This window comes from Canis lupus, chromosome 26, assembly GCF_011100685.1.
Source record: "Canis lupus familiaris isolate Mischka breed German Shepherd chromosome 26, alternate assembly UU_Cfam_GSD_1.0, whole genome shotgun sequence".
NCBI lineage: Eukaryota > Metazoa > Chordata > Mammalia > Carnivora > Canidae > Canis > Canis lupus.
Window position 1 is genome coordinate 9454400 of NC_049247.1, and position 142540 is coordinate 9596939.

The 142540-nt window shown below is 44.1% G+C and overlaps 3 protein-coding genes, 1 long non-coding RNA gene, 1 other non-coding gene and 1 pseudogene across 14 annotated transcripts; 2 read left to right on the forward strand and 4 right to left on the reverse strand.

Moving 5' to 3' along the window:
* Nucleotides 1-486: 486 nt before the first annotated feature.
* BRAP (BRCA1 associated protein) lies at nucleotides 487-27541 on the reverse strand. Of its 5 annotated transcripts, none has more exons than XM_038575101.1 (12): nucleotides 27311-27533; nucleotides 24720-24881; nucleotides 23824-24022; nucleotides 22305-22494; nucleotides 16694-16807; nucleotides 14298-14446; nucleotides 12076-12151; nucleotides 11249-11387; nucleotides 10775-10884; nucleotides 8557-8646; nucleotides 3579-3682; nucleotides 487-989 (listed from the first exon to the last, which is right to left on the reverse strand). In XM_038575101.1, the coding sequence occupies exons 1-12, from the start codon at nucleotides 27390-27392 to the stop codon at nucleotides 626-628; spliced, it is 1779 nt and encodes a 592-aa protein (XP_038431029.1). In that variant the 5' UTR covers nucleotides 27393-27533; the 3' UTR covers nucleotides 487-625. The 5 variants fall into 5 exon arrangements, with proteins under 5 accessions (XP_038431029.1, XP_038431030.1, XP_038431033.1 ...); XM_038575105.1 differs by having other exon boundaries at nucleotides 838-1015; nucleotides 27311-27536; XM_038575103.1 differs by lacking the exon at nucleotides 487-989 and adding an exon at nucleotides 2929-3380 and having other exon boundaries at nucleotides 27311-27539.
* A 94-nt stretch (nucleotides 27542-27635) lies between these two features.
* ACAD10 (acyl-CoA dehydrogenase family member 10) lies at nucleotides 27636-74594 on the forward strand. Of its 6 annotated transcripts, none has more exons than XM_038575108.1 (13): nucleotides 27636-27682; nucleotides 32102-32301; nucleotides 36480-36628; nucleotides 38741-38935; nucleotides 43455-43613; nucleotides 44529-44688; nucleotides 46072-46213; nucleotides 50000-50068; nucleotides 52927-53108; nucleotides 58383-58533; nucleotides 60377-60528; nucleotides 61791-61964; nucleotides 69542-70058. In XM_038575108.1, the coding sequence occupies exons 2-13, from the start codon at nucleotides 32115-32117 to the stop codon at nucleotides 69679-69681; spliced, it is 1860 nt and encodes a 619-aa protein (XP_038431036.1). In that variant the 5' UTR covers nucleotides 27636-27682; nucleotides 32102-32114; the 3' UTR covers nucleotides 69682-70058. The 6 variants fall into 6 exon arrangements, with proteins under 6 accessions (XP_038431036.1, XP_038431035.1, XP_038431038.1 ...); XM_038575107.1 differs by having other exon boundaries at nucleotides 27670-27743; XM_038575110.1 differs by lacking the exons at nucleotides 27636-27682; nucleotides 69542-70058 and adding exons at nucleotides 27684-27777; nucleotides 74291-74594.
* Nucleotides 74595-78913: 4319 nt separating this feature from the next.
* LOC119866089 lies at nucleotides 78914-80972 on the reverse strand (annotated as a pseudogene).
* A 4573-nt stretch (nucleotides 80973-85545) lies between these two features.
* LOC102155782 lies at nucleotides 85546-95492 on the reverse strand. The gene is made up of 3 exons (XR_005379166.1): nucleotides 95287-95492; nucleotides 92809-92875; nucleotides 85546-89083 (listed from the first exon to the last, which is right to left on the reverse strand). It is a non-coding gene; the product is annotated as an uncharacterized LOC102155782 (long non-coding RNA).
* Nucleotides 95493-95788: 296 nt separating this feature from the next.
* On the forward strand, nucleotides 95789-133286 carry ALDH2 (aldehyde dehydrogenase 2 family member). The gene is made up of 13 exons (XM_038575112.1): nucleotides 95789-95960; nucleotides 113399-113503; nucleotides 114720-114860; nucleotides 115949-116028; nucleotides 118224-118335; nucleotides 118862-118990; nucleotides 119434-119547; nucleotides 122174-122276; nucleotides 122869-123053; nucleotides 126280-126444; nucleotides 128180-128337; nucleotides 129655-129769; nucleotides 132846-133286. The coding sequence occupies exons 1-13, from the start codon at nucleotides 95835-95837 to the stop codon at nucleotides 132876-132878; spliced, it is 1566 nt and encodes a 521-aa protein (XP_038431040.1). The 5' UTR covers nucleotides 95789-95834; the 3' UTR covers nucleotides 132879-133286.
* LOC119866276 lies at nucleotides 125836-125939 on the reverse strand. The gene has a single exon (XR_005379598.1). It is a non-coding gene; the product is annotated as a U6 spliceosomal RNA (small nuclear RNA).
* Nucleotides 133287-142540: the final 9254 nt, after the last annotated feature.

The window sequence follows — 142540 nt, forward strand, 5'->3', positions numbered from 1 at the left end:
CCTGGCTAGCCCTGGAGCAATAGATGGCTGCTCGGGACAGGCTAGTGACTAAAGGCTTACAGGCCCAGCCTCTTTTCATGTGACATTCAACCAATTCTTCAACTCCCAGACACGGATGGATGACAATGACGGGAGACTAATGGCTAGGGAATTTCCATAAATCCTCAGCGGCCAGCGCAAACCTCTCTTTAAAGCAGCTGCTAAGACCTCAGGTAATGTTACCTTTGAGGTTACCAAAAACAAACAAACAAAAAACGCCACCTCGAACCGATCCCAGAACTGAATGTAAAATACACCAACTCAATAAATACAACAGAAAAATGCACAGCAGAGCTGGGGCTTCTATCAATTAGGAAGGCAAAATGGTCATTAGAATGTCTGAGGTTAGTGAGCTATTACGGTTGAAAACAGCAGCCACCTTTTAACACAGCCCATTTCCATCAGCTCTCCTAGCCATCAACCTCTGCATTTACTACACCACACACTAGCAAAGAAAAGGTCCAAACCACGGCGGCTCCATCCTCACTGGTACTTATTGACGGCCCACTCTCACATTTAGCTGAAGCCCCAGCATGCCCTTGCTGTGCCAGGGAAAACAGTCTCAGGGACACCCGTTTCCCAGAGGTCATTTGCCCCTCTTGCTGCGGCCTTTCCTGGAGGGCAGCTTCCCACTGCCCCCTGAGGAAGCGGGGCTGGAGGCCGAGGCCATGGCAATGTTGATCTGTCCTTCCTGTATTTCCTGCCTGGTCTCGGCCGGCAGGTGGTTGATCTTCTGCTGGGCCTCTAGGTAGAACATGACATCACGCAGCTGCTCCTGGATCTCGGTGATCTGTAGATCCTTCTGGTCACAGGTCTCCTTCAACACCCTCTCCTCCTCCTTTAGTTTGTTCTGCAGGAGGACTTGGTTGGCTCGCAAACACTTGTTCATTTCCTGCTCCTCTTTGAGCTCTGTGGTGAGTTTGGCCACCTTCATGTTTAGTTGAGTGCACCTTTTGTGAAATAAAGGAAGACAAAACTATGATTTTCATTTGCTGACACTGTCCCTTTTTGGCTCTGGGATTGAACAGAAGTGCTGTGATCTCAGAGTCCATTTAGGGACTGGACTCTTCCCTCCTGTGATGGAAGGACACTGGTTTGCTGCCATTGCAATAGCTATACAAAGCAAGGATTTTGCTCCAGTTAACAGCATAGCTTCAAGAAAATTTTTCTAAGCATCAGAAATTTTTCATTTGCAGAAATGACTCTGTGATTCATGGTAAAACATCTACTGCTTCTCTGTTTTGTAGTCTGTGGCTTAGAAATAACAGCTACTACAATAAAGAAGTTATGAGGAAAAGGAACATTCTCAGAGAGTCAAGTGCTCTGACCTCACTACATTTGCTGGTGGAGAGTTTTCAAGAATAGGGAGTGTCCTATTTTTGATACTCAAAATTAATCATAAGAATTACAAATTAAAACACCATCTGAGATACCATTTTTATGTATCAGAATGCCAAAGAGCTCAGACGTGGGAAAAGAAATTCCATGCATTGGCTCTGGAGTGTGAACTGGTACAAATTCTTTGGAAGTCCACTTGGCGATACCTATAAAAATCAAAATTTCGGGACGCCTGGGTGACTCTGCAGTTGAGCATCTGCCTTTTAGCTCAGGGCATGATCCTGGGGTCCGGGATCGAGTCCCACATTGGACTCCCTACATGAAGACTGCTTCTCCCTCTGCCTATGTCTCTGCCTCTCTTTCTCTCTCATGAATAAATAAAATCTTTAAAAAATATATCAAAATTTCACATGCCCTCTGCCTCACTTATTCTAGGAATTTATCCTACAGAATATATTCTGTATTATTATAGCAGTCTAAGACTTGAGACAACTTAAACATACATAAATAGGGACTGGTTAAAATTATTACGGGACCTCCAGACAATGGAATACCGTGCAGCTGCTATGAAGATCAAGAGATCTAGATGTGCCTGTAAGAAAAATCTCCAAAACAGAGTATTTTACCAAACAGAGTACCTAATATTATTCTATTTTTCTAGAAAAAAGATTATGTGAGATGTTGATACAGGTACAGCAAAAGATTTGGAAGAGTAAATATTCACTGGCACTGTTAATTAATAGGGGGTAACCAGTACATAGATGATAGCAAAATCTACAGGGTGGAAAAAAACTTTCAGTTTTAAAAAAAAAAGCAAAAAAAAAAAAAAAAAACTTTCAGTTTTAATTATTTCACAGAGTTTGTTAGGGAGCTGAAAGTATAGGAGAATATTTTAATTTCTATTAATGCCATAATGTTGCTTTACAATAGTTAAAAATCACCACCACTACCTCCACCTTCGGGCACCGCGCTGGCTCAGTCAGTAGAGCATCAACTCTTGATATCAGGACTGTAAGTTTGAGCTCCATGGTGGGTACAGAGATTACTTAAAAAAAAATATTTAAAAGAAAAAAAAAAACTTTGGTAAAGAGTGTTGTGGGTGATGAAAAAATTTTGAAACATAGTAGTGACAGTAGCATGTTGTGAATGCCACCTCATGTCACTGAAATATACACTTATAAAGTGACAAATTTTGTGTGCTATAGATTTTTGCCACAATAAAAAAGAAAAAAAAACTATTAAAATAACCCCAACTTTTGACAAGGGGGAAAACAGGTGAAGAGTAAATGGGAACTCTGCACTATCCTGGCAGCCTCTGTAAATCCAGAGTAAAGGTTTATTTAAAACACACACACACACACACACACACACACACACACACACACACACCTTTTAAAGTTATCCTCCTAAATTTCTTTTTTATCCATTTGGAGGTAAAAAAAAAAAAAAAAAGTTATTTTTTGTGAGTGTACTTTTTTTTTTTTTAAAGATTTTATTTATTAATTCATGAGAATAAGAGAGAGAGACAGAGGCAGAAACACAAGCAGAGGGAGAAGCAGGCTCCATGCAGGGAGCCCGACGTGGGACTCGATCCCAGGTCTCCAGGATCACGCCTTGGGCTGAAGGCGGCGCTAAACTGCTGAGCCACCCGGGCTGCCGGAGTGTACTTAAACTAGAAAGAGAATTTCAATCAGCAGCAATCATCATCTGCTAGAACAGTAGTAGAGTACATTCTTGCCATGCTGTTCTTTAGCTTTTCGCTCCATAGTCAACAAGTCTGGCCTTTAATTCCTGTCTGAGGCGGGAGTACACACCATCTCCAGCTTAGACACAGTTTCTCTCCTAACTGCCAGTTCTCAGCCACATGGCTCAGAGAAGCTGCAACTCTGAGCACAAGGCAGTTGCTTTCTACAGGCAAAAAGGAAAGATATTTATGCAGACAATAAGCACAGATGTCAGGGGAGAGCACTGCATTCCACACCACGTCCATCTGACATGAAACTCTGGAGTTTTAAAAAAAAACAAAAAAAAACAAAAAAAAAAAAAACAGGAAGTCACAATAAGTTTGCTCCATATATAGGAAGACCCCGACAACCTAGTGATAGACACACTTGGAAAGTGTTTCCACAGGAATGAAGGAGATTACCTGTTTATGAGCCTGTTACAATGAAAAAGCTAATTAAGAGACTAATTACACTTACTTTCTTTCCACAGACTGCTTTTCCTTTAGGAGATCATTTAGTCTGTGCTCCAGATTATCACATTTCTCAATTGTTTCTTTAAATTTGGTCTTCATGTTGTTAATCTGGAAGGGCAAACAGAAGTCAGTTGCACTTCACAGAGGCATAGTTGTGTGGTCTTTGGGGCTAATGTCACCAATGTTTCTCCAATCACCTGTCTATAACTTCAAAAAACCAAAGAAAAGGTGAGACAATCATTTGAAAGAACCTGTCGTGGAAATAAACATTTTGAGTAGTCCTTTTTTCCCCTCCTTTTAATCTATATCAGGATGAACAAGAGATTAGGAGCAGCTGAATGTCAAGCCAAAAAACTCAAAAGGAAGAGCTTCAGCTAGTGGAGCAGGAGATAGATTGTCAGAGGCAAGAGCAGAGGGTCCCCTTTTAACTCTTTTTTTTTTCCTCCTGAGATCACATTTCAAAAATTACTATCTAAATAATCTAACAAACTAATTTAAGAAAATGAAAATGGTGATAACTGATTTTAACTGTTTGGGACCCCCTGCAAACTCATTAATTTTCTCATGTACCACAAGGCCACATGGAACATAAGTGATTCTTGTTTTGAGTTCATTTGTAAGTATAATATAGAGAGAACAATTTCATGTTACATTGTCTTAGAAACTGAAGAGAATTTTAAAATTCTGGTATATTTTGTGTGGGAAATCAAGAGTCTTCTGAAGTCCAGCTAAGTAGACATTGGATTCACTCAGGTGTGACACTCTACACAACTGCCTGAACTCTACTGGCATAAGGACAAAGAGCAAAGACTAGGTGGGAAGGAGCAGTTGTGAGGCTGGGTGGATCGTGCGGCAGTAATAACAGGGACTGAAAGGGACTGAGAATTTAAATCATATGGCCCACATACCAGCCAGGTGTTTTGAAAGCAGTATCTCCTTTATATAAGAAGCCAGAGTCTTTAATGTGGCAACTTTTTAAAGAAACAGGCTTAAAAAAATAAAAATAAAAATAAAGAAACAGGCTTACAGAAAGGTGAGGCAATCTGCCCAACGTCACCCAACTAGAGCATGGAGGGTCCAAGACTGGACCCCAAATCTGGGTCCAGAGCCAAGTTCTTTTATTTTTTTTTTTAAGATTTTATTTATTCATTTTTTTAAAAAAAGATTTTATTTATTTATTCATAAGATACACAGAGAGAGGGAGAGACAGAGACACAGGCGGAGGGAGAAGCAGGCTCCATGCAGGGAGCTCGATGTGGGACTCGATCCAGGACTCCAGGACCACGCCCCAGGCCGAAGGCAGGCACCAAACTGCTGAGCCACCCAGGAATCCCCTAAAGATTTTATTTATTTATTCATGAGAGAGACAGAGAGAGGCAGAGACATAGGCATCAGGCTCCTTGCAGGGAACCTGATGTGGGACTCAATCCCAAGACTCCAGGATCATGACCTGAGCTAAAGGCAGAAGCCACTCAGGTGTTCCCAGAGCCAAGTTCTAAACCTCCCTGTACTACACTGCAGGCCATAGCTGTACAGCAAAGGAAAAAATGACCTCTGGGCAGATGTAAACTCTCCGCAAAATGTTCATCATGTTAGAAAAAGGGCCACTGCTTTTAGTACTTTCTTTTAAAAACCTGCCATATGGCCTACCTAGATATTTAATAGCACTGTTTTTATTTTTAAATAATAAGAAAATAACTGTAGAAATTAATGTTATAGCCAACTTCTGTTAAGGTGGAAGAACACACAATTAGAGGAAGATTCCTCTATGTCATAAAAAAATAACTTAAAAATTGCTCTAATTCTAGTTTGGTATTAATTTCCTCCCCAGTATTATTTTTATTTTTTAAAAAAGATTTTATTTATCCATGAGAGACACAGAGGGAGAAGCAGGCTCCCCATGGGGAGCCTGACGTGGAACTAGATTCCAGGACCCCATGATCATGACCTAAGCCAAAGGCAGACATTCAACCATTGAGCCACCCAGGTGCCCCGCCAATATTATTTTAAAATAAAAGACCACTAGATCCGTGTACATTTTCTCCTAAACTGATTCCTGTTAGTTTAGGGAAATTGGAAAGGACAAAAATTGCTATCGAAAGTAATGAAACTGTGTATGTTTTGCTCACTGAAGATACTTAGGCTGAACGCACTTAAATCAAGATGAAAAATAACCAAGTAACCTCAAAAAGCTTTTTAATATTATTATAGACAAATGTTATGATGGTTTATTTTTATTTTTTTTATGATGGTTTAAACTAGTGTTTTTTAAGACATTTCTGACCATGAGCCCACAATAAGAAACACTCCATATACATATATACATACAACTGACAGAAGAGTTTCACAAAACAGTATTAAACATGATAATACACTCTGGTATTTTACATCTATCCTATCCTGTTTAATAAAAATGCCAGCTGCACTCCACCAAACTCATTTCACAATCCAAAGCTAGAAAAATACTGATTTACATGGCGCTACAAGTCCAATAAGAAAAGAGGGATCTTTAGGGGAATTCACCTGTCCTGACTGCCTGCTCAATGTTCTTCATACATAGCTCCACTGAAACAAGAACTTTCGAGTGGACGTGAGCTTCTAGAACAGACTCTCACATGCTATAATAATTACACTACCTAAAGCATGGTGGGGGTGGGGCAGGAAGAGTGTTGTAACTGAAGTCCACAATGAGGCCCATGAACAAGAATCTCCGTCAGTGAAACCCATGGTCTGTTACTGTTTCTCCCTCCACATGATCTCCTGCCTGAGGTGCCAATGGACAGAGGACCTGTCAAAAGTAGGACAGTGGCAGGAAAAAAAAGCTTACACCACCCATTAACTTATGGATAAGTGACATTTGTTAAGAAAACAAAACATTCTTTTCAAGCTCTTCCAGCTTTTTATGTAGGATTGCCCTTGCCTCCATCTTACCCCTATGTAAAAGGAAACACAAGTTTCAGTGTTTAGTTTTCCTGCCCCTTGACTTGCTTTTCATGGGCATTTGTTAGGGAATGCAGTTAATCCTAAAGAATCTTAAAAGGTGGATAGGACCCTAAGCTAAACTTGCAAGGGTCTGTGTGAAGCACTTTAGGTATATCCCTTGTGCAAAAAAAACCATTACTAAGGCTGCACGGAGTTGCCACTGCTCCTCCCTGGGACTTACTAACTTGACACCCAAGTGGCAGCGACCTGTGCTCTGCCTCCAGTGCTATGGGAGGCATGTTCTTCCCATATGTACTCCAATCAAGCCCTATTCAGAACTAGCACATCAAGTGATGTTGAGTGCCTCTGGAAAAGCACTCTCATCACTTGGAAGGTTTTATGAGAACTACATCAAGACCTTTTAACCAAAGATCATGTTAAAGCTGGTGCTGAGCCTTAATTTTAGAAGCCCGATTTCTCCTCATTCATAGGCATATCCAGAAACTGGGGCCAAGGGGTCTGGCATATGTGTAAGCCTGGCCTTGCCTGCTTAGTTCCAGAATAATCCTAGCCACCCCACAGATGAGACCCAAGCCTGGCTCTGCAGCCCCTATCTGACGGTCTAGTTATTGCTGGGAACTCACAAAGTAACTAAAATAATCATTTAAAAAAGTTAAAAGCCTATATTTAATACTAAGAGGATCAGTGAATTATGAACACCATCCCAGAACCTGAGAAAGGTTCTTGGAGCCCCATTATACACAAAGCCTCAGAAGCTCACATGTTTTCAAACTCCTTTCTTTGGAACTGTCAGGTTTCCTTGTCTACACTGGAGACAACTGGAAAATCAAGCAAGTGAAGCCCTGGGACCTCCATCTGGGTTTCCACCCAAATCATACCACTTTTCTCTTTTACCTGCTGCAGTAGTGAATGGCATCTTCTTTAAAGCATTTTGTTAAAATCCAAAAACCTCTGCCCTACACAAACAAGGCACCACGGGAATCACTGAAGCTCTAGCGCCTCTGCCTTCTTTTCTTCTGTGATTTTTTCTTTTTAAGATTTTATTTATTCATGAGAGAGAGAGAGAGAGAGAGAGATTGAGAGAGGCAGAGACACAGGCAGAGGGAGAAGCAGGCTCCATGCAGGGAGCCCGATGCAGGACTCGATCCCAGGACTCCAGGATCACGCCCTGAGCTGAAGGCAGGCACTAAAGCGCTGAGCCACCCAGGCGTCCCTCTTTTCTGCAATTTTGAAGAGCTCAGCACCATCTTACTGCTGCAGAAGCCCACATGCAGCTCCTCAAAGCAGCTGTTCTCAAGCTGACAAACCAACTGGCAGACTCGAATTACAAGCCCTCGTGTATATACTTCTATTTTTTTAATGGAATTGCACAAAGCACTAGAAAACCTGATTGAAGTTAACAAATAAACACAACTCTCCCCAATCAAAAATACTTAAGCCTTTAAATCCAAGTTTTCATTTCTTAGGGTATAGCAGGTATTTAATTTCTTCCTGTCATATTTACTGTAATACCAAGTTCAGCATACAATTTTAATCCATTCTTCTTGATTTACTGATTGTAGGTGAGAATATATGCTGGCTTCCCTCCCTTCTAAAATAATGCTCAGTTGGCTGCAACAGCCTATTTTTGTCTCTTCCTTTTCCTCTTTTTGACTAATTTCATTCTTATTGTGGTCTAGAATTTCTTGTTGCCTGATACTGCCTTCAGGGGCTATGTCTGTAAAGAACGATGATTCATGTTTTTAACCACTTCTTTCTGGAATTCTGATCTAAAGTTAGATTACTGGGGCGAGCCAACGGATTCCAAATTCTTGTTTTCTTTCTTTTCTCTGCACACCGCATCCACCTCCCCCCTGGTTTACTGAGATATAACTGACGTATAACAAAGGTTTCTTTTTAGAGACAAAACAATTCCCTGTCTCTGTATCAGACAAAGGAAGATTCCAGCATTCCTCTTTTCTTAGGTTCTGCCTTCCCCCACCCTAACATCAGATAGCCCTGCCATGTGGCACGTAAGCAGCGACAAACCAGAAACTTACTTCCTCTGCTGTGTCCTTCTCTATCCGAACTATCTTGTTTTCCCAGTAGATTCGCTGAGATTCCAGCTGGCTTGTTAGTAAATACGAATACTAGAAACACAGAGAACAGACACCAAAACATAAATCACTGTGGTTTCTTAAATTCAATTAAAACTGGACTTTTAATTACCTATTGAAGAGAGAGTGTAACCATCAGAATGTGTATTGTATGTTGGTTATACTCTACTCAACAAACCAGGGGAATGCAGAGATGTCAATTACACTCCTGTCCTGGGGCTTACCATCTAGTCTGGACAAGCAAGCAGAGAAATATACATGAACAAGTAAGCTTCTGTTCAAGCTAACTTTTAAGAACCACAGGCTTTTAAATCAAAGTATAACTCAAACCGGCTCACCCCCTCCAGGAAGCTGTCCCTGTCCGTCCTAGTCTTGGGTTAAGGGTCCTCTCAGCTCCCTTAGTATAGTGGCTATCATCATTAACAGCACTTAATCACCAGGTCTCCCTGACAAGACCGTCAACTCTTTGAAAGTGAGGGCTCTACCTTTATTTCTGTAGCCCCAGTGCCTGGCACACGGTGGATATCAAGAAATGTTGGCTACCTGACTGCATGAATGAACGAATGGTGCTGTGTAAGCACAGAGAAAGGACAGATGACTTATAAGGACTTCTGAGAGAAGGAGAGATTTGGGAGGGCTCTCGACAGACAGGCGGAGGAGATGCGTAAAATACAATTCCAGAGAACTACTGGACCCAGTTGTGAGCTGTGGACATTCAGGATCTCGTTAAGATAAAGGAGTAACATCAATGAGGCAAGGATGCAAGGTAGGGACAGATGGAGCCTTATCGAAGGCTCTAGGATATTATGTTGAGAAATGTAGACCACGGAGCGGCAACACCACATCTGCATTTCAGAAGGACTATCCTAAAAGACTAGAAGATATCTGAATGTGTTTGTAAGCTAGAGAAGAGAATGAAGGTGCAAGAGAGAAAGGATAGATGGGGGAACGTATATGTGCCACCAGAATGTACATTCCACAAGGGCAGGGAGCTGTTCAATGCTGCACTCCCAGCACCAGGAAGTGTGCAACTGACAGCAGCCTTCCATAAACATTTGTTGAATGAATATATGTAGAGTTAATGTGGAAGGGTTGCTTATTCTAAAAACTTAATGTAAACGGTTTAAACTCTGTTCATATCAATACAATTAATGGTAAAAACACCAGCCTTATTTTAAGTCATTCTACTGAATCTGTTAGACCATAAAAGTCTGGAGATGAACAAGTTTTCAAATATCCATTTCCTCCCAAGGTTAAGCTTTTTTTTTTTTTTTTTTTTTAGATTTTATTTGAGAGAGACAGGGAGAACACGAGTAGGAGGAAGCAAAAGGGGAGAAGGGGTTAAGCAGACTCCCCACTGAGTAGGGAGCCCAATGCTGGGCAGAAGAAGGGCCACTTGTTTTTAAAACGGTTTGAGAGGTGCCTGGGTGGCACAATCAGTTAAGTGTCTGCCTTTGGCTCAGGTCATGATCTAAGGGTTGTGAAACTGAGCCCCACCCCAGGCTCTGCACTCAGCACAAGAGTCTGCTTGAGATTCTCTCCTATTCCTTCTGTCTCCCTCCACTCATACCCTTGCTCTCTCAAATAAATAATCTTTAAAAAACCAAAACAAGACTTGTGTTAAACTTCCCCTTCATTAATGTAAAATTTATAGTACACAAATTTTATAGTAGATGGGATGTACTGCTACAGTGAAAAATCAGATTGTGCTAATTTTGTTGTTTCTTCAACTATATACATACCCCCAAATGGTTTTATGTATATACACATCAAATTCATAAAATACATACTATGAGTATGTAAGTGTCTAATTCATAAAATGTCCAAGATATACTAAAAAGCTTTCCAGGTATGGAAGGATACTACTTGAGTTTCTTCATTCTGACCTGCTCAGTTTCCAGCTGCTACTGTGATGCCAAAAGGAAGATTATTAACTTTCAGTTTTACTGTAGCTAGAGGACAACCTTAATACTAAGACTGAGATAATGAGGAACATCACATTCAAAATAATAAGGCGCAGAAGATTTAGACTTTCAAAGAAAATCAGACAGAATAAAAATATTTTAACAATCCTTTGCAGTAATGATAGAACTTTTAAGTTAGGACTGTAAGAAGCAGTAAAAAAAAAAAAAAAAAAAAATTTACTAATTATGTGTCTTACCTCTAACTGTAAGGCATCTATTTTCTCTTCCTGGCAAGTATCACCCTCACATTCATACTGTACTATTTTCCCATCTGTTTTACTTGCAACCAGTCGATGGACATAGTTATCTAAAGAAAAGAAAGAATGCATCAACCAAGGCTTGTTTCTCCACAATGAAAAGGGTCTGCATACACTTTTAACTCTGATAAAATTTTTTTTACAGGTTCTAAATTAAATGCCTTGCAATACTTCTGTACAAGTGAGCTAAGCCATTTGAGTTTAAGAGTGAGAGGGCAAGTATGGAAGTGTTAACTCTTTATAATGTGCAATTCAGGTCATTTGTAGGAAATAGCGCCCTATGGGGCACCGTGAGAATTTGAGTTTGCCTCAGCTGTCAGGAAGATTTTAAGCTGGGAGAGAAAGCGGAGAGGTTCCGAGGGAGAGATGGTTATGCAGGATGAATCCAAATTAGAAAATGACAATAGTGTTCACCTCCGGCATAGTCCCAGACTCGATGGTTGGTGAGCTGCATGGCATATGTGTGCTGCGTTTCCTCAAAGTGCTTATAAGCATGTCGACTTACATACCGTCCACATCCTATGTGGCCACATATCAAGCAAATCCATAGGTTCTGCCACAAAGAAGGTAAGATCTTCATGAGTTATACAAAAATACACGACCTGGGTCACTCTGAGTGGGAAGGAGCCTAACACAGAATGAAGCTCAGTTCTTTCTACAGGAGTTTTGAATAAATATGTTTAAAACCCAAAAAGCAAGAATGTTTATGGGCTCAATCATTTTCTTGTTCTTCTAAGTAGAGAGCAAAACAAATATTCCCAACTTATCAAGGAAAGTCTAGTCCCTTTTAAAAAACAAAGAATAAGGAGATCCCTGGATGGCTCAGCGGTTTCGTGCCTGCCTTCGGCCCAGGGCGTAGTCCTGGAGTCTGGGATCGAGTCCCACATTGGGCTCCCTGCATGGAGCCTACCTCTCTCTCTGCCTATGTCTCTGCCTCTCTCTCTCTCTGTCTCTCTCATGAATAAATAAATAAAATCTTTAAAAAAACAAACAAAAAACAAAAAAAACCCCACAAAGAATAAAAAGAGTGTATTTTGCTCAGGAGTATAAAATAGTTTATTTGTATTTCTTGCCTGACCCTAGACAAAAAGAAAAAAAGAATCAGTTGGAAAAAGGATTGAAAAGAATTTTTTTTTCTTTTTTTAGGATTGAAAAGAATTTAAACCACACAGGGCAGAAGCAAACCCCAGACCATTAAAGCTGTGCTCACTATTCTTTCCCAGCAGCCAGCCAGTACTTACTTCCTGCACACCACACTCGAAACACTTATTCTCTTCTACTGGCTCTGGCGTTTGGCAGTACCGGCAGACAGGACACCTGTCCAGGACACAAAACCAGAACAGTACACATGAAACACAAGAGACAGCTGTTACAGAACCAAGTCAAAAACTGCATGTGAAATCTTCAGTCTCTTACATACTGTATGGTTAAACATCATAACTAAGGCTACCACTCAAAGAACACTTGCAAGTTATCCTCAAACAAAATGAAAAAAATACAAAATTTTGATAAAGAAGAAAAGTAAGGAGTCTTGATCTGCTTCATGCCTTCTACTCTTCTGTCTAAAGCTTGAAGAACTAAATATGTACCAGTTAGAATTAGAGACTTGAGATAAATTGTTAAGTTTACATTTGGTTATCCATAAGGTATTTTTACCTGAAGCAATCTATATTATGCCCATTTCCCAAAGATCTAAATCACTCAGAATGTACTCTGTCCTCTTTTGGGTTGCTCCCAAGAGTTAGAACGAAAATCTGTAATAAATTTCACCTCCAAAAAGTTCATATACTTCCTGAAATGCACATGATATTTTACCATAAAATGAACATATGGAAGAGAATACCCAGTGCTACGTACTCAAGTTTCAATTTATAAAGAGTCAATTAAAATGGCACTGAAGGCAAACTCACAGAAAGAGAGAGTAGAAAGGGAGATGGATACCAGGGTCTGGGGGAAGGGTGGCGATCAGGAGATATTGGTCAAAGGTTACAAGGTTTCAGTTATGCATGATGAATCAATTCTGGAGAAGTGGCATTCATCAATGTGACTATAGTTGATGATATCATACTGTTTTGGAAATTTGCTAAGTAGATCAACTTTGGGTGTTCTTAGCACATACACACACAGAGACAAAAAAGGGAAAATGGTAAAAGTATAAGGTAAAATATGTTTATTGGGTTGGTTGTGAATATTTCATAATGTATATGTATGCTGAGTCATCAGGTTGTACATTTTAAATATATACAATTTCTTTTTAAGATTTTATTTTTAAGGGATGCCTGGGTGGGTCACTGGTTGAGCATCTGCCTTTAGCTCAGGGCATGATCCTGGAATCCCAGGATCAAGTCCCACATCAGGCTCCCTGAATGGAGCCTGCTTCTCCTCCCTCTGCCTGTGTTCTGCCTCTCTCTCTCTGTGTCTCTTGTGAATAAATAAAATCTTACAAAAAAAAAAAAAATTTTATTTTTAAGTATCCTCCACCCCAAACATGGGGCTCGAACTCATGACCCCAAGAACAAGTCGCACAGTCTACTGAATGAGCCGGCTAGGCACCCCTAAACATATACAACTTTTGGTGACCAATTATACTTCAATAAACCTAGGGGGAGAAAAGGCATTTAAAAAATCCATTAATGCCTTTCGGTTATACTCAAGACAAAGAAACACTAAGTACCAGTAACAAATGCTATTTCATGGGCAAAAATGATAGAAAGTTGGTTATAGTTGAAACTAATTACGACTGGCACCAAGACGAATGCTTAAGATATAACTAGTTTCGGGGATCCCTGGGTGGCTCAGCGGTTTAGTGTCTCCCTTCGGCCCAGGGCGTGATCCTGGAGTCCTGGGATCGAGTCCCACATCAGGCTCCCTGTGTGGAGCCTGCTTCTCCCTCTGCCTGTGTCTCTGCCTGTCTCTCTCTCTGTCTCTCATGAATAAATAAAAATAAAATCTTTAAAAAAAAGATATAACTAGTTTAATTTCTTACCCAACTGAATAAATAAAACCAAGAAAAGAAAATTAGCAGGAAGAACATGAAGTTCTTGTCACAGAAAAGGAGGCTCTGGATTTCCTAAGAGAAAGCTAAATGATCTAGTCTATCTTCTTGTTTAGTATCAAGAAAGGCCAGACGGGCACCCCGATGTTGACAGCAGCACTATCAACAATAGCCAAATTATGGAAGTGGCCCTGTGTCTGTCAACAGAGGAAAAGATAAAGTTGATGTGGTGTATGTGTCTATAGACACAATGGAATATTATTCAGCCATCAAAAAAGAATCAAATGTTGCCATTTGCAACAACATGGATGGAACTAGGAGTGTCATGCTAGGTGAAATAAGTGAGAGAAAAGACAAACACCATCTAATTTCACTCAAATATGAAATTTAAGAAACAAAACAAACAAGCAAAGAGAAAATTGTGGGAAATGGGCTTTGATAGGGTGGGGGCCTAGTGCCTACACTCACGTGGTGTCGTCCCAGCGCTGCAGGCACTGGCTGTGGAAGCTGTGGTTACATAACGTGGTGAGGATGCCATTCACGGACTCGTCCATACGCTCCAGACACACTGTGCACTTGGGGAGCTCAGTCAGGTCCATCACGGGGAGGCTGGCGCCCTACAAGGAAACATCTCACATAAGTCTCTCTCTTTATCCACGGTTCTAATATACATGTTTTTAACACTAGTTTTCCTGGTGCTTTTTGACTGCTGGTAGGATGTTCTCAATATTTGTGCTCTGTGCAAATAATTTAAATTGGTAAGATTTTTATCCACACAAATATTGATGCGGCACTTTCTATATTCCCAGCACTGTGCAAGGCACTGGGGATATGGTGGTGAACATGCCAACGGAGATCCCTGCCCTCATGGAGCTGACTCTGGAAAGGGAGATTGCTGCCAAAAGCTTAACAGAGAATCTCAAGTGTTACCAGACTTCTGGCTCTACTTCTAAGGGTCTGTAGCTATAATAGCACACAAATGAATAAAAGAATAGGAATAGAGCAGAATGATTTTTCCACCGAGTAAATTAAAACTTAACACTTTCTACTAAGTGATAATAGTATCAACAACACTGATTTATTTATTCATTTAGCACATACTAATTGAATCCTTGCAATGTGTGCTATATGTGCACTGTTCTGGGTGTGCCATGATGGTGAGCAAGCCCAAAATGACACAGTCAGGCCCTGTCCTCATAGAGCTTATAATCTGGTTGAGAGAGACAAAAAAAATTTTTTTTTAATTACTAGTGGTTATAATTATAATATTATAATTATAGTTACCAGTGGTTGTAAGTGCTATGAAAGAAAAGTATAGGAAGCTCTAATAGGGTGTGAAATAGGGGCCATAACGGTCTGTGGTTAAGAAAGGCACACACTTCTCCCCCGCAAGATAGTTATGTCTGACTTGAGCCCTACCAGCTATAAAATGAGTAGGAATTATTGAAGCAAAGGTGGAGAGGTATACACATAAGGACATGCTGAGAAAAATCCCATTAATCTACAGTCCCTGAAGAGTAGCTTTTCCCAGGAACTCTTTCAAGAAGCCATGTTCATTTAGAGAAAAGAATTTCTTTTTTAATTAATTAATTAATTAATTAATTTATTTATTTATTTATTCATAGAGACACAGACAGAGAGAGAGAGGCAGAGACACAGGCAGAGGGAGAAGCACGCTCCATGCAGAGAGCCTGACGTGGGACTCAATCGAGGGTCTCCAGGATCACGCCCTGGGCTGCAGGCGGCGCTAAACCGCTGTGCCACCGGGGCTGCCCGAGAAAAGAATTTCTAAAGCTGAAGCCTTGCATAGCACTTGGCATAAAGGAAGTCTAATTTTATCATTTGTCAATTTTTATTTTATCTAATCTTATGATAGAACATAAGATTCTGATGATTAGAACATCATCTAATCTTATGATAGAACAATGAAACCAAAACTTATTTCCACTGAACTGATCTCAAGGTGAAAGGAAGACCTTCAGGTCTACTTAAAAAAAGAAGAAAGAAAGAAAAAAAAATCTTAAACGTAACAGAGCTGAATCTACTACTTTATAAAATGATTTAAATGAACACATTTTGTAGGAAAAGGTCCCATGGAAGGTGGCAAATCAGAGCAATTATGAATTGTTATCCAAACAGAATTAAAGATTAGGATTAAGGGATGATATTTAAAGTAAAAATGCTTCTTTTAGGCTCCAAGCCGTATTTCATGGATCTAGATAGAATGGATGAACACTCAATTTTAGTAACACAGATAATTTTTTTTTTAATGTTTTGGGATACTTTTAAAAATTAAGATAAAATGGGACACCAGGGTGGCTCAGCGGTTTGGCACATGCCTTTGGCCCAGGGCATGATCCTGGAGACCCAGGATCGAGTCCCACATTGGGCTCCCTGCATGGAGCCTGCTTCTCCCTCTGCCTATGTCTCTGCCTCTCTCTCTCTCTCTCTCTCTCTTTCTGTGTCTCTCATGAATAAATAAATAAAATTGAAAAAAGTAATATATAAAAAATAAAATATAAGATAAAATTCATATGAAATCTGCCCTGTTTAACTGTACAATTCAGGTTTCATTATATTCAGAAGATTGTACAATCCTTACCACTAATTCTAGAACATCCCTATCACTCTGAAAAGAAATCTTGTACTCATTACAGTCACTCCTCATTCTTCTCTTCCTCCAGCCCCTGGCAACCTGCTTCCGGTTACAATGGATTGGAATACTCAGGACATTCCACAGATATCTTAACATTCAGCCTTATGTCATCATATTCACATAAGTGTGTGTGTATATACGTGTATGTATATATAGATATATATACACACACACAAAAAAAAAACCCATAAAAACAATGCACACTTACATCTTCAGATTTCAGTACTTCAGCCCTTTCCACATACACCAGCTGGCAAACATCATCTTCTATTGAGTTGAACTGGCGGCCATTGCACGCCATATAAAAACTATCTGCATCAGCCTAGGTATACCAATGGAGAAAAGGAAAAAATTAAGAGAGATATCTTGAAAACGTGCTTTTTATTCAAGATGCATAGCTTCAATAGTCTCTTCCATCAGCATTTAAAATGTATACTTAAAGGAGAGAAAGCAACTGCCAAAAGTACCATCTAAGAAAGCAGGTTCATAGATGAGTTGAACTCTGCAGGTCAATATCCCACATCTCTACAATATTTCCTGATATTACAGTCTCTCTTAAACCAGCAGAAGCTGCTGAAGTGCAATAAGCTGACAGGCAGTAAGACTTTAATATTCAATCAGCAAGGGTCATCATTTCCCTTGATATCAGTATTTCTTTTCCTGGAATCAGCACTTTCTCAACAGCTGAAAGCAAACACTTATTTTTGCGAAATTTAGAACTCAATCATAACTGACCATTGTTAGGGAGGATTTCTTTTTAAAAAATGTCAGCATCAATGTTAGAATAAAGGACTAGCGGTTCTGGTATGAAGAAAAGCCAGTTCCTTTTCTTCAATAAACCAAGTATTAATAATACATCAAAGATAAGGACGTTTTTAAACAACCTAGTGTATAATATTGAAAGCAAAACCCTTGGCTAAGATCAAGAGGTCCAAGATGAACCAGCCTTTAAAATACTAATGGTCTTGTTCCTTGGAGTAGAAAATAGAATCCGGGGACAACAGTAGGTAAAGCTGTAGGTAAAGCTGTAAAGGTACCGTGCAAAATAGAATCCGGGGACAACAGTAGGTAAAGCTGTAGGTAAAGCTGTAAAGGTACCGTGCATTTGTGAATATGAATACAAGTAAATCAAACCTTCTAGTATAGCCTTAGTAGAAAGTAACAAAGTGATGACTACAGTTTTTAAATTCACAACTTTGGAGAGGCAGCTGGGAGGCCAAGGTTTGTCTAGATTTCACTCCCACATGGACATCCCAAACACAGCAAGTTGTGTGCTTTGGCCCTACCAACATAGACAAGCTGCATGGGGAGACGAAGGATGCTCTGCAAAAGGAAACGCCACATTGTCAGCCTCCAGAAAGAGTTTCAAGTCTGTACCAGGCACAAATAGTCTGGCCTGTCTACCATCACAGGATTCTGAACCTGACAGCAAAAGCTTGTAAGCCTCCCAGGGGCTTTTAATTTCACTCCAATGATGTAATTCAAGTGTAGATTCTTGATTATTTGTGCTTTCTTAATATGACCAAATGAGCTAAGCAGCTGAGGAAAAAAGATCAGTTCTGAATGGTTTTGTTTTGGAGGGTGGAGGTGGGAGCTTCCTTATCAGGAAACAACCTATATTGGGTATAATGCATTTTAACTTCAAAATGTTAAAACCAGTTCTTGGACAATAAATCTCTTCAATACTAAAAGGTGACTAAATCGGCTTCCCTCGTTCTTCAAGAGAAATGTCTTTTTCTTGAAATACTTTGGATGAGAAAGCAGCACAGAGAGCAACCGGATTTGTGAACTGAGGGGACGTGACCACCCAGAAGTAAGGTCCACAGGTCACCTCTGCAGAGCCTCAAGCACCACGGGGAGCTGGCTGCACCTGTGCCAGGTGCCTTCCTCAGAAAGGCAGACCCCTCCTCAGACCTCCAACTCTGTCAACGAGCATGCTTCCTCGGGGTAAGGGACAGAGTCTATGATCCTGAGCAGGTGACAAAAATCTACTCAACACCAGATAAATGGTTCTTTTCTTGGGGGAGTTGTTTATCTATGACAAAGAAATATATTTTTTGATACACATAGATTTTTTTCTTTAAAATCTTGGTATTGGAAATGTAGATTCTTTGCTTGTTTGAATATTTACTGAGCATCCAGCATCTGCCAGGCACTGTGCTACACGCTTGGACCAGAGGAGAGAACAAAATACACATGGTTCTTACTTCAACCCACCACTGAAATGCACAAAACAAAAGCCTGAAGCTAACTGCAAAAAAAACACAGAAGAAACAGCTCTTTTATTTAAAATGCTTGCATTGTATAGAGCCCAACATTTTAAGAAACCCAGCTTTTGTTTTTGTTTTTCCCATGTTTTTTGTTCTAATTGTTCTCTTCACAGGATAAACTCAGAAAAAGAAAAATCCATTATGATCAAGGTTCCTTTACTGTCACAGTGATCAACTATAGCATTGAGAACATGATTTTACTTTTCAAAAGAGGGCTCTCCTGGGCTGTCCTAAGCATGCAAGTCAAAGTGTGCCTGCACACTCTACTGAGAGGTTCTCTCTCAATTTTTGTCCCTGAGAACTACAGAACTGAATCCCTTCCTGCCTTTCTGTGTGATGAAATATAAATTCCTTACCTGAAGACTAAGTTGCCTAAGGGTCACAGTACAACTGTGTAAGTATATCACATTAGAGCACCTACAACATAAAGCTGAGGCCAACAGAAATTCAAGAGCTTATAGGAGATACAGAGAAGGATTACTCTTAATAAAAATTCTCTGGTGAAAAAAAGAAAGGAATAAGAATACAGTTAGCTGCCCCTGCTATGGAGTCAGGCTGCCTGGGTTTAAAATTTAACTCAGACACTTACTAGCTCTGTGGCTTTGGGTTAAGTAACTTATCCATGCTTGTTTCCTCAATTATAAAAGTCAAAATAGGGATCCCTGGGTGGCGCAGCGGTTTGGCGTCTGCCTTTGGCCCAGGGTGCGATCCTGGAGACCCGGGATCGAATCCCACGTCGGGCTCCCGGTGCATGGAGCCTGCTTCTCCCTCTGCCTGTGTCTCTGCCTCTCTCTCTCTCTCTGTGACTATCATAAATAAATAAATTAAAAAATAAATAAATAAAAGTCAAAATAACAACATCTACTTCATGTCATTGTTGAGAGGACTTAAGGAGCCAATGCATGAAAAGTATTTATTAGGCCTGGCATCTAATAAGTACCCAATAGTTGGTACCAGTTTGAGGCTATTTTTTCATTAGGGTCGGGTATTAATTTAACAACTTCAAGTCTTATACTAGGAGGGTGTTTTTAGACCTTTGAAAATCCCTGACAGGATAAGCCTCACACCCTGAGATCCAGTAATAAGTAAGATAACTCATGGTTCCCAGGTCAAGGGTTCTATCCCCATGGGGAAGAGCCAGCACTCGGTTTTGTGGTCTCAGAACTAACATTCATCAACTTGTGCAACCTGCACTTGTACAGAGGTAGAGAGACTGCACAAGTACAAAAAAATCCATTAACAGTTACAGAAAATTTCCACAGCATTACCTGCACACTACGAAGGGAGTTTGTGGATTTATCAGACTTCCAACTATTTAAAGTCTCATACACCCTTAAACATTTTTCCTCAATCTGTCACAATGATTTTTTCCTGTGCTACTTGCTGACTGTCCTTAACTGTTAAATAGAAGATATAACTAAAATATTGTCATTACCCAATTTCTTGCCAAGTGACTATCTCCCCTTCCCCACACTTTCATCCACTCCTACTGGAAGAAAAGTATGACCTAGGATTAAAAGTGAGGGCTCAGGGATCCCTGGGTGGCTCAGCGGTTTAGCGCCTGCCTTTGGCCCAGGGCGCGATCCTGGAGACCCGGGATCGAGTCCCACGTTGGGCTCCCGGTGCATGGAGCCTGCTTCTCCCTCTGCCTGTGTCTCTGCCTCTCTCTCTCTCTCTCTCTCTCTCTGTCTATCATAAATAAATAAATCTTAAAAAAAAAAAAAAAAAAAAAGTGAGGGCTCAACGGATCCCTGGGTGGCGCAGCGGGTTGGCGCCTGCCTTTGGCCCAGGGCGCGATCCTGGAGACCCGGGATCGAATCCCACGTCGGGCTCCCGGTGCATGGAGCCTGCTTCTCCCTCTGCCTGTGTCTCTGCCCCCCCCCCCCTCTCTCTCTGTGTGTGACTATCATAAATAAATAAAAATTATAAAAAAATTTAAAAGTGAGGGCTCAAATCCCAGCTCAGTCAGGAGGGGCAAATCATTAACTTCTCTCTGCAGTCAGTTGCCTCTTTGTAAAACAAGGATAACAGTACTTACCTACTTCAAAGGGTTGTAGTGAGGACTGCATGAGATAATGCACATTTAGCACTTGGCAGAGAGAGTAGTCTAGCATAAGCACTCAGTAAGATTGCATATTATCATCATTATCCTTGTATTACACGTGCTACCAGATTTAAAAGATACCACTTGCCCACTGTTTGCAAAGCTCCTCAGTGACCTTGGAAGGTCTCTTGACAGTCAGTGAACACAGCTGTTTAACTGCTTTTCCATTCTCATGGTCAACTTGTGAAGTCTGCGTGCAGGAGAGTTCAAACATATTTTGAATGTCTCACCTCACTGGTGGGGTATTTTGCAAAGGTTAAAGATAACTGTGTATGCTCTTATACACCGAACGCTACAGTAAGGGTTCCCTTTCCATGGCCCATGGTATAGGCATGAACATAATGCAGCTCTCACTTTTCTTAATTTCCTTCCCGTGGCCAACAAGTGGCAGCTATTGGCATCAACTCTGGATTTCTGCAAGGAGGAAGGAGATGACAAGTGGGCCTTGTGTGATGGGCTCCCTTTCACCCATAAACCTTGGTAACTGGTCAGAGGCAACCGCACATGATCCAAAGGCAAACCCACCCTTTGTTAATCTGCAAGCTAAAATTGTTGATCTGAGCCAAATTCAGGAAGGCTATGAGAAAGAAGTAACTTTTGACAAAGTTACATTTCAAAACCTAATGAATGAACAAATTTAACAGGCCATAAAAGAAAACAACAAAACAAAACAAATCAAAACCTACAGATAGAATGACTCTTTAATAACTTGAGTAATAGCTAAAGCTTATCTCACTCCTATATTTGTACAGAAATACGTGTACTATTAAGAATGAATACATAAAACCAAAAGACTACCTCCCTAACAGCTTTGGAACTGAGGCGCACGGAAAATGTTGCTTAATGTGACAAGTGAAATGAAGCGAATGTCAAAACCTTCTTATATCAAAAAGCATCTGTAATAATGTGCAAGTACTTTTCAAAACTGAAAATATCACCATCCCTTCACTGTTTGTCTCTCTGTTGCAGTGATTTCCAATTAGAACTCTTAAAGCATATTTAATACTTCAAGGAATGTTCCCAAATCCCTCATCACCAAAATTAAAAATACAAAACAGATCTTATTTTCTAAATTGTGTCAAAAAATATCTTTTAAAAAGAGAATGAGAGAAGCAGGGGCACAGTTGTTATAAGGGCAGATGATAATATGGTGTCAATTTCAAAAAGTTTGGGAACTACCACTCTACTGGAATAGTTACCACTGGATAACCAACACAACCCCAGATTTCATACCCAATTCGCTTTATAAAAACATATGGGTATGAATTAGCATTGTGTGTCTGTTAATGAATTTAGAAAGATTTCTAGAATTGCAACCACACCCCCCAGAAGATAGGTATATCAAGATCTTAAGTGCAAAATGTTGTAAATCACACATAGCTAGTATTACAGTTTCAAAAATACAGTTTCTGTGGCAAAGAGATTTTTAATATCTTAACTTTTACCTGTGCACTAAACTTTATCAGCACCATATATTGATTTGGAGTAGAGTCTCTGATGATTTTCATTTGTTCAATTACTTCATTAAATGGGGCGACAAACTTCATAAGGTCATGACTGGTCATTGTAGCAGGGACTGTGAGAATACACAGCATGGCACTGCGCCTCACATCTTCTTTTAAGGAGGTCATCTTACTAATAAGACAATAATTAGACTGCCTTGAATAGATGAGGTATGGTTAGTTCAGACAACACTAATTAGACAACTTTTATGTCCAAGAAAATAGAAAAAATAAACCTTGTTATACTTCACAGATTGATTTAAACAGAGTGTTATAATACCTGAAAACACACACTACCTGGGTAAATGTAGAACACCTTCAACACGTCTGCAATGGAGCTTAAGGTACACCCACCACTGAAATTTTACTGAAATTTTTAACCTTCAGTTAAAGGCTTATTACAGTTATAAATTTGCAGTTTGTGTTTTATTCTCATTAGTTTTTCAGTAATAATTTCTCATTAGGTAACTCAGAAGTACAACTCTATGTCTTTATGTTTTTCCTTTTTTTTTTTTTTCCCTTTCTTTCAGTTTTAAAATCACTATTCTGGAAGTTAAAGAAAACTGCCCCAATGAAGGGGGAGAGGCAGCCAGAGTATGGCTCAATCTATAAGCTAACAGCTCTATCTATGGACTTCTCTCAAAGGGTCTAGAAGAGTAGAGTTCTAAATAGAAGAAAGAGAACTCAGAACTATGAAGATGTGACTCTGAAGACTACAGAAAGTGTTGTTGGATTGGAATAGCTGGAATAGAGGAAAGAGAAAACCTCCCACAATGCAATTTGCTTTTTGAAATGCTGCCAACTCATTTCAACAGGTATGATCCAAAATGGCAACCTGAGTATTCACTGTTTCCCAGGGGGACCTAGCAAACACGTCAGGAGGATAGGCTTTAAAGAGATTAGTTACTAGTTATCCAAGGGGTTGATGACCCAGTTTATAGATTATCCAGCCAAAAGTTTCCTTTCTTTTGGCTTCTTCTAAGTTTTGTTTGGACCACAAAAAAAAAGGGCAAAAAAGAGATGATGAAATTATAGTCCACTCACTGACTTGACAACTTTTTTTTTTTTGACAACTTCTTTAAGTAAAGATTTAGTGGGGGATATGAGACTGCAATGATATTAGGAACCATTTATAATTTCTTTTCCTTTTTATCTTTCTACCTTTAATTTTCCAATCATCTTGCATGCCTACCTTCTCACAGATTATTTTCTTAGGTATTTTCTCAAGTGTATCCACATGTTTCTTTTCTAAGAAGCTTTGACCCAATCTATAAGATTAACCAAATATAAAACATCTAAGAATTCTCTAACACAATATATGAAAAAGTACTATCCTTTGGATGAAGCTTAAAATATTCACTGCTCTTCAGGGCAAGAAATTTTTCAATGCCCTAAGACAAAACAACAACAACAACAACAACAACAAACCAGACCAATTCAAAAGGAAAAGGGTTTTTCTTACTTTGTCTTGTATAGATGCATAATACCATGAACTATTTCAACTGACGGGTTTCCACTAAAGAACGAAATCTGGTCTGGAAGCTGTTTGGATGGAGAATCGGGAGCAGCGTTTATGCATTCTATACTTTGATCTTTACTTCTCTGTGCAGTGGGAGATACTTCTGAAGACTTCCTTTCTTCCATTGTGGCTTTCAGCTCATCTTTCACAAATCAAAAATTAGCAGATTATAAACGGATAGGAAATATGTGGAAGGATTCTAATTAAGTTAAAATTTTGATTCAGAAAAAAAAAACTTCAACAGAGAAATTGTAATGTATTGCATTAAGAACTGTATTTACAGAACAGCCACATTTTCAGAGGCATCTAAACTTGAAAGCACTCTTTGCCCCATAAAAATTTCATTAATACCCACAGAAACTTAAGGATGGCTCTTACATTTGGCAGTACCATAATAAAAGCAGATGTCTTCCATCATGTGTTCCTACATGGGATGTCCATTCAGGGGTATTAATTTGAAAAGCCAAAACTACCAGTTCTGATCACCTCCATGCTGGAGATATGGTACACATCCAGTCTCTGGGTTGGAGTGAGCTGTCAAAGAGTGTGTGTGTGGGAAGACACAACATGCTTATCCGGATTCATTTGTGATCTGCCACTAACCTAGATGGTAAGTAGCTCTCTTCATTGAATAAAGTTGTCAACCCACCTAGTTAATATTAATTTAGGTGAAATATTTGGAGATGCCGAAATGTGGTTAACAACCTTATGTGAGGCACACAGGTGGTAAAAGATAAAAGTATGTTAGAGGTCCAAATCATGGGCTCATGCGATAACATGTATAAAACAGGCAACCAGGGGCTTATGTTACATGAGTCTAGGGTTTTAAAAAAGCATACCTGGGTTGGACTTCATGGTCTCAATGATCATATCTGTCATTTCTCGACGACCAAGATGCTGATGTATGATTGCTGCTTTCTCTCCTGGTGACTTCCCTTCTAAAGAGGCTACAGCTGAAGCTAGTGTCTTCTTTTTGATTTCCTCATCAGACATTTCCCCAGCTAAGGAACATATGAATGATTAATAGCAATATTAAAACAAGCTTTTCTCCACTTTCAATGTATTCATCGATAAGCTTCCCTTTTCTCTCTGCTGTCCTCCCTAAGATAGTAAGATGCCTTTGCAGTATCCATCTCACTAACCTCTGGGGTTCCTCAGTGCCCAGCAGTCAATAAACACGCAGTGCAATAAATTCAGCAATGCAGGGTTGTTCTAGAGAAATCATGCACTTTACTTTCATTTATTTTTTTAAAGGAGAAAGAAGAAAAAGAGGGAAGTAAACCAAGAAATACTTTTTTTAAAAAATATTTTATTTATTTATTCATGACAGAGAGAGAGAGAGAGAGAGAGGCAGAGACACAGGCAGAGGGAGAAGCAGGCTCCATGCAGGGAGCCCAACGTGGGACTTGATCCCGCGTCTCCAGGATCACACCCTGGGCCGAAGGCAGAGCTAAACCGCTGGGCCACCCGGGCTTCCCGAAATCATGCACTTTAAAGTAAATCAATGAGAATAAGAGCTTTATTTTTTTTAATATTTTTATTTATTTATTCATGAGAGACACACAGAGAGAGGGAGAGAGGCAGAGACACAGGCAGAAGGAGAAGCAGACTCCATGCAGGGAGCCCGATGCGGGACTCGATATGGGGACTCCAGGACCAGGCCCTGGGCCGAAGGCAGGAGCTAAACCGCTGAGCCACCCAGGGACCCTGAGAATAAGAGCTTTAGAGGAGATTCGACAGTGATTATGCCCAGATGAACCTACATTTTATGTAATCTCTGGTAAAGTGAAACTGTGTTGAGCCCCAAATGAAGGTATCAAGTCCATTAATAAGAATTTCAAGGGACACCTGGGTGGCTCAGCAGTTGAGTGCCTGCCTTCGGCCCAGGGTTCGACTCCAGGATCCTAGAGTCCCAGATCAAGTCCCGCATTGAGCTCCCTGCATGGAGCCTGCTTCTCCCTCTGCCTGTGTCTCTGCCTCTCTCTCTCTCTCTCTGTCTCTCATGAATAAATAAATAAAATCTTCGAAAAAAATTTTTCAAAAACCCTTAGCAATAGTCGTCTTAAATACCTTGGGTTAGCTTCATGCCATGAATCATACCATGAAAATCTGTGATCATGGTCTTAAATCAATGAAACACACAGAAATCGAAAAGGAGCTTGGAAAATGGAAAAGGACCTGACTGAAATACTCTTAATATAAGTTCTAGCAGAGCAGGAACCAGGCCTGTTTTGCCCACCACTGTATCCCCAGCACTTACACCACAATCCCTAGCATTTTTAAAGCTTTGTTGAATCAATGAATCAAAAACTGACCCATGTATATAAAGTGTATATATGCTTAATGTCAAAGTTGACTTTCACAACTTAGAGATCACTTGCAACCTTTGAAAGGTGCTTGTAACTCATTAAATCATATCCCACTTTTAATCTGCAGCTCCAAAGTTCACACACTCAGGGTAGTTTCCAAGGACACCATCCCTGCCTGCCCCAGGCCCCCTTCCCAAACCAAAGATCCTTCTGTGATAGTTTTCCAAACTCTTCCTTTCTTTCACAACTCTTTTTACAGACGTAATTCCACATCTATTCTATATTTAATTCATCTGTCTACCTCATTGAGCTGCTGGTGCTATTAAACAGGAATATGTCTGATTCTGCAAACAACTAAAGTCCCAGCAGATAGTAAGCATTCAGTAATTATTTCTTGGATAAATGCTATTGTTAGGGAATTACTTAAAGTCCAAGGAACACAGTCATAAATGCACTCCTCACCAAGGAGGAGTGGCTGGTACAGGAACAGCTCCGACTTTTTAAGTCCACCTCTGAGTTAGAATCCCAGCCTCACCACTTACAATCATGGGCAAGTCATTTAATCACTGGGCTTCAATTTCCCAGTCTGTATAAGGGTTGCTAAGTGTTAGCAACCTAACACAGTTACTGTGAAGATAAAGAAGATAATGCACACAAAGTGTTTTAGTACCCAGTAGGGACATAGGATGTCTACAATTTTTTTAGCTACAGTTACTACTATAGCTGCAGGGCGCCTAAAGAGATTGTCTTCCAAAGAGGAACGATTTAATTAACACGAAGCGTCAGTATCCCTGGGATCCAGTCGCTGCCTCCACAAAGCCTGGAGAAAAGCGAGTTACACAACTTGACTCTAACCCAGGGTGGAGAGAGCGACGCGCCAGGTATAAACAGTGCCAGTGGGAAGGAACCAAGAGGGAGGGACGGGGAAGGGCTTCCCAGAGATGATATCCGAGAGGCCCCTGTAGGATGGATGGAACCAGAGGGATCTCAACCACCCCTCAGCTTCTTCCTGACACAAAGGCCCTCGCCGCCGCCTACCCCCGGGCCGGTACTTTGGGAGGGCGAGCCTCCCGGGCCGAGGCGCTAGGCCGAAGGGAAGGCTGCGAGGCCGACGGACTCACCCGCGGCGCTGAAGCCGAAGCCGGCGGGGACCGGCGAGTGTTCCGCAAGCTCCAGTCGGATGACAACCAGTGACACACTCATAGGGCAGGCGCTGGCCGGCGCGGGCCCCGGCGGGCTCAGGCGAGGCTGGCAGGACAGCTGAGAGGCCGAGCGGCCCAGGGTCGGCAGCGCTGCCACCGCCTCAGCGCCGCCGCCGCTGCCTCCCGGGGGCCTCCGTAGCAGCAGCTCCGCGAGCAACCCTCCGAGCCACAACCACCTTCACTTCCGCCTCCCGGCCGCCGTCGCCGACCCGCGGGGTTACGCCTGCGCGGAGCAGCGCGCGCTCCGATTGGGTAGGGGGGCGGCCACGTGACCGGCGTGTCGCCGCGGAGGTGAGTCTGCGCACCCCGGCGGGGACCTCTGGCAAGTCGGGGGAAGAGGAGCTTGACTCAGGTTGCGGGCACTGGGTACCCCCTGAAGCCAGTCGGTGGGTTTGCGCGCAGGCCCGAGTTTACCTACCCGAGAGGCCTTGCCCTTAGGCTGTCTCCCGACAGCGAAGCGTCCCCGGGTCCTCTAACTGTACGAGAAACTGCCATGTGGCGAGCTCTTGCCTTTGTTGTGTTTGGCCTCTCGCTCTAGCGTTCGAGGGGTTGCTTTGTGTTAGCCACACTTTAGGTAGGTCTGCTAAAGCTCAGAGAGGTGGATCCGCTTCTCTGAAGGCCCTTGAGGATTACAGACTCGACTGCAGTGTTTGTGACTGTGGAGGTAGGGCGGCTGGCGGGTTAAGCTCACGGTGTTGGAGCCAGGTCTGGGTCCTCCTCCCTTCCCCATAACTTCACAAATGTTTCCTGAGAGCCTAAGCATTGTTGAGACTGTGGAGATATTTTCGTGAATGAGATAAACACACACTTCCTGTTCTTATTGTGTCAACCTTGATCAGTTATGGGACCTTGAGCTAGGTTTTGGCATAAGAATGGGATAACATACAGCCATGAACGTGAAATAAATAGAGCCACATATATCACTTTTTCTAAATTCAGCTTTCTTTCCAGAACCTCAGACTGTCTTTAGCATACAGATATTGAGAGCCACAATCCATGTCCCACACGTGGCAGGATGCTACTCCAAGCATATGCTATAAGGATATTTAAGGTGTGTCACAGCACATCCTGGACACGTGTAGCTCTATGGACTATACGTGCATGTAACATGCTGTGTGTATATAAAGCTTGTGACTGCATCCTATGAAATGTTGCAGTACATACTCTTTATATCAGGGTTTCTCAGTCTTTGCTTTATCCCATAGTTCTTTGGGGTGGTATCTCCTACGCTTTGTAGGATGTTTAATGGCATCCCTGTCCTGACCCACTACATACCAGTAGGACCCCCCAAGTGGTGACAACCAAAAATGTACCCAGACATTGCCAAATATCCCTTTGGAACCAAAATTACACTGTTGAGAATTGCTGTGAAAATGCATATGCCATATTCACTTAGTATATATGTATAACATGAGAGACCTCGTGAACTTTTTTTTCGTGAACTTTTTTTTTATTTTTTTATTTTTATTTTTTCGTGAACTTTTTATAGTGCATTACAGTAGTAACATTTTCTTCTTTATTTTTATTTTTTAATAGATTTTATTTATTTATTCATGAGAGACACAGAGGGAGAGAGAGAGGCAGAGATGCAGGCAGAGAGAGAAGCAGGCTCCCTATGGGGAGCCCGATGCAGGACTTCATCCCAGGACCCTGGGATCATGACCTGAGCCAAAGGCAGACGCGGTTCTGCCAAGCCACCTAGACGTCCCTTTTTTTTGTATTGTTTTTAAAGGAGTGGGGAACAGAAGGAGAGGAAGAGAGAGAATCTTAAGCAGGCTCCATGCCTAGCAACAGAGCCTGACACGGGACTCCCATCTCATAACCCTGAGAGCATGACCTGAACTGAAATCAAGAGTCAGATGCTAAACTAGCTGAGCCACCCAGGTGTCCCAGGAGTAGATAGCATTTAATAGTGTGTCAGGTACTAACTTGAGAGCTTTATATACTTTATTTCATGCAATAATAACAACAACTTTATGAGACTGGTGTATAATTATTCCCATTTACAGAGGAGGAACCTGAGTCTCAGAGAAACATGCTCAGGATCTCACACTTAGTATGTGGCAGAGCTAGAATTCAAATCCAGGCAATCTGATTCCAGAGCCAACATGCAACTTCTTTACTAAACCATTTTTTTAAAGATTTTATTCATTTATTTATGAGAGACACAAACACAAAGGCAGAGACACAGGCAGAGGGAGAAGCAAGCCCCATGCAGGGAGCCTGATGCGGATCAGGCCCTGGGCTGAAGGCAGCGCTAAACCACTGAGCCACCCGGGCTGCCCACTAAACTATTTCTTAATATGTGACAGCACATACTATGTGCGCTTATTTATAAAAGCATAAATTGAGTAGCAAGTCTATATTGTCATACTAATCTCATTATTCTGAAAGCCAGAAGACAAATAGTCTCTATGGTACAGAAGGAAGATGCCAGTTCCAGAGAACTAGAATTGTTAGCTAGTGATGGGCAAGTTGAGCTTGTTACAGTTCTTTGTGGCTATCAACAACTAAACCTATCCCCTGCCTTCCCCAAGATAGGCCTTGCCTTAAGGAGTTTACAATTTTAGGAGCATATAGGTGTGAAAACAGTTACTGTGTAATGGAGCAAATGCTCTAGTGAAGGTATAGAGAAGAAGCAATAGGAGTTTAAGAAAAAAAAAAAAAGTAGTACCAGAGCCTATCTGGAAAAAGAAAAAAGCCTCAGGGTGCCTGGCTGGCTCAGTAAGTAGAACATGAGACTCTTGAGTTCAAGCCTCACATTTGGTATGGAGCCTACTTAAAACTTATATTTAAAAAAAAAAAAAAAAAAAAGCCTCTCCAGAGGAGATAAAGCTGAGGCTGAGGCTGTGACGTAAAAATAAGTGGAATTGTACTGGTAGATGAAGCAGGGAAAGGTGTTAGAGTCAATGGACAGGTACCCAAGCCTTGGAGGTATGAGAAATCAGTGTTTGGCCAGTCTGAAGAAAGTGCTGGGAAGTGGCTAGAATAGAACCATCATCTCTAGTTGGAAGGAATAAGCAAGCTGGTCATGGGAGCATTGCCCACTCATCCATTAGTAACCTCAGTGAAGACGCAAGTCAGCCCTTCAGGGCCCAGAGACTCTTTTCATCCCTGTGAAGCCCTGACACAAAGTTTTTGACGCTTTTAGAAGCCTATAAATAAACTCCTTCTACCATAAACATTGCCCTCGGCATGGGAACAGTAATAAAAAAAAATGCAAATCAACAAAGTTTTTGATTTTGAAATTCACCCCCCCCCAATTCTGCAAATTTCCAATTACATGAAAAACACATTGTATCATCTTGAAGATTTACTTCTTCTTTTTTTTTTTTTTTGATTTACTTCTTGAGGACCCTTTCTTTGGAGTCTTTTGTGGCTTATTGAATCTTGATGGTGGCATTGAAGTGACTCCCATAAATTTACAGGCTGTCTTACCAAACTATTTTGTTTAAACCTGATTTTTAGTAAGCGTTTAAATTATAGAAGTCACACAGAAAGTGTAAAGATTTTCATGAGAACTGACTGCAAATAGAATTTGCTTTATTTTGTTTTTACCCCAGCTCTTTGTTTCAGACATACAGAAAAATTTAAAGAATAGTACAATAATGATCTTTCATACACTCTTCATCATATGCCCTTCACCTGTATCGACTAAAAAAACATTTTGCCACATTTGGTTTATTTCTATACCCATATATAGGTGTATGTCTATATACATATGTCTGTGTTGTGTGTGTATGTTTTTTTTTCCTGAGCTTTTTGAAAGTATGTTTAGAAAAAAGGCAAATGGAGAACAGTTAGGAGCCTGTTGCAGTGATGTGTAGGAGGGCTGGTGGTGTGATGGAGGCACCGTAAGGTGTGATGGAGGTCAATACTGGGCATCCTGGGAGTCTATGGGAAAGATTCCTCATCTGTAATTTCTGGTAGAGGTTTCATGAAGGAAGTGATAGGTAAACTTCAACCAAAGGACAATTTGGAATTAGCCGGGTAACAGGTGGAAGGGAGCAGCCCAGGGCAAGGAAACAGCACAGGCAAAAGGATGGTAGCTGGAGGAGATTATCATGTGTTTGAGGAAGCTGCATGTAGATTTGCATGTCCACATCATCCACATTAAGGTGGAAAAAGAGGGAGAGTTGCTGCCAAAAGTCAGGGGCAGATCTTAGAGGGCCCCTTAAAGCAGGTTAAGGAACTGAGACTTTATCTTGAGGGCAGTGGGGAGCCACTGAAAGTTTTAAATGATTTTAGGACATGGCCAAATTTGCAGTTTTGAAAGAGCACTCTTACTCTGGTTGAAGAGTGGAGAAAGAATGAGGTTTGAGAAGAGGCAAGGGGATCTGTTAGGAAGCTGTAGCAATGATCTGTGGGCAAGATCATCTGTGGGCAGTAAGTGGAGCAAGGTAGATGGCAATTTTCAGGGGAAAGATCACAGCACAGAGCATATGGAATTGAGGTGGCCAGGTGGTGGACTATGAGAAGTCAGGGGTGAATCCCAGTTTTCTAGTTTGAGTAGCTAGCTGAATGGTGGAGCCCTTTACTGGGCTAAGGAGCTTCAAGAACAGAGTAGTCCAGGAGGGTTCGAATCCCATTGTGGTTTGAAGGGTTTGCAGATCAGTGGAGATGTCCAGCTGGCATGCCTGAGCTCCAGGATGGAGGTCTGGATTGCAGGCGGTGAAGGCAAGCTGGGCCCTGTGTCTTCTTCTCATGCAGTCTTGGCCTCAAAATGTACATAAGGCAGCTTTTCCAGTCCTCACATCTCCAGTGGGCCTGGAGGGCAGCCTTCTTGGAACACATCCAGGGCAGGCATCAGCGAGCCAGGCGATGGGCACATTCTGGAGGCGGCACCTACAAAGCGGTGATTTTTGACATGGGTGGAGTTCTCATTCCGTCTCCAGGGAGAGTGGCTGCAGGTGAGTGTTTCATTCTGTTTCACTCTCAGAGACTAGGGCCGGGGTGGGCAGAATAAAATGTGTAAGGGGAGACAAAGAAACATTTGGGCAGTGGCTTATCCCAGTGGGTTGACACCCTGGTTCTTGAATCAAATTCCAAGCACCACTTTGTGACTGAGTACCTTGGGCAAATTATTCAACTTCTCTGAGTCTTCGTTTTCTTACCATTAAATTAATGCTTATAATAGTACCTACCTCCTACCTCTTTGGGATTTGGGGAGAGTTCAGTGAAATAATTACAGGAAGCACTTGCATAGCACAGTGAGTGAGTCATCGTAAATTCACAATAAATAATGAGTTGCCATTGTTACTGTAGTTACTGGTATTAGTAGAATTTAACTACCTTTCTCTGAGAACCATGCTGCTTCCCTGAGAAACATGCTTTAGGTCCTACTAGGTCAAACCTGTCGTCTCCGATCCTTTATCAGCCCCTCCTGGTTTACTTTTATCCTTACTCATTTCCACTGACTTGAGTTGGATTAATTTTGGCTTCAAGGGTTAGAAACCCTAACAGAACAGTGAATGAAAATCAAAGTTTCTTTTGCACACAAAAGCTCAGGGATGTGGTAGAGGGCTAGTATGTTGCTCTGTGATATTGGGCACGTAGGTTGTTTCTGTTGTATTGCTCTGCTCTGAGTACTCTTCATTTCCAGTCTCACCTGGTCTGTCTGGCTGCTTCACCTTTACCATCACGTTGGTCTGTCTTGGCTGCTTCACCTTTACCATCACGTTCTCATTCCAGCCAGCAGGAAAGGAAAAAAGGCTGAAGAGCTGACCTCCTATGGTGGCTGGTTGGGCATTTCTCCATTGCTAAACCAACGCAAGTACGGGTTTTATCTGCCCCTGAGTAAACAATTACTATTGACCTTAAACATGAAATGGTTTATTTACCAGCAAAAAAGAGTTTGTTTGGGGATAGCAAGAGAATTGCAGTTTGGGGCACGCAAGCTATGGCCAGTACCAGAGGCTAGTCCAATAAAGGAGAGGAACATTATTTTATCGAGAAAGAGGAGGAAATTGGAAGGGCTTGTTTGGAACAAAAGTCCACTGGAAAAAGGCAAGAGTTCAGGGCGATGATTTTTTTTTTTTTTTAAGATTTTATTTATTTGTTCATGAGAGACACACAGAGAGAGAAGCAGAGACACAAGCAGACTCCATGCAGAGAGCCTGACATGGGACTCAATCCCAGGTCTTCAGGATCAGGCCCTGGGCCGCTGGCAGCGCTAAACCACTGAGCCACGTGGGCTACCCATGATGATGGTTTCTAATTAGCTGAGTTGCTGGGGGAGTGAGTTCAGCATACATCTGCTGAGGCCAGTTTGTGATGATCCTTTCCCAGAGGAGTCTTCTGTTGGGGGTAATTGACAAGAGTTGGAAGGGTGTGAGAGCTCCCCCTTCGGGCCTCCGGGCTTCACTTCAGCGAGGTTTCCCTTCTCACATGAGCCTGCTGAGCAAAGCTGACTTGGTGAGCAGATATTTAGTCCCAGTTCCATCTGGGTCCTCAGCCTCTCTACTCTCCTCATATTCCTCTGGCATTTTACCACAGGGCTGTTCTGACCGCCTATCAATCATCCTGCTCCCCCTGCCTCAAACCTTCATACTTGGCAGACAGCTGAATCTCCTCTTTTTAGAGAAATCAAAGATCACTGGACAGGAGTTTCTCAACTTTCTCCAGAATATTTTAAGAACCTATTTGCTTCACTCCACTCCCTCTGCCTTGGCCTAGGATGTGGTCCCTATCTTCTCTCACCTGCATCACCCTATGAGCCTCCTAACTCTTGTCTTTGTCTCTTGGCACTCTGGGTTTTTTGCACTTCCTTCCTACACAGCCCCCAGAATTACCTCTCTGAATTACAGATCTTATCCCTTCACTCCCTTGCTTCAAATCCTTAAGTGCCTGTACTTTCTCCCTTAGATTAAGTCCAGAAGCTTTTGCTTGGTATCTCAAACCTCTTGGCAAATTAGCCCTCAGGACCTTGTGTCACCATACTGTGTGTGGACTACTTGATGTTCTTTAAACTTGCCAAACACATTTACCCTCTTGTGTCTTTGCCAGTTCTTTCCCCTCTGCTGGCAGCTACCCTTCCCTGCTCCCTCTACCTGTTCAAATCCTACTGGTACTTTTTTTTTTTTTCCCTACCGGTACTTTTGATGGTAAGTTAAGCAGTGTATTACTCAGTAGAGTGCCTGGAGTCTTTTGTGCACTCAATAAATCTTGTGGTGGTTGTTCATATTAATTTTAAGACCTCTCTTCTGTGAAGACTTCTTTAACCTCCTCCCTGGGTAAAATGTCCTTGGCTAGCATGTTCCCAGATCAGTGTAACTTTTACCAAGGTGCGTTTTAGTTATTAGCAAACTTTTTCTGTAAAGGGCTAAGTAGGCTTTGAAAGCTGTGCAATCTCTGTCACAACTGTTCACTTCTATTGTTGTGGCAACACAACAGTGACACACGGTTGTAAATTAATAGGTATGGTTGTGTTCTAATAAAGCTTGACTTACAAAAACTGACAGGAGACAGATTTGGTTTTCAGGTCATATTTTGTGTATCCTTGGTCTAGTTTATACATCTGTGCAGTATTCCATTATATGGATGTACCATAGTTGATTTAACAAGCCATTTATTAACATACATTTAAGTTTTTAGTTTTTTAAACATTTTTACTTTTTTAAAAAATTTATTTGAGAGAGAGTGAGAGAGACAGCATGAGCAGGGGGAGGGGCAGAAGAAGAAGCAGACTCCCAGCTAAGGAGGGAGCCCCACGTAGAGCTTGATCCCAGGACCCTGGGATCATGACCTGAGCCCAAGGCAGAGGGTTAGCCAGCTGACTTGAGGCGCCCCTTCTGGTTCTTTTTATTATAAGCAATTCTGCACAGCCTTGTATATCTTTGCCGACTTTCAGTAGATCTATCTGTGGGAGAAGTTCCTAGAAAGTGGAATTACTACATCAGATGTACATTTAAAATTTTGCTCTCCATAGAGGTTGTACTTGTTTCCACTCCCATCAGCAGTATATGAAAGTGCCAGTTTCCTTATGTGCTTGCCAATTCTGAGACCATAAAAAAATGATACACACTTTAGTTCTCAAATTAAACAAGTATGATTATTTGGATTCAGCTTTAAAAGTCTTTGCTATTCTTGGGATGCCTGGGTCGCTCAGCCAGTTAAGTGTCCAACTCTTGGTTTCTGCTCAGGTCATGATCTTGCTGTGGTGGGATTGAGCCCCTCATCAGGTTCTTGTGCTCAGCTCTGAGTCTGCTTCAGATTCTTTCTCCCTCCCTTTTGCCCCTCCCCGCTCGCCTGCGTGTGTGTTCTCTCTCTCTTAAAAAAAAGTCTTGCTGTTCTCAGAAGATATATCTCAGATTAGAAACATCGATTATTTCTGAAGAACGAAACTGCTTGTCATTTTACTTTCTTTTTTTATACTTTCTATAGTCAGATATTTTCAATGCACAGGCCCTACTTTATCAAAATAAAAAAATGTGTAAAGCATATTATGTCTTAGAAATAATTGTGATTGCTATATATATTTTTGCCCCACAGCAGCTATATTTTAGAAAGAAAAACCAATCTTCTACAAGACTAAGCAGCCCCTGTCTAAAGGTTCCCAGTGTACACAAATGCTGATCCATTCACTGCCTGGGGTTCTTGTGGATAGAAATTTTCTTCTTTAGCCCACAAAGACAGGTGTCCCCCAAGTGAATGTTTCAGCATACCACCAGTGCCACTGCCATAGAGGATTACTACAGTTTACAAAAGGATGGGCTTGTTTTGGAGTGGTGTCAGAATCTGGCTTGTTATGCATGTATTTCCTTACTACATGCCAGGACTGTATGAGTGAGCCAGCTAATGAGAGTGTACACAAGCCAACTAATGAGGGACCAGGGAAGAAAATGCATAATGCAGTGTCCAGAGTTACGTCAAGCAGGTGGTAAGGACCTGACGCTTAGCAGCAATGTCTCCTCAGTATTACTGTCTAAGGCTGAGATTTTACATTTCCTGAATTTCTCCAAATTCCAAGCAGAATCCACCTGGCACCACAGCAGTGCCGCAGGGATTGGTATGGTAATTCCCTTGAGCTTCCCAAAGCCCAGCCATCTGTCAACATACTTCACTTATTGCATATTTTACTTCCTTATAGAATGGGAGCTACAAAACCATATCCTTCCTGGAACTATACAGAAGGCCTGGATCTTAGGTGGCGAAAATGGACCCTGGATAAAATTTATGAGGGGAGCGATAACAACAGAGGATTTCTTGCAAGAATTTGGGAGACTTTGCTCTGAAATTGTGAGTGATAAGCACACTTAAATTTATATATTCTTTTTGCTATAGTGTGGATGCTGTGCTCACCCATTAAGTTGATTAAACTGCAAATAAAGAAGTAAAAACCTGATAATCCATCATAAGTTTTGTTTATTTTTGGGTTGGTTGTTTTTTTTTCAAGTTTTTATTGAAATTTTAGTTAACATCCAGTGTAATATTAGTTCCAGGAATAGAATTCAGTGATTCATCACTTGCATAGAATGCCCAGTGCTCATCACAGGTGTTCCTCCTAATGCCCATCACCCATAAACATTATAAGTTTTTTTTTAATTTTTATTTATTTATTTATTTATGATAGTCACACAGAGAGAGAGAGAGAGAGGCAGAGACATAGGCAGAGGGAGAAGCAGGCTTCATGCACCGGGAGCCCGACGTGGGATTCGATCCCGGGTCTCCAGGATCACGCCCTGGGCCAAAGGCAGGCGCCAAACCGCTGTGCCGCCCAGGGATCCCACATTATAAGTTTTTAATGTACTTCTTCCATCCCCAGGTACTCAATTTTCACTACATATATAAATAAGTAAAAGTATTCTTTACTAAGTTTCTCCATCAGCTGTTGTTCATCTGTAACAAGAGCTGTCTGCATAATGGCTTTGATCAGAAAGTTTATTGTAAAGCAATAATAATATTGAACCCTTTCTCTGTGCTATGCACTGTTCTAAGTTCTTTATTTACATTAACTCCAGTGTAGACTTCATAATAACTTTATTAAATTAGGATTTAAAATACAGTAAATAAAGTTCTGTGGCTCAATGGTACTAAAGGTTACACGAAAATGAATTTACTTAATGCCACCGAACCACACATTTAAAATGGTTAAAATAGTAAATGTTATGTATATTTTACCAGAAATTCAAATATATGTGTAAAATTTTGTGCTAAATGAAAGAAAGAACCCAGTCAAAAAAGACCATAATTTGTATGATTCCATTTATATGAAGTGTCCAGAATAGAGAAATCTATAGGAACAGAAAATAATTACTGATTTTCTGGTACTGAGAGTATTGGGGAGTTGGAGAGTGGAATGGGAAATGACTGCTAGTATATATGGGGTTTCTTTTCAGGGTGATAAAAATGGTGATAGTCACACGACTCTGTGAACATATTAAAAACTCTGAATTGTGGGGATCCCTGGGTGGTTCAGCGGTTTAGTGCCTGCATTTGGCCCAGGGCATGATCCTGGAGTCCCAGGATCAAGTCCTACATTGGGCTCCGGGCATGGAGCCTGCTTCAGCCCCCTGCCTGTGTCTCTGCCTCTCTCTGTGTGTCTCTCATGAATAAATAAGTAAAATCTTAAAAAAAAAAATCTCTGAATTGTACAGTTTAGCGGTGAATCGTGTGGTACAATTGTGTGAATTATGTGAATTGTATTTCAGCGAAGCTGTTCTATAGCGTGTGGGTGTGTGTGTGTGTGTGTGTAAAACAGCAGACTTGCCTTTGCAGATTTTTTTTTAAGATTTTATTTATTTATTCATGAGAGACAGAGAGAGAGGCAGAGACATAGGCAGAGGGAGAAGTAGGTTCCCTGCATGGGGAATTCGATGTGGATGTGGAACTCGATCCCAGGACTCCAGGATCACAACCTGAGCCAAAGGCAGGCCCTTAACCACTGAGCCACCCACATGCCTGCCGTTGCAGATTTTGAAACTTGGGAAGAGTTTTTAAAACCTACGTAAGGTTGAATTTAAAAACGAAAAATGGGTCAGAAATGGAAGTTTGTAGTGGTGATGCTGAGGCAAGACAAGTCTTTACACGTCTTCTGGATCATTCAGAATTAACTTACCCAAAAAAAAAAAAAAAAAGAATTAACTTAGATCTGCTTCATAGACTTTTGGAGTTGATACTTTTTAAGATTGCCAATCCACGAGTAAAATGAAGAATTCACTTAACTGGAATATTGGTATAAATAGCTCCATCCTCTCACCACTGGCACTGGAAGTCAGTGTTTACAGCCTTGTCCATGAAGTTCTGTACAGGGCTAGAGGAGAACTGTAGGTAGCAAGAGTTTTCTTTGTTGGTAAGCTGTTCCTCCTACTCTTACTTTTTGTTGGTTCTCCTCCTCTCCCTGCTTTTCAGTCGAAGACATCCGTCCCGGTGGGCTCCTTTTTGTCTCTGCTGACCAGCGAGCAAGTGGCAAAGCAGTTCCCAGTGATGACCGACGCCATAACTCAAATTCGAGCAAAGGGCCTTCGGACTGCAGTCTTGAGCAATAATTTTTATCTTCCCAACGGGAAAAGCTTTTTGCCCCTGGACCGGAAGCAGTTTGATGTGGTAAGCTCAACATGATCCAAACAATCAAAACAGAGTCTCTGTCCTTGCTTCAGGATGCATGATTAAAAGCTGTCTTTTAGCAGGTGTCTAGTGGATGGTTTTCTTCTTCTGACTAACTTGATTAAATTCGGTTTAGACATAACAAGGTGAAAAGAGGTCTTTTAAAATGTCACTGAGCTCTCAGCAAAGTCCAGCATTGATGGGGTTTGATAACTGGTTGAAACCTCAGCTGTAGAGCCTCTTTCACACATTCTGAATTTTAACGCAAACTTCTGCTGGCTCTCACATCTTAAAGGGACTGTCTACATTTTCTCTTCAAAAACTAACCCTGTTAGGGTGCCTCGCTGGCTCAGTTCCAACAAGTTGGAAGTTGTGTGAATCTTGATCCCAGGGTCATGAGTTTGAGCCCTATGTTGGGTGTAGAGATTATTTAAATAAATACATATTTTAAGAAATGGGGGGCACCTGGGTGGCTCAGCTAAGCATCCGACTCTTGATTTTGGCTCAGGTAACAATCTGAGTCATGATCTCAGGGTTGTGAGATGAAGCTTCTGCTTAACATGTCTCTCCCTCTCTCCTTGCTCCTCCCCCCTCAAAAAGAAAGAAAGAAAAGACCAATGATGTTACCCTCTATTTCTGTGGCATTAATCCTGACACTAGTGCTGTCTAATAAAACTTACTGCACTGATGGAAATGTCCAGTATGGTTACTACTAGTCACATATGGCTGTTAAGCACTTGAAATTGTGATAAAGTATTACTGAAGAACTGAATTTTATTTCATTTTTATTAGCTTAAATGTAAATAATCGCATATGGCTGGTGGTTACTGTATTAGATGGCCCAGGACTAGACTATCAAACACTGAGAACATGCTGAGTAAAGAGATGATCTGTGCCATGAGGTTACTCCTATAAAGATTCCCCATTTCTGCAAGAGAAAATAGATTATCCTGGGATAGATGTGAATTATTTACAGATGGGGACGCCTGGGTGGCTCAGCGGTTGTGATCCCAGTTCTGGGATTGGGTCCTGCATTGGGTTCCCTGCAGGTGCCTGCTTCTCCCTCTGCCTGTGTCTCTGCTTCTCTCTGTGTGTCTCTCATTAATAAACAAATAAAATAAAATCTTCTAAAAAAGAATTATTTACAGATGACCTTCTTAAACTTTAGTTAGAAAATATATTCTTACTGAGCACTTAGTGTGTGCGGGGCACTGGCGAGACATGAAAGGATGCTGTGTCAAATGTGACAGACACAGTCTTTGCCCTAGGGGAAGACATACTGGCTACATTTCAAGTGCTCAGTCACCACATGTGGCTACTGGCTACTATATTGGGCAGCATAGATACAGCATTTCCATCACTGCAGAAGGTTCTATTGAATAGTGCTGTTTTAGAACACAAAATCTAGTAGAATCAACAGGCAGAAATTCAAAGCACAAATGCTGGCAATTCACCTCCCAACATAGTGTTGTTTTTACCTCCCACATCCTTCTTCCTTCTTTTAGAAAGCCCGTCAGAAATAGAGTCCTCTCCCCTCTGGATGCTTGGCCTGACAGTCCACCTGCTTTGATTGTTGGATTCCCCACATTACACATACAGCCCTCTTCCAAGCTCCTTCCCCTGCAAGCGCTTGGGGACCTCAGCCAAATTCGATACTGTCTCTGTGCCTTGCAAACCAGGTGACCACAGGCAGTATCTTTGCTGCCTTGAACATCAGTTTCCTCATCTATAATCTAGGAATAGCAATTTCTTTGTTGGAGGGTAGCTCTGTGCATCTCACAGCAAAGCTCCCTGCATGGTCCTGGTACATGGCAAGTATTCTATATATTTCAGTTATTTTTCAGAGATTCCTTCTATCTAAGTACAGCTAATCTTCATCTGGACAATGAAGTTGGTCAGGCTCACATTGAGCCCTCTAAATGAAGCTACAACTTAAAAGACCTATGAGCTTCTTTTAAAAATGGACTTGTTTAAAATAAATAAATAAATAAATAATGGACTTGTTTATTTATACTTCACAGGCTGTCTGGCATGTGTTTTCCAGCAGCTTTTCTGGTTGTTTTTCATATTTTAGGTCTCCAGAAGACCCGGAGTTTTAAAAACATTTCCTCAAGAGCAAGGATTTAGGTTTTTGTTCTCTAAAGCTCTAAGGCTATATACATATGTACGCACACACACACACACACACACACACACATACATGTTTTGATGGTGTAAAGATAGTATAAGCAATCCTGTAATCTCTGTCAACATTAGAGACTGAACTCTACAACTAATATTATAGGAATCTGTCTCAGCTTAAAAATTTTTTTCAGGCACCCAGGTGGCTCATTTGGTTAAGCATCTGTCTTTGGCTCAGGTCATGATCCCAGCCTCCTGAGATCAAGTCCCACATGGGGCTCCCTACTCAGTAGAGTCTTTTCCTTTGCCCCTCCCCCCGACTCACGGTCTCTCTCTCTCTCTTAAATAAATAAATAAAATCTTTTAAAAATATTTTTTTCATCTAACTTTTTTTAATTAAAAAAATTTTTACCTTGGTTTTTATTGTAAAAACCCACATAACATAAAATTTACCATCATAACCATTTTAAAGTGTTCAGTAGCATTAAGTATATTCACCTTGTTGTGAAATAAATCTCCAGAACTTTTTCAACTTGCAAAATGGAATAGAAAGAGAAGGCCAGGGATCTTATCAAACTTAAGTCTGAAGGATTTTTTTCACTTCCCCAACTCGGTGACTCTCAAAGTAGTGGCTCCCAAGAGACGTCTGTTCTGGAGAATGTGGCCCTCTCCCCTGTCAGCCAGTACAGCTGTGTTGCTGCCCTGCGGCACAGACACTGGGCTGCGTCTGAAACACCCAGTTTCTTTACTACCCACTACTGATGTTTTCTTTATAGGGAGTGTGTTTTTTTGTTTGTTTGTTTTTTTAAAGATTTTGTGTATTTATTCACTAGAGACAGAGACGCAGAGACACAGTGGAGGGAGAAGCAGGCTCTCTGTAGGGAGCCCAGTACAGGACTCGATCCCAGGACCCCAGGATCACGACCTGAGCCAAAGGCAGATGCTCAACTACTGAGCCACCCAGGTGTGCCAGGAGCTTGTCTTTTTTAGCTTATTCAGGTGTTTAAGAGACAGGGGAGACTAAGCAGAGAGGTCCAAAATATTCAGGACATGTATTTACCTGAAAGGGCAGTTCTCACTGAACTCTAAATAATGCAGTGTAGAGTAGAGGGAGGGAGGGGCCCTCAGGTTTATCCTTGGTCTTGGAGAATGTGAGTCCTCCCAGGGGTGAGCAGAGACTGAATTCTATTCTCAGGGTAGACCAGAGGGTATCAAATATAGGCCCAATTTATAGGAGATTAAGCCCTGGGGACAGTGTGAGGACCTGCAAAGGGTTGATCGATCAGAGGTAGCCTGGCAGGGGGACAGCTTTTGCTGGGTTCTCATGAACCCTTGGTAGCCACCCCCACCCCCACAACCCCCTGCTAGTTCCAGATCACATACCTGGTTAAAGCAAGGCTGTCAAGACACAAGGAACTCTTTGAGTAAAAGGAACAGTATCTTTGCCACAAACAGTATCTTTGGTGTCCATCTGTCCTTCTGTGGGATTTACCTAAGTTGCGGGTGGCTGTTTTGTGTTTAACTTCTGAAATATAGACATTAAGGTCATGTGTCTTTTGTAGTAGTAAACAGTGTCTTCTTTTTGAAAAAATGGTGAAGTACTTTTCCTAAAGCTGAAACCTACAGCTCTTCTGTGTAGCCACAGTCTAACATGAGCAAAATGCTTTGTCATTTTGGAACTCATTCAAATTTTATTTAAAGTTCTCAACAATACCTACCTATGATAGGTAAGATAACAATTAGTATTCCCACGTTATTGATGATGACACGGAGGCCCATTAGGGCCTTGCTGTTTGCACAAGGTCACTGCGTCTGAACCAGAACCCTGGTTTTCTGAGCTTGCCCCCTAGTAGTAATCTAGTATTCTCATATCCAACCTATTTTTTTATTTTTTATTTATTTTTTTATTATTTATTTATGATAGGCACACAGTGAGAGAGAGAGGCAGAGACACAGGCAGAGGGAGAAGCAGGCTCCATGCACCGGGAGCCCGATGTGGGATTCGATCCTGGGTCTCCAGGATCGCGCCCTGGGCCAAAGGCAGGCGCTAAACCGCTGCGCCACCCAGGGATCCCTCCAACCTATTTTTTTAAAAAAAGAGTTTTTATTTATTTATTTGAGAGAGAGAGAGAGAGAGCACATACTCAATGCAGGGCTCAGCCCCAGGACCCCATGATCATGACCTGAGCCGAAGGCAGATGCTCAACCAACTGAGCCACCCAGGTGCCTTCCATATCTGACTTTTAAAAATAACATTATTTTATATCATAACACTGTTAAGCTAACTTGTTATAACGAATCTCCACTATCCTATTGTTCTTTTCTAAAAACCTGGTAGTATGCATATGGGAGCACCATGTTTTAGAGACACTCATCTGTCATTCTATCCCTCGCTCAGGTGGTGGAATCCTGCCTAGAAGGTGTTTGTAAGCCAGACCCCAGGATCTATAGGCTGTGCTTGGAACGGCTTGGCCTGCAGCCTTCTGAGTCCATTTTTCTTGATGATCTTGGACCGAATCTAAAAGCAGCCGCCAGCCTTGGCATTCACACCATACAGGTAACATCACTATTTTTTTAAAGTTTTTAAGTTTTTTTTTTTTTAATTTTTATTTATGATAGTCACACAGAGAGAGAAAGAGGCAGAGACACAGGCAGAGGGAGAAGCAGGCTCCATGCACCGGGAGCCCGACGTGGGATTCGATCCCGGGTCTCCAGGATCGCGCCCTGGGCCAAAGGCAGGCGTTAAACCGCTGCGCCACCCAGGGATCCCAACATCACTATTTTTTGAACCCCCGCTGTGCACCTGGCACTTGCCTAAGCATTTCTGTGCAGTCCTGTTGACAATCCTGGTTGTGTTTAGTGGTTTTCCCCCATGCTGCTGTAGTTTTATTTTTTTATTAATTAGAAAGTCTATATGTGATGAGCCCCTCACATTTTCAAAGGGCAGTAGGACAAGCACGTACTAAGAAGAGTTTGAGAAAGAATTACACAAGGAGGTGGATGGCAGGCTGAAGACATTTGGGATGGCAGTTGGCTGTCCTAGTGACGTGGGGAGCCAGCAGCTCCCAGCCGCATGACTACCCAGGTCATGGCTGCGAAGCTCAAGAAGCCACATGAGAGGAGGTCTCCCATTTGCTCCCTATGTTTGGGTTTTCATCATGAAGCTGATGGGCCTTTGGGACAGGGTGGGAGCCACAGCGCAGTAGTTTGCCCTCCTGGCGTGGAGGAGCAGCATGGACTCTGAACTGGTACTCTTCCCAGCGAGAAGGCTTAATGTGGTTAGGAGTTAAATGGGAAGAGGAAGCTCATTCTCCAGCTTCTTCATTAGCTGAATATCCTGGCCGCTGAAGCCCATGCTCAGAGACCTGACTCCTTGGCCAGCTCCCCCTAAAGAACTACTCTTAGAGAACAGACAGGAGGCCAGGTCAGGGTTGACTGGTGATCACGTGTTCAATATTCTCCTTGAAACCAGGTCAATGACCCAGAGACTGCCATAAAGGAACTAGAAGCCCTTTTGGGCTTTACATTGAGAATGGTTATTCCAAACACTTGCCCTGTGAGAAAAACAGTGGAAATTCCAAGAGATTCCTTGGAGAAGTACCTCAAAGACTTGCTGGGGACCCAAAGCACAGGTATTTATGTGTTTGTATTCTGCTGACTCTCTAAGGGTTATTTCAGTCTGGTCCTCACTTTCAAACCCTGGTGGAATATGCTGGAGACAGAGGTGGTGTGGGGAGGAAAAGATCCCCTGGGCTCCGTGGATCTGTGTGCAGCATTCAGTCTTGCTTGGGAAAAGGCAGTAACCCCAAAAGGCCATGCGCCCCCTCTTCCACCTCACAGTGTGGTGTGGCAGGGGTCCTCTGGGACCTGGAGCCGGTGGCATGTGCCCCGGGGCACTGGGGTGAGTCTAATTGTTTTGAGGTAATGGCCTGTTTTGTGAAAGTGACTTAAGAAGCTGCATGAGTTTTTTTTTTTTTTTGTAATTTTTATTTATTTATGATAGTCACAGAGAGAGAGAGAGTCAGAGACATAGGCAGAGGGAGAAGCAGGCTCCATGCAGGGAGCCCGACGTGGGATTCGATCCCGGGTCTCCAGGATCGCGCCCTGGGCCAAAGGCAGGCGCCAAACTGCTGCGCCACCCAGGGATCCCTGCATGAGTTTAAATGGCACAAGCTGTCTTCATCTCTCCAAAGGTCCCTCTTTCATTCTTTGAATTTCACCCTTAGATTATAAAAAGCTGCCTCCAGGACTTTTGAAGACATCTCTACCTGGTGATAAGGTTTTGCCTCACCCATTCAGTCCTTGAAAAAGACTCCTTGTGTGGAGCTTCACATTCTGTTCTGGGGACTGGATTGTTCTTAGGGCCTTCTGCGCAGCTGAGGGACCCTTTTGGAGCAGGCCAGCTAACTCAGACAAACTCCCATTGCCTGCTCCTCTGACGTGAAACGAATCTGTGTCCAAGGTTCAGTTTTGTTATGAAGCTGAGGGTTAATTAGGATGTTCCTGGGAGGGAGCCACAGAGTTCGGCCCCCTGGGATGAGAGAGAGTATCTGGTGAAAGCACTTTGGCTCAGGCTGTAGGCCTCTAGAAGCTCCTTTCAGCTTTCAGGCCAGCGTCAGGCATGGTTTGGCTGAGTATGGGCTGAGGGACACACAGGGGCACTTTTTTATCCTCAGGCTTAAAGCATTCCATTTAGCATGATGGGTTGCCATGACTATACTTGTGGTTGATACACACCACAACCAAAAAGCTTTTTTTCGCAGAACAGGATTTGGCAAGAGGTACAAAATTGGACACTGTAGAAAGTGAGAATGACTATGGGATAAATGGAGTAGCCTTTGCCACATGGTAGTGGACCTGAGCTGGGAGGTACACCTGAGCTTCCAGCGCCCAAGGACAAGGTGCATCCCAAATTGGAACATTCTGTGTCCCAAATGTGGTGCTCGTTAGAAAGCAGGAACGCCCAGCTCTGGTCTTCAGAACTGCTTTAGTTTTCTTGGTTTTCAAACTCACAGGCCCATTGGAACTCCTCCAGTTTGAGCAGGGGCAGTCAAACCCAACCTACTATGTCAGACTCGCCAACCACCAGCTGGTTCTGAGGAGGAAATCCCCGGCAACACTTGTTCCATCCACCCATGCACTGGAGAGGGAGTTCAGGTAACTTCTCAGAGCTGGGGTATTCTCACCACCCCCAGCCTGTCTCTGCAGCTCAGCCCTGAAATGACAAGCGAGCACTCTGTCAAAGTGCCCTGACACACTTAACACTGTGAGTATGAATTTCCAAAATTATTTCAAATAAGAACGTGTAACCAAATTTATTCAGAAGTTTGTTTTCTCTTTTCTATACCTAATCCTGTAGAAAACTAGACTTTTTTCACCCCTGGGTGAAAGAAAGGCATTACTGAAATACTTACTAGTCTAACCCTTGAGTCTTAAAGACTTTAATACCTTTGGTCTTACATTCAGTGTATCAATGGGGCTGAGGCCAAAACAAGCATGGCCACGATGTGATAGTTGTTGAAACTGGGCGGTGGGTATGTGGGAGTCTGATAAATCTTTCTACTTGTGTATGTTTGAAGTTTTCCATAAGAAAATGTGTAAAATAATAAATATATTATAACTTCTCCCATATAAAATAGTTTCCTTTGCAAATAGGAACATTTAAACTTAGTAGGTTGGAAAAAAAAACTAGCTCCAAACTCTAAGAATGAGATGAAAATTCTGGATGGGCTCCAGCATGGGGCTTACTGCGCTGGAAGCCTTTCTCTTCCTCTGCTCCCTACTTCCTTCCAGCCCAGCCTGCTCTACAGGAGTGTCACAGAGTAGTAAGGAAAATGTGATTTCATCTCTTGGCCCCTTCTTGTCTGCATTGTTTCCTGGCTCTCCTCTGGACTTTTTAGTTCTCGGAATCTGACTTTTTCAAGTGTTGCACACACTGGTGACTGATAATTATGAAGCCTTAGGGTGTCATTAGAGGAGAAAACCTTTAGCTATTTCTGAGCATTTGTATATTTGCCCACGCAGTAGCAGGTGTGTATTTATAGGAGAGAAACCCCAAAAGTGTGAAGCCCTCATTCTGTTCTTATGCACCCTGCTTGCAAACACCTCTGATTATTCCCAGAGGTACCGAGGAATTCTGGATTGCTACACTGACATTCTAGAAATCCAGGAATGCAGAGAATTTCCATTTTAGTAAAGGAATAAAATGTGCATATGGAGATGAAATATAACATGGTATTTGCTTATAAAATGTCAAACGTAAATTTGAACAATTTGGAGAATTTTAGAAAGCAGCATGACACAATCTATTAAAAACCTTAGAGTAGTCACACTTTTAGATCTAATAATTCCAGTTGAGGGGGCATCTGGGTGGCTCAGCAGTTGGGCGTCTGCCTTCAGCTCAGGTCGTGATCCCAGAGTCTTGGGATCGAGTCTTGCCTCGGGCTCCCTGTGGGGAGCCTGCTTCTCCTTATGTCTCTGCTTATGTCTCTGTCTCTCTCTTCGTGTCTCTCATGAATAACTAAATAAAATCTTTTAAAAAAAATTCCAGTTAGAGGAATCTCTCTTTATTTATTTATTTTTAAAGATTTTAATTTAGGGAGCCCAATGCAGGGCTCAATCCTAGGACTCTGGGATCACGACCTGAGCTGAAGGCAGACACTCAACTGCTGAGCCACCCAGGCATCCCAAGAGGAATCTCTCTCTCTCTCTCTCTCTTTTTTTTTTTTTGTAATAATAAATTTATTTTTTTATTGGTGTTTAATTTGCCAACATACAGAATAACACCCAGGGAATCTCTCTTTAAAAAATATTTCTCAATAGGGAAAACAGCTTTATGCATTAATAGGGACACCACAATGTTGTTTATAATTTAAAAAATTGGGAACACCCTAATGGTACAATAATTGGGAAACGATTAAACCTGGGCATATCTACTTGTGTAACAGCTGACATTTACTGAGTGTTTAGTATATGCCAAGTACTATAATAAATGCTTTGGATGTACTGTTAACCCAAAGCATTCTCACAACAACCTGTGATATGTTACTCTTATGATCCCCATTTTACAGGTGAGGGAAACAAGGCTTTTTTTATTTTTTATTTTTTTATTTTTATTTTTTATTTATTTATTTATTTTTTGGGAAGCAAGGCTTAAAGGTCATAAAGCAGTGTCCCCGGGGACACATAACTAGCCTGTGAGTGACAGAGTTTGGCCTCACACCCAGGGGCAGTAGGATTCCACAGCCTTCATGACTATGCTGTTACTGCAGCCAACACAAAGTACACTTAAATAATGCAAGAATGTCATGATAAAATTTTAGTGTAATAAAAACAGATACAAACCACATATAATACTATCCTAACTATGTTTTAAATTTTTTTAGCACTCTGCACCCAACCTGGGGCTCGGACTTGCAGCCTTGAGATCAAGAGTTGCACACTCCACCGAGTGAGCTAGCCACCTAGACACCCCTCCACACTGCCTTTTATAAGCCCTTGAAAAATATTTTAATTAAAAGATTGTATTTATTCACTTGAGAGTGCATGCATGTGTGCAGAAGCAGCGGGAAGGGGGTGGGGGGCAGAAGGAGAGGGAGAAGCAGACTTCCTGATGAGCAGGGAGGCCAACACAGGGCTCTATCCTATCCCAGGACCCTGAGATCATGACCTAAGCCAAAATCAGATAAATGCTTAACCAACTGAACCACCCAGGTGCCCCTTAAATGTTTTTGTTTGTTTGTTTGTTTGTTTGTTTTTAAAAAGGAGAAGTAAAATTTATTGGCTTCATTACTTAAGTCTTTCAGGCATGACTAGATCCAGGGGCCAAATAATGTCACCAGGACCTGTTCATTTTCTCTCTCCCTCCATGTCTCCACTCTTTCTTCCTCCATAACCTCAGCAAATGTTCTAGCATACCTCCGGAGATTGACTCATTGGGCCAATGTGAATCATCATTTGGGGTCAGGAGGATGCATTATTCAGATTAGCCAAATCTGGGTCTTGTGCCCATCCTTGGAACCAGCGATTGGGCTCCTCCCACCCAAACCATGTGGACTGACAGCAGCTGCAGAGAACCGTTTCCAAAAGGAAAGCCCAAGTATTATTTTCAGAACATGAAGCCGGGAAAGGACACCAGGCAGGCAAAAGCAGGAACCAATTACTGTTGATAAGACCAAGGAATTATTTTTCCATTTAAAAATTTCGGGGCACCTGTGTGGCTCAGTAGTTGAACATGTGCCTTTGGCTCAGGTCGTGATCCCAGGGTTCTGGGATTGAATCCCACATCAGGCTCCCCAGAGGGAGCCTGCTTATTCCTCTGCCTATGTCTCTGCCTCTCTTTTTGTGTCTCTCATGAATAAATAAAATCTTTTAAAAATAAATAATAAAATAAAACATTTAAAATTTTCCTCAAGGGGCACTTTAGGTGGCTCAGTTAAGCATCCGGCTTTTGATTTCAGCTCAGGTCATGATCCCAGGGTTGTGAGATGGAGCCCCAGGAACAGCCTTCCTGTTCTGCTTGGGATTCTTTCTCTCTCTCTCTTTTCCCCTCTGTCCCCCTCCCTGCTCTCCCTCATATGTGCTCTCTCTCAAAAAAATAAAATAAAATAAAATAAAATAAAATCTTAAAAAAGAAAAAAAAAAGAATCTCTCCTATAGATAGTATATAGTTAGGTCTTACTTTTCTATGCAGTATGACAATCTGTCTCAATTAAAATGTTTGGTCTAATTAATGTCATGTAACTATTAATATTTAACTTTGTTCTATAATTTTTCTATTTGTTTTTGGTTTGTGCCATCTGTTTCTTTGTTCTTCTTGTCTATTTTGGGGTCACTTGAATAATTGCTTTAATTTCTGCATGTACTAATTTTAATTCAGAAAAATAGTTTCAAGAAAATCTCAATTCAGCCAGCACTATTGCTCATTTTTCTTTGTTCTGGCAGGACAATGAAAGCCCTTGCAAATGCTGGAGTGCCTGTCCCCAAAGTTCTTGACCTCTGTAAATATTCATGGTAATACTCAGATTTATTTATTTTTTTATTTTAAAAAGATTTTTATTTATTTATTCATGACATTTTGCTGTATTTGCTTTCTATATGTATATATATATGTTTATATATGTGTATTACATAATTTTATGTAATCGTAATAATTATACTATCTAATAATTTATAACTTTATACATTTTATAAATAACTGTATTCTCTCTTTCTATCAATTGCTTGTGGCTGAATCTTTTGAAGTAAGCTGCATACAGCATATATCTCCTAAAAATAAAGACATTTTTCTCTTTTTTTTAAGATTTTATTTATTTATTTGACAGAAAGCACACAAGCAGGGGGAACAGCAGACAGAGGGGGAGGGAGAAATAGGCTTCCTGAGGAGCAGAGAGTCCTATGTGGGGCTTGATCTCAGGACCTCGGGGTCATGACCTAAGCCGAAGGCAGATACCTAATTGACTGAGCCACACAGGTACCCCAAGACATTTTCTTTTTTTTTTTTTTTTAAGATTTATTTATTTATTCATGATAGACATAGAGAGAGAGGCAGAGACACAGGAGGAGGGAGAAGCAGGCTCCATGCTGGGAGCCCGACGTGGGACTCGATCCCAGGACTCCAGGATCGCGCCCTGGGCCAAAGGCAGGTGCCAAACTGCTGAGCCACCCAGGGATCCCCCCAAGACATTTTCTTTCATAATCACAACAGTGTTATACTTAAGATAATTAACAATAATTTATTTATTTTAAAAGATTTTATTTATTTAATCATGACAGACACAGAGAGAGAGAGGCAGAGACACAGGCAGAGGGAGAAGAAGCAGGCTCCGTGCAGGGAGCCTGATGTGGGACTCAATCCTGGGACTCCGGGATCACGCCCTGAGCCAAAGGCAAATGCTCAACCGCTGAGCCACCCAGGCATCCCTGTTCTTTGGAATTTTTTTTTTTTTTTAAGATTTATTTATTCATGAGAGACGCAGAGTGAGCGAGTGAGAAAGACAGAGGCAGAGGGAGAAGCAGGATCCCTGCAGAGAGCCCGATGCGAGACTCGAACCTGGATCCCAGGATCACGCCCTGAGCTAAAGGCAGGCACTCAACCACTGAGCCACCCAGGCGTCCCAATTAACAATAATTTAATAATAAATTTAATAGCTAGCCCATGGTCAAGTCAGAATAAACAATTTTAATGATAGAATTTTCAAAACAACATTTTAGAATAGAAAACTGTTTTCTAGTAATGACTAAAAAATTGATTAATGACATTTTGGTATGTCACCTTAATACTATAGGGTGGTATATGTATCACACATACTATCCGGTAATGACAGAAAGAACATCAATAAGAAGGAATATTTATTGAAGCCTCATTGGAACCAGGCATTCCATGTATATTTGCTCCCCTAATTTTTTTTTTTTCAGATTTTATTTATTTATTCATTAGAGACACAGACAGAGAGAGAGAGGAACAGACACAGGCAGAGGGAGAAGCAGGCTCCATGCAGGGAGCCTGACATGCGACTCCATCCCAGGTCTCCATGATCACACCCTGGGCTGAAGGTGGCGCTAAACCGCTGAGCCACCTAGGCTGCCCTATTTGCTTCCCTAAATCCTTTTTTTTTTTTTTTTTTTTAGATTTTATTTATTTATTCATGAGAGACAGAGAGAGAGAGAGAGAGAGAAGCAGAGACACAAGCAGAGGGAGAAGCAGGCTCCATGCAAGGAGCCCGACGTGGGACTCGATTCTGGGACTCCAGGGTCAGGCCCTGGGCTGAAGGCGGTGCTAAACCACTGAGCCACCCAGGGTGCTCCTGCTTCCCTATGTCTTAAAACAGCCCTTTGAAGTTTTACAGATTAAAGCAACAAAGCCCAGGGGGATTTAATAAATCTCTCACCATCACACTACTAGGAAATGGCAGAGGTGGGATTTAAACCTGGTTCTGTATGGATTCAAAGCCTCCCTGTCAACATGCTGTTCTCCTACATTATCATTGTTTTTATTTAAATGTATTTATTTGAGATAGAGAAAGTGGGCAGGAGAAGTGGGAGGGGCAGAGGGAGATGGAGAAACACTCCCGGCTGAGTGCACAGCCCAACTCCGGGCTTGATCCCAGAATTCTGAGATCAGGACCTGAGCTGAAGGCACTTTTTTTTTTTTTTTTTAAGATTTATTTATTTATTCAGTCAGAGAGAGCTAGAGAGAGGCAGAGACACAGGCAGAGGGAGAAGCAGGCTCCATGCAGGAAGCCTGACGCGGGACTCGATCCCTGGTTTCCAGGATCACACCCCGGGCTGCAGGTAGCACTAAACCGCTGCGCCACCAGGGCTGCCCTGAAGGCAGACACTTAACCAACTGAGCCATCTAGGTGCGCCTACAGTATCACACTTAAACTGCATTCCTATAGCTTCATTGAGTGGACCAAACAGAAGAGAGGCATGCTGGCAAAAAAGTACAGGCAGGGCTGTGTGTGTGATTTGGTTTGGGGATGGGGTACTTCTAACCCTCTGTGCTTATGTCTAAAGGAAAGGAAATGTCTAGTACTCTAGGTCTGAACTCCTTCCCCAGCATTTGGAGCAAACACATAGGACGTCAAAAAGAGCAATGCAGGTGTGCCTGGTGGCTCTGAGCTGCTGGCTCTTCGGCTCAGGTCATGATCTCAGGGTCCTGGAATCGAGCCCCACATTGGGCTCTATACTCAGTGTAGCTTGAAGATTCTTTCTCCCTCTTCCTCTGCTCTTCCCCCTTCTCTCTTGTGTGCTCTCTCTCTAAAATCAATAATCTTAAAAAAAAAAAAAAAAAAAAGAGCAATGCCATGACTAACAACTGCCATATTATGAGCTAGGCTAGTGAAACGCCCTGTCCCTGTCCCTCCCAGGGTCATCGGCATTCCCTTCTATCTGATGGAATACTGCCCAGGCCTCATCTACAGAGACCCCTCTCTGCCAGGTTTGGAGCTCAGCCAGAGGCAGGCCATATACACTGCCATGAACAGAGTCTTGTGCAAAATTCACAGTGTGGACCTCAAGGCTGTAGGCCTACAAGACTACGGGAAACACGGTGAGCATGAGGCCATTTGTCTTTTGTCCGGATGGGTCCTTCCTTAGGTGTCCCTGTTTTCAGGACTGGCATGATGTCAGGGTATTAATGCACCTACTGTTTGGTAAGTGTGAGGTGAGCTTCTTAGGACCCTTCTTGGAGATTGAGTTTCATTCATTCATTCATTTTTTAAAATTTTTATTTAAAAAAATATTTTATTTATTCATGAGCGACAGAGAGAGAAGCGGAGACATAGGCAGAGGGAGAAGCAGGCTCCATGCAGGGAGCCGGACGCAGGACTCGATCCTGGGACTCTGGGATTACACCCCGGGCTGAAGGCAGACACTCAACCACTGAGCCACCCAGGTGTCCCATTCATTCATTTATTTAAAGATTTTATTTATTTATTCATGAGAGACACAGAGAGAAGGCAGAGACACAGGTAGAGGGAGAAGCAGGCTCCATGTAGGGAGCCCCACGCAGGACTCGATCCTGGGACTCTGGGATCACTCCCGGAACGAAAGGCAGACACTCAACCGCTGAGCCACCCAGACGTCCCTCAGTTTCATTTTAATGGAGGTGTCACTTACCTAGATATATCCTTGGATACATCCCTTCATGGACTATGGAATCTCTCTTCCCTGCGATTTTGATCTTGCTGGACCATTTCAATCTTTATTTTTTTGGTACTTTCAGATACTTCTGTTTTTTACTCTTTCCCCTAAATATTCTTTTCAACAGGTATTGACTTCTAAAATGCCATTATGCCAATGTGGTTTGTTTATAGAACTTGTTTCTGCTTGTTTCTTAATGTCTGAGAGTTCCATTTGTTCTTCATCCTCTTTTCATTGTCAGTTTATTTGTTTGTTTCTTTCTTTCTTTTGAAGTCAGGTGTATTAGAGTGTAGCATTCTATAAATTTGACAGATACACAATTTTAAAACCACCATTACCATTGTCTCCATGCACAAACTTTAGCATAGAGCCAAAGAATTTCACTTTTTCTGCCCTGAAAAGTTTGTTTTTGACAGTTGACCAAGATGTATTCTTGGCTATAGTCAACAAGAAGCTGAGAGAGCTAAGCTGTATTTTCTTTGTCTGCTTTTAACCAAAACGTGTTTTCTGTAGGACCACATCAGAGGTTGTAGTATGTCCTATGTACGTCAATTCCTGCCATTTCTGCTGAGTCACCTAAAGTTCCATATCTCCATAGGCACATGTGAGCTGAGTCCCTACAGCTAATCAGTTTGAAACACTTTGCTACAACAGAGAAAGCTTGCTGACTTCCCAGCTTAAATTGAGAGGGTTTTCCCTGTCCCTTCCAGGTACAGCTAGATCCATACCACCCCCCACCACTGCCATTCTAGCCTGTTGACTAGAAATACCAACTCAGTGTGGGTTCCCCTCCACCTCATTTGGAAATAAAAATTCATTTGTTTTTATCTGAAATTTATATGTAACTGGGTGTCCTGTATTTTATCTGGCAGTGCTAGTCACCAGTAAAAGGGCCAAAAGACAAAGACAGCACATGTTGTCCATATTGATCAATTATTTCAAGATGACAAGAGCATTGGAAAAATTAGCTGGATGCTAATTTGTCAAGGACTTTGGGCAAGTCACCTCACTTTGTCAGAGTTTTCTCAATGGTAAAGGTTTGGTTAACAAACAAACAAACAAAAAAACAAAAGAAAACAAACAAGTCCTGCACTGCCTCCGTCACACAATTGACAGGAAAGGCAAATGAGGTGGTACCTATCCCAGTGCTAGGAATGAAGATAAAGGCTCAGGCAAAGTAAGTGATGGGCAGTGTGACTTCCTGCCCTGGAAAGAGAACAGCTTTTGGAAGTCTCTCCCATGTGTTGTCTGAGTGGATCCTTTGCTTTTTATTTTTTAAGTGGATTGTCTTGATGCTCTTTCCACTGACCTCTTAGCACAAAGAGGCAAAGCAGAAATCTGATGTGATTGCATTTGTCCCCATGTGACCCAAGGGGGACCAGCCCCAGCTACTGGCTGTATTTTGAGCCTGATTAAAAGCAGTTTCATCATGCTTCAGATTCACTGATCCAGCTACAGGGGCATCATACCTTCCTTTTCAAGAAACCTGCAATTTCTCTGGTTATGTCAGAAATCCAGCGGCTGGGCAGGGCATTAACTATAAACAGATACTACCATTTGCTCGAAGGGTAGCATATTTAGATATATTTACATATTTAAATATATTTAAATATTTGCTTGCACAAGTGAGTATCTCCAAAAAGGTACCTAAGAAACTGGTCACATGAGTTGCCTTTGGGGAAAAAGAGCTGAGTGGCTGTGCAGAGGGGTGGGAGAAAGACTACTGTATGCCCTTTTGTCACTTTATTACAAGCCATGTGAATATATTATCTATTTCAAGAATACATATTTAAATTTGTTTAAAAAAGAGATTGCACACAAACATTATTTCTAAGAGAGACTTTTGACAAAGATCCTTTAGTTACAGTCCAATTACCACAAAAAAACTTTCTACCTTTCTGACCTGCAGGGAGCACATAATCTTCTTTTCTTATCCCAGAGGGGCAGTCTCCTTGAGGAAGGATGTTTCCATGCCTTGGCAGGCCTGATAAAGACCAGTGGCCAACAGAGACAGAAACAGGGGCAGCTGCAACTGTTTCCCATGAGAAGGGAATGTGTACAGCACTGGTTGGTGTGTTTGGGGTGGTGGGAGGTCCCAAATCCATGTAAGAGATTTTCCTGAAAGGCTCTTTCACAAAGATTCAGCTCCTATGGGGTTTTTTGTTTTTTTAAAAAGATTTATTTATTTTGATAGAGTGTTGTGAGACAGGGGATGGGCAGAAAGAGTGGGAGAGAATCCTCAAGCAGACTCCCCACTGAGTGTAGATCTTGAGGCTTGGCTCGATCCCATGACTCAGATCACAACCTAAGTCAAAACTGAAAGTCCAATGCTTAAAACCAACTGAGCCACCCAGGTGCCCCAGCTCAGCAATTGTGGTTTTTGTATTTGACTTCTTAGGATAATTTTCAAACTTACAGAAATGTGAAATAATGACTATATATGCCCACTACTAATTTTAACAATAGTTAACTTTTGCCATATTCACTTTTCTCTTTCCCTCTCACTCTGTTTATCTCTGTCTCTGTCTCTCTCTCACGCTTCTCTCTCTCTCTCTATATATATATATGTATATATAAGTATATATATACATATATATATATATAACAAGTTGTAGAGGCCCTAACACTTGACTCTTAAGTACTACAGTATGAATTTCCTAAAAATAAGGACATTCCCCAATACGATTATCACATCCACAAAAATTTACAATTTTCCCTGAATCTCTAAAACCTAGTCCAGGGCAGCCTGGGTGGCTCAGCAGTTTAGTGCTGCCTTTGGCCCAGGGTGTGGTCCTGGGGACCCAGGATTGACTTCCACGTCAGGCTCCCTGCATGGAACCTGCTCCTCCCTCTGCCTGTGTCTGTGCCTCTCTCTCTCTGTGCCTCTCATGAATAAATAAATTAAATCTTTAAAAATAAATAAATAAATAATAAATAAATAAATAAATAAATAAATAAATAAAACCCAGCCCATATTCAGATAAATTTCATCAATTATCCCCTTATATCTTTTTTCTTAAAATACTTATTTATTTTAGAGAGAAAAGAGTGAGAAAGATTAGGGGGGAGGGGCAGAGGGAGAGAATCTCCAGGAGGCTCCATGCTGAGCGTGGAGCCGGAGGTGAGGTTTGATCTCAGAATCCTGAGATCATGACCTGAGACAAAACCAAGAGTCAGATGCTTAACCAACTGAGCCACCCAGGTGCCCCTCCCCTTTTATCTTTTATACGTGAGATTTTTTCCCCCTTAAGTCGGGATCTGATCAAGGAATCTAGAACATCCCCCCCCCACACCTGTTTTTTTTTTTTTCAATGAGTTTTTTAACAGACTAAGTCAGTCGTCTTATATATTCGTCTTGATTATTCCCTTATGGTTTCATTTACTTCCGTCTTCTATTTCCTGTAGTTCTGAAAACTAGAAGTTACTTCTTTTTTTAAAAAAACACAACATTTTATTTATTTATTCATGAGAGACAGAGAGAGAGACAGAGAGAGAGAGAGGCAGAGACACAGGGAGGGAGAAGCAGGCTCCATGCAGGGAGCCTGACGTGGGACTCGATCCCAGGTCTCCAGGATCACGCCCTGGGCCAAAGGCAGGCGCTAAACCGCTGAGCCCCCCAGGCTGCCCTAGAAATTACTTCTAAAGGTTTGATTTGTTTTGGATTAAATTCCTGTGAACTTTAATCTCTGCTTCTCATGGCTCAACTAGATCTTCCAATGGGCAGGTATCTGGATGCTCCAGCTGTGCAGTGGACTCTGCAGAAAGAGCTTGATCTCTTTCTTCTTGTCTTCAAACCCTTCAGCCTCTGGGGACCATTCTTCTCTCAGATAAGGCATGAGGGCCTCACTAGAGCCATGGACCTGACACATTTGTTAATTATATTAACAGTGACAATAATTGCCAGTTGACAATAATCAGGACAATAATAATGGCCACCATTCATTGAGCAGCCTTCTGTGCAGCTCAGTATTTGGCATGTTATGTAAGGATTTAGTCCTGTGGAATTTAGGTGTCAATATGTTCATACAGAAGAAGCAAGGGAGGCTCAGAGAGGCTTAAATCAGTTGAAAGCCTTGACTATGAGTTGAGCTGACTCCAGAACCTCTTCCAGTGTCTGATCCCAGATATAACTTACAAGTTCCTCAATGGTAGTATGTCTTGGGTTTCTTAGCAAACAACCAAATAATAGCAAATATGCATGAGTATTTACTACACTCCAGGAACATTTCCAGGAGATTTACATATTTTATCTTCCCAACAACTCTCTGAGGAGCATCTCACTGATGAAGAAAAACCAAGGTACAGTGAGGTTAAGTCACTTGTCTGAGATCACAAAGAGAACATGGCGGAGCTGGGAATCACACCCAGGCAGCCTGCCGCAGAGTCCATGCTCTTAGCCAACTACTGTTATTTAGCCAAAAAGGGATTTCTTAAGGGCAGTTAGGAAGCTCGTCAGATGTCTGAGAGGGCCAAGGATCAGGGTTGCAGGCCACGTGGCTGGGAACAATACCCAGATCACAGTGATCCAGCCACGGCAGCAGGAGCATTGTGTGAGAAACTCATAAGTCATCAGAAGATGATACCACAGAGCATTACTAGGGCTTTTACTGTTTTTCGTTACTTTTTGGAACTTTTGGAGGATGTCAGAGTGGCATACCATGTTCTAATTCTCTTTCCTCAGGGGACTATATTTCACATCAGGTGCAAACCTGGATTAAACAGTATCGAGTTTCAGAAACCCGCACCATCCCGGCGATGGAGAGGCTCATCCAATGGCTGCCATGCCATCTTCCAAGGCAACAGAAAATGACAGTGGTGCATGGGGACTTCAGGTAGGCACCATTGTGAGGAGGGGTGAATATCTAGATGTGAAAAATCATGGGCAGGGCACTCAAAGGGAAAATTAAGCAGCTGGTCTGAGCCTGATTTACAGTTGAGAATTATTCCCTTTATGGAGGATCTGCTTGTGCGTGGCCTTTTAAGGCAGAGTTTCTTCACCTTGGCCTGTTGACATTTGGGGCCAGATAGCTTTTTGTTCTCCTGTGCAACAGTGGGAGTTATTACTGCCCTAGGTTTGAGAGTACACATGTAGGGGTGCCTGGGTGGCTCAGTGGGTTAAGCGTCTACCTTCAGTTCCGGTCATGATCTTAGGGTCCTGGGATCAAGACCCACATAGGGCTCCCTGCTCATCAGGGAGTCTGCTTCTCCCTCTCCATCTGTGCCTCCTCCTGCTTGTGTTCTCTGTCTCTCTGTCTCTCTCTCTCTGTCAATCTTTAAAAAAAAAGATTTTACTTATTTATTCATGTATGAGAGGGGGCGGGGCAGAGAAACAGGCAGAGGCAGAAGCAGGCTCCATGCAGGGAGCCCAATGTGGGACCTGATCCTGGGACCCCAGGATCACGCCCTGGGCCAAAGGCAGGGGCCAAACCCACCCAGGGATCCCGCAGTAAAATCTTAAAAAAAGGAAAGGAAAGGAAAGGAGAGGAGAGGGGAGGGGAGGGGAGGGGAGGGGAGAAAGGAAGGGAGAAAAGAAAGAAAGGAAGGAAGGAAGGGGGATCCCTGGGTGGCGCAGCGGTTTGGCGCCTGCCTTTGGCCCAGGGCGCGATTCTGGAGACCCGGGATCGAATCCCACATCGGGCTCCCGGTGCATGGAGCCTGCTTCTCCCTCTGCCTATGTCTCTGCCTCTCTCTCTCTCTCTGTGACTATCATAAATAAATAAATATTTAAAAAAAAAAAAAAAAAAAAAAAAAAAAAAAAAAAGGAAGGAAGGAAGGAAGGAAGGAAGGAAGGAAGGAAGGAAGGAAGGAAGGAAGGAAGGAAGGAAGGAAAGAAAAGAAAAGAAAAGAAAAGAAAAGAAAAGAAAAGAAAGAAAAGAAAAAAAGAAAAGAAAAGAAGAGAAGGCTGAGCATGGCGCTCACATGTGTGCTCTGGTTATGATGACTGCATGAAAATCTTCTCCAAAACTGCATGTCTAGAAACAATGACAGTTGTTTTGCTCACAAATCGGCAGTCTGAGGACAGGATAGCTGGTTTCATTTGGGGGCTGGAATCTCCTGAAGGGTCACTCACATGCGTGGCATGAAGACAGAAGAGCTGGGCTCCCTGGGTCTCTCTATGTCTCTGTCTCTGTGGTTCTCACATGGTCTCTCCAGTGGAGCAGCTTCTGGGTGGCCGGACATCTTACCTGGGGGCTTAGGGCCGCAAAGGTGTGTGTTCCAAGAGAGGGCTGTTTGGGAGCTCATCACCCTTTGTGAGCTAGGCTCTGGAGTCCTGTAGCATCACTTCTACTTGCATTATATTTGTTAGAAGCCAAAGAAGTAGACTCTTAAGTGTCAAAGAATTTGCAGCCATATTTGAAAGCCATCACAGTGGAGAAGGAGCTACCAGAACCCAGAGGATTGCTATGTGGAGAGGGCTGCCTGACCAAAGCTGTGGGCTGTGGGAAAGGACCCCAGCGTCCCTTATGTGTCTGCTCCTTCCTGTCTCCTGCTGGTGTCCTCACTGGCTGAGTCCACCTGAGCCAGAGGGCAAGGAGCTCGTAGACAAGGGGACTGAGGGGCAAAGAGAGTGGGGAGTGCATTTGGAGGGGCAAATGGAAGACACCTGGCACAGAATACACCCCAATGCTCAGTTTCCGCAGAGCTGTCTCTCCATTCCTTCTGTGGTTTATTCAGGCTGGACAACCTAGTGTTCCATCCAGAAAAGGCCGAGGTGCTTGCTGTCCTCCACTGGGAGTTCTCCACCGTAGGCGACCCCCTTGTGGATGTGGCCTGCAGCTGCCTGGCTCATTACCTGCCATCCAGTTCTCCCACTTCCCTGCTGCGAGGTAGGACCTGCTTAGGGGAAAGGAACGGGGAAGGAGGTGGCTCCATTCTCTGAGCATCTGCAGCACCAGAGTAGCTGTGCCAGCATGGATGCGAGAAATTGAGGGTCTGGTGGTTTTGGTGGAAAATGCACGTGGGATGCATTCCTATCATTGAGGGGAAATGGGTGGAGGGGGTATTTTAACTGAGAAGGATGTGTGCATAGAACCCTCTTCTGTTTTTGCAAAACTAATTTCTATTTAATTTTCTAAATGAAAAATACAAGTTTATTTAAAGATTTTGGAGCCAACAGATAACAGAAGGGAAAAGTTAAAGTCCTCGCTAGTCCCAGAGATGACCACTGCCAATATTTTCATCTTTTTGTGTGCGTACATACGTTGGATTAAATGAAAGCTATTCTATAGTTTTGTGGCCAGCTTTTTCTCACTTAATTATATATTTTGGACATGTTTTCATGCCATTAAGTATTTCTTCTACAGCATCATTTTTAACGATGGAATAGGATTTTATGGAATAGAACTAACTTAATCAAGACATTTGATTCCTATTAGGATATTTAATTTGTTTCTGATTTCTTTTATATTACCTCCCCCCAACCTCACAAAAAAGGCTTTGGACATCTTTGTAGGAATAACTTTACCTATGCTATAAGGTATAGCATACTCCTGGATAGGTATACTCCAGGACAAAGCCCTAAGAACAAAATGTATTACATGCTTCTAGCCATGAAAAGGTTACAAATGAAACAAATCAGTAAAAAATTTTATCTGTTGTAATTATTTTTTTCATAATATGGCAAGACCTTTTTTGTTTTTTAAAGTAGGGTCCACACCCTGTGTGGAGCCCAATGTGGGTCTTGAGCTCACAACCCTGAGATCAAGACCTGAGCTGAGATCAAGAGTCGGATGCCACTCAGGTGCTCCAGGATCAGGATTTTTCTTTTAATACTGCTTTTTATCAAATGGTTGATGGAAAATAATATGCTTCCACCCTGAACTGTGATCCAGATGGAAGTGGAGGCCTTTTATTCCTTCCTTTACTGCCAATTTAGTCTAAAATGTTTCAGGGCCAATTTGTGACTAGCTTCATGCTGGGATCCCAGCCTTGTGAGGGCAGAAGAGTTGCTGAAACAAGGAGCTGACCCTGTAAACTAGCTGTGAACTCACTACCAAGGGAGGAGGTGATTTTCATAATTTAGAAGCCTGCGCCCACAGGGGAGCAGAAATCACTGACTGCTCAGAAATGGCTCTGTCTGTCTCCTCAGGTTTGAGTGACTGTGATTTCACTCAGCTGGGAATCCCTACTGTAGAGGAGTATTTGAGGATGTACTGTCTTCACTCGGAGATCCCTCTCCCTGAGAACTGGAACTTCTACATGGCTTTCTCCTTTTTCCGCATGGCCGCAGTTGTGCAAGGAATCTATAAGCACTCACTCACAGGTAATGCTGCCTGAGGATCTGAGTCACAACCACTCAGCTTCTCCCCCCAGAAACCCATCCATGGCCACAGAGGCTTCGGGGGGCACCAGTGTAGCCAAATTCTACAAGAGTCAGTTAATTCAACCATCTGTCATTAATAGCACACAATAATGTATTCTTTAAAATATTTAAACTTTTAAAAATTACTTTTTAAAGATTTATTTTTTATTTATTACAGAGAGAGAGAGAGAGAGAAACAGAGCATGTCCAAGTAGAGGGAGGGGCAGAGGGAGAGAATCTCAAGCAGACTCCCTGCTGAGCACAGACCACCCCCCCCCCCACTTGGGGCTCGATCTCATGATCCATGAGATCATGACTTGAGCCTAAATCACAAGTCGGATGCTTAAGTGACTCAGCCACCCATGCGCCCTAAAGTTTTAAATATAACATACAAAAAACATTAAAGTAAAAACCTACATAATAAGAATTCAATCATAATGAAGAATACAAAATTATTTTCCTTTCTTCTCAGTATCACTTCTCAAAGATAAATATTACCCTTAAAAGTTTCATGGGCCCCCCAATTTTTTCTATATATCTAGCTTCTCTCTTTCCCTCTAAGTTTTTTTTTTAAGATTTTTTAATTTATTTGAGAGAGAGCATAAGCAGGAGGAATGGCAGAGAGAGAGGGAGAAGCAGACTCCCTGCTGAGCAGGAAGCCCAAAGTGGGGCTCTATCCCAGGACCCTGAGATCATGACCCAAGCTGAAGGCAGACACTTAACCATCTGAGCCACCCAGGCACCCCCTCTGAGTTTTATAAAAATATCAGCCTACATGCATTTTTAGTACCTTGAGTTTTAAATTTTTTATGCTTAAGAATTCCTATTAAATATTTCTGTGTGTATATATGTAGGATATGTGTGTATAGTATATATATATGTATATGATTATCATAAATATACTTTACAACATAAGATACGTTCCTTGCTTTTTTCCTACTTAATAATATTTCACAGAGACCTTTCCATATGAGTATATATAGATAGAAAGCATTCTCTTTTTTCTTTTTTTTTTTTTAAGATTTATTTATTTATGATAGACACAGAGAAAGAGAGAGAGAGAGAGAGGCAGAGACACAGGCAGAGGGAGAAGCAGGCTCCATGCCGGGAGCCCGATGCAGGACTCGATCCTGGGACTCTAGGATCGCGCCCTGCACCAAAGGCAGGCGCTAAAACGCTGAGCCACCCAGGGATCCCCTCTTTTTTATTTCTATGGTATATTCCATTCTATGGATATAGCGTAATTTATTTTACCTGTTCTCCTATTGACATATTTTTGGATTGTTCGCACATCTTTGCAATCACAAAGAGTGGTTGGTGAACTTCCTTTTTCACACACTTGTGAATATACCTGAAGAATAAATTCCCAGAATTAGAATTGCTAAATTAAAAGTATGTGCATTTTAAATTTTTGTAGATGTTGCCAAATTGCCCAGCAAGATGATTGCTGAAGGAGAAAAAAGATTATGTGTCTTCTTAGATGGTGGTTTTATATATATGGGAAAATGCTTTATTGAACTAGCTGAGAGTTGGTTCCACATTGTATCTTATTTCCGAGAAGAAAAGTTAAGTGTTGCTACTGAGTACTGATGGTTGAGTTGGACGTGTATATGTAAATAAATGTATCACCTATATACAGAGTGTTTACATATAAATATGAGGGTATAGCATAATCTTACTAGTTTTAATTCTAAATCTAATGGGAGAGCAAATGAAATAATCTATATCCTAAATTAGTCAAGAAGATAGAAAGGCAGATTACAGTTTGCTCCCTATGTGGAAAGGAAGACGGATAGAAAGAAAGTAGATAGATCCTGTGGGAAAGTCCTAGAAATGATGGCTAACCCAGTAGCATTATGTACTCCCTGTTATTCCCATGTCATAATCTCTAAATTCCACTTCCACCCAGAGGAACTGAGACTTCTTAGAGAAGTGGCTCTGCTCAGGTCTAGGACAGGACATCTACAGATGAACCCGGAACACTTTGTCGTACCAGCAAGCAAGGGAGCCGTGGAAGACTGCGGAGTCCTATCTAAAGGACTCAGGAGCCAACCTGAATAGGTGCCCACTTGCTAATGGTGGGATACACTAAGCACCAGTAAGGATGAGGCTGAAATGGATGGGAAGCCATCAAGTATGTTTACATCCAGGAGTAAAGAGCAGCACTGAAACAGAGTCAAAACCTCACTGGTGGGTTTGGAGGGCACCAGGGAAGCAAGCCAGTATTCTAAAGGTTGATAAATAGGGGCGCCTGGGTGGCTCAGCTGGTAAAGCATCTGCCTTTGGCTCAGGTCATGGTTCCTGGGTCCTGGGGTTGAGCCCTGCATTGGGCTCCCTGCTGGGCGAGGAGTCTGCTTCTCTCTCTCCCTTCACCCTTCCCATGCCCATGCTTTTTCTCTCTGGCTTGCTCTCTATCTCAAATGAATAAATAAAATCTTTTTTAAAAAAATAAAAATTGATAAAAGGGAAAAAAGTATACAAATTATAGGTGAGGCTAACCAAGTAACTGGTGAGGGAAAGTTTTTCTCTGGGAAGCATTCTGGACAGAATGACAGAATTCATATATCACCACTTTTCCACCCCTAATATATGAATGGATCTGGAAAATAAGCCTCAGTGGTGCTGACATCAGCAAGAGAGAGACAGCCAGACAATACATACCTCCTGCTGCTTCCCCTAAAAGTCAGACCTGGATCTGACAAAATCTGTAGTGCTAACTACCAGCCTAAAGGAAACAGAGGGTTCAGAGGAGCATTTAAACAGCACGCCTGAGGCACAGCCACTCACAGTCCAGATTCTGGGACACTTCACTGTTTCTTCAACAAACTATTGCTGGGGGAGGGGGGGTAGAAAAAAAATGTAAAAGGAACCTGCAGATCAAAAGGGACTTAAGGGGGACAGCCCAGGTTGCTCAGCGGTTAAACACCACCTTCAGTCCAGGGTGTGATCCTGGAGACCCGGGATCGAGTCCCACATCGGGCTCCCTGCATAGAGCCTGCTTCTCCCTCTGCCTGTGTCTCTGCCTCTCTCTCTCTCTCTTTATGAATAAATAAAATCTTTTTAAAAAGAAAACCAAAAGGGACTTAAGGGGATGCCTGGGTGGCTCACCCATTGAGCGTCTGCCTTTGGCTCAGGCTGTTATATCAGTTCAGGGATCGAGTCCCACATCAGGCTCCCTGTGGGGAACCTGCTTCTCCCTCTGCCTATGTTTCTGCCTCTCTCTGTGTATCTCTCATGAATAAATAAATCTTTAAAAAAACAACAAAAACAAAAGGGACTTAAGGGGCTCCACCTGGGTGGTTCAGTCAGTTGAATATCCAGCATTCAGCTCTAGGTTTCAGCTCAGGTCATGATCTCAGGGTTATGAGATGGAGTACTGCACAGGGCTCCAGACTCAGTGGGGAGTCTGCTAGAAATTCTCTCTCTCCCTCTCCCTCTGCTTCTCCCTCCTCCGTTCTGGCACATGTGTGTGCGCGCTCTCTCTCTCCCTCTCTCTCTCTCTCTCTCTCTCTCTCTGTAAAATAAATAAATAAAATCTTAAAAAAAAAGGGACTTAGAAGAAACATCAGCCTTTACAGTGTTTGGATCTTATTTAGATCCCTATTTGAAAAAATAAATTCTAAAAAAATTTTTTATGACAGTGAAATTTGAATTCTCACTGGACAGTCTGGACACATCATGATATTAAGGAAGCACAGTTAACTTTTTTTAAGTGTGATGATGGTATTGTGTGTTTTTAAGTCTTTGTTTTGAGACATAAATGAAGTATTTATAGATGGAATGATCTGATGTTTATAATTTACTTCAGAAAAACCCAGGGTAGTGAGGGTGGGGATCACAGAGAATGAAACAAGATTGGCCATGCTTTGATGATTGTTGAAGCTGAGTGATAGACTTGTAGGTTCATTATACTCTTTGCTCTATTTGTGTATATCTTTGAAATTTTCCAAAATGAAAAATTAAAACATGAGTAGAAAGAAACCCAGCAGTGGGTTTGCTAGTACTAGAGGAACGTCTTAGCTTTGAGGGCGTCGACACCCCAAGCTTGGTGGCAGCATGTTAACCTCAACCAGGTTCCCACATTCTCATGAGAAAGGCAGTTATAGTAGGGGAATTGATCATTCATTCACAAGTATCTGAACTTCTACTAAGCCAGGTACTGTGCCGGCTGGTACTAGCAGTCCAAAGTCATGAGCAAAACAGTGTCCAGAGAAAATCAGCATCCAAAGTTTAACCCTCCCTGATCTGGAAATAGAGGTCTCAATAAGCAGGAATTCTTAGAAATCATATTTTCCCCTCCTCCAGACAGCATTAGCTCTAACCATCATTTCCCAATTTGTGTTAGGGTTTTGCAATGAAAGCTAACCAGAAATACTTAATTAAGCAGAAGGACTGTGGGGTCCATCAGGTGTCAAACAGGCCTGACTGCCTGTAGGCATTTTCTCTTGGAAAATGTGTTCTCATTGGATTCTGCTTGCATGCCCAGGGATAGGCTGAGTGGATTTTGAATTATCCATTCTAGAATCTCTATACCCATAAACCCCATTGGATTGTCCTAACTGGCTTATCAAGAAACCACTTGACAGTTTGCAAGATCCTGTGTGCCACTGGGGCAGCTCCATGCTTCTCTTGGCTCCAAGGTGAAATACTCCACGTGTTGCCAGCACATAGGAATACAGATGTTCTGTCCTTATGGAACTTTATTCCTCTGATCCTAACGGTGCTCCTTCCCCTCCCACCCAGGAAGCCAGCCAGACACTCTGAGCCAAGTGGTTACGTTTTCTCACATAAAAACAGCAAAATCAGGGGCACTTGGGTGGCTCAGTCAGTTAAGCATCTGCCTTTGGCTCAGGTCATGATTGCTGGGATCAAGCTCCACATTGGGCTCCCTGCTCCTTGGGGAGCCTGCTTCTCTCTCTCCCTCTGCCCCTCCTCCCTGCTTGAACTTTTTCTCTCTCTCTCTCTTTCCTAAATAAATAAATAAATAAATAAATAAATAAATAAATAAATAAAATTTTTATTGAAAAAAACAAAACAGCAAAATCCATATTTTGAAGTAATAGTATAAAGATGTTATATAAGAGGAAACCAAAAACCCAGCTCTATGTTCATGAATATGATATCTGTCTGCTTGTCTTCTCTAATCAGCTGTTAAAATCATTTTTCTGTTAAGAGTTGGGGCACTTAGTACTGCCCTAGAGAGTGGGGTGTGGAGAAGGCACTATGGTGTCTTTTGCAGGACACTTTGATTCACCCCTGGGTGGGGAGAAGGAGAACTGCCACCAGAGCCAAGGGCTGATTTATATTCGGAAAGTGGGTGGTGACGTTTGGGTTTCTGGTAGGTGGCTGCTGAAATTCTAGAAAGGAAGAAGTGCTTGTGACCACAACTTAAGAGGCTGCAGTCTGCTCTGGGATGACATTTGGGAAAATACACAGAAGTGATAGCTTTCAGTCAACCCAAGCTCTCATCGGTGACTTTCCAAGAGACAGAGACAGCAGCACTCTTAGAGGGATATCCAATTAAGAAGAAGAAAATTAAGAGAGCACTTTGTACTCTCTGTTAGAAATTGATAGTTGGGGACGCCTGGGTGGCCCAGGGGTTAAGCGTCTCCCTTCAGCCCAGGGTGTGATCCCGGTCCCAGGATCAAGTTCCACATCAGGCTCCCTGCACAGAGCCTACTTCTCCCTCTGCCTATGTCTCTGCCTCTCTCTCTGTGTCTCTCATGAATAAATAAAAACAAAATCTTTAAAAAAAAAAAAAAAAAGGAAAAGAAAAAGCCATTATGAAGAGCAGTGAGTTTCAGAAGGTTCGTCCCATCCGTGTGCCCATGCAGTTTGAGTAATGAAGGGAAGCACAACCCACTGGTGCTCATCTGCTCTCACTGTACATGTGACTCCAGGAAGGGGACTGTCACATTCCTGACTGCACCCCCCCCACACAGGGGGGTGGCTCCACACCCAGCACCGAGAAGTTGCTGAGTAAAGACTTGTCCAGTGGCCTGCATTCTCTGCTATATAGCAGATGGATTTGGTTCCTAATTTGTAAGGAATAGCATAATATCTTTAACTCAAAGCTGCATGAAAATGGCTCTTTTGGGAAACTGACCCCTGCAGAGGCAGAAGAAAAATAAGCCTCTGCAAAGATCCATTTATTGATTCAAAGAGAATGAAGAAAACACAGTCTCTTTAGAATACGGAAATGCTAAAAATAATCTAGGAGAGCTGGCTGTAGAGAAGCTCACTAAATGGAGACAATATACACACTTCATGCTTGGATCTCAAATGTGATACACAGAATACAAAACGCCACTCTATGACATATATATTTATGTGACGTTGCAGGAAAGATGAACCGTAGAAATAGAGATCCAGAAAAGGATCAAAAAAGAAATTGTTTAGTGTTGCCAAGGGCTGGGGCAAAGGATTGAGTACAGAGGGACACACCATGGAAATTTGGGGATGATGGGCATATTCTGAATCTTGATGATAGTTCTGGTTACCTGACTAAACTCACAGAATTGGACACTTTTTTAAAAAATATTTTACTTATTTATTCATGAAAGGCACAGAGAGAAAGAGAGAGAGAGGCAGAGACACAGGCAGAGGGAGAAGCAGGCTCCATGCAGGGAGCCCGACGTGGGACTCGATCCTGGGTCTCCAGGATCACGCCCTGGGCTGAAGGTGGTGCTAAACCGCTGAGCCACCCAGGCTGCCCAGAATTGTACACTTTTATAAAGAAGGTGTATATACACTATACCTCAATTTTTAATAAATTTACATTAAGGGGCACCTGGATGGTTTAGTCAGTTAAGCGTCCAACTGTTGGTTTCTGCTCAGGTCATGATCTCAGGGTCGTGGAATGGAGCCACATGTGCACACCCTGCTCAGTGGGGAGTCTGTTTCCCCCTCCCTAACCTTCCTCTCCCTCTGCTCCCTGCCCCCTCCCCTTGCACACATGCATGTGCACACTGTCTCTCTCTGAAATAAATAAGCCTTTAAAAAAATTTATATTAAAAAATCCTTTTCAAAAATGTCTTGATGCATGTATTTAAAAAAAAGAAAAAACAGTGAGCATGTAAATTGGAGTGAGTTATGCGGTGCTTGTGCTAGCGTTGATCTGTGCAGAGCAGAGTCCAGAGACCAGGGGCTAATCTGGTCCCCAGTGACACTGTTAACCAGTTTTGTAGTGGGGGCAGTTGAGGGTCGTGCAGGGTACCCACCTGTGACAACAGAAGTGATTGGAGGTCTTCCTGGTTTAATTTAATTTCTTTAGAGATGAGGAGCAAGGAGCAAGCCAGCTGAGCTGGACTCCTGGCTCCCAGGCCACTGCTGTAAGCTTGAGCAGATCCTTGTCTGTTAAGTGGGGAATGAAACCGTCATTGTGCTTCAGGAATTCAATGAGCTATAATAATACAAGCAGAACACTCAGCACTGTGTCGGGTACGTGGCAAATGCTCAGCAAATGGTAGTAGCTGTTAATAGCATTATTATTAAGGGTTGTTTGGGAGTAATCACTGTTTTTCTTTGCTTCTGCTTAGAGCAAGCAAGCTCGGCAGCCACCAAACAAAATGAAAAGCTGATTGAATATATGTCCAACCTGGCATGGGATTTTGCAGTCAAAGAAGGGTTCCGGGTTTTCAAAGAGATGCCTGCCACAAAACCACCAATGAGGATATAACTGCTGTGCCTGGGGTTCTCAGCAGGGCCTGTGACCAGCTCGAGTGTGGTAGGACCTCAGTGGTCAACTCAGCCCTCCTGTCTCTTCCCTGCTGATTGAATATCTCCATGGAAAGCAGCATGTTGCGAGTCAGTAAGACGACATTAACACAGCAGAACCTTAGCTCACTGACTGGATACATCTGTTACCCTCCTAGACAGGTAAAAGGAGGGCTGACTTGAATGATCTCTGGGACGCCTGCATGGCTCAGTCAGTTAAACATCTGCCTTCAGCTCAGGCGACGATCCCAGAGTCCTGGGATCGAGTTCCGCATCAGGCTCCTTGCTTAGGGAGGAGCCTGCTGCTCCCCGTGCTTGTGCTCTCTTTCTCTGACAAATAAATAAATAAAATCTTAAAAAAATAATAATGATCTTTGCTTTCCCTCATCATCAGGAAGAGCTAGCTCTAGATTACTCCATTTTCACTTCACTGCTCTTTCCACGTTACTGTCCTGGATGGATAACTCCGCACAGGCAGAGGAACGCCACGTCTGTACTTCATGCCCTCTGGACACGTGGGCTTATTATTTTATGCACATTTGAAATATGTAAATTTGAAGCAGTGTGATATACAATGCATCAGTTAATAAAGTCTCTCTCTAAAAAACCCATCATGTTAAACCCCAAGGGCTAATGTCCACTGTACACTATTGCTGCTATTGATATGCAGTGACACCACTTTAGCTAATAATGGAAATTCCTCCTGTTCCTTGTCAGGATGAGTCTTGGCTTATGTTAGTTTTTAAGTTTTATTTGAGGTCTTCAGGAGTACACATTTTGCCTGTGATGCAGCCATCATCTATTTTTTAAGAAAATGGCATTACCATTTTTTTTTCTAGTTACAGACCTTTTGCAAAATAACCAAAGCTCAAACATGACAAGAGTAAAAGGAGGGGATCCCTGGGTGGCTCAGCAGTTTAGCGCCGCCTTCGGCCCAGGGCATGATCCCGGAGTCCAGGGATCGAGTCCCATGTCGGGCTCCCTGCATGGAGCCTGCTTCTCCCTCTGCCTGTGTCTCTGCCTCTCTCTCTCTCTCTCTCTCTCTCTCTTTCTCTCTGTGTCTCATGAATAAATAAAATCTTAAAAAAAAGAAAGTAAAAGGAGTTGATGACATAGAAAGACTTCTCTAAAATCCTCTGCTCCCTGAGATAATCACTGTCAACAGCTTGGTGTATTAGGCTGCCAGCTGCTTGTCTCTATTACATATTTACAAATTCCTGTGTGGTAATAGGATTGTTGTATACATTCGATTCTCTCACTTGCTTATTTAACTTAATGACATATCAGTGCCTGGAGATGGACCTTCCAGAGTTTTCACACTGTGGGTATGTAATTCGTCTACCTTCCCCTTGGCTGAGGGATGCTGTGGGTGTCTCATTTGGCAGGCTAGGTCATTCTGAATCAGTTAAGCAGCAAAGGACATTAGCTAGCTGCACGTAGCCAGGGAGGCTGAAGACCCAGCTTCAGAAGTCAAGGGAAAGCAGGCCACAGGGAGTGTGGCCAAGGCTGTCACAAGAGCAGCCAGCTGGGAGGTCTCCTCAGGAAGCTTCCTCAGGACTCTGACTCCTGAGTTTGAGAATTTTCAGCTGGTAGGGGAGCCAGGGAGCAGGCCCCAAGGCCATGCCTTCATTGCCTTAAAGCAGGGAGGAGGAGGGCATGTCTGGCCCCCTTCCCCTTCTGCAGTAGGAGACTCTGCCTTGATCTCATCAAAATGCATATAGTGCGGGAATCCTCCAGAATATGAAGGTGGTTTGGGATGCCTGAGTGGCTCAGTTGTTTAAGCGTCCAACCCTTGATCTCAGCTCAGCTCTTTTTTTTTTTTTTAAGATTTTATTTATTTATTCATGAGAGACAGAGAGAGAGAGAGAGAGGCAGAGACACAGGCAGAGGGAAAAGCAGGCTCTATGCAGGGAGCCCGATGCGGGACCCGATCCTGGGACTCCAGGATCATGCCCTGTGCTGAAGGCAGGCACTAAACCACTGAGCCACCCAGGGATCCCCTCAGCTCAGGTCTTGATCACAAGGTTGTGAGTTCAGTACCACATTGCGCTCCATGTGGGCATGAAGTCTACTTAAAAAAAAAAAAAGTGGTTTCAATCCTGTGCAAACAAGGTGCATTGAATGCTCTTACATACTTCTGTGTGTGTACATTTACTGTTTCTAGAACAGGACAAATTCTTTGAAGTAAAAATAGTGGTCCAAGAATGAGACCATTTAGTGTTTTAATAAAGACTGCCAAGTTTGTTTTTTAAAGATTTTTAAAATTTGAATCTCTACACCCAATGTGGGGCTCAAACTCACAGCCCGGAGATCAAGAGTCACACACTCCACCAACTGAGATAGCTAGGCACCCAACTATTACCAAGTTCTTTTTTTTTTTTTTTTTTCTGTTGCCAAGTTCTGATCAAGAAGGTGCTAACACATGCCCAAGAATGTGTGTATTGCCCTTCCCACCACTGCTTCCCGCCAGTGCACTTCATTCCCACGCATGTGATGTAAGCCCGTCAAGGGCACAGAAGCATTGGCAAAGGAAACACTCAGGACGCCTGGGTGGGGCTCAGCAGTTGAGCGTCTGCCTTCAGCCCAGGGTGTGATCCTGGAGTCCTGGGATCGAGTCCCACATCGGGCTTCCTGCGTGGAGCCTGCTTCTCCCTGTGCCTGTGTCTCTGCCTCTCCCTCTCCCTCTCTCATGAATAAATTAATTTTTTAAAAAAGGAAAAGGGGTGGTGCGGCGGTTTGGTGCCTGCCTTTGGCCCAGGGCGTGATCCTGGAGACCCAGGATCGAATCCCACGTCGGGCTCCCGGTGCATGGAGCCTGCTTCTCTCTCTGCCTCCCCCCCCCCCCCTCTGTGACTATCATAAATAAATAAAAATAAAAAAAAAATAAAAAAATAAAAAAATAATAAAAAAATAAAAAAGGAAAAAGAAACACTCATGCAAACACCTCCAGACCCTAAAAGGAGTGCCAACGAAAAACCTAGATTAGAGATCCTTCTACTTCCAGTTATACCTGAATAGGAACATCATGATAATCAAGATTTGTGGGTAAAGCGGTGAAACTAGCTCGTGGCTTTTATCCCAAGTGTCATTACTCCCATAAATGGGAAGACATATTTGGCCATTCATGGTGCATTTCACAACTCCTGTGAGGTACACATTGTTAACTTTGGTTTAAAGGTGAGGAAACGGATTTGTCCAGGGACACGGCTAGGATTAACAGCATCTGGATTCCTGTCCAGATCTGGCTACAAATTCTGTGGGTCCCCCAACATGTACACAAGGACACGATTAGATCCATTTCCTTGTTCTGTTTCCTCAGAATCCCTTGCTTACTTCTCCCGCCCCAGCCTACTTTATTTGTTCCAGTTAATCTGGCCTTTTGCTCCTTGGTCATTGCACTCTGAGCTAATGAGCTTAATACAACCAGACCAGTGCATGTACTGCTTCTGGAAGTATATCCTTAGACCAGGCCCAATATACACGTAGAAGTCAAGCCAGCTGGTGCCCTCCCAAGGAGAGGTGATGGTGATTATATTCATAATCACTAGCATTTAGTGCAGCCCAGCTGCTTCTCTGTGACACTTCATATTACATGTGTCATCACATTTCATCTTTACAGCAACCCAGTCAGGTGGGTGTTGCAGACACTGGTTGGATTTGAGCTGTCTAGGGTTTAGTCTCCTTTCTCAGTGGCAGCACCCCAGTTTCATTTGAGGGCACTCCTTTCCCCCTCTTTGAATATAGTGGCATAACTGTCAGGGTGCCAGCCCAGCCCTCCCTGGCCAAGAAGTGGGCACATGAGCCAAGCAAGGCCAGCCAGACTCTCTGGAATTCAGAAAGTGAAGAGTTCAAGAAGAAAAGTTGGTACTCACTGGCTCCCTAGCAGCACTGCTGAGCCTCCTATCCATGTGGTTCTCTAGGGCACCTGAGCTCCTGAGGACCTTTCCATTCGGTTCCTTTTTGCCTTTAGTTAGCAACAGTTGTACTACTGCTACAACTCAGTAGTCCTGACTGACAGGTGGGTAGTCATGTCCTGTTCCACATAGGAAGAGACTGGTCAAGTATATTGGCCCGGTATGGCAGGAATGGCCCTAAACCGGGTGGGCCGACTAGTCAGAGTTACGTTTAGAAATCTGGGGTTACTTGTTGGAGGAATGAAGTTGCCCATCATAAAGGAAGCTATTTCAGGGATCTGCCTATGCACCATATCAAAGCAGCTGAGGCTGCAGCCACATGGATTGGGACCAGTTCCTATCAGGCACGCTAACAGATCCTTCAGTCTCCTACGTTCACAAAGCATGTTCTAGAAGATTCATTATAACTTTAGTAATGCCAACAATGGTGGAAGGTGGGATACATGGGTGTCTGGGATATGGAGATTGCAGGGAGTGAACTGATTATCACCATCTTGGCTAGGACTCGGCCACTCCAGGTTTCCTCAGGCTTATCCCACCCACAAAATCCAAAGGTTTTCTCTCCAGCCCAATGATGCTGACATCATTATTTTGGGCATCATTTCATTTCTGGCTATTTACTTTCTGCCTTCCAATCCCTTTCACTATTTTCCACAGGCCAAAGTACAAAAGAATCACCCACTGTAGTTCTTGGATGTGTTTTTCCTGGGAGAGGAGAAAGCCAAGGCTGAAGGACCATGGAAGCTTTGCCTACCCTTGGAGGCTGATCCTGAGCAGGACTGACCAATGTTGAGTGTGCACATCTGCGTGAACTTTGAGCATGTCTGTATGCTACTAACTTTCCTTCTTTAAGATATTCCTGAGCAGGGGCACCTGGGTAGCTCAGTGGTGAAGTGTCTGCCTTTGGCTCAGGTCATGAGGTCCTAGGATCAAGTCCCACATTGGGCTCCCCGCGTGGTGCCTGCTTCTCCCTCTGCCTGTGTCTCTGCCTCTCTCTGTGTGTCTCTCATGAATAAATAAATAAAATCTTTAAAAACAAAAAAGATTTTCACGAGCATACAAGGAGATTCTAGTCCTCTCCAAGGATGTCCGTCCCCATCCTGTGCTCACAGGCTTCCCCTGGCTCCATGGGCTGCAGGAACACTGATACAGACTTCAAGTGTTCATGAGGGAGGACAGCTTCGGGTGGCAGGCTGGAGCCAGAGCAAGAAAGCAGCTCAGGATGGGAGTCTTCCAGGGAACAAGGGAACACAGGAGCCAGGTGAGACTCAGGCCTAGCTGGCTTCTGTGAGTCTTCAGCCCTCCAGTTCCAGTTTATTTACTCTCAACAAAGGAGGTTCATGGCTGGGCTTCAGGAAAAACCTTCATGACAGTGTCAGAGGGCAATGCAGCTTGGAAGGAGCCCTGGCTCCACTTCCAGGGTATTTGAAATTTTGAATATGTACCTGGGAGTCACTGTTATGCCTTCACTCCTTTTCAGATATTTAATTGGTCTGTTCCAGATTCAGGGAACATGGAGCTTCTAGTGCAATACAGCCCCAGGAGCAAAAGACCCATTGGCTGTTTGTTTTCAGAGGGAGAGGCCTGCTCCCATTTTGATAGGACCCAGCCCCCAGCACCTCACTTGGGGCACTGCCTCCCTGCAGCTCCTCGTTCTCAGGCCAGACCCCTGGGGAGGGGGGGGTCTCTGGTCTCTGAGAATGCGATGACATCTGGAGGGCCTTGTGCTTCTGCATTTGATTTCCATGCATAAATCTCACCCACGAGGCAAATTTCAGACAGGTATTTTAATACTTTTTTTTCCCCCTCTTCCGAACTTAGAAGATAAACAATCATATATAAGATGAAGAGACCACATAAGACAGAAGCAGGAGGCAGGAAGTGCCCTATACACCCTCTCTTCTAGGTCCCAGTAGACTGCTGACCTCCAGGCCTGGAGGGGCTCCTTCTCTCTGCCAACAGTGTTCACATTTGCATTTTCATTGTTTCCAAAGGATTGCTACAGTACTAGGGTCACATCCCACCAAGGAGTTTCATTCAGTTCAAGGGAGAGTCACTATGTTTTAGAAAAGGAACGGCAAAATATTCACTTACCACTGTAAATCAGTGTTTTATTTCCTATCTTTAATAGGCTCCTTCCTGCCCTCCCATCCCCTTCAACCATGTCCCAGTTGGAAGGCTGAGTAAAGGGCAGGAATATTGCCAGCCGGTGACCTGAACTGAGGCAAGTAATAAACACATCCAATGGAAACAGGTAGACAGACTGCTCAGTGGGAATCTTCTGGGTGTTTCAGTAGCCCTGGTGAAGTCCTGTTTGAGCAGGTGGCTGTGCTCAAGAAGAACATGGTCCTGGGCCCCTGGCTGAGGCTTCAAGATCACCAGGGTAGACTGGATCCCAGCAGGATCCATCAATGCACGTGGCCGACTGGGTCCTCACAGAGGATCTTGGTGCTCAGGAAAGCCCTCCTGAGTGCTTCTCCCTGTGCCTGCTCTGACCTGGAGCCACCTGTCTGTTTTGCCTTTGAACCTCAAATCCTAACCGTTTGCTGAGAGCACTTAGCAGGTGAAGCAAGATGATGTTCTTGCCAAGAAGCTGAGTCCCTGTCTTTGCTTTGTATCTGTTACTTTGGTGAAGTTTGAAATTCAGAGTGTAATGAGTCTCAAGCTCTGTTGAGGTGATTGGAAGGAAAAGACCAGCCTCTGTGGCAGAAGGCAAAGTTCCATAGTCCAAAAGGTCATGGGCTGCTGAGGACCACTTCTGCTACTAGGTCATCTTTAAAAATCAGATACCAAGGATACCTGGGTGGCTCAGCGGTTGAGTGTCTTGGGCTCGGGGCGGGATCCCGGGATTGAGTCCCAGATCAGGCTCCCTGCAGGGAGCATGCTTCTCCCTCTGCCTATGTCTCTTTCTGTCTCTCATAAATAAATAAATAAATAAATAAATAAATAAATAAATAAATAAATAAATGTTTTAAAAATTAAAAAAAGAAAAATCAGATACCAGAGAAAACCCACATTGGTGGCTTCTGTCCCTGGGGTTCTAGTGTCTAGCCCTAGACCACCCTCCTCCCCCAGCATGTCCACAGAAAACTTTATTCTTTGATCCCCTCAAAGGGTGGAAGCCCATGTAAAAGAGCTATTTCTGGGAATGGTAATTCAAATCAGTGGTGTTGATTTCACAAAAATGAAGCAAACCCTTGAGACCAAACAAATATCTCACAAGAATCTCTGTACCAAGAACAAAGGTAGTCCAATGTGTTTGGAGTACTAAGCAAACCCTCTGTGATTCACACCTGTTTGAGCTGATACTGACTAGTTCTTTTTTCTTTAAAAAGAAAGTGCTCCTCACAATTTAATACCAAAATAACAAAACATGCAATTAAAAATGGGCAGAAGACATGAACAGTCTTTTCTCCAAAAAAGACATCCAGATGGCCAACAGACACATGAAATGATGCTCAATATCACTCATCATCAGGGAAATATAAATCAAAACCACAATGAGACTATCACCTCACTCCTGTCAGAAGGGCTAAAATCAACAACACAAGAAACAACAGGTGTTGGCGAGGATGTGGAGAAAGGGGAACCCTCATGCACTGCTGGTGGGAATGCAAACAGGTGGAGCCACTGTGGAAGAGTGTATGAAGTGTCCTCAAAAAATTAAAAATAGAACTACCCTATGATCCAGTAACTGCATTACTGGGTATTTACCTAAAGAATACAAAAACATTAATTTGAAAGGATACATGCACCCCTATGTTTACTGCAGCATTACTTACAATAGCCAAATTATGGAAGAAATCTGAGTGTAGATGAATGGATAAAGAAGATGTGTAAAAAAAAAGAAGATATGGTGTATATGTACAATGTACTATTTATTATTCAGCCGTAAAAAAGAATGAAATCTTGCCATTTGCAATGACGTGGATGGAGCAAGAGTACAATGCTAAGTGAAATAAGTCAGAGAAAGACAAATATCACATGATTTCACTCATATGGAATATAAGAAACAAAACAAATGAACAAATGGGGAAAAAGAGAAGAAACCAAGAAACAGACTCTTAAGAACAAACTGGTGGTTACCAGAGGGGGGTTGGGAGGATGGGGGAAACAGGTGATAGGAATTGAATAGGACACTTTCCAGGGGTGTCTGGTTGGCTTAGTAGGGAGAGCATGAGACTCTCAATCTTGAGGTTGTGAGTTCAAGTCCCATGTTGAGCATGGAGCCCACTTAAGGAAAAAAAATACACTTATCAGGAATGAGCACTGAGTAATGTATGGAAGTGCTGAATCACTATATTGTACACCTGAAACTAATATAACACTATATGTTAACTATACTGGAATTAAAATTAGGGATGACTGGGTGGATCAACAGTCTGGTGTGTGCCTTCGGCCTGGGGCGTGATCGTGGAGTCCCAGGATCAAGTCCCGCATCAGGTTCCCTGCATGGAGCCTGCTTCTCCCTCTGCCTGTGTCTCTGGCTCTCTCTCTGTGTCTCTCATGTATAAATAAATAAATCTTAAAACAATTAAAAACCTCATAAAATTTAAAAAAAAGAAAGTGCTCCTCTCTAAGGGTTCAGTTATGGTACTTTAGCCCCATCCTGTGCTGAAACTCAGACCAGCTTCTTGTGGAGCTTTTTGATCATACGTGCCAGAAATCTCCAGAAGGTGCACAGCATCAACATGGCAGTTCCACTCATGGGACTTGGTCACAAGGGAGTAAGTAGGAGGGGACAAAAGATCTGATACTAGGCAGTTCACTGCAACACTGATTGTAATAGCAAAATGTTGGGAAGAACCTATGTGGAGCCTGGTGAGATAAATCCAGGTAGTAGTGGCAGTGAAATTCCAAAATGATGCTGGAGAAATCTATTTCTTAACATAGATGTTCACTGTATACTCTTTAAAAAGATTTATGTATGTATGTATGTATGTATGTATGTATTTATTTATTTATTTATTATTTGGAGGTGGGGAGCAGGGGCAGAGGGAGAGGGAGAATCTCTAGCAGACTCCACACTGAACAAGGTGTCCGGTGCAGGGCTGTATCTCATGACCCTGAGATCATGACCTGAGCTGAAACTAAGAGTCAGACACTTAGCCTACTGAGCCACACAGGAGTCCCTGTCTCCCTTTTTAAAAAGAAGCTTATTTATTCACTTAAGTAATCTCTATACAAAATGTGGGACTGGAACTCACAACTCCAACCAAGATCAAGAATCATAGGCTCTACCGACTGAGCCAGGCACTTGTTTCTCCCCAGCCCCCCCGCCCTTTTTTTACAGGCCGAAACCCTAGTTAGTTTATTTCAGCATCAGCAACATCTTAGCCATCATAAAATTAAATTGTACCAAGGGCGACAGAAGTCTCTACAATGAGGCTAAGGGCTCAGCTGCCAAGTGGCGAACATCAGCGGGGTGCACGGCGGGCACTGCCAGGCAATAAGTTAGGAAGCAGTGGGGCTGGTGGTGGTGGCAGATGCGGGCTGGGGCCTCACTTCTAGCAGGCACGAGGTCATCAATGGCCTGGCCCTGCTCCAGCCACTGCTCCATTTTGATGAGCAGCTTTCACACCATCCACCACCATCTGTACCAGCTCCACCTCTGAGAAGCCCAGGTGGTTTGCGTTGAAGACATCAAAGATGCCACCCACAGCAGCTGTGTCCACACCACTTGTGCCTTGTTTCTGAAGCCGAAGCCGCTTGAGCACCTCCGGGAACTTCTCATGCTTGTCTAGGTGGGGCAGCTTGATGTGCACACCTGCTCGCAGGCCTGTGCTCAGGTTGGATGGGCAGGTGAGGATATAGCCCAGGTGAGGGTTCCACATGACTTCGTAATTCTTTGACTTGAAGAGTGTTTCAATCTGGGTGAGGCCGTTGCAGAACCGAGTGAACACCTCCTTCATGTTGCCCCTTTTCTGCATCAAGATGACCTGCAGGTGGTCTTCCTCGTTGATCCACACCAGGAAGATTTTTTTTTTTTAATTTTTTTTTCACACCAGGAAGGTCTTAGTGTCATTGTGCCAGATGCCGCGGGCGTCTGGCCAGTCGCAGGCGATGCCCAAGGCCAGGAGCAGGGGCGACACAGGCTCATTGAAGAGGAAGTGGTCGTCGATGAGCTGCTGCTGCTCCGCCTCGGTCACGCTCTTGACCACATAGTACTGGCCTGCCAGGTGGCCGCCCAGGCTCGACGGAGCTTCCACGGCGAGCTGCTCGCTGGCATCGCACTCCCCGCGGCTGCAGTGGGAGGGGAGGCAGAAGCCGCGGGTGCTGCGACGGTGCGCACCCGGGAGCTCAGCACATAGTTGGGGTCCAGGTCGTCGCCGCCCTGCAGATTGTCGGGGTTGAGGTCGGTCTTATGCTCGTAGCTGGGCTTGTAGCCTCCGTGCTGGTCCTCGATGATGCGGTCAAAGAGCTCCTTGAACACGTCATAGGACTCCTCGTCACCTGCTGAGCAGCCCACGGTCATGATGTAGGGGTGGCCCGGGTTGTCCACGCCGGTCTGGATGGTGTCATCCAGCGTGAAGCCGCTCGGTGCTCTGGGGGCACAGCTCCGCATACAGCTCAGGGGTCAGCGCCTTGGCCATGTGGTTGTGGCCCCTGAGGTCAGGGAACTCGGCCGGGAAGTGGAGCTTCAATGTGTTGTGGCTGTTGGAGAAGGGTGTGGTGGCGGCGGGGCGGCAGGCGGGTGGCAGGCAGGTGGCTGGGCGGGGAAGGGGCACCCGGTCTGTCTGTCGGCAGCTCTGGCACCAGGTCTATCGGCAGCTCCAGGTGAGGTGCAGACGATTAGCTTTTGTAATCTGAAAATGTATACCTTTTCTGCTAATGAGATACATTATTTGTATACTTGTGTTTAGTTTCAAAAAAACTGGAAAAAAATAAAAGAATCCCTTACAACCTTTTCGGATAGCTTGTGAGTTTCAGACTCTAGAATCCCCACTGCAATACCCATTGCCCACAAGGGGGCTCCGGCACCCTGACCCTGCTCCCAGGTGCCCTGCCAATGTGAGGCTGGGCCAGCAACAGACAGGGCACCCTCGCTAGCCTGTGAGGAGCTCAGAGCCACTACCTCATTTCCAGAAGCCCTGGGCCAGCTGCCAGCTCAGATCTAAAAAACTGCTCCTGCCTCGCAGCCAGGCCTGCCCAGAGTGGGCTGGACCACAGGAGTAAAGGAATGCCTGGAAGTTACTTGTGCAACCACCACCACAGCAGTGGTGACTAGCTCTGAGGTGCACGTGAATGTTGTCTGTTCTGGATCTTCTCCCTGGAAATCACCTGTGTCTACCGGGCACGTCTCTGGCTGCATCTCCCATGTCCAGGGGTGAAGCCCCATGTGGCCTCTGGGAAGCCTCTGGCAGACATCCATCACCCAGGAGCGTGGCGAGGGAGCAGTCCCAGCTGCGGGTGCAGAATGCCACCCACCTTGTGGGTGGACATGGCAGGAAATAAGATAGGAGGCTGAGGGGCCTCGCATAGGCTAGGTTCTGAGGTGGAAGTCAGGGACTCCAAACTGAGCTATCTACAGACACTGACACTTCCTCATTTGGCCAGAAATCGTGGCTCCTTGACATTAATAACTTTGCTTTACTTCTGCTTGCAAATATTTGGGCAGCTTTTCAAAAATATAAAAGGGACACTAACAGAGTCCTGAACTTTCTGTTTGTTGGCCTGGTGAACTCCTGTCCAAGATAGTGGGGCAATGGGGCCATGGGGCTCCACGGCCTTAGCTGTGCCCCACCTGCTGTGGCTGTCAGGCAAACAGAGTAAGCAAAGGAACTAACCAAAAGAGGTTTCTTTCCAAGTGTGATACAATTCCTTAAGCGGCTCTTCCTGAGTATCTGTTGTGGGCAGGTGCGATGGCCATGGCGACCCCTGCCTTCTGCAGCTCTTCACAGGGCAGCCTCCACCCCTTAGCTGAGAGGCCTCAGTAATGGGGAGGGCAGCCCAGGCTCAAGGGCCTGGTTTCTTGGTCCTCTAGGGCCAAATACGGAGGAGGTTTGCAGGGGCCTGCCTCGAATGCTGGACCCAGGACAGATCCTGGCAGCTCGATTCCCCAGAGTCCCAGCCGGCCTTGATCATTGTCAGTTTGGAGACAGAGCTGGCTGTGAGTGAAGTACAAGCCACTCCTTGTCCTTCACTGAGCACTTGCTCACACAACATCCTGAGTCACCCCTGTAGTCACCACCACCACTGAGTCCTCCACTGCACCTCACTAGGTACTGGACACACCTCACATACCAGGCAAGGGCTGCTTATGGAGCTTGTGGCCCAGCTGGACCTCAGATCTCTGTTCTGAGCTGTTGTTTCTACTCCTCCTTGTGAAACTGATGGTTCTTCCAAGCAGTCCGCCCTCCCGTGTGCCCTTCGAACCATATCTCTTCCTCATCCTTGCAAGCTTCAGCTTTAGAAATTACTGTGATGGGGCAGCCCGGGTGGCTCAGGGTTTACACCACCTTCAGCCCAGGGCGTGATCCTGGAGACCCGGGATCAAGTCCCACGTCGGGCTCCCTGCTGGAGCCTGCTTCTCCCTCTGCCTGTGTCTCTGCCTCTCTCTCTCTCGCTCGCTCTCTCGCTCTGTGTGTGTGTGTCTCTCATGAATAAATAATAATAAAATATTAAAAAAAAGAAATTGTTGTGATGAAAATGATGGCCCTTAGGGCACCTGGGTGGCTCAGTCAGTTAAGCATCTGCCTTAGGCTCAGGTCATGATCTCAGGGTCCTGGGATAGAGACCCACATCAGGCTTCCTGCTCAGCAGGGAGTCTGCTTCTCCCTCCCCTGCTCGTGTGCAGGCTCTTTCTGTCAAATAAATAAAAAAAATCTTTAAAAAAAAATTGTGGCCTCGTCCATGGCCTCCCAGGCAACTTATGGCATTATTCCAGTGAGCACAGACAGGCTGTGGACTGCTGGCTTGTTTGAACTTTCCTTGTCTTCAGCTGCCCAACCTCCTATAAACTTGAGCAGCTGCCTGTTGTTGCACAATTACCACAATGTGATTTTCTGTTTCCTCCTTGAATCAACCCTATAAGGGGGTTCCCTTCCTACCCCATTTTGAAGATGAGGAAACAGTCACAGAAAAGTGACATGATTTGTCTAAGATCACTCAGCCTGCAACATCTGATCTCAGAGTTTTAGGAATCCAGGTCCTTATTACCAGAGCCTGGCCTCCTAACCATTCAGTGATGTCTCCTTCCCAAATCTGACCCTTGAGATCTCCTGGTGGCAGAAGTCACCTTGTAGAATGGATCTGGGGAGTCTGGTGTCCATGGGATGGCAGGTATGGCCTGAAGTCTCCCAAAACATTAGTTATCACACAGGTATCAGGGGACATCCCCAGGAAGAGAGCTGTTATGAGCCATTCTTCCTGGCAGCTCCTCCTAGGAGAGTCATTGTGAATTCAACCTTTATGGGTCCCTACAGAAGACATTTCTGTCAGTTTGCTGTTTCAGGCAAGGAGGAAGGGGATGGGTGAGAATTGAATGGCTTTTTGTTTTATTTTGTTTTAAGATTTCATTTATTTATTCAAGAGAGACACAGAGAGAGGCAGAGACACAGGCAGAGGGAGAAGCAGGCTCCGTGCAGGGAGCCCGATGTGGGACTCAATCCCGGGACCCCAAGATCACACCTTGAGCTGAAGGTAGATGCTCAACCACTGAGACACCTAGTGCCCCTGAATGGGTTTTGTACAGAGCTTGGAAAACTGGTCTCTGGTCTGGGCATCAGGCTGGGCAGTCCATGCCTCCTTTCTCTCTGGCTATGTGGTTGTAAATGCTGTGGAAATCAGAACACATATTAAGAGCCCTGTGCTTGCTCTCAAAACAGTGTACGTTACGTCCTACTCCTTAGGGCCCTCCCTGGCCAGCAGAGGGGCAGCCACAACTGGCCACAAACTAAGGACCCAGAGCCAGAGCACTCCCAGGAAAATAAAATGAACCAAAATCACGAAGCCATTGGCATCTGATTTTCTTCGTTTGAATGTCCACAGCACAGAACACTAAGATATTATTTTGGAGAAGGCTTCTGGGGACACAAGGAGTAAAAAAAAAAAAAAAAAAACACATCAGAGAGACTTAGTGAATGTTCTCCAGAGGAATTGAGAATAAAGATTCACACCAAAGCCCCTCTGTCTCAGTGGTAAATTCCTTCTTGACACTTGTGTTTACACAGGATCCTACCAAGTGCATTGGCCTATACACGTGTGTGTGTGTGTGTGTGTGTGTGTGTGTGTGTGTGCAGATGCTATGAGCCCTGGTAGGTCCTGAGTCAGCCACTTCACTGACACACATGTAGATGTTACCAAAGGCCCACACTCTCTGGGTGTGAGGGCCCCTACAACTTCCACATGCTGCCACCTGCTTCAGTCATATTTGGCAGGAGGGGAGATGGCAGATGGCATGCCATCACAATTTCAAGAGTAATATTCTCTCATTGGGGAAGGTAGAAATGTTCACTTGCTTGAGGTCTGAGTTCTTCGAGAAATAGGTGACCCATGAACCCAAGTGGCATGCAGAGATAAGCCACTGGCTATTAGAACCCAGTCTGCTAATCTCATAATTTGTGATGATGTGGCCAAAAGCTAGGTGCCCTTTCCTGGTTAGTCCAGGTGGGCAGGGACTATTCAAATCTGCTGCACTGCAGACTCGACCTCCTCAAAGGCAACGCTCTGCCCCAAGAGCACCTACATCCTACAGCTACAGCTCTACCCTGTGCCGTCAGGGTACAGGAGAGTCTCGGGTGACTTGTGAAAGGGCCCACCAGAGATTGGTGCCCCACCCCGAAGTTTGGGGAGGCAAACCCTCCTCAATCATACTGCTTGCTGCTCTGGAAAAATAAAGTTCAATTCAGACCCCCAAACTAATTGCTCTTAAAACACTAGCCACCCTGGCACACAATCTTTTGCAAACTCCAGCAGAATTCTTGCCTCCAGCCACAGGAGGGAGGCGGGAGTTTAAAAAAAGGAAGTGCCAGGCAGCCTGGGTAGCTCATAGGTTTAGTGCCCCCTTCAGCCTAGGGAGTGACCCTGGAGGCCCGGGATCCAGGCTCGAGGCTCAGGATGGAGTCCCGCATCGGGCTCCCTGCATGGGGCCTGCTTCTCCCTCTGCCTGGGTCTCTGCCTCTCTCTCAGTGTCTCTCATGAATAAATAAAATCTTAAAAAGAAAAAAAAAAAGGAAGTGCCTGGGCTGGTGGAATGGCCTCTAAGGCTAACTTTGCTTATTAAGTATTGCAGCTACAGAGATGAAAATAGATAGGCCCTATGGTTCCCTCAGATCCTCTGCTGAAAAAGCTCTGGTAGGTACTGCTGGGCAGGTGGAGGTTTGGGTACTTTGGGAGCTTAGGGGACTCTTTTCAAGAGACACCTTTGAGCCACTGATGGATGACGAGAACAGGGAAGGGTGGTCCAGAAGGCTCTGGTGAGCAGCCCAGGAAGCCTGGGGTGAGAAGCAGAAATAACAGAGATGCCAGGTCATGTGGGGCCTCCAGGAACTTGGTCAGGAGTTGGTGTGGATTCTAAATGTAACAAAGTGGTGAGTTTAGAAAGTGGTGTGATAGGACTTGATGTGAGTTTTAAAAAGATCTTTATGCTCTCTAAAGTTCACCAGAATGAAGGAGGACTAAAGGAGGATTACAGTTGGCTTGAAGTTTCCTAACATTTCATACAGCTCTAAAAGAATCACCAGCGGGATCCCTGCGTGGCACAGCGGTTTAGCACCTGCCTTTGGCTCAGGGCGCGATCCTGGAGACGCGGGATCGAATCCCACGTCGGGCTCCCGGTGCCTGGAGCCTGCTTCTCCCTCTGCCTATGTGTCTGCCTCTCTCTCTCTCTCTCTCTGTGTGTGTGTGACTATCATAAATAAATTAAAAAATTAAAAAAATAATAAATAAAAAAATAAAAGAATCACCAGCAAAATTTAAAAAAAAGAAAGAAAGAAAGAGAAAAAAAAAGAAAAGGAAGTAGGGGCAAGGCCTTAAGAAGACATAGAGAAAAGGATCAAGAGAATATAGGAAATCTAAACTGGTCCTAATCTGATGTTTTTTCTACCTTCAACAAACAATTGGCATTTTAAGCCAAATGTAGTAATAAATGGGATGATGCTCTCAGCATTGTACTTCTCTGGAATCGGTGTCAGTTGTGGTTTCGGGTGCACCCTTGGGCATGAACAAGCTTGGTGTGGTAATGATCATGCCTGACCAGTTTTATTTGTGGAACACTAAATATCTTGCCACCTTACCTACATGGCTGGACCTGTCTTCTTCTTAGCTATGAGAAAGGGGACACCATGTGATCATAACAGCTAACAATTTTTCCTTCTCACAGCAATATTCTCTCCCAAAGCAACTGAACACACATCCCTCCATTCCTCTCTTGACAAGCATTGAGGGGTGGATTCCTGTAGGGTTGAACTCTCCCCAGTGATCCCGTGACAGTCAAGCATCCTCAGGATTCCCTCAGGAGTGATCACTCTGATGGGGGTTTTCAGCCCTTCCCATTCTCTTTGCTCCTCATTCTCCCGGCAGCAACTTGTGGGCATGGCATCTGCAAGCCTCCAGTGCTCCCACAAGCCCTGATTTCAGATACTTCCAGAATAATCCTCACTTGGCTGGGGCTCCCTCACTTTGCTGGAAATGATCTCAAAGAACAGGCTCCATACTCTCACCACATATCCCCCATCTCAGGGTCTTCATTGGTGGCTCAGAGATCCCCTGCCTGTCACCCCCACCCCCAGGGCTGCAGAGCTCCCCAAGGAGAAGGTGGGCATGCCAGACTGTTGCAGCTTGCCCCTCTACAGTCATAGTGAAACTCTGTGGAAGCCCAGAAGGGAAGCAATGGCTGAACATCTCTGACACATCTTAGTTGGTGTTTATACTGCCCTCTGTGCTGCCACATGGCTACAGACTTGTACCCTCTGTCAACTTTGCTAATGGGTGTGGCATCAGAGCACACAAATGAAGGATTCTCAGACTATGGCAACCCGAGGTCCGAATCTGTGACCATCTGTCAAAGAAGTACTATGGGAGCAGCATTTCTTTTAACTAGGATGGCCGAGTAGAGAAATGGCTTCTGGGAATTCTGTATCATATCAGCACTAGATAGCACAGAGTAAAGAGTTGTCAAAGATAAAGGCAGACGCTAATTACAGTGGGATAGACATTAATCAATAAGGTACTGTTGTGATAGGGAAGAGGATCCAGCATACACTGACCTCAACTTCCATTTTTATAGTGGGCATTTTCAAGGGAAGAGGGGGTGGGTGCTGGCAGTTGTACAGGGAATTTCCTGTGGATCTATGAGAAGCAGGAAGTGGGGGCTAGTCCACGTGAAACCCATTTGAGTTCTGCTAAGTGGTACTTGCTTACTGAAGTTGGGCCCGAGCCTCCCAGAGACTGGGGAGACAAAAGCCTTCTCTTGGGGTGTTGGCTGGAGTGGAGTACCTTCCTGTGGGCAGCCTTAAATTTTCTCAGGCAGCACTTTCTGGGGGCTGAGGTCATTTTAGGGATGCAGCCTTGAGTTGCTAGAAACTATGTTGGTGTTTGTTCAAGTCTTTTGATGTGGTGGTGTGGGGGTGGAGGGTAGGCTAAAAAATCTTTTGTGCTGAGAGTCTGCAGTTTTACAGGCCAAGTTTAAGGGCTACTCAAGAAGGAAGCTCAGAGAAGCCTAGGTAGAGTCTGGTTAAAGAGAGAGTCTTTATCAGCTATGGATCTGGATTCAAATGGGCCTGGTTTTGAATCCTGGCCCTGTGACAGACCAGCTGGACAACATTGGAAAGCCATTTTTCATCTGGTAGAGTTGGTTTCCTCATTTGAGAAATGGAGAGCACAGCACTTCCCCTCCAAGACAGTTTGGGGATTAGATGAGATGATGCTCAGCTTGTAAGAAGCTCGCTGGGCATGTGCATGTTTTGTATGTGATGGAGGCTAAAGAGGAGGCTGTGCTTTAGTTGAGATTTGGGTCTGTGGGAGCTCCAGGGTTAAGGCCCAGCTGGGACCAGCTAGGACTATAACATTTCTCAGACTATAATGTCCAAAGGAATCACCTGAGGACCTGCTTCAAATGCAGAGTGTAATTCAGAAAGTCTGGCGTTGCTATTTGTTTGGGGACCTCATCTGGAGAAGCAAGGATGAGGCATATGACTAGACTCCCCTGGGAGTGAGGTTGTACCACCTGGATAGAATAATAGCCACTAGGTATTTAGTACAGCCTAGGTGCAAGAATATTACACCTTGAGCCCTTAGAATAATTAGCCACTACTTTTTCTCTGCCCATTTTGGAGGTGAGAAAACTGAAGTTCAAAGAGACTTGCTTAAGGTCACTGAACTTGAACCTAAAATCAGGGACGGCAGAGCTCTTTCTACTCTGAGGCATGGATTTTTATGATCTCTGTAGGGCTTTTTTATGATCTCTGTAGGGCTTCCTGAGAGGTGCTGGCTGCCTCACCTGGAAAAGGAGAAGGAGGAAAAGGAAGCCCCATCTAGTTAAGGGGAGCATGTCCTGCCATAAAGAAAGTATGTGAATTTCTCCCAATGTTTCTACTCTCGAAGCTGGGTAATCTTGGGAATATCTCAGACCGCTTTTGGGGCGCAGCCAGCATGGCATGGAGAGGTCTGCTCTGTCAGCCTGGTGGCATGTGTGGGGTGCCGGGCAGCTGTGTGCCACAAGTTTCTGTGTATGTGCAGATAAGGAGGGCAGCGTGGGCCTAGGGCTATACTACATCTTTCTCCTGCTCCTAAGGCAGGATATCTTCCTGTTTAAATGTTGCTTTGGGATCACCTGGGCGGCTCATCAGTTGAGCATCTGACTCTTGATTTCAGCTCAGGTCCTGAGATTGAGCCCCATATCAAGCTCTGCATTTAATGATGGGGAGTCTGCTTGGGATTCTCTCGCTTTCTCTGCCCCTCCCCCTCTGCTCTAAATAAATAAATAAATATTTAAAATTAAAAAATTAAAGCACCTCACATCTATTGTTTGGGCAGGGGGGAAGCTTCCATTAGATAGAGTCAGTGTTCCAGAAACAGATACTAACTAACCAAATAGCTAAAATCTCACCTCTCTGCGACTCCAAAGGATACCTCAGTTACCACCTGTTACAGAAAGAAGGTGGAACTAGATTATTTTCAACCTGAAAACACACAATTGGGCTCCAACCATGAAATGTGGTGAAGTATTGCAAAGCTCAGAGTTTGTATTGTCTCAGCAACTGAAATGACTCTTCCTGAATCTGGTGCTTCTCCCAGAGATCGCAGCACAGTGGGAACACAACACGGACACACTCACGTCCAAGGGTTCACATCTCTCCTGGCTGCATCATGCTAGAAAGAAATTTCATTTTGCTTGCTTACTTCTTCTCCCTGCTTTATGCTTCTGCCTTCAAGGAGACTTTGATTTTGTCAGCTCATTTCCTGGCACAGTCCACAAAGTGCAATGGGGAGCAAGAGAGAAAGATGGATCTAAAGAAAATGAGAATTAAAAAAAAAAATCAGATCAAAGCCTTAAGAGCAAGAAAATGAATTAAAAGAAAGAAGAGATAAAAGGCCAGCACATGCTGTCAGGGAGAAATCTAGGTGGAGAGTTCAATTTTAGTTAATGCTTTGGACAGCCTGAATCACACAGAGCCGTAAGTATTTTAAGGTTTCAGCATATCCAGTTGATTTTAGTCGCAGCGTTTGGATGACTTTGAATTAAAGATTGTGTGAAAGCAGCTGATGAAGGCTAACGTGGTCGTGGAAGACTTCTCTGGAAGATGGGATTTGGTCAGAATCTTGATAGGTAAAATTTCCTTAAACAGAGGGTAGGATGGACATGGGGAAGACGGGCCCCCAAAACTAAGACCTGCTGGTGGGAGCTGGTGAGCATCACGGATGGACAAACTAAGGTAAATAAATCTGTGAGCCAAAGTGCATGCTGCACCGCAACACACAACCATGCACCCATGCACTGGTCCCCTGGCAGGGACCCAGGCCCAGGCACGTTGCGGCCCACAACATATATGAATGTCTGTAAGCTAACGAATTTCCTCCTCCTTTCCCCACAACCAAATTTACAGCTTTCCCTTCTTGGCAAACAGCACAGGGTAGAAACCCAGCACCATCTTCTGCTCCTCTTTTGCTTTGATCTCAGGCAGCAGCCCATCAATTCTACCTCAACATGCTCCCTCCCCTCCATCCCCACTGTTTTTTTTTTTAAGATTTTATTTATTTATGAGCGGGAGGGGGGGGGGGGCGCGGGCAGAGACACAGGCCGAGGGAGAAGCAGGCTCCATGCAGGGAGCCTGATATAGGACTCGATCCTGGGTCTCCAGGATCACACCCTGGGCTGCAGGCGGCGCAAAACCGCTGTGCCACCGGGGCTGCCCAGCCCCACTGCTTTTAAAGAGGCCCTTGTCATCTCTCATGTCAGCTCTCATGTCATCTCTCTGCCATGGGCCTGTCTCCTCTCTACAACCAATTTTCTATGTCATCTCTAGAGGATCCCTCAAAGCACATTTGCAAACTTGTCACCTCCAGGCTTAAATATCTTGGTTAAGAGAAATTATAAAAATGATACTACAAATGATAGTACAAGACTTACAAGAAAAGCACAGTGATCAAAACAGCAACCTACTGGGATATAAAGAGACAGATCCAGGAAACAATATAGTTCAGGAATATTCAACTACTTAACGGCACTTAGTATACAAAAAGATGGCTTTTCATAACGGTGTGGGGGGGATTATTGAATAATTGTGTTAGATATACTGAGAAACTTAAAAAAAAAGAAAGAGGGGCACTTGGGTGGCTCACTCAGTTGAGCATCTGCCTTAGGCTCAGGTCATGATTCCAGGGTCCTGAGATAAAGCCCCACATTGGGCTCCCTACTCATCAGGGAGCCTCTGTCTGTCTCCTTCTATCCCTCTGCCACTCTCCCTGCTTGTGCTGTCAAATAAATGAATAAAATCTTTAAAAAGAAAAAAAATTGGATCTCTAAATATTTCCTTCCTATCAAAATTAATAAAAGAATCACATTTTAGAGTGTAAAATACTTCAAAAGCACCAGCAGCAAAAGCAAAAATTATTAATGAGGCTACATCAACCTGAAAAGCTTCTACCCTGTGAAAGAATCAACAAAAGTAAGAGGAATAGAAAGAGAGAAAATATTTGCAAATGATGTATCTGATAAGGGGTTAATATCCAAAATATATGAAGAACTTGCACAATTCAATGGCAAAAAAATAAGCAAAAAATCCCTATCTTATTAAAAACATAGAGGAATTGAACAAACATATTCCCAAAGAAGACACATGAATGGCCATCAGGTACAGGGAAAGATGTTCAACATCACTCATCATCAGGGATATGCAATTCGAAACCACAGTGAGGCATTATCTCACACCTGTTAGAATGGCTATCATCAAAAAGACAAGATAGTAAGTGTTGGTGGGTACATGGAGAAAGGGAATCCTTGTGCACTGTTGGTGGGAATGTATGTTGGTGCAACTACTATGGAAAACAGTGTGAAGTTTCCTAAAAAAATTAAAAATAGAACTATCATGGGGCACCTGGGTGGCTCAGGTGGTTAAGCATCTGACTCTTGATTTTGGCTCAGGTCATGATCTCAGGGTCATGGGATCCAATCCTGCGTAGGGCTCAGAGCTCAGCAGGGAGACAGCTTGCAACTCTCTCTCTCTCCCCATCCCTCCTGCATGCACTTGCTGTCCGAAATAAACAAATAAATCTAAACAAAACAAAACTACCATATGGTCCAACAATGCCACTTCTGAGTATATATCCAAAGGAAATGAAAACACGATTTTGAAGAGATATCTGCACTTTCATATTCACTGCAGCATTATTCACAACAGCTGAGATATGGAAACAATCTAAGTGTCCAGCAATTGATGAATGGAAAAAGAAAATGTATATGAATACAATGGAATATGATTCAGCCATGAGAAAGAAAGAAACCCTGCCATTTGCAACATGAATGAAACTTCAGGGCGTTATGTTAAGTGAGGTAAGTCAAACAAAAAAGATAAATGCTGGATGATCTCTATTACATTTGGAATCTAAAAAAGCCAAACTGACAAAAAGGTGGTTACCTGGGGCTAGGTGATGAAGGAAATGGTAAAATGTCGGTCAAGGGTACAAACTTCTGGTTATAAGATGAATAAGTTTTGGGGATCTGTACAGCATGGTGATTACAATGACTAGTATTGTTTTTATATATTTATATACTTGAAAGTTGCTAGAAGAGTGTATCTTAAATTTTTAAAAAAGATTTTATTTATTTATTTGACAGAGAGAGAGCACATACCTACGTACCTATGTACCTACGTACACAAGCAGAAGCAGCAGGCAGAGGGAGAGGGAGAAGCAGACCCCCCACTGAACAGAGAGACTAATGCAAGCTTCCATCCCAGGACCCCAGGATCATGACCTGAGCCAAAAGCAGATGCTTAACTGACTGACAACCCAGGTTCGCCTTAAATGTTCTTATCATACACACAAAAAAACAGTAATTATGTACCACGATGGCAGTGTTAGCTAACGCTATGGTGGCAATCATTTTGCAATATATGAGGGAATCCAACTGTGAACTTACACAACTTTGTCAGTTATATCTCCATAAAGTTGAAAAACAAGTAACAGAGGCTATGCTCTGTCTGCTGCTCCCCATGCTTTTGCTTGCTCTCTCAAATAAATAAATAAATAAATAAATAAATAAATAAATGTTAAAGGGAAAAATAACAGAAAAAATATAGGAGACATTTAAAAAATAATCTGAGTGGAAGAGGCTTTCTAGGCATGACATAAAAGCCACAGATATAAAAGAAAACACTGGATGAGGTGCCTGGCTAGCTCAGTCAGAAGACCATGCAACTCTTGATCTTGGGTTCATGAGTTCGAGCCTGACAATGGGTGTGGACATTACTTAAATAAATAAGTAAACTTAAAATAGAGAAAAGAAAACACTGGAAAAGAAACCCCCCCCCCTGCCCCAAACAACAATAAAAACCTTAAGACAAAACCAAAACCAAAAAAAAAAAAAAAAAAGGGCATAAACTAGGTAAAGATCAATGATGATTGATAGAAAATATTTGCACCATATAATGTTAATTGCACTGATATATATAAAGCATTTACAAATCAGTTTTAAAGAAACCAACAAGAATCCAATGGAAAAATGAACAAGGTACCGGAACAGTTAGTTTGTAGAAGAGGAAGGACACATGACTTCATATGGAAAAATGTTCAAGCTCACTCCTGAAAAGAGAAATGCAAATTAATATGGTGAAATGGTATTTTTCACCTATCTGATTAATAAAGCTTTAAAAAACCTGATAAGGGGGCACCTAGGTGGCTCAGTGATTGAGCATCTGCCTTCAGCTTGTCATGATCCCCCCAGGGTCCTGGGATTGAGTCCCACATCAGGCTCCCTGCAGGGAGCCTGCTTCTCCCTCTGCCTATGTCTCTGCCTCTCTCTCTGTGCCTCTCATGAATAAACAAATAAAATCTTTTTTAAAAATCTTAAAAATAAATAAATAAATAAATAAATAAATAAATAAATAAATAAATAAATAAATAAAATAACTTGACAGGGACACCTGGGTGGCTCAGCAGTTGAGCCCCTGCCTTCGGTCCAGGGGGTGATCCTGGAGTCCCAGGATCAAGTCCCACATTGGGCTCCCTGCATGGAGGCTGCTTTTCTCTCTGCCTATGTCTCTGCCTCTGTGTGTGCGTGTGTGTGTCTCTCATGAATATATAAATAAAATCTTTAAAAAAATTTTTTTAATTAAAAACCTGATAAATTGTATTTCGAAGATGTGAGGAAACTCATATAAGATGGCGGGGGTAGTTGTAAATTAATCAAACTTCTATGGAGGGTAATACAGCCATATCTACAGTTAACCCTTGAACAACCAGAGGTTGGAGCACTGACCCTCCCATGCAGTTGAAAATCTACATGCAACTTTTGACTCCCCCAAAACTTAACTAGCCTATTGTTGAGGAGAAGACTTCTGATAACATCAAGTTAATTAACATATTTTATATATGTATTATGTTCCCCATTTGTACAATAAAATAGGCTAGAGAAATGAAAATGTTAAGAAAATCATAAGGAAAAGAAAATATATTTATAGTACTCTAAAAAACTTGCACGTGTATGGACCTGCATAGTTCAAACCCCTTGTTCCAGAGCCAACGTACAAATAAAATTGTTAATACCCTTTGATTTTAGCAGCTCCGTTTCTATGAATTTCCCACGTAAGTCAAGGATATATATTTTGGCATTGTTTATAATGGCAAAAGGTTGGAAATAGCCCAAAAGTCCACCCATAGGAGATTCATTAAATAAAAATGGCACATGAATCCCATGGAATTCTCTGTAAGTATTGAAGAGAAAAGGGACACTTTCATTGTGTGCTGGTGCAGAACCATCTTCCACACACATCATTAAGTGAAAAAAGCAAGATGTCTTGGGGAAGAGGAAATGAGTGCTGCATTCAGAAAAGAGGGCAGTTCACTTTACAGTTGACTATCTGCAGCTGATTTCCAAACCTATTGCCCCTTCTTCCTGGTCACACAGTTCATTTTCCAAACTCCCTTATATGGAAGAATGGCCAAATGACTGAAGAGCCAATGAAACAGGCTCAGCCATAAAAACATCCCGTGTGCCATCTTTAATGCTTTTTTCTACTCTGGTTGTCTGAAGTGACTCTGAGCTCCAGGGTGACTTTGGGAATCAGGTATTAACATCAGAGTCATACAAGGAGAAGAGCCTGGTTCTCTGAGCTCCTGCCTGGAGAGAACATCTGGGTGACACACAACATGAACAGGGACTTTATTGTAGATCACTGGAATTTTGTGACATATCTGTTATAGCAGCTCTGTTCATTATTGTGTTATCCTTTTGATATCGCAATAGCTCTTCAGACACACACACACACACACACACACACACACACACACACACACACACACCACTCTGTGCGTCTCCTTCAGACCTTAGATCAACACCTTTGCCTGGTACTTGATACTTGGTATTTGATATCTCTGGCATTGGTCGACCTCTTCAGCCCAGGTTCCAGGAGCTGGAGCCTCAATAGCAACCTACAGACTTGCTGCCTAGATCCCTTTCCTCTGCTTCCTTTTTGTCAAAACATAGCCCAGATCTTCCTGCCGGGTCTCTTAACCTTATTAGACTTTCACTGATACTATCTGGTTGAAATGCACACATTTGACCCTGTATCCGGTCCCCCTTCCTAGAGAACCTGCTCTGCTTCCTCCCTGCTTCCCCAGCGCCCAGCTCCAGGATGTTCCAGGAATTAAACAGTTTGCAAGATCCTTGCCCCCACCCGTGCTCTCTTGTGGTCCATTGTCTATACCAGGGGAAACCGGTGAGGGGGCCCCTGAGTGGCTCAGTGGGTTAGGTGTCTGCCTTGTGCTCAGGTCGTGATCCTGGGGTCCTGGGATCGGCTGGGTCGGGCTCCCTGTTCAGTGAGGAGCCTGCTTCTCTTTCCCTCTCTCCCACCCCCCCTCCCCTCCCGGTTCATGCTCTCTCTGTCTCAAATAAATAAGTAAATAAATAATAAAAAACACATTTTTTAAAAAAGAGAGAAACCGGTGAGTTTAAGATGCCAGTCAAGCAGGTCATCCTTCTGTGAACTCCTCACCGACGCGTAAGATCTTCTGAAGACACTTCGGGGCTCACGTGTCACTTCCTGACCCAGGGATTTAAAAGCTGCGCTCTCTGCTCCAACCGTGTCTTCGACCCTTTCGTCCTTCAGTTCGTTTCCCCTTTCCCAAATCCCCTCGCGTCTGGTTTGAGGCCGGCCTCTCCCACGGGAGTGTCAGCCCCAGGAGGTCGGGCCCGGGATGCTCCGGGTCAGGCCTGTCCACGTCAGGGCTCGGGCACACAGGAGAGGTCCCAAGCACGCCGAGTTCGTGGGGCCGGGTCCACACTGTGCGCGCCGCGGGAAGCGGGTGGCGCCGGGGGTGGGGGGGTGGGGGTGGGGGTAGGGGTGGGGGCCGGGCCGCGGACTCGGGGCGGGGGCGGGGGCGGGGGCGGGGGAGGGGGCGGGCACGGCGTCCGCGCCTGCCCATTGGCCGCCGCGCGCGGGCGGGGGAGGTCGCGGGCGCGGTGACCCGGTCCCGCAGCGCCCGCGGGCCGCCCAGCACTCGGCGCCGTCGCTCCGTCCCGCAGGCCCGCTCCCGCCGCAGCATGTTGCGCGCCGCCGCGCTCGCTGCCGCCGGCCTCCGGCCCCGCCTGGGCCGCCGCCTCCTGTCGGCCGCCTCCTCCCAGGCCGTGCCGGCCCCCAACCAGCAGCCCGAGGTCTTCTACAACCAGGTGAGGCCGCCGGCCGCGGGGCTTTGTTCTGTCGGGAGAGGGAGCCCGCCCGGGAAGGCCCGGGCCTCCTCGGGGCCCCGTACGCAGCGGGGCTGGAGCGCTTTGCTGCGCTGCGGCTTCCCGCACACCTCCGCGCCCTGCCCGCGGGCCTCCTGGCACCTTCGCCGCGGCGGACGGCCCCTGTTCCGTTCTCCACTGTGACTGCGGCCGCTTGTTCGTTTCCCTGCTCCCGCCGAGCGTGTTCTGCCCCGTCAGCAGCCCCTCAGTCGCCGCGGTGTCTGCACAGGGCTTTCACCATCACCCACCCAGACGACCTTTCCATCAAAGTCCCCTCTTAGCAGGAGCTTTTCCGTCTTTTCCTTGGTCATCTCTTAGCCCTTAATTCTTGCCCGTGTCCAAGAAGTCCAAATGGAAAAACAAGAAAGGGAGGGGGCCGCCTCCGCCAAGGTTCACCCCTTGGCCACGGAAAAGGTCAGGCCCCTGGGCCGGGAGCACACACGCTCACTGCTGGGAATCGGGAAAGGGTGCGGGACCTTCGCCTCTGGGGCGCAATCCCCAAGTAGTGTCCGCGCCTTCCAAGGAGCTGGTTTTCTTCCAGCAAACCGGGGAGGGGCTTTCCAGGATAACACCGCTTCCCAGAAGCCAGTTTCTTGCTTAAGCAGAAATTCTTGCTATTCTTGCCTCGGAATATTTTCTCTTTTGATCTTTGAGTTTGGGTAAAGTGCTGGAATTCACAGAGAAGGAAATCGATGTGAAGACTTCGTTTTTGTATGTGCAACAAGCTACCCTTCTGTGAGCTTCAGTTTCTTCTTTTGTAAAGTGGGAAGTGGGTCAGAGGGTGAGCACTTACAGTAATAACAGCTCCTTTTCTCTGTGCACCTGGCATGGTTCTGTTTTGCCATTTAATCCTTACAACAGCCCAGTGAGGTGGGCACTGTGATCATCTCCATCTTATAGATGAACAGAGTGACGGAGAGGTTTCGTGAGTTGCCCAAAGATTGAAGCCAGTGGCAAAGTTGGGGTTCACATCTAGGCTCCCAAAAGAAAGCCTCTAACCAGAATATTCTGTGCTACAATCGATGTACCTCTGGGTTGGAATAGAGGGGTCAGTGCTGATTCAGGATGCCATAGAGCCAATCCTGGGTGGATTTTTTCAAGTGGACCTGCTCCTTTGGCCCAGAGCTGAGCTGCAAATCTGCATACAGGTAGTGGGTAAAGGCATACCTGTGTAATTGTAAGGAGTGTTACAAATAGTCATTTGCGAGGGAATAAAAACAAGAGATAAAATTCCCTTTATGGAACACAAGCCCCAAATGCAGCAGCTGTTGTTCTTTTGGTAGGCTGCTTAATGAGAAGTTCATGCTCGGGAGACTTGAACATCAGAAAGATTATGCAGAGATATCCTTAAGGGAAAGATGCCAGCACCCCAGGCCTTTTGTGGACACAAGATTGAATTAAGATCTTCCTCCTCTGGGCAGCCTGGCTGGCTCAGCGGTTTGGTGCCGCCTTCAGCCCTGGGTGTGATCCCGGAGACCCGGGATCAAGTCCCACGTCGGGCTCCCTCCATGGAGCCTGCTTCTCCCTCTGCCTATGTCTCTGCCTCTCTCTCTCTCTCTCTCTCTCTCTCTCTCTCCTGAATAAATAAATAAAATCCTAAAAAAAAAAAAGATCTTCCTCCTGTGTGGTCACATGGAAATGAGGAAATGGCATCCCAACGTACATGCACAGGGATCTTGCAGATAGCATGAGCCTTGCTGTCCTTAGTCTGGGGATGTGAAGTTGGGGGAGAGGAGTGCAATCTCCCTGCAGCTCCTTGCATCAAGTTTTTTGAGATTATAAAAGTAATAATTGCTTGCTGTAAAAATACAGAGTACTGTAAAACTTCCCACACCCCCCCACTGCACTGCCACTGTTAACAGGTTGGTCTGTGATCTTGCTTTTTCTTTGTGTGTGTGTGTTCATGCCTGTGAGCAAACATGCACCAGATTTTTTTTCTTTTTTTTTAAATAAATGAGATATTAGCACTTACTGTTCTGGAGCACTGTCTCATTGAACAATGTATCTGAGTTATCTTTCTCAGTTAGTACATTGATATCTTTTTTATTCTTCCCAAGGTTGCAATGCATCACACCATGTTGAAACTGGCTCTTCTTAAAATTCTTGGGCTGTTTTCAGAGTTGCATTGTTGCTAATGCTGCTGGCAAGCATGCCAAAACCTACTCTGAATATTTTTGAGTCTCTAGGAGCCAGGGGCTCTAGGTACAAACTACATCATACTCCTGGACATTTCCTGAGGTGTTACTGGGTCCTTGAAGTTTAATGAACTGTTCTAGAGTTGAGCTTCCCAAGAAGGAGTTCTTCCATCCGGCTTTGAAGTTGCTTCTGCGGGGTAGGTTTTCTTGCCAAAGGCATTTGGAGGGGTATTTGGGCTTTTGAGGGAATGTCACAGTTCAGGCTTGTTGGGTCTCACCTGGATGGGTGGGAGTGGTACAGGTGGCAAGTCTTCTCTTTCCCACCTCCTTCTCTCAATCCAAAAGAGGTAGAGGGAGGTGGTTTGGTCCACCTTCCTAGGGTCCTCTTGCCTTTACTTGTCTTGGGTGAGGGCGCAGAGTGGGGTAAACTTATTGATTGGAAGATTTGGGACACTCTCTCCTTCCCCCGCTTACAAGCAGGGACCTGTAGGGGGAGCTGATGATGGCCAGGCTTCTTGAAGATCAACATGTCTTATCTTTGGCGGTTTCAGGGACACACCTCTATCAACAAACTGATTTTCATTTTTCATTCTTTTTTTCTTTCCTGACTTGGTGACTTAAATCAGCCCTGCTGATTTTTTTTTAAATTTTTTTTATTTATTTATGATAGTCACAGAGAGAGAGAGAGAGAGGCAGAGACATAGGCAGAGGGAGAAGCAGGCTCCATGCACCGGGAGCCTGACGTGGGATTCGATCCCAGGTCTCCAGGATCGCGCCCTGGGCCAAAGGCAGGCGCTAAACCGCTGCGCCACCCAGGATCCCAGCCCTGCTGATTTTTAAAGCTCCTGAAGTTAAGCCCCACTGGTTTTCACAGCCAGGTATTAGGGGGATTTGTCTTCTCAATGTGAGTACCCAGTGCCTCGCATGCCTAGTGTAGGATCTGATCTCTTGCATTTGCTTCTCCATGCTGTGGCAACCCTCCTGTTTGTGGTTAGTCTTGCCAGGGATTTGGTTGCCAACTGTATGTCTGTCCCTCCTACCCTTTTCAACATGGCCTCCTGTATATGATGAACTGTGGGAAAGCCTGCCCTACCAGTCTTCAGGTCGTTTTCAGAGTTGGCTGCATAGATGGAGCTGTTATCTTGGTATGTCTGTGGGACAAGGTGAGCTCAGGATCCTCCCATTCTGCCATTTTCCTGATTCCCCATGTTGATTGATAATAATAATAATGAAGACCAGAATATTGTTAGGTACCGTTGTGTTGCGCTCTGTACTCAGACCACCTGCCACTCATTAGTGTTGATTTGGCCAGGTTCATTCATTCAACAGACATTTCCTGAGTGCTCCCTGTTCCAATGAACAAAACAGATAGGAATCCCTGCCTGTGGAAAGCTTGTGGCCTGGATGGTGGAGACAGGTAAGTGAAGTGCATTCTTGGCCAAGGCAATCAGTGCTATGGAGAAAAACAAGGCAGGGAAGAGGGGGATACAGAGCGTGGTACAGTTTATTTAACTCTGTACCTTAACTACTACATCTGTAAATTGGGGTAAAAATCCTATATACATCATAGAGTTGCTGTGAGGGTGGAGTGGGGGTCATCCTTATACAGCCCTTAGCAAGCCTGGCTCTTCATGACCAGTGCCTCCATGTTTACACAGCCTTAAGTAAAGGCTGAGGTAACAGTGATGCTTTTGAGCTTATGAGGTAATAGTGATGTAACTCCATTATGTGGGTGCTGTTGTAGTTTTAAGTTGTTTTCTGAAGGGGTGAGCTAAGTTGTGGTAAAGTTGAATGGGAGTTTGGGGTGACTTAAATTGTGTCCCTATTCTTAGCTTCCTGACCACAGCCCTTGGGAACTAAAGAGAAAACTGACAAAAAAGAAATTAAAGAAAGTGTCTCCCTGTATAGAATTTTCTGATTACAACATTAATACATCCTCAGTACCAAAAGCCAAGCATTACAGAGTCCATGAGGTAGAAACTCATTGGAAATATAAGCATGCACCATTGGCCCATAATTTACATTAGAGAAAACCTAAGAAGCTAGCTTGCCATCCATGGGGAAATAAAAGAACAACTTGTGCTATGGTTATAGGAAGGAACAATTCAATAGATGCAGTAGTTCAGGAATTATCTGGAACTGGATGAATAATGGGTCTCAAAAACAATGTGACAAGGCAGGAAGGGGTCCTGCGTTCTGCAGATAGGAAGCTAATTAAATCACCCAAACAAACTTTACACTGAATATGAGCAGACCTATCTCCATATAAAATAGATAAAAATGGGGGCTCTTGGGTGGCTCAGTCAGTTAAGTGTCTGCTTTGGGCTGAGGTCATGATCCTGGGGTCTTGGGTTTGAGTCCCGGTATTGATTCCCTGCATTGGGTACCCTGCTCAGTGAGTTGTTGCTTTTCCCTCTCCTCCAGCTTGTGCTCTCTCTCGCTGTCTCTCTGTCTCAAATAAATAAATAAAGTTTAAAAAAAAATAAAATGTATAAAAATGTTCTGGAAGAAATATGTGCATTGGTGTGAAGGTGGTGAGTGCCTTTGGAGGGGGTACTGCTTAGGGAATCTGTTTACAGGTAGTGATTAAAGGGAACTTTGGCTTTATTTAAATCTTTTATTTCGTTAAAGCTAAGTGACCTGTGAGCAAATATAAAAAGAAAAAAAAAGAGACAGTCCTCTGATATTTCACACCTCCAGATAATCACTGCTAACAGGTAGTATATCCAGAATAGAAATTTGATTTTCCTTGTTTTTCTTGGGTGATTCTTACATAATGAGCCAAAATTTATGTTGGGTTAAGCAGTGGTTTGAAGTGGCTTTGTGCTGAATGAGTCAAGTGAAATATCTCCACATTCATCATACTGGTTTTATTGTTTGTGAAAGAGTTTTAAGATCCTTTGTAGAAATAATAGATTCAGGCAAGGCAGAGAATCAGAGGATTTCACCAGACCTACCTTGGTACTTCTGCTTCTGACATAATTATATTATAAATGAATGTAATTGCCTTTCATCACCTTCTGCCTTTCCAGAATCTGTGAATCTGTGGAAACATACTGCGTTACGGGTGACTGGGCTCTGAAAAGGTTTGTGAGGGACTCCTGGGTGGCTCAGTTGGTTAAGCATCTGCCTTCAACTCAGGTCATGATCTCAGGGTCTTGGGATTGAGTCCCACATCGGGTTCTCTGCTTAGTGGGGAGTCTGCTTCTCCCTATCCCTCTGCCCGTTTCTCTTCTCGTGCTCTCTCTCAAATAAACAAAATAAAATCTTTTTTTTTTCTTTTTTAAGAAGGTTTATGGTATTGAGGTCAGGTTGAAAGGACAGATGTGTATGCGGTGGACATGTGTACCTATCCCCTGATGAATAATTATGATTGCTGATCACTTAGGGTTTGTTAGGCCCTGTGTTGATGTTTAACTACACATTTTCACCTTTCATTCTTCCAATAACTGTATGAAGCACAGGTATTGTAGCTGTTTCAGATGAGGGGACTGTGGCTCTGGGACTTTAAATACTAATTATGAAACCAGGGTTCAACTCTACGTGCATGCCCTTAGCCACATGCTGGGCTGCCTCGTGACCAGGCCCTATGAGCAAACAAGGTTGTAAATATTTTTTAAAAGATATATGTATTTATTGGGGATGGGGGGCAGATAGAGAGAATCCCACTGAGTGTGGAGACAGATGCAGGGCTTGATCTCATGACTCTGAGATCTTGACCTGAGCCAAAACCAAGAGTGAAATGCTCAACCAACTAGCCACTCAGGCGCCCCAAGGATGTTAATATTTAGGGGAACTGAACTTGAATATTTGAAATCAGAAGGGAAGAGCCGCATTTGTGTTCATGTGTGTTATTACCAGCCTCTAGCACCGAGATCAGAATATTATTGCTGTTCAGTAAATATTTATTGAAGGCATGAATAGTTGCCATTTATCAAACTATTTTTTATAATTTTATGTTCCAGTAGCAAGGAATAGGAACACAATATTTCCACTCAGAGGAGCCTTTTTCAAAGAATTTGGGGGAGTTAATATGAATAAGAATGTGAAGACGTGTAGGGAGTGCTAAAATTATCCAAGGGAAGTGATTGCAGAAAGATAGAGGTTGCCAAATCATAAGACCAGAGAATGTCAACAAATTGAAAGCATGACTGCCAGGAGAACCCACCACTCTCCCATGGTGAATGTGCTGAAAAATCTAGGAATGCAGAATAAAAGGCCCGGAGAGCCGAGAGTGGAGGGGAGAGTTTGGGTCAGATGCCAGAATGTCTCCAGCAAGTCTGGGGGAAAAGGCTGCCCTTAGCATTACTACTAAACTAACCCAAAGTTTGGAGGTTTGAGAAATGTGAATGTGTGTAGCATTCGGTGTTTTTCTTGAACTTATCTCCTCAGAATCTTGTAAAACAAAATATAGCATCTGTTTTCTGTTGGACATAAGTTACCTAACTGCTCTTGAAAAAAGCAAATGCCAGCAAGAGTCTCCCCGAGATAGAAAACTGCCCCATTTGCTCCCTCATCCTTGGGGAGGGTAGCATATTCCAGGGATGTAGATTTCCTAGGTAACAGATCCCCAGTTCTTTCATGCATCAAAGCCTGAATTAAAATCTTTCTATAATGCAGCCTCTCTGCTTAATTGGAGCTACTGAGTACCACTGAACCTGTTATTGGAAACCTCACATAGATGACTGTCCAGTGCCTTGGGGTGGAGGCGGCACTGGAATGTCACTCTGTCCTCGCCTTGGTTAGGCCTCCTCCTTGGGTCCTCAGCTTCTAGGCACCCACCATACCACCCAGTTTTCTGAGGCAGCCCAAGGATTGTGTTGTCCTCTGACTCAGCAATTCTGAATTTTATACGGCCATCTGTCTCAAGTTTGCAAATGTCCATGTCCAAGGATGTGTGCTGTAGCAACACTGTCAGGAATAGTGAAATTGATCCTAAAAGTGCATGTGTGGGAACTGGTTCAATAAACCGTGGTCTTTTCATACCAAGGAATGCTGTGTTGCTTAAAATATAATAGGGCGATATGTTTGTGGAAGAATGTCCAAGATAAACTGAGAAAAGCAAGTGAAGACAGAGAGTTGACGATCCCTTCTCAAGAATTGATGCTCCTGCCTCTGGCCCGTTCCCCTCATAGTGCAGCAGCCCTAGCTCCCTACCCAGGGCAGGTGTGGGATCCAGAGCCCCCTCCTCCTGTCCCTCGCCCTTACTCTGCAGCCATGGTGTCCTTTCGGTTCCTCTTGTCTCCAAACTCTTCCTTTCAGAACATTCCTCAAGTGCCGCCTGACTCCCTGGCCTGTTCCACTATTGCCTGCTTCCACTGTTGCTGCTGCTTCTTTGTTGGTCCGCTCATTGATTGTGTCTCAGCTCCCCAGGACTTGAGCAAGGAGCCAGGACTTTGCTCTTTCACGCCATACCCGGCATGGGCATAACACTCTGTTAAAACTTACTGGCTGCGTGAATGAGTGAGTCTGGCTTGTACAAGATAAAGGGAGATGAATTTATTAAAATATGTAGAAAATACAGGGTGTTGATGCTCTAGGAGTTTTGCCAGTAGTCCAGATTCAGAGCATGAGCTCCTGATGTTGCTAGGATGTCTCTCTGCATGTTGCTCTGCTTCTAGAAACTTGAATGAGGAAGTGTGCGCTGGGAGCACCCCCTCCCAGGGTGACAAAGTTCAGCCTGTTACAGGGGCCAAGCTTTGGGTTTTGGGCCAGGAGGTTATGAAGCATTTGGCCTGGTATCAGTCCTTGTGTTTACTTAAGTGAATGCTGTGAAACTCTCCTCCCACACCCTCCTCAGGGTGAGAACATTTCCTACCCTGCTCCCCATCCCTGAAGGAGTGCAGGGGAGACCACTGAAGGCTGGTTCTAGGAGGAGGGAAATGGGAACTCGAAACCGAAGGAAGATTCTAAAAAAAAAAAAAAAAAAAAAAGGAAGATTCTAGGTTTATGCTAGGCAAATTCAGGCTTATTTTATCAGTGAGAAAGATGGATTATAGAAAATTCAACAATGGAGAGTGACCCAGCAGGTTTAGGGCTTTGAAAGGCAAACAGGTGCCAGGGAGTGGTTTTCTTACAGGCTTCTTTTTTTTTTTTTTTCTCTTACTCAGTTTTTTATTTTTTTTTTTATTTTTTATTTTTTATTGGTGTTCAATTTACTAACATACAGAATAACACCCAGTGCCCGTCACCCATTCACTCCCACCGCCCGCCCTCCTCCCCTTCTACCACCCCTAGTTCGTTTCCCAGAGTTAGCAGTCTTTACGTTCTGTCTCCCTTTCTGATATTTCCCACACATTTCTTCTCCCTTCCCTTATTTTCCCTTTCACTATTATTTATATTCCCCAAATGAATGAGAACATATAATGTTTGTCCTTCTCCGACTGACTTACTTCACTCAGCATAATACCCTCCAGTTCCATCCACGTTGAAGCAAATGGTGGGTATTTGTCATTTCTAAGAGCTGAGTAATATTCCATTGTATACATAAACCACATCTTCTTTATCCATTCATCTTTCGTTGGACACCGAGGCTCCTTCCACAGTTTGGCTATAGTGGCCATTGCTGCTAGAAACATCGGGGTGCAGGTGTCCCGGCGTTTCATTGCATTTGTATCTTTGGGGTAAATCCCCAACAGTGCAATTGCTGGGTCGTAGGGCAGGTATATTTTTAACTGTTTGAGGAACCTCCACACAGTTTTCCAGAGTGGCTGCACCAGTTCACATTCCCACCAACAGTGTAAGAGGGTTCCCTTTTCTCCGCATCCTCTCCAACATTTGTTGTTTCCTGCCTTGTTAATTTTCCCCATTCTCACTGGTGTGAGGTGGTATCTCATTGTAGTTTTGATTTGTATTTCCCTGATGGCAAGTGATGCAGAGCATTTTCTCATATGCATGTTGGCCATGTCTATGTCTTCCTCTGTGAGATTTCTGTTCATGTCTTTTGCCCATTTCATGATTGGATTGTTTGTTTCTTTGGTGTTGAGTTTAATAAGTTCTTTATAGATCTTGGAAACTAGCCCTTTATCTGATATGTCATTTGCAAATATCTTCTCCCATTCTGTAGGTTGTCTTTGAGTTTTGTTGACTGTATCCTTTGCTGTGCAAAAGCTTCTTATCTTGATGAAGTCCCAATAGTTCATTTTTGCTTTTGTTTCTTTTGCCTTTGTGGATGTATCTTGCAAGAAGTTACTATGGCTGAGTTCAAAAAGGGTGTTGCCTGTGTTCTTCTCTAGGATTTTGATGGAATCTTGTCTCACATTTAGGTCTTTCATCCATTTTGAGTTTATCTTTGTGTATGGTGAAAGAGAGCGGTCTAGTTTCATTCTTCTGCATGTGGATGTCCAATTTTCCCAGCACCATTTATTGAAGAGACTGTCTTTCTTCCAATGGATAGTCTTTCCTCCTTTATCGAATATTAGTTGCCCATAAAGTTCAGGGTCCACTTCTGGATTCTCTATTCTGTTCCACTGATCTATGTGTCTGTTTTTGTGCCAGTACCACACTGTCTTGATGACCACAGCTTTGTAGTACAACCTGAAATCTGGCATTGTGATGCCCCCAGATATGGTTTTCTTTTTTAAAATTCCCCTGGCTATTCGGGGTCTTTTCTGATTCCACACAAATCTTAAAATAATTTGTTCTAACTCTCTGAAGAAAGTCCATGGTATTTTGATAGGGATTGCATTAAACGTGTATATTGCCCTGGGTAACATTGACATTTTCACAATATTAATTCTGCCAATCCATGAGCATGGAATATTTTTCCATCTCTTTGTGTCTTCCTCAATTTCTTTCAGAAGTGTTCTATAGTTTTGAGGGTATAGATCCTTTACATCTTTGGTGAGGTTTATTCCTAGGTATCTTATGCTTTTGGGTGCAATTGTAAATGGGATTGACTCCTTAATTTCTCTTTCTTCAGTCTCATTGTTAGTGTATAGAAATGCCACTGACTTCTGGGCATTGATTTTGTATCCTGCCACGCTACCGAACTGCTGTATGAGTTCTAGCAATCTTGGGGTGGAGACTTTTGGGTTTTCTATGTAGAGTATCATGTCATCGGCGAAGAGAGAGAGTTTGACTTCTTCTTTGCCAATTTGAATGCCTTTAATGTCTTTTTGTTGTCTGATTGCTGAGGCTAGGACTTCCAGTACTATGTTGAACAGCAGTGGTGAGAGTGGACATCCCTGTCTTGTTCCTGATCATAGGGGAAAGGCTCCCAGTGCTTCCCCATTGAGAATGATATTTGCTGTGGGCTTTTCATAGATGGCTTTTAAGATGTCGAGGAATGTTCCCTCTATCCCTACACTCTGAAGAGTTTTAATCAGGAATGGATGCTGTATTTTGTCAAATGCTTTCTCTGCATCCAATGAGAGGATCATATGGTTCTTGGTTTTTCTCTTGCTGATATGATGAATCACATTGATTGTTTTACGGGTGTTGAACCAGCCTTGTGTCCCAGGGATAAATCCTACTTGGTCATGGTGAATAATTTTCTTAATGTACTGTTGGATCCTATTGGCCAGTATCTTGTTGAGAATTTTTGCATCCATGTTCATCAGGGATATTGGTCTGTAATTCTCCTTTTTGGCGGGGTCTTTGTCTGGCTTTGGAATTAAGGTGATGCTGGCTTCATAGAACGAATTTGGAAGTACTCCATCTCTTTCTATCTTTCCAAACAGCTTTAGGAGAATAGGTATGATTTCTTCTTTAAACGTTTGATAAAATTCTCCTGGGAAGCCATCTGGCCCTGGACTCTTGTGTCTTGGGAGGTTTTTGATGACTGCTTCAATTTCCTCCCTGGTTATTGGCCTGTTCAGGTTTTCTATTTCTTCCTGTTCCAGTTTTGGTAGTTTGTGGCTTTCCAGGAATGTGTCCATTTCTTCTAGATTGCCTAATTTATTGGCGTATAGCTGTTCATAATATGTTTTTAAAATCGTTTGTATTTCCTTGGTGTTGGTAGTGATCTCTCCTTTCTCATTCATGATTTTATTAATTTGAGTCTTCTCTCTCTTCTTTTTAATAAGGCTGGCTAATGGTTTATCTATCTTATTAATTCTTTCAAAGAACCAACTCCTGGTTCTGTTGATCTGTTCCACAGTTCTTCTGGTCTCGATTTCGTTGAGTTCTGCTCGAATCTTTATTAACTCCCTTCTTCTCTTGGGTGTAGGATCTATTTGCTGTTTTTTCTCTAGCTCCTTTATGTGTAAGGTTAGCTTTTGTATTTGAGTTCTTTCCAGTTTTTGAATGGATGCTTGTATTGCGATGTATTTCCCCCTTAGGACTGCTTTTGCTGCATCCCAAAGATTTTGAACGGTTGTATCTTCATTCTCATTAGTTTCCATGAATCTTTTTAATTCTTCCTTAATTTCCTGGTTGACCCTTTTATCTTTTAGCAGGATGGTCCTTAACCTCCATGTGTTTGAGGTCCTTCCAAACTTCTTGTTGTGATTTAGTTCTAATTTCAAGGCATTATGGTCCGAGAATATGCAGGGGACAATCCCAATCTTTTGGTATCGGTTCAGACCCGATTTGTGACCCAATATGTGGTCTATTCTGGAGAAAGTTCCATGTGCGCTTGAGAAGAATGTGTATTCAGTTGAGTTTGGATGTAAAGTTCTGTAGATATCTGTGAAATCCATCTGGTCCAGTGTATCATTTAAAGCTCTTGTTTCTTTGGAGATGTTTTGCTTAGAAGACCTATCGAGTATAGAAAGAGCTAGATTGAAGTCACCAAGTATAAGTGTATTATTATCTAAGTATTTCTTCACTTTGGTTAATAATTGATTTATATATTTGGCAGCTCCCACATTCGGAGCATATATATTGAGGATTGTTAAGTCCTCTTGTTGAATAGATCCTTTAAGTATGATATAGTGTCCCTCTTCATCTCTCACTACAGTCTTTGGGGTAAATTTTAGTTTATCTGATATAAGGATGGCTACCCCTGCTTTCTTTTGAGGACCATTCGAATGGTAAATGGTTCTCCAACCTTTTATTTTCAGGCTGTAGGTGTCCTTCTGTCTAAAATGAGTCTCTTGTAGACAGCAAATAGATGGGTCCTGCTTTTTTATCCAGTCTGAAACCCTGCGCCTTTTGATGGGGTCATTAAGCCCGTTCACATTCAGAGTTACTATTGAGAGATATGATTTTAGTGTCATCATGATATCTATTCAGTCTTTGTTTTTGTGGACTGTTCCACTGAACTTCTTCTTAAAGGGGAATTTTAAGAGGCCCCCTTAAAATTTCTTGCAGAGCTGGTTTGGAGGTCACATATTCTTTTAGTTGCTGCCTGTCTTGGAAGCTCTTTATCTCTCCTTCCATTTTGAATGAGAGCCTTGCTGGATAAAGTATTCTTGGTTGCATGTTCTTCTCATTTAGGGCCCTGAATATATCCTGCCAGCCCTTTCTGGCCTGCCAGGTCTCTGTGGAGAGGTCTGCTGTTACCCTAATACTCCTCCCCATAAAAGTCAGGGATTTCTTGTCTCTTGCTGCTTTAAGGATCTTCTCCTTATCTTTGGAATTTGCAAGCTTCACAATTAAATGTCGAGGTGTTGAACGGTTTTTATTGATTTTAGGGGGGGATCTCTCTATTTCCTGGATGTGAATGCCTGTTTCCCTTCCCAGATTAGGAAAGTTTTCAGCTAGAATTTGTTCAAATACATATTCTGGCCCTCTGTCCCTTTCGGCGCCCTCGGGAACCCCAATTAAACGTAGGTTTTTCTTCCTCAGGCTGTCGTTTATTTCCCTTAATCTATCTTCATGGTCTTTTAATTGTTTGTCTCTTTTTTCCTCAGTTTCCCTCTTTGCTATCAACTTGTCTTCTAGGTCACTCACTCGTTCTTCCACCTCGTTAACCCTCGTCGTTAGGACTTCTAGTTTGGATTGCATCTCATTCAATTGATTTTTAATTTCTGCCTGATTAGCTCTAAATTCTGCAGTCATGAAGTCTCTTGAGTCCTTTATACTTTTTTCTAGAGCCACCAGTAGCTGTATAATAGTGCTTCTGAATTGGCTTTCTGACATTGAATTGTAATCCAGATTTTGTAACTCTGTGGGAGAGAGGACTGTTTCTGATTCTTTCTTTTGAGGTGAGGTTTTCCTTCTAGTCATTTTGCTCAGTGCAGAGTGGCCAAAAGCAAGTTGTATTGGGAAAAAGAGAAAAAGAGAGGAGAGAAAGAAGGAAAGAAAAGAGAAAGAGGAAAAAAAAAGGGAAGAAAAAGAAAAAAAAACGAAAAAAAAAAAAAAGAAGAAAAAGAGAAAGAAAAAGAAAGGAGAAAAAAAAGGGGGTGGGGGAAGGAAACAAATCAAAAAGCAAAACAAAACAAAAACAAAAACAAAAAAACAAACAAAAAAAGAACCACCGGGGAGTATCTTCTGATTCTGTGTACTTTAAGTCCCTTGGCTTCTCCTGGAAGTTGTCCGTCTAGCTGGTGTTCTGGGGGAGGGGCCTGTTGTGCTGATTTTCAGGTGTTAGCAGTTGGGGGAGCTGCTGTGCCCCTGCCTGGTGCAGGGCTCAGTGGGGGTTTTTTACCCCGTGAGGCCGCAGGAGGAACAGCCCCAGTGGCGGGGCAGCTCTGGAAACCTGGATTCAGCTCCGGCAGGAACTCCGTCTGCAGGGCCTGGAGGCTCCGGGGCGGGGCCGCTGATGTGCTCAGCTGGGGCAGGAGCGTCCTTGCTGTCCTGGGCCCTCCCGGCCTCTGCCTGTCCCGGGGGAGGCGGGATCCTGGGCTGTGTCCCGGCGCCCTGTGGTCCGGAGCCTGCGCTGTTGGATTCGCGCTCCCGGGCCGCGCAGCCCCCTCCGCGGAGCCGCCGCCCGAGCCCCTTCAGCTGCTCCGGGTCCCGCCGGTCCCGCCGTGCGCGCTGCAGCCCTTAGGGAGCTCGGCGCACTCTCCTGGGCGCGCAGTTGCTGTTACTGTCCCCGGGAGCCCGAGGGCATCCCCGCCCTCCTGGGTCCTGCTCCAATTCCCTGCGAGCCCCTTTCCCCCGGGAAGGTCGGTGCAGCTCCTGCGTCTCCGGGACGGGGCTCTCCTGTCCTGGGGACACTCGCCCCGGCCTCAGCCCGGCTCCTCGCGGGCCCCTCCCCCTTGGAGGCCTTTGTTCCTTTATTTCTTTTTCCCCGTCTTCCTACCTTGATAGAAGCGCGAATTCTTCTCACTGTAGCATTCCAGCTGGTCTCTCTTTAAATCTCAGGCCGAATTCATAGATTTTCAGGATAATTTGAAGGTTTTCTAGGTAGTTTGGTGGAGACAGGTGATTTGGAGACCCTACTCCTCCGCCATCTTGCTCCTCCCCCCCTCTTACAGGCTTCTTGGAAGATCAGGAAAACAGTGTGGGCCCTGACCAGGGAGGAAGGGGTGAAGACTGGGGGGTTCACCTGACTGGCCTGCCTCTCTGCTTCATAGTTCCTGATATTTGCAAAATAACAATTAAAACTTTTTTGGGACACACTAATTTAGTATGCTATGGTATAGGGAATAACAGGCAGAGGCATAGAGATCTGCCGGGCTTTTGCTCCTAAAAATCTTTGACCTGAGAGAGCCACAGGATCCAGAGTTTTGTTGTGGTGGCTGCTGTGGTAAGAGCCACTGTGTACACAGGGTCCTGGCTCAGGAGCTTTACACCCCTTGTTACATTTAATCCTCACATCAGCCCCCGCCCCAGACATTCTCCCCAGGGACTGATGAAGCATCTGGAAGGGAAGGGATTGGCCCAAGGTCACAGCCAGTGAGGGGCAGAGTTGAGATTTGAACCCAGGTCTGTGGGGGCTCAGAGGCTGGTGCTTTTTACACTGCCCAGAAAAAAACCTTCAAAATCAAACCTGCTGTTGGGCAGTAAGTCAACCATGCAGATGGAGCGAGGAAGTTGGAGTGCTGACTTCTTTGAAGGCAGACCTGGGCTCTGACTGGAGGCTGCAGCTGGAGGAGAACCAGGTGAAGAGCACTGGCCTTGGAAATTGGCAGGAGGGGGAAGCCAGTTCTCATGGGAGCTTGTGCACAGGGCTTGGAGAACTCGACACAGAGCCACTCGGTTCAAGCCAGAGCTCTTTCTGCCACTGGAAGCGGTTGGTTGCTTGCTTCTCAGCAACAAAGGTGTTGTTTCTCTCAAGATTAATTATCAGGCAACTAATGTGAACCCGCACAAACATACTTCCAAAGAGTCTGGCTAATGCCAAGAGCCTTTGACTGTAGGGGTGTGTATAGCTTCGGATTCTGCTCTGATCATGGGCAGGAATTGTGCCAAAATGCCAGATTTGAGCCTGAGAAAGTGACTCCTGGTAGATCTCTTCCTAATCAGCTCCTTCCCAAGTTGTCAGGTCCCACTGGCACCACCGCAGCATTGCACACCTACTCCCTGCTGCCCCAAAGCTTGGCGCATACACCTACCTGGAGCCCTCACACACCACCTTATGAGGGGTCCTGCAGTGATTTCCACTCTGTAGGTGAGGAAGCGAAAGCACAGGGAGGTGGAGTGCCCATATGATGCAACTAGGATCAAAAGAGCCCCAGTTCATCTGGGTGCTCGTCCTGACCCTGCTCTTGACCATGGAGCCAGGCAAGCCCCTCCCTGCTTAGTGGCTTGGTTGTGTTTATGGTCCTGAATTCTGGCCCAGGGTAACTGGAGATGACTTGCCAGGGTTCTAAGCCAGAGTCAGGACATGCTGGGATGCTGGGGTCAAGGAGAGCCCTTGAGGAAGGAAGGCAGAGTGGCCTTGAACTGCTGTTCACCCTGACTGTGACCTTTATTCAGCCCTGGTGAGGTGACAAAGTATCTGCCACTCTCAGACCAGCTTCCCCAGCCTGAAAGGGAACAGCTTGCTGAGAGAGTTCCTTGAGAATATTGCTTGGCTCTTAGAAGCAGAGAGTGATTTTTGGCATTTAATTAAGCAGCTTTGGATAAGGATCTTTTCTCTGAGTGAATGAAGGGGCTTCCGTCTCCCTGGCATTGGCCTAATTAAATCAGTGTACAGTCTCTCTCCAGACCTGGTTGCTGTTAATCCTCACAACAGCAACAGCAATGATTGCTGCCAGGTGCTGAACTGAGGCCTTCACAGGACTCACCCTCCTCTCTCATCCATCTACTAGCCCTTCCTTCTTGGTTTTCAGGTAACTCTGGCCACTTTTGTTTTTTCTCAAATGCACTAGACTTATTCCTATCCCAGGGCCTTTGCACTTGCTCTTGTTGCTGCCTCAACTGTTAATCCTTCCACTTTTCCTGTTTTTGGTTTCTTGTCATCAGTCAGGACTTGAGTGAAATATCTACTTATCAGAGAGACCCTCCCAACCATCCTATCTAAAGTTCTTTATCTTCCCCTACTTTAGTAGTCTCTGTGGATCCCGTTTTCCTTCTTTGTACCTACCACTGCAATCTGTCTTGTGTATTTGATTGCTTCTCTACTGTCTGTATCCACCAGAACAGAACACCAGGTCCATGAGAGACAAAGGTCCTTACTGGCTTTAGTTTCTACAGTGTCTTTAGCCTTAGAACAGTGCCTGGCCTATCGCAGATGTTCACTCCATATTTACTGAATGGTAAAAGAATAATCTGACTCCTTTCTCACAACAACACTGTACAGTGGTGTGGCAGAGGAGAGATGATTGCAAATTTTTTACTGCTCCTCCCAAGGAGTAGTGGAGGCTCCCCCCACCCCCTCCCCTGCGATCTGGACTGGGCCTGTGACTCGCACTGATCAGTGGAAGAAATGAGGTCGTGTGACTTCAGAAGCTGGATCTTAGGAAGCCTTTCAGCTTCTGCCTGAGTCTCTTGGAACACTCTCTGGGGAAGCCAGCTGTCCTAGGAGAAAGCTGACTAGCCTGAGTCTGCCATACAGCCAGGAGGCCCAAGCAGACATGTGGTGCAGAAGCTCTCTTGCCCATCCAGGGCATCTCTGCTCTGTGAGCCCAGGCAAGCCCTGTGCAGCTGAGCCCAATCAATGGATGCAATTGTGAGAGAATAATGAATCATTTAAGCCACTGAGTTTTGACATCTTATACAACAATATGGATAAATGGATATGGTAGGTACATTCTCTTCATTTCTCAGATCAACAAGAACAAGGTCAAATGACTTACCCAAGGTTGCTTGGCAGACTGGGCATTTGAACTTGGTAGTCTCCAGGGCTGGGGCTTTAAACCTCATGCCACATTCCTCTGAGGCTAATTCACATTGTGATTTTTTAATTTATATTGCTGGTTGTCATTGTTGGGTTGAGAGCCGATCTAAGAACTTTCTTCCTTCTCGTTGTAGATCTTCATAAACAATGAGTGGCACGATGCTGTTAGCAAGAAAACGTTCCCCACCATCAATCCATCCACTGGAGAAGTCATCTGTCAGGTAGCTGAAGGAGATAAGGTGAGAACTGGTGATCTCCCTTAGGGCGGGAACAGGCAAGGATGGTTTCATTTTTTACTTTATATGTTTTTATGTGGTTCAAACTTTGCCGTGTGCATTACTTTCATGACTCAAAATGCCAATGAATATCTTTTGAGTAAATGAATCAACAGAAACTCTTCCTTCAGGCAAAGGTACTAGATTATACCCAGGTTCAGTCATTCAGACAGCTGTGGAATTGTAGACTTGCAACTGAATTTGGGACATCTAATCCAGTCTGTCGTTTCTAGTCCTAGAAGGTAGGTCAGAGAAGGGAGGTACACACCTAGATAGAGGAATCTTGTGGACTAGAATTTGGTCTCCTAAGATCTAGCCTGGTGTTGGTAGTATATTCTATTGGAATTGTACATACTTGCAGGACGTCCAGGTGGCTCTGTTGGTTGAACGTCTGACTCTTGGTTTCGGTTCAGGTCATGATCTCAGGGTCCCCTGAGCTCTATACTCACTGGGCAGTCTGCTTGGGGTTCTCTCTTTCTCCCTCTGCCCCAACTCATGCTCACTCCCTCTCTAAAATAAATAAATAAATTTTTAAAAAGAAGAGGCACTGGAAATAATTTAAGAATGGTCCTTGACCTCTGCTTTAAGACAGTTTTCTATATTCGTGTATAAAGCCCTGCTCCCTCTGCTAAAAGCAAATGTGAATACAGTACTTTTCTGGCTTATAAGGTAGTCTGATGGTAAATATATTTAATATTAATGAAAACCATGCTCCCAAACCTCCTGATACACATCTCCCAATATGAAAAATGCTAGCTGTGATGATTTTACTGCTTCCCCAGAGGAGAGGGAAGGTGGTTAAACCTGTGTTTAGTGGAGACTGCCAGTTATTTTAGAAGGAATGGTTAGGTTCTCTGGGCTTGCTTTCTTACAAAGATGGGGAAAATGGTCAAATTCTAAGCAATGATGCCTGAATGTTTCCCTCTAAAACTCTTTGGGGAATTCTGAAATGAAAATACAGGAACAGAAACTGTCAGGTCCTCATTCTCTTCATAACTCCTGGAAAGGAGAGTCTGAAGCTTGTCAGGCAGAGCCCTTCATGGTGGGGAAGGGGTGTTTGGGGCAGGTTTCCACACGATATTGACTAAAGCCCTGTGGGTGTGCTTGGCAGTGGGGTGAATGATATTTGGAGGCAGTTCTCACTGAGAAGGCCTCAGCTGTCTTGGTGGATGTTTTCCAGGAAGATGTGGACAAGGCAGTAAAGGCTGCCCGGGCTGCCTTCCAGCTAGGTTCACCCTGGCGCCGCATGGACGCATCTGACAGAGGCCGCTTGCTGAACCGCCTGGCAGATCTGATTGAGCGAGACCGGACCTATCTGGCAGTGAGTTTTCAGCCCCCTCCTCTCTCATCCCATGTGGTGAATAGGCTCAGAGCATCCCACAGACAGCCAGGAAGGGGCTGCATGGCTGACATGTAACAGATCAGAATGGCATAGGCCAGACACTTGGGGTACACCGCTATTCCAATTAGAGGAGCCTCTTATTGTCTCCTATGATGGCTAAGAAAGGAGGAGATGGGGGGCAGGGAGGGGTGCTACAATGGGGAGCCTTCCCTGAAACCCCCAGGGATAGACGCCTCCCTCGGAGCCCCTGTGTGTGTGGTGGGCCTTCTCTCTGGCTGCCACAGGCGGAAGAAACCAGGAGGCAAAGCCCTTTTCCCACCACTCCCCAATCCAATCTGCATATAGCAGCCAGAGTGAACCTTCTAGAAGGCAAATTATACCATGGTGCTCCACTCTCAAGTTTTCTATATATCCTTAGGATAATGCCCTATTCCCTCCACATGGTCTACAAGGCCCTGCCTTGTCTGACTCTGTCTCCCAACTAATGACGGGCTGTGGCCCTCACACACAGAGCTCAGCTCACCACCTTTCCCTCAATGGCTTGACTGCCAGGCTTCTTTGAGCCATTGGGGCCTTTGCACATCCTTCTGCTTGGGGTGCTCTTCCCTTGGTCATCATTTTTACCTTCCCCTTTGCCTACTTACCTCCTACATATCCTTCAGATTTTAGCCTAGAGGGAGGGTGTTTCTCAGACTGGGCTGGGCATCTGGGCTTCTCCTTTCTAGCACTCTTAATACTTGTGATAAATGCTTCACGTTATTATTCACTGGCACTTTGCTCTCTCAGCTCTCATGTTTGTCTTTTCTTACCTGCATTTGGCTTAGAGCCAAACCTAGAAAACATGTGCATATGAAATGACCACATGTGAAACTGGTACACCATTCTTCTCCTCACCCCTCATTCTTCCACCTTTGGAGAGGGAGGGGTTTTGGGCCAGAAGTGCCACAGCATTCAGTGGCACAGAGTGGCCATCAGCCCTTCTTGGTCTGTGCTGAGCTTGGGCACCAGTTGTCACCAATCGCTTTGACTCAGTCCTATGCCTGTGCTGACCGTTCTCTTTTTCTCAGGCCTTGGAGACCCTGGATAATGGCAAGCCCTATGTCATCTCTTACCTTGTGGATCTGGACATGGTCCTCAGATGCCTCCGGTATGGGCTCAGGCTTCCTGCTTCTTGTTCTGGCTGCACCACATGGGAGCAGGTGTTGTGGGGGGCGGGGGGGAGCCAGAAATAGAATAATGTAACAGGATTACAGGAGTGGGAGAAACATGTTTGCTGAGACTATCTTATGAGAAAACCCCTCAGTGTCAAAACAGCAAGTTACTCATAAGTGTTTTCTCTTTTTTTCTAGAGGCAGTTTCAGTAATTTTCTGTTAGGTGGAATTTGTCCATTTCATGTAGGTTATCTAATTTGTTGGCTACAATTGTTCATATAGTCTCTTAAAAGCCTTTTTATCTCTGTGCGGTCCGTGGTGATTCTTTTTTTTCACTTCTGATTTCAGCTGTTTGTGTCTTCTGCCTTTTTGTCTTAGTCTAGTGAAAGGTTTGTCAAGTTGGTGAGTTTTCGAAGAACCCCCTTTTGGTTTTGTTGATTTCCTCTGTTGTTTTCCTGGTCTCCCTTTCATCTGCCTCTGCTTTAGTCTTTATTATTTCCTTCTCCTTGCTAGCTTTTGGATTAGCGTAATCAAATGTCTTAATGACCAAGAAATACAGGATGAGGAATAAGAGCTTTGTTAGGGTCCTTTTGGTTGGAGGTAACAAAGACTCGGCTTGACTCAGGCACTGCGGAGACTTAGGGGTCTTAAATCCAGGAGGCCACCAAGCCATACTGTGGCTCCTCTCAGCCCTCTTGCTTCATCTTCTCAGTTTTCCCTGGCTGCCTTTGGGGCCAGTGTGTTTGCTAGAACCTGGCTGCCCCTTGCCTAGGCTTGCTTTTGTATGCATGATCCTACCAGACTACACTGCAACCCCTTAGTCCTAGTGCCAAATTCCTGCCAAATGCCAAATTTTTAATGCCAGAAGCAGGGGCCAAATGCTACCCTCACTGGTTGGCCTCAAGCCTGACCAGCTATGGTTCCGGTGGACAGATCATTGTGTAAATAATGACTGGACTGTTCCCCCTGTGACCCTGTGGACAGAGTTGGAGGGGAAGAAGCAATACCAGAAAAGTAGGGGTTGGACAACATAATGGGTTCTCAACCAGAGTAGTCCTGTCTCCTGGGTGACAATTGACAATGTCTGGAGACACTTTTGATTGTCACAGCCCGAGCGGGGAGGGGGAAGGGGGAGTGCTACTGGTATCTAGTGCATTGAGGCCATAGAGGCTGCTAAAAAGCCTACAGTGCACAGCATGGCCCACAGAGCAAATAATTTTCCAGCCCCGAATGACAGTAGTGCCAAGATTAGATTGCTCTGCGAGGATGCCCCAGGAGAGCAACCTGGTGAAGCTCAGGCTCCATCCTGTGCCTTCCTGAGTTTTAGGAATATGCCTTTGTGCTGATTAAGTAACCATTCTGGGGCCTGCAAAACACAAGTAATACTGACGGGGAGGAAGGAAGCCGGCAGTGCCTTCCCTTGGCTAGATTGGCGACTCCCTAGCTGTTTTTCTCCCCAGGCTCACAGCCCTGTGTTCAAAGCCAGGTCAGCTTGGGGCTCAGACTTGTGTTGCCATCCCAGTCATTTCAGAGCTCTTCCTTTTACCCCACATTTCATCTTTTTCCTTCTCTTGTTTTTCCTACTTCCCTGAAAATTTAACCATTACATACTGGAAACCCATGCTGCTCATTTCTCCCCCACACTCATGTGCTGAGCTTTTCTGTCACCTGTGTCCCTGTGTCTAGGGCTTGGGCCAGGTGAGGATTTGTTTCTGGTGGCTGTTCCCTCAGTCTGACTTTAGGACTCTGCACACAGGAAGTGCTAGCCATTGGATAGGTTTTCACTTCCTTACCAGATTCAACCCGTGGTTCTCAAATGCTAGTCTTGTGGTGCTGGACTGGTTCAACAGTCACAGTTTAATCTGAATGCTTATTAAAAACACCAATTCCTGGGGAATCAGCCTTGGAGCTCCGGATTGAGTAGGTTAGAAGTAGGCACCTTGAATATGGTGTTTTTCACAAGCATCCCAGGTGATTCTGAGGCTTAGAGTTAGTTGACCAGAGTGGATTACTGTGATCCTAGCAGTTACCCAGAAAGTCTTTTCTTGGAATAAGCCAAGAGCAAGGGCAATGATCAGAAAAACTTAATTGGGCCTGTATGAGTCTTCTCTTTCTGCCACGGTTTACAGGGGTCCCTGAAAGTCATGGATTAAGCTTAATTTTTGTTTTTTGGTATTTTTGTTTTTTTAGTTACTATGCTGGCTGGGCTGATAAGTACCATGGGAAAACCATTCCTATCGATGGGGACTTTTTCAGTTATACCCGCCATGAACCTGTCGGGGTGTGCGGGCAGATCATTCCAGTAAGTATTAGCCTCATAATTAACGAATGAAGGTTTATCAGGAGTGCCTTGAGATGCAGCGATCTTGGACAGGCTGATTGCAAAGGTTGGGAGGGTCTGCGGAGTGATGTGGGAAGGTGGCCTGGATGGTGGTTAAAAACACAGGCTTTAACAAAGCCAACCAGTCTGCCGTGTGTGGACTCTGACTTTGGGCGAATCACTTAACCCTGTAAGACTCGGTTTCGTTATCTGAAAAGCAGAAGGGAACATAGCACTCTTAGGGCAGTGGAGAAGGGGAGGAAGGCAGTGGTGGATAAAATGCAACAACATAGCATGGAGCCTACTATGGGAAAAGCTCTAATGAGCATGAGTCATTCTTGTTCTCATCCACCTGCCATGTCCATCTGTCTTAAGCTCACAACTGAGTTGTGAGGGTAGCAGAAGGGGGTCAGAGAAGTCAGTGAGGCTTCTCCTCCCTGGGCTGCCACATCCCCTGGCTGATGCAGCTCTCAGCTTCGATTCTAGGAGAACATGTTGTTTATTGCAGTGGAACTTCCCCCTCCTGATGCAAGCCTGGAAACTGGGCCCAGCTCTGGCGACCGGAAATGTGATTGTGATGAAGGTAGCTGAGCAGACTCCACTCACTGCCCTGTATGTGGCCAACCTGATTAAGGAGGTGTGTGGCTTTGTGTCTGTCTTGATCTCTGAATGCCCTTATACATGCTTGCTCCTTGGGGGTTCTTAGGAGAGGTTTTGGGGGCTCCAAAGTGGGGCAGGTATTTATAGACCAGGGACTGACACCTCCCCATACCTCATCACAGGCCAGCTGAAGTGGCCCCTCTTACCTGTTGTCTACACTGTGCTTCACTGCCAGACCCCTCTGAAAAATGAAAATTGCTCTAGGTGAATGCCACTGGGGAGGGACAACACTCACAGGGACCCCACCAGGTAGGTTCTCTGCTGTACCATTTGGAATTTCTGAGCTGTGTCCCACAAGACTGGTGTCTGCTTACCTGGGGCCTGGGCAGGCAGCTTAGCCTTTCTGGGAAGGGTGTGTGTTCTATCTAAGCCTTTGGAGCAGGAGAATGACTCCCAGTGTCCCTGGCTGTTTGCCTACAGGCTGGCTTTCCTCCTGGCGTGGTCAATATTATTCCTGGATTTGGCCCCACAGCTGGGGCTGCCATCGCCTCCCACGAGGATGTGGACAAAGTGGCCTTCACAGGCTCCACCGAGGTAAGGCATCACCAGGACCTCAAGCTTGTGGCACATTTGGCCCTAGTTCCCACTGTCCTCAGAGAACATTGAAGATTAGTCTCTGGGTAATGCATGGAGGGCCTTCCAGGACTGCCTCAGAGTAGCCTGAGTACAAGGCCCTGCATGTGCCAACAGGGACTGTCAGGGTGCAGCCCTCTGTGGGTTGGTTGACACTCTGGCTGCTGTTGTGGGGGGCCAGCATCCCACGTGGAATAAAGAGGCCGAGACCATCTAGAGCCCAGCCTTGCCATTATGATATGGGGTCATTCACTGAGTGTCTTTGGGGTTCCATTTGTTGTCTTTAAAATGAGAGTGGTGGGATGCCTGGGTGGCTCAGTGGTTGAGTATCTGCCTTCAGCCCAGGGCATGATCCTGGAGTCCTGGGATCGAGTCCCACATCGGTCTCCCTGCGTGGAGCCTGCTTCACTCTCTGCCTGTGTCTCTGCCTCTCTCTCTGTGTCTGTCATGAATAAACAAATAAAATCTTAAAAAAAAAAATCTTCTGTTTAAAAAATAAAATGAGGGTGGCAACATCTAGGTGGTGGAGATGGTGTATATGGTGTAGTGGGGAAGATCACATGCTCCGGAGTCTTACTGTTTCAGTGCCATTGACTGGCTGTGAGACCTTGAGCAAGTCACTTAGCCTCCCGAAGCACCTGTCTCCTCTGTAACATGGGGATAGGTGCACCTACCACACAGGATTGGAGCGAGGGCGATGAAGTTTATGACATGATCAGTAAAGTTCTAGCTCAGAGTAAGTACTCAGCAAGGGAATGAATGAGTGAGTGAGGAGTATCATGTGGCTCTGTGCCAGGCCCTGGAGAAACAAGGACAAATAAGATGTCTGGGGATTCCTTTAACATTGTCTCCTTTAGACAGAACATGGAAGACTCCTAACTCTGGGAAACGAACTAGGGGTGGTGGAAGGGGAGGAGGGCGGGGGGTGGGGGTGACTGGGTGGCGGGCACTGAGGGGGGCACTTGACGGGATGAGCACTGGGTGTTATTCTGTATGTTGGCAAATTGAACACCAATAAGAAAATAAATTTATTATTAAAAAAAACAAACACATCATCTCCTTTGAAGCAGGGACAGAATTCCTCCTGAAGAGTGTCCTTTTCCTCTCTTTGAATCCTTTTTTTCTATTTTTTTTTTTTTTAAGATTTTATTTGAGAGAGAGATCAGGGGGAGGGGCAGAAGGAGAGGGAGAAGCAGACTCCCCGCTGAGCAGGGAGCCCCATACAGGGCTCAGTCCCAGGACTGTGGGATCATGACTTGAGCTGAAGGTAGATGCTTAACTGACTGAGCCACCCTCTCTCTGAGCACCTGCCTCTCTCTCTCCTTGAATTCTTGGGAGGCCTCATTGCCTGACTTCGGAGAAGGCACACTGAATAACATAATGAACGTGCTCTTCAGACCGTTTCCCCGGAGACAGATACTGCCCATCATTCAGTCTGTGCTCAATGATGGCAGCTCTGGGACAGCAGAACAGAAGACAAGATAGCACAGTCCCAGCTCTTCCCTTGCTTTTCTTTTTTTTTTTTTTTTTTAAAGATTTTATTTATTTATTCATGATAGTCACAAAGAGAGAGACAGAGAGGCAGAGACACAGGCAGAGGGAGAAGCAGGCTCCATGCAGTGAGCCCGACGTGGGATTCGATCCCGGGTCTCCAGGATCGCGCCTCGGGCCAAAGGCAGGCGCCAGACCGCTGCGCCACCCAGGGATCCCTTCCCTTGCTTTTCTATTGCCCAAGTTAATGCCTCAAGGTCATGCTGAGAATCTCACAGAGGGGTGGTTTCCTGACAGAGACAGATACGTTCATTCAGATAGGTTCAGGGCAGCTTTGTGCCAGGCTCTGGGAATAAGGAGGCGACGAACACCCCATCCTTGCCCTCATGGAGTATGCCATGGGCTGGGGACCACACTTAACACTGTGGGAAGTAGGCAGGATCATGGTTTGAACTGGTGACGGACTTACACTGCCCAAGTGTAAACTGTGACTCCACGTTCACCAGCTGTGTGACTTTGGGCAGGTGACTTGGCCACTCTGAGCTGCAGCTCCCACATTCCTAAACCAAGGCGAAGAGTCATGCCTATCTTTGAGGTCATTGCAAGGACCGAACTAAATGAACACAAAGCACTTGGCACAGGGTCTGGTATGCAGGCAGCACTTAGAGCATAGAAGCTACATTGCTCATGTGGTTATGGTCACTGTCATCGTAGAGGCTCGGGGCGGGGGTCAGCAGTGGTAAGTGAATAGCTAGATTTGGTGAAATTCTCCAGGGAGTCATGTAATCCAGCTGCTCCCTCGTGTTGTGGGGTCCTCTCTCTTGTGTCTAAAAGAGTGTCTGGGGGATCCCTGGGTGACTCAGCAGTTTGGCTCCTGCCTTTGGCCCAGGGCACAATCCTGGGGTCCTGGGATCGAGTCCTGTGTCGGACTCCCGGCATGGAGCCTGCTTCTCCCTCTGCCTGTGTCTCTGCCTCTCTCTCTCACTCTCTGTGTCTATCATGAATAAATAAATAATTAATTAATTTAAAAAATAAAAAAAAAAGAGTTCTTTTTCCTTCCTACTGAGTGCTCTTCTGTGTTCCTGCATGCCCACAGGTTGGCCACCTAGTCCAGGTTGCTGCAGGGAACAGTAACCTCAAGAGAGTGACCCTGGAGCTGGGAGGAAAGAGCCCCAATATCATCATGTCAGATGCAGACAGTAAGTGTTTTGCAGGGAGGAGGTGTGGGTTACAGGCAGCCGTACTGCTATCCATACTGCGGTTCACTTAGGCGAACTTTGGACTCCATGTCTGTGCCACCCCGCCTCCCCTCCATCTTGGCCTCAGGATGAAGGTCAGAGTCTGCAGCAGGGCCCTCCAGCCTGCGTGACCCTCTCTGTCCCCAGTCTCTCCTCTTTGCTCCCCGTCACCCAGCTGGGCTGAGCTACTTAGCTGTCCAGCTGTACTGCATGCTTTGACTTGGCCCAGGCTGCTCCTCTTCCTCATACCCCTTTTCTTGGTCCTGCCGAGGCACCCCGATTTGTCCTTCTCTGACTGCTATGGGCTGGCTGGGTCCTCTGCCACCCTGGTCTCTGTTACCACGGGGGCTGTGACCTCCTCTCTGTCTGTCTGTCTGTCTGCTGGATGTCCATACCCCAGGAAGGGAGAGATCAGGTCTGTCTTGTTTGGCACTGCCTAGCACCCAGGAGGCACCAGTGCTGTTGGTGCCACAAACAGGTTAAGAGGGTGGGCAGATACTGGGGCCAGGCTCATCCTCCATCTCTTCTCATTGCTGCCTTTCTGCCTCCCCAGTGAACTGGGCCGTAGAGCAGGCCCACTTTGCCCTGTTCTTCAACCAGGGCCAGTGCTGCTGTGCCGGCTCCCGGACCTTTGTGCAAGAAGATGTTTATGCTGAGTTTGTGGAGCGGAGTGTTGCCAGGGCCAAGTCACGTGTAGTTGGGAACCCCTTTGACAGCCAGACTGAGCAGGGGCCACAGGTAAGGTCACCTGCTGCAGATGGGTCTGGGTGTCTGGAGTCAGCATGGAGAAACAGAAAGGGTCTCAGACTCAGAGGCAGGCAGGCTTGGCTTTAAGTCTCAGCTCTGTATGTACCAGCTGTGTGTCCCTGGGAAGCCATGTACCCTTTCTGAGCCAAAGTTCTCTCCTCTGTAATAACCACCTTTCTTAACTCACAGACTGGCTTTGAAGTGGAAATCAATAATGGAAACCAGTTCGTATATTTCATACACATAATAAATATTAGGAATGTCTGTGTAAAAAAGACTGCATGCTTCCTGGACCTTTGGCCATGCATAAAAATGCATCTTCCAGAAGGACACATACTATCTGTTAACTGTGATTCTCTGGGGAGTGGGGCAGAGGCCATGGCATGAGTAGCAGAGGGACTTTACTTTTTTGGGTTTTTTAAAAGACTTTATTTATTTGAGAGAGAGAGCACACATGAGCAAGCAGGCGGTAGAGGGAGAAGGAGAAGCAGACTCCCTGCTGAGTGAGGAGCAGACATGGGGCTTGACCTGAGCTGAAGGCAGACACTTAACTGACAGCCATCCAGGCACCCCGACTTTACTTCACTTTATGCTGTACTGAGATACTTGATTTAAAATACTTTTTTTTTCTTTACCTTGAGCACATACTCATTTTAATCAAAACTACAGTTGGGACTCCTGAGTGGCTCAGCGATTGGGTGCCTGCCTTTGGCTCAGGTTGTGATCCCAGGACCCGGGATCGAGTCCCATATCGGGCTCCCTGCAAGGAGCCTGTTTCTCCCTCTGCCTGTGTCTCTGCCTCTCTCTCAGTCTGTGTTTCCCATGAATAAATAAATAAATCTTAAAAAAAAAATGAAGTCAATAATAATTACAACAAAAAGAAAGATAGTGCCTCTGCCCACCATTTCCTCTCATGTCCTGGGCCTTATTCCAGCATTGTTCTTAGACCCTGCCTGTCCTGGGCTCTTCCTCACAGGGTCCTGTGCTGGCCACCTCCAGCCACCACCTACCCCACTGCAAGAAGCAGAGTCCGCAGGGTCAGGGGTGCTCCCAGGTCCCACCAGTCCCTACATCTACTTTTGGGGCCCTTGGGTGCTTCTCTATAGGCTGTATCCTCCTGAGGGTGTCTGCTACTGGTGTCCACTCCCAGGCTCCAGGGTTGGCCAAGACCAGTCTTTTTTTTTTTTTTTTTTTTTTTTTAGTAGACATTTTTTATAGCAGTTTGGGTTTATAGAAAAATGAGCAGAGAGTACAGAGTTCCCATATACCCCTTCACCCCTTACCCCTCTAGTTACCCAGATTATTAACATTTTGCATTAATGTGCTACATTTGTTATAACTAATGAGCCAATATGATATATTGTTATTAAGTAAAGTCCATAGTTTACTTTAGGGTTCTCTCTTGGTGTTGCATTCTGTGGGTATGGATAAATATATAAAGACATGTATCCACCACCCCATCATACAGGGTAGTTCACTGCCCTGAAATTCCTCTGTGCTCTATCCATTCATCCTTCCCCTACCCCCAAGCCGAGGCTGATCTGTTTACTGTCTCCATAGTTTTGCCTTTTCCAAAATGTCTTCTAGCTGGAACCATACAGTATGTGTAGCCTTTATAGATTGGCTTCGTGTACTTAACAATGTGCATTTAAGTTTCCTCCATGTCTTTTTGTGACTCGATAGCTTATTCCTTTTTATGGCTGAGGAATATACCATTGTATAGACACATCACATTTTCTTTACCTACTTACAGCTGATGGGTACTTGGGTTGTTTCTACTTCTGAATAGTGCTACTTTGAATCCCAACATCTTTTTCTTTTTCATTTTTCTTTGTAGTTTGTGGCTACTTAATTAGTAAAGTAATGTAAACTTGTATAAAATTTTAATTAAACATGTTTAAAGGAAAGAATAAGACCCCCTTGGCTCCCTTCCATGTCCATTCCCCATTAACCATACATACACACAGAGTTACATTTTTGTATGTTTGTTTTTAACAAAAATAGGATTATATAACATAATCTACAAGCTCCCCCCACCTTTACAGAATACCTTAGGCTATCTTTCTGGGTCAGTTCACAAAACTTTTTTTTTTCTCCACTAGGCGCCATGCCCAACAAGAGGCTTGAACTCAAGACCCTGAGATTGAGTCCCATGATCTACCGATTGAGCCAGCCAGGGGCCTCAGATCTGTTATTAACAGGGACATGATATATATTATATACACATACAGTAAATATTTTAGCCAGTCCCTCAACTGATGTATACTTAGAATGGTTTCTGTTTTTTACTTTTGCAAAGTACTCTCCAGGGCAGCCCAGTGGCTCAGCGGTTTAGTGCCACCTTCGGCCCAGGGCATGATCCTGAAGACCCAGGATCAAGTCCTACGTTGGGTTCTCTGCAGGGAGCCTGCTTCTCCCTCTGCCTGTGTCTCTGCCTCTCTCTCTCTCTCTCTGTTTCTTATGAATAAATAAATAAAATCTTAAAAAAAAACAGAAACAAAAACAAAGTGCTCCCCAGTGAATATCCTTGTTTAGGTCCCTTTGTGACATGTAGAATAAATTCCTAGAAGTTAAATAGCTGGGTCAAAGATCATGAGCATTTCATTTTTTGACCAGTATTAACAAAGTACCTGCCAAAAGGGCTGTACTAGCTTATAGGCCTTTTTTTTTTAATTGAGATACAATGACATTATATTAGTCCTTCTAAGAACATATGGATATTAGGATTTATACAACCTACTCTTGCAGTCAGTATATTTTTTTACCTTTTTTTTTTAATCTGGAATGCTTCATGAATCTGCATGTCGTCCTTGCACAGGGGCCATGTTAACCTCTCTATAATTCCAATTTTAATGTATGTGCTGCCAAAGCAAGCACATGTATTTTCTTCTTTTCTTTTCTTTCCTCACGAGAGACACAGAGAGAGGTAGAGAGAGAAGCAGGCTTCTTGCAGAAAGTCCAATGCAGGACTTGATCCCAGGACCCTGGAATCACAACCTGAGCCAAAGGCAGACGCTCTACCACTGAGCCACACAGGCGCCCCTGAACCTTTTCTTATATTTATTGGCCCTTTGTAGTTCCTTTACTCAGCCTTGCTTATTTCTAAGCCTGGCTGATGGCTCAGTTGTCTCATTCATTGCCTGTGTGGTTCTAAACCTCAATCTAGGGGAGGTCTGGGTCTAGCATCTCTGAAACTTTGGGCTTTTTTTCCCCACAGGTGGATGAAACTCAGTTTAAGAAGATCCTTGGTTATATCAAATCTGGGAAGGAGGAGGGGGCGAAACTATTGTGTGGTGGAGGGGCGGCTGCTGACCGAGGCTACTTTATCCAGCCCACCGTGTTTGGAGATGTACAAGACACCATGACTATCGCCAAGGAGGAGGTTAGCATGGGCCAACCCTCAGGGGGATGTTCTTAGGAGAATTGGACACTTAAGTTTGGCTTCTTCATACTATGACTCCTCAGCTGGCTTTGGGCCAAATCCTGGCTCTGTGCCTAAGACAAATTATTTATGATTCTATCTGATTTGGTTACTCTCCTCTTCTACCCCTATGGCTATGCACTGCTGGGGAGAACTTCCAAATTCCCTTGCACAGCATCTAGGCCCTTTGTGTTCTGGTCCCTGCGAGCCATGAGTCAAGGGATGATTTTTCTCAGCCCTTTTATGATCTTCATATAAGTGGGACATTGGACTAGACCCCATGGCTGTGATTCCCCACATGGCAAGATTCCTGATGTTCTCCCCCTTGGCACTCATTATGAATGTAGGGCAGCAGCTCTGTCATTCATTCATTCATTTCACAAATATTTATTGAATGCCATCTATGTGCCAGGCTCTCTACAGACCCTGGGGATTCAGAGCTATGCAAGACATGTTCCCTGCCTTCATGGGGTCCACACTTACTCCCCTTCCTCCAATGGATTAGGCCCCTCAGCAGCCTTCTGCAGGGAAGATATTTCCCCTTTCATGTATAATTCAAAATAGAATAATATTAAAATGCAGAATCAGGGCAAAAAGTCCAATAGAGTTCTGCCTCTTTTCTTATCATTACTACTTTGATGCTTTTTTTAAAAAAAGATTTTATTTACTTATTTATGGGGCGGGGGGCAGAGACATGGGAAAGAGAAGCAGGCTCCATGCAGGGAGCCCGACATGGGACTTGATCCATGTCCCCAGGATCACGCCCCAGGCTGAAGGCGGCACTAAACCTCTGAGCCACTGGGGCTGCCCTGATGCTTTTTTAAAAATCGCAAATACCACTTTTCCAGAAGGTTGGGGGTGGGGTACCCAAATGCATGATGCCCCATCTCACAGTCCTGCTCCAACTATGATGAGTTCCTGGCACTCTTCTCCCACTTCTGTTGTGATACTCCCCAGGCAGTCCTGGAATCAGCCATTCCTTCAAGAAGTCCTGCTTTCTTTTAGTGGAAAATGGGATTTCACAAGGATAGGCCCTGGGTGTGTCTATGCCTGGAACTCCATTTCCCTCTTCCCTGCTCCCAGTCTCCACTCTGGTTTGGACAGTTTCTGTCCCTGTTGTATCACAGCTGGATTATCACTTATACAGAGCCTCTCCTGATACCCTTCTTTCCACGCAGTCCAGGAACTCCTGTGGGCTCCCAGCACTCATTGAACCGTTTGTGCAAGAGAAATGGTTCCTTCTAACCCCCTGCTTATATCAGAACACCATTCCACCCAAGGGCTCTGCCTTGATAGGGCTGAGAGCCACCACACCCTGGCAGCAGCAAATACACTGTGGGTTGGCTTTTGAATCTCATTCTCCACTAAAAAGAACTGGGATTCCTTGAAGAAATGGCTCCTTCCAGGAATAGGGCAGGGACAGTACAAGATAAACCTGGATGTCTCAAGAGCAGAGACACTGTTTTTTTCACAAAAGATCAACTAAGTAAAACACATGGCATATAGAATGTAACCAATGCCCATTAGCTTCCTTCCCTTTGCTTCATTGAGCTTGGGGGCTGTTGTCTCCCTGTGGAACTGTTCGGGTATGCCTGGGGGCTCCATCTGGAATCATCTGCTCAGCACTGTGAAAGCTGGATGGTAGGTGGTTCCTGTGTCTGCCACACCCTCCCCACTGTGTACTCTTTTACTCTAGATCTTTGGGCCAGTGATGCAGATCCTGAAGTTCAAGACCATAGAGGAAGTTATTGGGAGAGCCAATAATTCCAAGTATGGGCTGGCTGCAGCTGTCTTCACCAAGGACTTGGACAAAGCCAATTATCTGTCCCAAGCCCTCCAGGCTGGCACTGTGTGGTAAGAGCCTCCTGACAGCCCCTTACAGCCCAGGCAGGGATCCCCAAACCAGGGTCTTCTGGAATCTAGCTCATACCGCAGAATTTGGGGTTCTGAGCTCAGTTTCTCCTGGGTCAGTGTGTGATATAGCAGATGAGATTTCCCATCCCCTCTACTATAGGAGATTAAACTTCCCTCTAGTACATATGCCAGTGCAGCTTTGTTCTTGGGCAAGCAGATGGATGACTAGGGTGGGCATTCCTTACCAAGCTGCACAAGAACGGGAGACCAAAGCTGAGGGTCTATACCTATGTGTAATACTAGTCTTAAGAGCTTAGCACCTACATCACACCCACTAGGAAGGATGTAATTTTAAAAGAAGAGAAAATACCAAATGTTGATGAGGATGTAGAGAAATTTGAACCCTCACATTTTGCTGATGGGAATGTAAAATATTGCAGCCACTATGGGAAATAGTCTGGCAGCTCCTCAGTAGGTTAAATGTAGAATTACCATAAGACTCAGAAATTCTACTCCTAGGTATATATACCCAAGAGAAATAAAAACATACATATACATAAAAAAGTAATCTGAATGTTCATACCACATTATTGACAATATTCAACAGATGGAGACAACCTAAATGTCCATCAGTTGATGAATGGGTGAACAAAATATGGTCTATCCATGCAGTGGAATATCATTCAGTTATAAGGAGGAATAAAGTGCTGATACATTCTACAAGCATAGATAAACCTTGAAAACATGATACTAAGTGAAAGAAGCCAGACACAAAAGGCCACAGAGTTTGTGATTCCATTTATAGGAAATGTCCAGAATCAACAAATCCATAGAAACAGAAAATAGACTAGGGGCTGGAAGGGTGGTGGGGCAGTGGGGGATAGCTGCTTTGGGGTACAGGGTTCTTTATGGGGTGATAGGAATGTTCTAGAATTAGATACAGGTGATGGTTGTACAACACTGAATCTACTATATCCACTGAATTGCATACCTCAAAGTGGTGAATTTTAAATTAAAATTTAATAATTTTTAAAAACTGCAAGAAAAGCCTAGTACCTAATTAACGAAAGTGATTCATTAAAATGGTAAGCTATGATGCGGTGCACCCTGTTACTAACATCCATCTGTGACCACAGCATGACGGGCAATGACTTATGGCTTTATTTCATGTGATTTGGTTTTGGCTCCTACGTGGTTGGTTATAACTGTGGTTTGACCCATCCATTTTTCCTCAATATTTTAGAGCAATTCAGGAGGTCTGAGGGGTATGACACATACCTCCTAAAATTACTTCTGAAATATTGTTTCAAATTCTAGGATCAACTGCTATGATGTATTTGGGGCCCAGTCACCATTCGGTGGCTACAAGATGTCTGGGAGTGGCCGGGAGCTGGGAGAGTATGGGTTGCAGGCATACACGGAAGTGAAAACTGTGAGTATTGGTGCCTTGTGCTGGACTCCATTAGTACTTATTACTAGTTTCTTGTTTTAAGCTACAGAAGCTACAGAAAAGGGTGAAGATCCAGTCTCTGCTCTGTTTCATGAGAAATATCTTGGGACCTGGCCACCATTATGCCCACCTAGTCCTTTGCTAGGCTTTATTATACGTCAAGTGCTGTATGACTCTAGAAGGAGGAAAGATCCCAATGGGCTGAAGCAGTGGGGAAAAGCTTTAATAAGAATCAAGCTTCGAGGGATCCCCGGGTGGCGCAGCGGTTTGGCACCTGCCTTTGGCCCAGGGCGCGATCCTGGAGACCTAGGATCAAATCCCATGTCGGGCTCCCGGTGCATGGAGCCTGCTTCTCCCTCTGCCTGTGTCTCTGCCTCTCTCTCTCTCTCCCTGTGTGACTATCATAAATAAATAAAAAAAATAAAAGAATCAAGCTTTGAGGGCAGCCCCGGTGGCGCAGTGGTTTAGTGCCGCCTATGGCCTGGGGTGTGATCCTGGAGACCCGGGATCGAGTCCCGCATCGGGCTTCCTGCATGGGGCCTGCTTCTCCCTCTGCCTGTGTCTCTGCCTCTCTCTCGCTCTCTCTGAATGAATAAATAAATAAATCTTTTTAAAAATTTTTAAAAAATTAAAAAAAAAAGAATCAAGCTTTGAGGCATTAGAGACCAAGAGCCATAAATATATCAATATCCTTTGATTTCATAATGTCAATGATAGGAATATAGCCTGAAGGACTGAGCAGAAATACGAAGAAAGTGTTATTCCATAAATATTCATCACCACATTATGTCTCAAAGATGAAAAAGTCAGATGTAACCTAAATGCCTAATAAATTATGGAATACTCAAATTATGGTTTACTAAGTAGCCATTGAAAATATTTTTGTAGGGACACCTGAGTGGCTTAGTGGGTTGGGTGCCCAACTCTTGCTTTTGGCTCAGATCATGATCTCAGGGTTGTGAGATCTAGCCCCATGTTGGGCTCTCTGCTCAGGGCAGTCTGCCTCAGGGTTCTCTCTCCCCCCTGCCCCTCCCCTCCCTCTCTATCTCTCAAATAAATATATCTTTAAAAAATACATTTTTGTAGAATATTTGACATGGAAAATCATCATCCTTTAAAGTGAAAAGGGGACAGCCACGGTGGCTCAGCGATTTAGTGCCGCCTTCAGCCTGGGGTGTGGTCCTGGAGACCTGGGATCGAGTCCCACATCGGGCTCCCTGCATGGAGCCTGCTTCTCCCTCTGCCTGTGTCTCTGCCTCTCTCTCTCTCTCTCGTAAATAAAGAAATGAAATCTTAAGAAAAAAAAAAGTGAAAAGGCAGGGGGACACCTGGGTGGTTCAGTGGTTGACAATCTGCCTTCGGCTCAGGGTGTGATCCCAGGATCCGGGATCGAGTCCCACATCGGGCTGCCTGCATGGAGCCTGCTTCTCCCTCTGCTTACGTCTCTGCCTCTCTCTCTCTCTCTGTGTGTGTGTGTGTGTCTCATGAATAAATAAATAAAATCTTTAAAAAAAAAAAAAGGTGAAAAGGCAGGATACAAAGTAATATATACAGTATAAGCCCAGTTTAAAGACTATACATACATATATATACTCAGGTACCTTTATTTATAACTATGGAAAAGACAGGAAAGAAAAGCACCAAAGTGAGAATAATTTGCTCTACAATGGACACTAGTTACAGTTTAACCAGGAAACGAATTCACAAGTAATATTCAAAGTGAAGAGTAATGGGCTGAGTTGGGCTTTTCCAAGATTGGCAAAGAGAAGGCTCAGGGCAAGCAGACCTTAGCCCGGGGGAGCAGGATGAGAAGGGCAGACAGTGGTCTTCATTCAATGCTCAGTGGTAAGCCACAACTTGTATTCTCAGGAAGCTCACTGGTATAAAATAAACCTGTTTGCTTATTTATTTAAAATCGTCCCATATATACAAGAGGCAAGATCCAGATTTGAACCTGACGTTGGCCTATAACCATCATGGAAACAGTGATGAGATTACTTAGGTGTGGTGTCGGGGTTGGGGGGTACTAGGTCTGAGCCCCAGCAGCAGCACTAAGGATTGACCTGAGGGCATTGGGAGAGCCCAAAAAGAGGAGGCTTGAGTTGAGGTGGTCTATGCAGCAATCCAAGTGTAAGCTCCTGATACTGGAGACCTCAGTGGGAGGATGCTGGGGAGAACAGGAAGGAGCTTTTGAAGAGAAGAAGTGGCAGGACTTGATGGCTGGAGGCTGCAGGTGAAGGAAGCGAAGCTGCTTCAGCCCAGTGCCAGGCACTGTGCTTTGTGCTCGTGATAGGGATTCCTGTATTTTGAGCTTTGGGAACTCAAGTGAAAATCCTAACAAAAATAGGATCAAAAACTTCTCGGAAGAGAAGTCAAGTTTGCAGGGGGAAATGCTGAGAAAATGTCTTCTTTTGAACTCATTTTTACTGAAAGCTTGCTTTGTGCCAGAATCTGCTAAACTTCCTTATGCAGCAGTGTTCACAACAACCCCATGAAGGAGACACTTGTTTATCCCATCATACAGATGAGGAAGCAAAGCACAGAGTTGTAGGGCATAAAGCTGGGATTTAACTCCATATCCATCTGAGTCTGGAATCTTCCCACTTAACACACTGAGACACCTGCGAGCTTCAGCATGTTATGTTTTTCCTTACTTTGATCCTTTTGGAGAAAATATGGATCTAGGTCAGAGTCTCTCAACCTCAGCACTGTTGACATTTGGGGTTGTGTAACTCTGTTGTGGGGGCTGTCTATGCAGTGTAGGATGTGTGTTGAGCAGCATTCCTGACTTCTGCCTACTAGATGTCATAGCAGTCCCATCCTCTTCTGCCTCCTGATAATCAGAAATGACTGGATTAAGTCTGTTAATTAATCCATTAAAGTCTGTTCTCCCGCAGAACATAACCCTGGCTGTGTTCCTGGGATTGACTGGTTGACCATCAAGGTATCAGCAGTCAGGGAAGCCCTTGTCCTCATCCTCGGGCAGTACATAGCTAGAGAGCCCGCGGATCACAGGGAAGTGTGAAGATTTAACAGCTGCTCTGCACCCCCCTTACAGGTCACGATCAAAGTGCCTCAGAAGAACTCCTAAAGAACTCCACCAGCTCCCTCACTCATCCAGCGACTGAGGTCAAGGACATCAGCAGCAAAACCAAGAAAAATGACGCTTGCACACGAAAAGTCTCAAGAGAGAAATTTGCTCATAGAATCTCTTGATCAAGAAAGTCACAGATTTTGAATTGGTAAATGGGAGTGGGTGCAGGGCAAAGAGTACAGGGAGAGCCTTTTACCCTGCAACAGTACTACTGCTAGGTTTCAGGCTGATTTTTCAAAACTAGATTCAAATGTCTTATCTTGTCCATCTGGTATCCTTCTGTAACTTGCCCTTGTGGGGGAACAAAAAGCTATTGTTTATCCTTGTACTAACAAGTTGGGGCAACAACTAGTGCCTTCCTTTGTATTCTGGACTAAAACTCATTAAAAACAATGCTGCTGTTCACTTTCTGGTTAACTTTTTGTCCATCTCGGTAACCCAAGGAAATCCCACCACATAGGGATGTCGTCCCGGTGTGTGTGTCACCCCTCCCCTCCTATGGCGAAGTAGCTTTGGTTTCCTTTCTCTATCCTGTCCACCTGTGGCAGGCCCTGGGCTAGAAACTGGGGAAGTTACCAAAACAGGACTCCCAGCCCCTGCCCTCAGAGGGGTCAGTCAACCAGGAAAGAGAGACACTTGACCTCCAAGGTTTATTTTCCTCGTTTTAAGTTAAGAAACTTGGTCAGGCTAAATAAGATGGATTCAAGCTGATGAATTTCATGAGATTAATTTGGAAACCAGATGTCTGTCTATTCATCTTAAATGAGGTCTGCATTTCCTGTAATCAGACCTCATGAATCTCCTGTCCAGAACACTGCCTTATTTTAGTCAAGGGACCTGGCAAGGTAGTAATTAGGATTATAAGTAAATTAGGAATCCAAAGATTCCTTGGTGGGCAATGGAATCAGAAAAAAGCTGAATAGCTGTAGTAGTTTGTGAAGTCTGTGATCATGTTTGGGTCACAGATGAACAATATGATGAAAAATTTGATCCTTTCCTAAGGAAAATACACTTGCTATATCATTTTTGCAGACAGTGGCAGGGGAAGGTGGAGCATACTGGCTGACCCTGGGCTTACTTCACTCAGGCTAAGCCATGTCTTGGTCAACAATTTCTATTCTGCTTAAAGACTATTTAGGGACGCCTGGGTGGCTCAGCGGTTTAGTGCCTGCTTTCCGCCCAGGGCATGATCCTGGAGTCCCTGGATTGAGTCCCGCGTTGGGCTCCCTGTATGGAGCCTCTTTCTCCCTCTACCTGTGTCTCTGACTCTCCCTGTCTCTCATGAATAAATAAAATCCTAAAAAAAAAAAAAAAAAAAAGGCTTAAGTTTTTGAATAGTGCTTCATAATTTTTTTCATATATGCATATACTTGTATCATTTAGTTTTTCCTTTAAATTGACTTTTAGATAAAAATTAAGCACCTCTCATTGCCATACATAAAAGAAACTGCATTTCACTGCCATAAATAGATTATAAAAACAGGGAAAAAGTTATAAAAACAGGGAAAGCCAAACAATGTTACTAAATTTCAAATAGGAAATAGGAGTAAATATAATCATTTAGATTATATATATAGAGAGAGAGAGAGAAAGAGAGAGAATGTATATACACAAATAAATCTACTCAACTGTTCATACACAACTGTTCATACCTGAAATAAGTGTACCACATTGAGGAGCGTAGGATTTTGTGACTAATGGGCAGAAACATTCTACTTGTTTCAAGATTAGATGAGGTTCACTGACAATGAAATGATTCTAGATTTTAGTTTTGAAGCTAACCAGCCACAACAGCATCATGACACATGAAGCTAACAGCACAGGGCAAAGCTTCAAACCCACTCCTTTTCTCCCATCCTGCTCTGCACCCTTCAGACTGAGGGTGACCCACTGTACTCTGGGACAGGCTGGTCCACTGAACCCTCTGTCCCTGCCCTCATGGCACACCTGATCTACCTGGGAATGTGGCATTAAACAGAGGGACACAAGAGGAAGAAGGTGTTCTGAGAGTGTGAAAAGAGGGATGCTTGGCCTAAGCTTGCCAGGTGGAAGAAAAGATCACACCCCTTCACATTTCACCATCATCCACTGTGAACATTTATTGGGACGTTACTGAGTGCTAGTTAACTGGTGATGCAAGGATGAATAAGGCACACGTAAACTTCCAGAAGCTCAAAATCTGGTGAAGAAAGCCAGACTCTTAAAAGATGATTATAATACAATATAGGTGCCAGGTGCCGTGACAGTAATAAGGTAATGGCGTCATGGAAGGACAAGAAGGGCCCCCCTGATGGCAGGCACAGAAGAAAGCTCCCTGGAGGGTACTCACACTGTATTTATTTTCCAGGCTTCTTGCCAGAGGTTCAGCTCCTGAAGGCTCAAGCCTGGGTTATTTCCCTATAACTTATGCCCCCCCCCTTTTCAAAAATATTTTATTCATTTATTCATGAGAGACAGAGAGGCAGAGACATAGGCAGAGGGAGAAGCAGGCTACCCCTGGGGAGCCCAATGCTGGACTCATCCCAGGAGGGGATCACGACCTGAGCTGAAGGCAAATGCTCAACCACTGAGCCATTCAGGTGTCCCTAACTTATGCCCCTTATGTAAGTGGGAGTACCACTACTGTTGGCTTAATATTTACCCTAAGCTATAAGAAAGGCATGTGAAAGTAATGTGGGATACAAAGGCAGAGGGAAATGTAGATAAAATTAAATACCTTATAACCTGCAGCCCATTGACACATATTTGAGGCAAGCAGAGTATAAGGTTCCTCCAGGAAACTCCCAACTGTCTTAATGTTAGTGTCTTGCTAGAGCAAAACAACCTTAGCTTGACAATAGCCAGGCCTCCAGGATCCTGTAAGTTTTCTTTAGCATATGAAAATCCTTTTGGAGCGTCCCTTCTCTTTACTTCCTCCCACCCCAAAGTATATAACCAGTTGCCCCTCACAACCTGGGGCAGCAGCTCTTTCTGCCCAGGGATCTTATCTTGTCCCTGTGCTTTAATAAAACTAACTTTTTTGCACTAAAAAGGTCTCAAGAATTCTTGGCCTTCGGCTCAGGTGGCCCCCAATAACACACTACTCAAAACTACATCATTTAGTGCCCAACATGGGACTTTGAGTCTTTTCATCTGGACTGTGAACCTCGTTGTGAACTTGGTGAATACTTTCTTCTTTCTTTACTCTCCTTACAGGGGCTTTTCAAGCAGTACATCCTCTTGGAACACTTTCATCTGGATTGCACTCAGGCTGTAATCTCTAACTCATGGCTACTCTAGGGGGAGGAAAAAAGCCAGGCTTTTGGCAGGAAGTTAGTACCCTGGTTGGAATGGTAATAAGACCCAGAAACTTGATGCCCTCTCTTTATTCTTGTCCTTATACTAAGTTGGCTGTCTTGGGCACAGGACAATCACCTAAGTGACTAGTGTCACTGCCAATCCTATGACTCCTGTGTAAGGTTTCCTCCTCATTGGTCTAAGGTGATGGCCTCTATGTCTCTGGTCTAGCCAATTCTGGCCGTGAGACCTCTACCCAGAACTGGCTGAAACCATTATCAGATTGAATTAAAACCCAACAGAGAAGTTTCCTAGAGAAGTTGGCTGTAAAGATTACATATGTTGGGGGATCCCTGGGTGGCGCAGCGGTTTAGCGCCTGCCTTTGGCCCAGGGCGCGATCCTGGAGACCCGGGATCGAATCCCACGTCGGGCTCCCAGTGCATGGAGCCTGCTTCTCCCTCTGCCTGTGTCTCTGCCTCTCTCTCTCTCTCTCTCCCCCCCCGTGTGTGACTATCATAAATAAATAAAAATTAAAAAAAAATAAAATCTTTAGATTACATATGTTGGAATGTTGTTTAAATCATGCTTAAAACATCTCTTTACTGTTTTCCCTCTCTGTCCTCTACTACTTCAACTACAAAATCAGGTAATTTCCCCTTTGTAAAACTTTTCTAATGTTTTCCATGGGTTAACGGCCCATTACTCAGTCCATATGTCAGGCACCCATCTATAGCTTAGGATACAATGGAGAAGTAAGGGGACGCTAGCATCCCTCCTACAGAGCCTTTTATGATAAAGATAGGATGGTGATCAGTAGCGATTTTTGTTTGAAGGACACCTCTGATCACTACTGATATGTCAGAGGTTCCTGCGTGGGACACCACCAGAGAGTTGGGAGCATTTTTAGTGATGGGCTTCTCTCTTCTTAAATTCCCAAGGATTCTCCCTTGGGATACCTTTTAACCTACTGGAAATAATTCAGCTTGCAAAACTTATAAGAGGATTGATCTCTTGGAACACTACATGGTCTCAGTAGGACCTATCAGATCTCTTCTTGTAGCAAACAGGGCAAAAGGACTGAGATACCCTTCTAGGTATCTATATCAGGACCAATCTAAGGGCCTCTTGCAGAATGTAGCTTCCTCCTGATGTTTTGGATTATAATTATCTAAATAGGCCTCCTCTGAATAAACCCAGGTTATTGAAGAAAACACAGGCCATTGTTCATCCTAATAGATGTGGGGGCTTCTCCCCATTTCCTGGAGTTAATGGCTATAACTAGAGCCAATTGTGGTTAGTCTACCTTGGGACAGGGACTTTAAAGAATATTCCCAAGCAGTTGCCAAAACTCTCTTTGTTTAAGGGAGATTCCCTATGTCTTCTCTGGCCTGACATGCACTGCATATTTCCATTTTGGTGGGGAAAAAAAAACAAAAAAACATGGTGTCTGCTCTTCTGCCGTCTTGATGAGGTTTAGAACCAGGAACCTTTTCTCTGCCTTCTGGCAGTACTTCACCTCTTCTCTCTCCCCCTCTCCCTCCTCCTGTTTCTGCACCACCTTGGATGTGGCCTGCATAACTGGCTTCTAGACCATCCTCCCTGCCTCTGGTACCACTGGCTCCTCCTCCTTCCCTTGCTGTCAAGGAGCAAAGAGCACCCCCTGAACTTAACACCACCCACTTCAGATTTCCCCACCAGTGTCTCAGGTAAAAACTGACAGCAGGGAACAAACTTATTGACTAAAAATATATATATATATATTTCATTTACTTATTTGAGAGTGAGAGAGAGAGCTCAAAAGAGCTCAAGGGGTTGTGTAGAGGGAGAGAGAGAAACAGATTTCCCACTGAGCAGGGAGCCTGACGCGGGGCCCCTGGGATCATGACCTGAGCTGAAGGCAGATTCCCAACCAACTGAACCACCCAGGCGCCCCAAACTGGCTTTTATTTTTTATAGGTTTATTTATTTATTCATGAGAGACAGAGAGAGAGAATGAGAGAGAGAGACATAGGCAGAGGGAGAAGCAGGATCCCCGCAGAGAGCCCCATGCGGCACTAGATCCTGGATCCGGATCCCGGATCCCGAATTCCGGGATCACGCCCTGAGCCAAAGGCAGACGCTCAACCGCTGAGCCACCCAGGCGTCTCAAACTGGCTTTTAAAAGAAGATCCAGGAGGATCCCTGGGTGGCTCAGCGGTTTGGCGCCTGCCTTTGGCCCAGGGCGCAATCCCAGAGTCCCGGAATCGAGTCTCGCGTCTCGCGTCGGGCTCCCTGCATGGAGCCTGCTTCTCCCTCTGCCTGTCTCTGCCTCTCTCTCTCTCTGTCTATCATAAATAAATAAATAAATAAATAAATAAACCTTTAAAAAAAAAAAGAAAAAGAAAAGAAGATCCAGGTGGAACATAATTCAGTATTTAAATAATTTTAAGTCTGTTGGTTTAATTAAGATAGATATGTCTCTACAGTTACAGCATTAAATATGAAAGTTTTATTCTACCAAGGTTTACTTAAGGTCAAATAAGCTCATGTTTTCTCTGTTCAGGTTGCCAGCAAAAACATGACTTAATAGTTACTTTTGAGGTGTCTGGGTAGCTCGATCTGTTAAACTCCTGCCTTTTGGCTCAGGTCATGATCCCAGGGATTGACCTGGGATTGGCTTTGAGTCAGGCTCTCAGCTGACTCTCCCTCAGTGGGGAGTCTGCTTCTCCCCCTCCCTTTCCCCTCCCCACTGCTTGTGCACCCACGGATGCTCTCTCTCTCTCTCTCTCTCAAATAAATAAATAAAATCTTAAAAAAAATAATGGTTAATTTTGTCTGTCTCAAAGTTTTCATGGGTCATTTTTAAGATAGATTTCAAAGTCTTTAGTAACCTGAAATTTTAAAGTTTTGCTTGGATGATAAATGGGATTAAAGTCACTGGACATCTAGGTCTTTTCTAAATAGAATAAAGTGCTAAAGCATTGATTATAGAATGTAGGTTTGAGCTTTTGACTTAGTACAGAGAAACAATATCTGAGTTTGTTGGAAAAAATGCTTTGTGCTTGATTTGCATCTAAAGAATTCTGGTGTACCAGCTTACAATCGGTTACTACTTAGTTTTCACTGGAGACTAAGTTTTCAAGACTTACAATTCTGCTACATGTACTTAGGAGTGATGGAAATAAGGGAAGCAACTCTGTAAATAGGAAAGCAAGGGATATGTAAGAAAGATATAAGAAATTGGAATGTTTTTTTGTTGACAATAAAAGGTAACTGGTTGTTGGGAGAGAAATGGCTTGGGATAAAATCTATATACAAAAGAAAGTTGGGGATCCCTGGGTTGCTCAGCGGTTTAGCGCCTGCCTTTGGCCCAGGACGCAATCCTGGAGTCCCAGGATCGAGTCCCACGTCAGGCTCCCAGCATGGACCCTGCTTCTCCCTTCTCCTGTGTCTCTGCCTCTCTCTCTCTTTCTCTCTCTCATAAATAAATAAATAAATAAATAAATAAATCTATCTTTAAAAAAAAAACAAAAACAAAAGAAAGTTGTAGAAGATTTGTGAAGGGAACTCTTTGTTTGGAAAGGAATTTTATGTGCATTCAGGACACAGTAAAGTTAATGGATTTTAAAAAGTACACTGTGGGGTGCCTCGGTGTCTCAGTGGGGTGGCAGCTGTTCTCTGAAGTTAATATACATATACAGCTCAGCGGGGAGTCTGCTTAAGGTTTTCTCTCCCATTCCCCCACCCCACCACTCATGCATGTGTGCAAGCTCTCTTTCAAATAAATACATCTTTTTTTAAAAAAAGTACACTGGTAAAAGATTAAAAGTCTGCTTTTCTCTCTTTTCAAAAGACAAAGTTCTTGTATTACTGGTCTGCTTTCAAAAAGAAAATGTAAACAAAGGTGGCTTTTTTTCCCATTTATCTGCCCAGAAAAACCCATTTCTATGTTTTGTCTTTATCAGGTCTTTGATTACTTAAAGTTTCTTAATATTAAAGGAGCTAAGCTTTGCTAACAACTATGTAATCCTACATATTTGCCTTTAGAATCTCTTATTGTCACCTTGGTTAAATAGATTTTCATAATGATCTGTAATCTTATTTAGGCATGTGCTATAAAACTTAAGGAGGGGTTTAAAGGAACTTACCCAAGATTTAAACCATAAATGAAGTTTTGATCAACTGGGCTTGTTTATTTGGTATGTTATATTACTTGGAAAGTACTGTCAAACAACGATAAACCTTAGGTTACATTTGGGTAAATGCTGTAACTATTCTAGAGATTGTGTGCAATTTCTAAAGTTTTTCATATGTTCTGGTCTTGAGGGGCACCTGGATGGCTCAGCAGTTGAGCATCTGCCTTCGGCTCAGGTTGTGATCCCAGAGTCCTGGGATGGAGTCCGGAATTGGGCTCCCTATGGGGAGCCTACTTCTCCCTCTGCCTATGTCTCTACCTCTCTCTCTGTGGTCTCTCATGGATAAATAAATAAAATCTTTTTAAAAAAGTCATCACTTGATACTCTGATTATTGAAGTATTGTGAGTCATAGAAATAGTTGGATTTCTTTGCCAGCTATAACCGCTCATCAGATCTTTAACCATGTTCATTTTTGTTCTTATTCTCTTGTGAAACATATTTCATTTTCAAGGAGATTCATAAAAAAGGCCTCTGACAATTACAGGTATTAGGTATCTTTAAAATTATAAAACTGTTGGGCAGCCCAGGTAGCTCTGCGGTTTAGCATCGCCTCCTGGAGACCCAGGATCAAGTCCCATGTTGGCTCCCTGCATGGAGTCTGCTTCTCCCTCTGCCTGTGTCTCTTCCTCTCTCTCTGTGTGTCTCTCATGAATGAATAAATAAAATCTTAAAAAAAAATTATAAAACTGTTAAATTCTAGAACTAAACTGAGGAATATTATGATTTTTTTTTTAAATTTTTTTATGATAGTCACAGAGAGAGAGAGAGAGGCAGAGACACAGGCAGAGGGAGAAGCAGGCTCCATGCACCGGGAGCCCGATGTGGGATTCGATCCCGGGTCTCCAGGATCGCGCCCTGGGCCAAAGGCAGGCGCCAAACCGCTGTGCCACCCAGGGATCCCTGATTTTTGACATTTGTTTGAAACATTGTTGGTTCTCTTGTTTGCTTTTCCATATTAAGGAAACTTTCTCCTAAGAATTCCATGATATACAAAAATAAGATAAAATAGTTCTCTGAACAAATTGAAGCCTTTAAGTTTTCTATCTACCTGAATCCTCTGAATTTCAAAAGGTCTCAGGAAGTATTCTTTTTTCTATGGCAATCATAGTCATTTACATAAGTTCAATAAGAATCTATTCTGCTTGTAACAGGACACCATTGGAAACACTGATTATTTTACCAAGGCTTTGACTGGAATGTCATATTTGAGGGACATGCATACACTCAGATATGACCAAACAGCTTTAAGCAACTAAGGTTAACTTTATGAAACATGGAGCCACAAAGTCCTTTGGAAAAGCTGGCCTGATATCTTGTTACAAAGTTCCCAGGAGTCTTACCAGGTGAGTAAAGAATGTCACAACCTGGCCAGTTGCTGGGACCTCGAGAAGATGAATTCCCCAACATCTACAGGTTTATATATATATATGTATATGTATGTATGTGTATATATATGTATGTATTTAAAGATTTATTTATTTATTTATTCATGAGAGACACAGAAAGAGAGAGGCAGAGACACAGGCAGAGGGAGAAGCAGGCTCCATGCAGGGAGCCCAGTGTGGGATTCTATCCCGGGACTCCAGGATCATGCTCTGGGCTGAAGGCAGGAGTTAACCGCTGAGTCACCCACTTGTCCTCTATCAGAGATCTTTTATTCAGGCTTCTCTTTCTCATTATAACAATAGTCTTATTTTGTTGTCTTTCTGGTGTCTCCTTGGCTGCTGCCTGAACTCCTTCAGTGCCTTAACAATCCTTTCTAGTCAAGGAGAATTCATATATGTTGTCTGCTTTGGATTGGCTACCTTGGCCTTTGGCAACTCCTATATATAATGATCCCCCAATTGGCCAATGTTGACCCTTAGGTAGGGACTTCTCTATGCCCCTATTCTGCAGGAAGTTGTAGAAGACCTTCCACCCTCAGCAACCTTGAAGATTTTATTTTTAAAAATATATTATTTATTTATTTGAGAGAGAGAGAGCACACAAGCAGAGGGGAGAGGCAGAGAAGAAGCAGACTCCCCACTGAGCAGGGAGCCCAATGTGGGGTTCAATCCCAGGACCCTGGGATCATAACTTGCACCAAAGGCAGACGTTTAACTGACTAAACTACCCAGGTGCCCCAACCTTAAAGATCTAAGGGTAAAACTATTCACGGGGTAATGACGTGGGAAACAAACACAGAAGGAAATGCAGATACAAGTAA

Excerpts from the sequence above, each read along its gene's own strand:
- BRAP (XM_038575101.1), bottom strand. The coding sequence starts at position 27,392 with ATGAGTGTGTCACTGGTTGTCATCCGACTGGAGCTTGCGGAACACTCG. Across the intron at positions 22,495-23,823 it reads ATGCATCTATACAAGACAAA|TAAGATGACCTCCTTAAAAG; the intron begins GTAAGAAAAACC and ends TTGTCTTATTAG. Across the intron at positions 14,447-16,693 it reads AAGTACTGAAATCTGAAGAT|GGCGCCAGCCTCCCCGTGAT; the intron begins GTAAGTGTGCAT and ends GTTTCCTTGTAG.
- ACAD10 (XM_038575108.1), top strand. The coding sequence starts at position 32,115 with ATGTACATAAGGCAGCTTTTCCAGTCCTCACATCTCCAGTGGGCCTGG. Across the intron at positions 36,629-38,740 it reads GGAGACTTTGCTCTGAAATT|TCGAAGACATCCGTCCCGGT; the intron begins GTGAGTGATAAG and ends CCTGCTTTTCAG. Across the intron at positions 50,069-52,926 it reads GACCTCTGTAAATATTCATG|GGTCATCGGCATTCCCTTCT; the intron begins GTAATACTCAGA and ends TGTCCCTCCCAG.
- ALDH2 (XM_038575112.1), top strand. The coding sequence starts at position 95,835 with ATGTTGCGCGCCGCCGCGCTCGCTGCCGCCGGCCTCCGGCCCCGCCTG. Across the intron at positions 122,277-122,868 it reads CATCATGTCAGATGCAGACA|TGAACTGGGCCGTAGAGCAG; the intron begins GTAAGTGTTTTG and ends CTGCCTCCCCAG. Across the intron at positions 129,770-132,845 it reads CATACACGGAAGTGAAAACT|GTCACGATCAAAGTGCCTCA; the intron begins GTGAGTATTGGT and ends CCCCCCTTACAG.